At 36.8% G+C, this 144,179-nt stretch overlaps 1 protein-coding gene across 1 annotated transcript; it reads right to left on the bottom strand.

Moving 5' to 3' along the window:
- Positions 1-42,410: 42,410 nt before the first annotated feature.
- ITGB8 (integrin subunit beta 8) lies at positions 42,411-140,123 on the bottom strand. The gene is made up of 14 exons (XM_022587879.3): positions 138,378-140,123; positions 102,362-102,447; positions 96,242-96,413; positions 87,296-87,542; positions 85,721-85,886; positions 84,983-85,141; positions 71,852-71,947; positions 62,580-62,669; positions 58,710-58,844; positions 55,651-56,056; positions 52,972-53,197; positions 51,608-51,714; positions 48,440-48,603; positions 42,411-48,343 (listed from the first exon to the last, which is right to left on the bottom strand). The coding sequence occupies exons 1-14, from the start codon at positions 138,502-138,504 to the stop codon at positions 48,221-48,223; spliced, it is 2,304 nt and encodes a 767-aa protein (XP_022443587.2). The 5' UTR covers positions 138,505-140,123; the 3' UTR covers positions 42,411-48,220.
- Between the last annotated feature and the right edge of the window lie 4,056 nt (positions 140,124-144,179).

The raw sequence follows: 144,179 nt of genomic DNA, 5'->3' as shown, positions 1-144,179 counted from the left end.
GTATTATTGTCAGTTTCTCCCTTTATGTCTGTTAGTATTTGCTTTATATATTTAGGTGCTCCTATATTGGGTGCATATATGTTAACAAGTGTAATATCCTCTTCTTGTATTCATTCCTTTATCATTATATAATGCCTTTCTTTGTCTTTTGCTATTGCCTTTGTTTTCAAGTCTGTTTTGTCTGATATGAGTATTACTACCCCTGCTTTCTTGTTATTTCCGTTTGCATGAAAGTTATATCCCATAACTTCCCATCTGTGTGTGTCTTTCTCCATGAAATGAGTCTCTTGTAGGAAGCATATTGAAGGGTCTTGTATTTTTTATCCATTTGGCCACTCTGTGTATTTTGAACATTTCGTCTATTGACATTTAAAGTAATTCTTGATAAATACATACCTATTGCCACTTTATTTTTTCTATATGGCATAATAGAAATATAGTTGTTTTTGTAGTTCTCTGTTAATTTTTCTTTTGTTTCTTCCCTTGTGGTTTGATGATTTTCTTTAGTTATTTGCTTGTGTTCCTTTTTGTGTATCTATTGTATGTTTTTGGTTTGTGGTTACCATGGGGTTCATATATGTTAACCTATAATTATGTCTTGTTTTAAACTGGTAGTCATTTAACTTCAAACACATTCAAAAAGATCTTTTTTTTTTTACTCTCCTCCTGCACATTTTGTTTTTGATACCATGTTTTTCATCTTCATGCTTATTCCTTAACTGTTTGTTGTAGTTATAGATGATTTTACAATTTTTTGTCTTTTAATCTATTTACTGCTTAGTTTATTATTATTATTATTTGTTTTTTTTTTGCGGTACGCGGGCCTCTCACTGTTGTGGCCTCTCCCGTTGTGGAGCACGGGCTCTGGACGCGCAGGCTCAGCGGCCATGGCTCACGGGCGCAGCCGCTCCGCGGCATGTGGGATCTCCCCGGACCGGGGCACAAACCCGTGTCCCCTGCATCGGCAAGTGGACTCTCAACCACTGTGCCACCAGGGAAGCCCTTTACTGCTTAATTTAAATGATTGATCATCAATCTGTACTGTTGTATATATTTGCCTTTCTCAGTGAGATTTTCCCTTTCCTTTAGCTTCTTACTTCTTTTCTATTTAGAGAAAACCCTTCAACATTTTTTAGGGTAAGTTTACTATTGATGAACTCTTAGTTTTTGCTTGTCTGAGAAGTTCTTTATCTCTCCTTCTATTCTAAATGATAATATTGCTGGCTATAGTATTGTAGCTTGAAGGTTTTTTTCTTTTAACACTTTGATTATATCATGCCACTCCCTTCTGGCCTGCCAAGTTTCTGCAGAGAAATTAGTTGATAGCCTTACGGGGATTCCCTTGCATATAACTCTTTGTTTTTTATCTTGCTGCCTTTAGAATTCTCTCTTTAACTTTCTCCATTTTAATTATGATATATCTTAGTGTGGGACTGTTTGGGTTCATCTTCTTTGGGACCATCTGTGCTTCCTCTTGTACCTGCATATCTGTTTCTTTCTTCAAGTTTGGGAAATTTTCAGCCATAATTTCCTCATATACATTTTCTATTCCCTTCTCTCTCTCTTCTCCTTCTGGAATACCTATAATGCAAATGTTGGCATGCTTAATGCTATCTCAGAGATCTCTTAATTGCTTTCATTTTTAAATTTGATTTATTTCTGCTGGTTTGATTTGGTGATTTCTATTATTATATCTTCCAGATCACTTATGTGTTCTTCTGTATTACTTAGTCTGCTAAGTGTGCCTTTTTATTTCAGCTATTGAATTATTCATTCTTGATTGGGTCTTTTTCTTTTCTTTCTTTTTTTTCTTGTGGTACGCGGGCCTCTCACTGCTGTGGCCTCTCCCATTGCGGAGCACAGGCTCCGGGACACGCAGGCTCAGCGGCCATGGCTCACGGGCCCAGCTGCTCCGCGGCATGTGGGATCTTTCCGGACCGGCGCACGAACCCGTGTCCCTTGCATGGGCAGGCGGACTCTCAACCACTGCGCCACCAGGGAAGCCCTGGGGTCTTTTTCTTATATTTTCTAGTTCCTTGTTAAAATGTTCACTGTTTAGATCAATTGTTTTCCTTAATCCAGTTAAGATTTTTATTACTAATGTTTTGAATGCTTTATCTGGTAAATTGCTTATTTCTGTTTTATTTTTATATTTTCAGGGATTTCATCTTGCTCTTTCAATTGAGAGTACTTCCTATGCCTTTTCATTTCGCTTAACTTTCTTTGCCTCTATGAATTTATGTGAAGCGTTACCTGTTGTTGTGTTGAAGGGGTGTTGTTATGTGGAACAACTCTATACAGACTGCACGTGCCCAGTGCCTAAGGTGGGAGAGCTGGATTTGATGTGGATGCAAGACACAGTTTTCCTCATGGTGCTGTCAGCTGTCACCTTGGTAGGGGGTCGGGCTGGAGATGGAGGGGCTAGAGCTGGCACTGGATGTGAGGAAGGACTTCCTTTCTGCTCGGTGGCTGTCACTGCCTTATCAGGGTCATGGTCTGATCCCAAGTTGCTAAAGCAGAAGCCATGTGGGTCATGCTTGAGCTGGCTCTGTTCCTTATGTGTGTGTTTTTCCCTCTTCCTACACTCTGACCTTTGCCCCAGAGGGGGCAGTGCTGGAGGAAGTGGGGCCTGTGTGCACACAAAGGTCTGATATGCTGCATGTGCATGTGTTCATGGCTCTGCCCAGACACAGTCTCAGGCACAAATCTCCTCTGTTTGTCACATCTGATGACTGCCCACCACCTTTGCCGCCCACTGCCTTACCATGAAACTGCTCTATAGGGCTGGAGGAGGCCCATGTGGACTCTCAGTGTGTATCAGTAGGCCGGCTGTGGTGGAGCAGCTGCTGTCAGAGATGTAGGTAGCTCCTGAGGTGCTGCTTGAGTAAGCATCAACAATGGCTGCTGCTGTCCCGCCCAGGGCTCTGCCTCTGCTCCAAAGTTGAGTCTTTCCTCTAGTCGTGACCATCCCAGATCCAGTGCTGCACTATGGCATGGAGTGAGGGTGCTGGAGCATTTGCTGAGTTTGGGCTGGGGCATGTGGCGAGGTGGTTGAGGAAAACCAGGCAGCCACTAAGGCAGACCTCTCTCTTCCCTGTCTCAGGGGCTAGCCAGCATGCACTGTCCTCAGGAGCAGAATCCAGGCTTCTCCACCCAGCCTTCTGTTTGTCCCAGCAGCCCTCCAACCAGCCAATTAAGCTTGTCTACTCCATGTTGGACCCCAGGACTAGGTCCCCAATCTGTGACTCAGTGCACTCACTCCTCTGGGTAGATGTCCACCTGTGTAATCTCCCTTTTCCTCTGAGTCCCTTCCCGGGGGCATAGGTCCTGACCCATTTACTTTCCTTCCCTTCCTACCCAATTACGTGTATATCTTTCTTACAGTCTTCCTTGTACAGGAATCTTTCTGCCAGTTTCCAGTTAGTTTTCTTCGAGAATTGTTCCACGCATAAATGTATTTTTGATGTGTTCATGGGAGGAGGTGAACTCCACGTCCTTTCCCTCCACCATCTTGATCCAATCCCAAGAAAGGCCACATTTAATCACTGGCAATCCCTTTGGACTGTGGCCTGATTAACTTAATTACTTGGGTTGAGGAGATGGAGCATAATTATGGATAAAAGAACAAACTTCTTTTAATGTCTGATGGAATGAGGATTCACCCAGAATCAAGCATTGTTGTAGTTGAAATTTATGTTTGGTAATATCTATTTAAAAAGGTGAAAGGAGAGAGGGGTTGTGAATTTGTTGAACTTTCTTCCATCCAAAACAGTTTTAATATCTAGTTTAGTTGAAGATGCACATAACTTTTTATCCAGAAATCTCACATTTATTTATTTATTTTTGAGGGGGACTCAATTCAGTCCATAACAAACATTAAACCCTCATAATATCCTTTTTTTTAAAAAAAATTCTGTGTAACTTTTATATATTTATTTTTTATAAATTTATTTTTGGCTGCATTGGGTCTTGGTTGCTGTGTGTGGGCTTTCTCTAGTTGTGAGCGGGGGCTACTCTTTGTTGCAGTGCGCGGGTTTCTCATTGTGGTGGCTTCTCTTGTTGCAGAGTGTGGGCTCTAGGTGTGCGGGCTTCAGTAGCTGTGGCTCGCGGGCTCTAGAGCTCAGGCTCAGTAGTTGTGGTCCACAGGCTTAGTTGGTCCGTGGCATGTGGGATCTCCCTGGACCAGGGCTCGAAGCCGTGTCCCCTGCATTGGCAGGCGGATTCTTAACCACTGCACCACCAGGGAAGTCCCAGAAATCTCACTTGTAAGTGTAGCCTCGGGAAGCTCTCATGTATGAATGGTATAAAAACATTTAGAACAGCATTATTTATAATGGCAAAGCAATTCTGTTTGTCAATAGGAAAAAGGTTATATATTGATACAATGGAATCATGCAGTTGAAATGTTATTACAGATCCTTCTATATCAACATCTTTGTGAATCTCACAAACATATGATCATCAAAAAAAGAAAGTTGCAGGAGTGTTTGTACTGTATAAAACCATTTGCATTTAGTTTTGGAAACATGTAAAGACTGTGATACATGTTGTTTAGGAATATATACAAATGGAGTAAAAGTATAGATAATATATGGAAATAAGCATAAATTTAGAATGGTAGTTATATTGTGAGGGAGTGAGGGGCATGTGATCAGGGATCAATTCTCTGAGCTACCAAAGTTTTGGTAATGTGTCATTTTTTTCATGAATATGACATTAATTAATGTTTTGAAATAGAGCGTGGATAAATGAAAATCTTTACATATCTCAGTGTTTTTAGCATACTTTACACAAATAGTCAAGAATAAAAATTCTAATTTCGAATGAAGAAAATTCATGGCATACTTCCTGGGTTGTGGTTTAATCACTGTATACCCAGGAAGGCATCAGCAGGTGTCCTGTGGAAGCTATTAAAGTTGCTGTCCAAGGTTAAATGAAATTGGTTTATAAGAGAAGCATTGAGAAAATAAGGGAATCTGTTCATGGCTCTTTGATTAATGCCAAGTATGATCAACACAAGGGGGTTCATTAAGCCATCCATCATGTGGGTAATTTAACATGTCATTGTGTCTGCTGTCTGCTTTGACTGTGCACAGCCTTAAGTCTCAGAGTTGTATCTCTGATACCACTGAGTTCTACATAGAAGCAACCCTCTTAATTCTTCTATTGTACATTTTCCATTATGCATACTTAGTTTTTAGACATATTAAGCATTTCATATAAATTATTTAATGTGCTTTGGGACAGAACTATATCTTGACTTTTTAATGGGTTTCCCTCACACTATGTGTAGTAAAATTTATTAGGAAACTCTCCTCCTTTTGAATTTTTTCCCCCTAATCATATTTAGTCTTAAAATCTGATGTGACTAAATGCTGTTTGCTAAGTTGGGATGTGAGTGCTTGGCTATATATTGTTTTATTCTGCACACATTTTTATATGTTTTAAATAACCTATATATACATTTTTTAAAGACTGTGTTGGCAGGGAAGATAATGAGGGGGGTGTTGGTGTCTTCTATGGTATAATGTTTCTTCATGCTAGGATGGGGAAAATAAAGGTGAAAGACAGGGAATCCCCTATCATATGTACAATCAGCTCTTTGGTGTCTGGTCTCTGCTGACTGGTAGAGGAAGCCCCAGCATTTTGGAAATATTTAGTATATCAAAAAAGCTTTTCAGTGGATAGGGTCTTTTCTCACTTCCTTTGAAGTACTTCTTAATGTCTCTGTATCATAACAATGCATTTTTGGCTCACTTGGGAAAATAATCTATGGGTCAGTTCTTCACCTTTCTATACAAGGAAATGATAGAAGGTAGTATGCTGTAATGAGCAGAAAATGAACTATGAAGCCAGACCATCTTAAAATCAGATCCTGCCTTCTCCCCCAGAAAGCTATATCAACTTGGGCAAGGGATAAATTATTCAACTTTTCTGATTTGTTGTGAGAGTCAAGTGAGATATCCTCTATAAAGTGCCTGACACATAGGGGCTCAGTCATATCCCATTTTTTTCTTAAGGCATTTCCATATCATTTTAATGATACCTGTAGTCACAGAATTGAGTGATTGTATTGAAAAACCAGATTGAAAGTCATACATTGAAACCAAATCAGGGATTCTCAGGGTACTTGTTTTTTCCTGACTAAACATTAGAATGGTATGCTGAAAAAGTCAATTAGGCTACTCCTTGATCTTACTATTGAGTGAGCTGTTACTTATCAAAGCTAAGGACTTTTTCCTCATATATAACTGTATAGTAGAGGGTTCTTTATTTATATTAGAACAGATAAGAGTACATGTCTTGGTATTTGTACTTTCTACTTGCAAATTGGTATTTATGATAAAGATTTTCTTTAACTGGAAAAATTATAGCATTTAAATCCATCAGAGTTTTAGATTTTAAGTGATCTTTAGAGGACATTCTAAGCTTGTCATTGCTACTGTTCCTTGGCCCCTCTCCATAGTTTATCAGGACCTACTATGGGGAGGGTGATTCCTGGGGCCTGCTCACAAATACTTGATTGATTCATCACCAACAACATCCTTTTCGTGCCTTCCCTCTTTTAAGTGAGGGGACTCCTAGAGACTTATTCTCTAGCCATCACACTCACTGTCCGTCTTCTTCATCTTGCTGTGGTTTTAAGACTTTTAGAAAGAAAAGTTACTCTTCTTTGGGAGGAATTTAGACTCTCCTTACCTCATCTAAGCCCCTTCAGCTTCTGCATCACAGTTTGGTCACTGTGTATCACCTTTCACAGCTGCTATTCTGCTTTGATCCCCATTACAAACTTGTTTGATTTTAATTAACTGCCTCTGATAGGAAGAACTAGATAAATAGAAGTTTAATAGAACCCCCCAAAAGTTAAACTTCTTTTGTCTTGACAAATTTGAAGGGCAATAAGTTTGAATTAATTGCTGTTTTTTATTAACAGGGAGCTTTTACTAACAGAACTGTTCTAGCACTAAAGCACTAAAGAAAAGTGAGATAAAGCAGAAGAGAAAGCACTAAAAACAAGACCCAAAACCAATCAGATAAACAAAATTCCATTATTTTGATTTTCTTTCCAAAATTTATGGATGGCTAGTTCATTTCTGTTTGGCTTATAAACAAAGGAAATATTTGTTAACATCTCATAGCACACATTTTTTTCCATTTCTGTATCCTCTGGTTAGAATATCATTGTGATTTATGTTTTCACTGTTCCTTGTTATTCTTTACATTTTATTTGATTAGCTAAAGCTATGTCTTCCATTATGGTAAATGTTCCAGAGAAGGAAACTAATCATCAGATGACATGAAAGCAAAATGGAAAGAAGAAATGACATAGGTGGCCCATTCAGCAAAGTAATGACTAAAAGTTCCACATATTTAATGTCAAAAAACAATTGGTTTCACATAAACACATTTTTCAAAAAATTAAAGGTAACTGTTTTAAGCACATTAGTAAAAATATTTGTTAAATATATCTTGAATGCATGTGTCTTTATCATGGTATAAACGTCAATAGAATGTTTTCTTAATAACTTGAGGGAATACTTATGAGTCTAAGTTTCCCTTTAGATGTTCCTGTAGAGAAGCCACTGCACTAAATGGGCTAAGATGATTTTTAGAGCTCAGTTCTACTTTTATAGATCTTCTATATGTTTCCCAGTGTTTTATAGATCTTCTAATGTTTCCCAGTCTGCAGAGACTATAATGAGGCATGTAACATATCTGGCATATGTACCTGATACACTAAGGGATTCAATAAGTGTTAATTTCTGAGAAGTAGTTTACAATTAGATGTAGAATAAAAGTAGGTTGATCTTGAGGGCTCTTGTATGGGTAAAATTTTTATGCATGGATCTTTTTTGATACCTCTTTTGCTTCTTTTTTTATTGCTTACTTTTCAGTTAGAAAATGGGTGAAAGACGGGATATATTTCCATAGGGAATCATAACAAAGTTTGCAGAGTAGGTTTTCCTAAATTAAGTAAGCTTCTATGACAACGCTAGATTCTGCCCTAGCTGAAACTTACTGCCACAGTGACTCCCTATTAATGCGAAGTGTGTAGGTCATGAGGGAACTTGGGATAAATTAGATATTAAGTTTCATGTGGTTTGAGGAAAAAGAACAAGCTTATTGCCAATTAAGGAAAGACTTAGAGTTGAGAGTCCAGGAATTAAATTTATGTAACTTTATGTTTTGGGTTGCTTCTAATTGGAATTCCACTTAACTTAATCATTTGTGGTAGAAGTTAAGCATCTAGCAGAAAATGAGAAACAGCCAAAATGTCCAACAGTGAGGGAATAAGTAAAAAATTTATGATATATGCATACATTGGAGTATTATTAAAATTAATTAGTTTTAGACTAATATTTACTGAATGGAAAATGCTCACAATGTCATAAAAAGTGGAAAAAGTAAGATAAAAATGGTGTCTGGACTTGGATATCAATTTAAGAAAATAAAAATATATATGCATAGAAAAACAAAAAGCAAAACAAAATGGATAAAACTTGATGGTGGCATTGGTGGAGATTTTAAGAGTTTATTTTCATTTGTATTTCTGCAACTTTCTAAAATATATATTGTATATCTATTATATCTATCTGATATATCTGTCCAAATGTATATATGTACCTAATATATATTTTATATTAGATATATACATATATTATTGAGGGGCTACTTTAAAGAAACAGGCAGCTAACATCCATATACTACCACTACTACTACTATAATACTTCTACTACTGCGTCTACTACTACTACTACTACTACTACTATTCCTACAGAGTTGTTACTCTTCTTAGCACCTTGCATATGTTAACTCATTCAACCCTTTCAACAACCTGTTGGAGACAGTTAGTTCTCCATGGGTCTCTTGCACTGCTATCCATCTTGCTGAGAATGCCAAGAATGCAAGACCCTGAGAGCTTTTTACCTGAGTCACTTTTCAAGATTGTGTTTGCAGTGCTTGGGAGATGAGGTAATATCCAGCTCTGGGACAAAGAGTTGGCTTGCCTACAGTCTGCTGTAAAGCAGCAACCTCTCCAGGCCCAGAATTCCTCTTCTGTAGCACAGTTCTCAGTGTGTGCAAGCATTCATCTAGCCAAACCTGCAGTGCCACTGGGAACTTTGTTTTGGGGAACTGACACAGCAATGTTGACACTTTGGCTATCTGCTTGTCTCAGATCCAGAGGTTTTGTGTCTTCTGTCAGTATATGTGAAACTGTGGCAAGTTAATTTGTTAGCTTGCACATAAGGTAAAATCTAAGACTCTTCACGGCTCTTGACAAAATCCCGTTATTATCTGCATTATATAGATGAAGAAAGAGAGACAAAGTTTAAGTAACTGGCTTGAGTTTACGTAGCTAGTAAGTGGTAAAGTCAGATGTGAACCTGATAGGCTCCAGTGTCCAGGCTCTCAATTACTACGTTATACTGTTACTTTATAGCAGCTGAAACTAGGTACCTTGAGTGGTCAAATGTCCACCAACTGCCTGTATGGTCGACAATCCTGTAAAATAGCTGAGGGGTTCCTAAGAGTTGCCATATGATGATGCTTCCTTCATCTGCAAACATATGAAAGTGACAGATTATCACTATGAAAGCCTGTGAAAGCAAGTCATATGTCCTTTTATACTATAAGATAAACTAAATGTAAAAACAAGGGGGTGGGATAAAAGCAGGTACTATTCTGTCATCTTTATATTTTGTATTATATTATTGCATGCTTGCTATTTTGTAATATTTCTGTTAGTGACTAGAAGAAGCCCTCTTCAAAGAGAAAGGAAGTTTTGTTTGGACATCATCACTGTCAGTTATCTCGGTTATCAAAAAAGGTGTGTCTCCTTATCACTTCAAAGCAGTCCCCAGATTCAATTTTCAGAGCTTGACTCTGAATGAATGTCTGGTTGCACTTGGATCCAGGGCTGCTGCTTTATATGATTCCTGAGGGCACCATTCACATGCACACAACATGAATGGTCCTTTTTAGAGTTGTGTGAAATAGATACTATTTAACCTTAGATACAGTTCACAAACAGGGACATCACTGGCAATGGGCTTAAGACAAAAACAATGCAAGTAACATCTCGTTTTTATTAATATCATCTTGACTTTGAAATAAAAGGATTTTGTTAGAAAGCACTTCTGAGTGAACTTTCTTTTAGACTTCTTTCTTCCTGTCTGATTTTCAGATTAAAAATTTCCGTATAATACAAGCTATTCATATTAAAATATTAGAGGCAGATTCATTGGGTCTAGGCAGGGAGTTGAGATGCAACATTTTTTTTTTTTTTTTTTGCGGTACGCGGGCCCCTCACTGCTGTGGCCTCTCCCGTTGCGGAGCACAGGCTCCAGACGCACAGGCCCAGCGGCCATGGCTCACGGGCCCAGCCGCTCTGCGGCATGTGGGATCTTCCCAGACCAGGGCATGAACCCGTGTCCCCTGCATCGGCAGGCGGACCCTCAACCACTGCGCCACCAGGGAAGCCCGAGATGCTACATTTTTAACAGGTTCCCAGGTGATGACTCTGCCACTGGTCCAAGGAACCCATATTGAATAGCAGGATCAGCATTTCACAAAATCCTCTGCTTATAAGAATCACCTGGGCAACTAATGTTTTAGGGTGTTCTCAGGCCCCACCATTAGAGAGTCTAATTAGGTTGCTCTCGGGGATGACTTAAGCCTTTTTTAATGAGCAACCCAGGTGACTTATCATCAGGAAAGTTTGGATATGCCATTCTAGATTAGTGGTTACCAAATCTATCTGTGCTTTACCATTACAATAGGACTTTTTGAAAAAACAGAGAGATGCCTATAACCAGAAATGAGGCTCAGGTAACTGTTAGAGGCCTAAGAAATTGTTACCTCCGTGAGGGCAGGGACAAAAGTTGTTTTGTTCATTGTAATATCTGAAGGACTTAGCACAGTATGTAACAAAGTGAATACTCATAAAATATTTTCCAATTGCCTTATTGTAGGCTCCCCGCAATCTAGCCCTAGATTAGTCAGAGCTCTTGTGATTTCAAGTGACAAAAATTCATCTTAAATCAGCTTATGCCAAACAAGGGAATTTGGGGTCTATAAAATAGAACAGTCCAGGGTTGTTCTGATTGGCATAGGTGGATTCAGATGTTCAAATAATATTATCAGGTATCAAGTTTTCCTCCCTCCCTCCTCCCCTTCCTCCCTCCTCCCTCTGTCTCTTTCCCCCATTCTCTCATTCTCTCTCCCTCTTCCTTTCTTTCTTCTTCCCTCCCCTCCCTTTTTATTCCTCCCTCCCTCTTCCTTCTTCTCTCTCTCCCCCTTTCCCTTTCTTCCTTCTTTCCTTTCTTTCTTCCACCTACTCTATTCCTTTCTCTATTTCAACTCATTTCTTCTGTATTGTCAGTAGGATTCCGTACATGGGAAAAGATGTCTAGGGACATCTACAGGTTGACGTGATCTTTAAATTTTATGTCTATGGAAGATGGAGTCTCTTTCCATGATAAATTCCTACAAAATCCTACAAAGGAATCTAAATGTCCCATTTCTGTATGTGTATATATGTTTGAGGGAGGGGATACTTTGATTATTGAAACTGCGGTTAATTCTCCCCAAACCATATCGATTGAGGAAGATTAAATGGAAAAGGGGGGTAAGTCATACACAGCTGAGAGATGGTGTTGTGGAGACAAATAAATGTCCACCATAGGCTCAGATCTACATTTCCAGCTGCATTGTTCAGCCTATTAGTCAGTGGAATATGACCTACCCTAAACTAGTTGCCAGTCTGTGACTATTCTGTATCTTCCCAATTCCATCCTTTTCCCAAGGTATCCTCTTGATTTAAGATTCCCTAGAATTGTCCCCCACTTCCACCAGTTTATTGTAATTATTCATGTTATTGTTCATTTCAAGTAATCTCTCTCTTTGAAGACTTATTTTTCTAAAGTTGTGGTAAAAAACAACATGAAATTTATCACCTTAATCATTTCTAAGTGTTCAGTTCAGTAGTGATAAATGTATTCACATTGCTGTGAAACACGAATCTCCAGAACTTTTTCATCTTGTAAATCTGAAACTCTATATCTATTAAACAACAACTCCCCATTTCCCCCTACCCCCAGCCCCTGGCAACTACCATTCTACTTTCTGTTCTGTGAATTTGATGACTCTAGATATTTCATATAATTGGAATCATACAGTATTTGTGTTTTTTGACTGGCCTATTTTTCTTAGCATAATGTCTTTAAGGTTCATCCATATTGCAGCATGTGGAAGAATTTCCTTCCTTTTTAAGGATAAATAATATTCCACTATACGTATGTACCTCATTTTGTTTATCCATTCACCTGTAGATGGCACTTGGGTTTCTTCCACCTCTTGGCTATTGTGAATAGTGCTGCTATAACATGGGTGTACATGAAGCCTTCTTTAATCCCTTCTTCTCTCTCCTCCAAGGAATGAATTTCTCCCATTTTTATAAGAATGCTGGTTCTTCCCATGCCATAAACCATCCTACCAGTGCCACTCTGCCTGCTATGGTACATAGATAATATTTGAGGTGAAGCATGTATGGGATTTGAACACCATTCGTATTGCTCTTGATATATTCATTGACATTCATTCTTATGGATGGCTAACTAGTTGTAAGATTCCACAGAAGAACACTGCCCCAACTATGTAAAAGCCAGTTTCTGTATTTTCCATTTCATTGCAAATTTAGACACCAATTTTCTTTTGAAAAATAGAAATGAGCAATTGAAAACTATGAGGTTTAAGCCAGATGGTCATCTAAGGAAGACAAATGTTTAGGATCATCTGCCAAAATTACTTCTCCATGTTGCATGTTAAAGTAGAACGTCTGATGTGTGAAACTCTGTGTGTGTGTGTGTGTGTGTGTGTGTGTGTGTATGTAGGAAGTGTTTAATAAATTTCACGTTTCTGTTCAGATTAATTGCTATAACTGATTTTCTGAAGAAAAATCATAGTTTACCCATACCATTTATAGTTAACAAACTAATTCTTAGAAATATATTGCCAGAGAATTACAAACCCTTGCAGGAAAAGGCATAACCAACTGCATGGAAGTTAATGGTTTTTTTTATAATTTTAGTCCTAACAACTCTATTTGAAAATTTTGGAAGCTATCTGAAATTGCACTTAGGGGTAAACCCTTAAGATGTAGGAGTTGCCTCTCCAGTCTTTCTTGCTTTCAGAAGCTGATTTAAATTTTGATATTTTCCCATAAATATATTTTTTAAAAAGGAGAGAAGCAAAATAATACTACTTGAATTAGGTTAGATATTTTTAATTCATAAAACTTGAATAAATGCAAGTATGAAACTTTCTGTTATAAGCACATTAAGTATTTCATAATTTGGAACAGAATTATTTAGTTCAAAGGAAAAGGATTAGTGATATGTAATCCCATACCTGCTTCAATAGCTAGGAGCTAAATTATGGAATATAAAATACAGGCATTAGGTAACCTAGAAGACATTTAATACTGCAGAAGACCTCTGTTTAGTGCTATTTCATCTTTTCCAACCAGGTAACTACTTTCTAGCCATAGATAATTTTTGTTTCCTTTTACTCTCAAAATCTGTGAGGGGAATTTGTATATTTCTTATAAAAATCAGACTCTGTATGAAAGTGGACAAGTTTTACAAGGTCCAATATATGTCCTGTAAGATAAAAAATCTGAGAAATCTCAGGTCCCAGTCCAATGTGGAACCCCTTAGTTTGAATATCAAAAGGCGTCTCTTTTCCCCTAAAACTTTCATATGCCATGTGATAATCAGAATTAAGAAGCAAGTTTATGGCAAATTTCCATAACTCTTAGAGAGATGAAGAATTCAGCTGTGGCAAATTGAGGACAATATTTGCTTAGACCGCATAATTTCCTGTTTTAACATAAAGATATATGCTCATATCAAAACTATAATTAAAATTCAGGTAGCCTGTGTCTACAACCAACAGAGAATATAGGATAAAGCTTCAGTCATGTCCGTATCCGAAAGGAGTGATTATCTAGACCCATCAAATGTCTGCCTGAGAAAAGAGATATTTATAGACAATAATTCTTGGCATAAGCAGCTCATCTTGCACATAAGCTGTATGAGGGCAGAGGCTGTTATGAATTATTCAGTGCTCCATCCCCAGAAAACAGAACAGTATCTGTTCACAAAATATCTGAACAAAGAGAAATATTGAATAAATGAATACATTCAGGTGTTCCGAATTTGCTCCTTGGATAGATCTCACTCCCAGGACAGCCATGATTTAGTCCTCTCAATTTTAGTTACTAAGTTACTCCCAAATCTGTCCAGAGTTCTGCATATTGACCACCACCAAATCCAAAAGCCTCTCTCCTCGTTCTCCTTGCTTCCACTCTGGTAGGTAGACCCAAAGATGTCTGTGTCCTAATCTCTGGAACCTGTGACTATGTTAGGTTATAAGGCAAAGGGGTATTAAGGCTACAGATGGAATTAAAGTTTCTAAGTAGCTAATACTGAGATGGGGGAGATTATCGTAGATGATCTGAATGAGCCCAATCTAATCAAAAGGGTACTTAAATGTGGAAGAGGGATGCACAGTAGTCAGTGACAGAGGTATGTGATGTGAGAAAAACTCTACTGGCTGTCGCTAGCTTTGAAGAGGGAAGGGTGACATGAGCCAAGAATTGTGGGTAGTGTCTAGAAGCTGGAAAAGACAAGGAAACAGCTTCTATCCTAGAGCCTCCAGAAAGCAATGTAGCCCTTTGGCAACTTGATTTTACCTCAGTGAGACCCATTATAAACTTCAGAACAACAGAACTTTAAGATAATAAAATTTGCATGGTTTAAGTACTAAGTTTGTGGTAATCTGTTATACCGGCCATAGAGAACTAGCACATCCTCCAAATGAGCCTTATTAGCAGTACCTCCTCACTCAGCACCTCCTCACTACAACATTTCAATGATTCTCCTATTTCTCTCAAGATGAAGACCACATTCCTTAATATAATCTACAAGGCTCTGCCTGGGCTGCCTTTCCCTAATGCCATATTCTCATCTTCTTTCAAGTTTGCCCTCAGCATCTGTCTGCACTGTAGTCAAATGAGCCTTCTTGGTGTCTTGTGGTCCCTTCTAACACTGGGTCCATTGCCCTTTTCTGCTACAATTGGCTAGCTCCTACTCTGCCTTAAAAAATAATCACTTCCTCATCTCTGACCATCATGCACCATCTCTGATGCATCTCTGACCTCCATAACCAGGTCAGTTTCCACTACTAGAAGCTTTGTTAACACTGGATAGTGAGCCTCTCTTGTGTGTAATTATCAAAGGTGTGATTTCACATTTGTTCATCATGTGATTCTCTGATTAAAATCTGCAATTTCTGTGGGATCTTTCCCGCATCTCATAATATTTCTTGTGCCTAGCAAAATGCTTTGCACACATTAGGCACTCAATAGCTATTTGTTGAATAGAGGAACAAATGAATGAATGAAGCTGGATCACCAGAAGACTGGGCCCCAGGGTTGTTTGTGGTTCGCCCCTTACAGAATCTGATGGAGAGGCATATTAATGTGATTCTCTTATCGAGGACACTGTAGAAAATAGCCCCATGAAATCTGTTAACTGTGTTTCCTGTAGGGCTATTAGTGAGAATTTTTTTCCATCATACAACTCCGTTTTCTATATACCAAGTAATGAAAAATAATTTATTTTTCATCCTGTTTTGGAATAACTTTGCTTTCCCAGAGAGAGTAATCTGTTTTCTTTCTTTTGTAAGTGAACAGTAGGGGTGCACCAAAACCATGACCTTCAGGATTGAAGCACACATAACAAATCTCCTGGGAGAATGGACAGCTGATGACTTGCAGCTAAGGCTCTTCCCATCTACCCTCATTGCGCTCTGTTGAAGAGAGCCACCTGGCCCAACATTACTCCACTTCCCAGGAGCAGCCTACATCAGTGACAGCCCAATCTGAGGAGGTGGAGTGAGAGTTATAAAGCCTATGTTATCCAATTGGAAAAACTCTGAAGAGCCACCCCAGCTTCAGTGCTCCCCATAGGGAAGCTTTTGTTGGCTTCACAGTCCCATTTCTCTCTACGTCCATTGGACTTCCCTCACTCCCCCATAGGTGCTAATCCCAAGAGCCCTCCCCACTAAACTTCCTGAAAACAAATCTTTGCCTAGAAGTCTCCTTCCTAGAGAACCTGACTTATGACCTTCTCTTTCTCCAAGGTGAGAATTGAGTGATTATATTCTTTCACTTCACCTAGAAACTCAGAAACCCAACTAAAGAAGCTAAGGTTGCTTATATGTTCTACATATTAATAGATTTGGTCTAGGTTGTCTATTTGCATGCCTGTCTGTCTAGATTTTCTCTTTCTATTCATGTTATACAGTTATTTTTATCGGGCATACTCTGACTTTAAAGTATCTCAACTCCTTTGATTGAACAAGGCAGGATTTCATGAGCAAACAAACCAAGTAAATAGGAATATAGTCTGTTTGGAAGACAAAATAAACACTAAGCACAGAGATTTAGGCTTACCAAGGGCATATTGAAATTTCTTACACTAAAGGGTGATAGGTATGCCCAAATATTGAGCATCTTGATTGTTTTCCGTCCAATATTCTGCCATTAGGGTACAGTTATTACTATTTGAAGTAAAAGTTAGCTGGGCAGAAAAAGGAGGTGTGAGTGCACTTGTCTTTTCCTTAAAATTTACCTCCTGTCTAAGAAGCAAGCTGGGAAAAAAGAAAAGCTAGCCAGGAAATGAGAAAGTTAGGAGGCACATGGTCCATGGTTCAGTCAACCTTCCACATTCTCTTCCTCTTAGACAGTTATCCTTAAATTACTTTAAGCCATTCATCTCCTGAGAAATGAAGCAATGTGTACTGTTAGACTGCTTCTATAAAGTGGGTATGACTCTGCTTCTCAGTTCCTCATTTTTTCAAACCCTTGGTGTAACTGAAGTTACCAGATACAAAAATAGAGTGAGAATTAAATAACAAACATTTCCTGAGAAGCTGTTTAATCCATTTACATGAATCTCATAGGCTCATCATTTTTAGCAGGTAGAAAGCAAAACTTTTGACATTGGGTTTTGGCTTGGGTAAGTGAACTATGTGCTCTGCTAACATTCCTGGTACATTGCTCCCTGTGCTCATATCAAAGACATTCACATTCTCTGATCCTGTTTCCTCATGGTATGGTTTTCTGATTATTTCCTTTTTTGAAATTTCATCTCAAAAAATGAAATCAGAAACATGAACTTCCTTGATAATGGTGGGGGAAATGCTAGAATCTTTTTTTTTTCTTGCAGTTAGGGTCTTTCCTGAGAACACTACATCCTTGATAAGGGAAGCTTTTACATAACCTAAGGAACTTTGAGTCTAATGCATTTCCCATCAATGGCAAATTACTTCTTGCAGCCAGGAGTTCATATATGATAGTTAATGTAGACCTCAGAGACCGCTGTAACTTGGATACCTACCTAGGTAATATGTGCGTGTCCTAGCAGAAAAGAGATGGAGTGATTCTAGAGGTTCATTAGACTATTGCTATTTGTTTATTACTCTATATTATGGATACAAATTAAGATCTGTTTATAAAAATAGTAGTATAGTTAAACATTTCTTTTACCTGTCAGGCAGAAGAAGAATTTCTCCTTCAAAATAGAACTGATTTAATAATGTAAGTTAGCAAAAGAGTGCTAAATCATAAGAAAAATCTTCTTTTAAAGTCAGTTTATTCTGATAATCATCCTAAGGAATGTAGCTTCTTTTAGAAGTAAAGGATTTTTTTTTTTTAAATAAACAAACTTTAGGAGATTAACATAGTTACTTACCAAAGTTAAGATGGTGTGCAGAAGCATGGCTTGGAGAAATGAATCCTGATGGGAGAATATCACCCCACCACCTAGGAAGATAACAGGGAAAAATAACAGTATAAGATGTGACCTCCTTAACCCAATTATACTTAAAAAAACCACTATCTCAGTCTTACAATTTGGCTATAAAATCACTAATAGAAGATAGAAAGCAAAAAAGAAAGACTTATAAGAATTCAGAATATAAGTAGAATGTGACATGATTTTAATTAAAAAAGGGACTGCAATGGATGCTGATACTAACTAGGCCTAACTTCACAGATTAGGAGCACACTCCTCTGTAAAACTGCCCTAATTTCAGACATAGGCTATAATACCAGCTAGCCACAGATTTAGGGATTCTTACCACCCCCACCCCCTCAACGTTTGATAATTTGCTAGGATGACTCACAGAACTCAGGAAAGTGCTATACTTATGATTATAGTTTCATTACAGCAAAGGATACAAATCACATCCAGCTAAAGGGAGAGATGCATAGGGCAAGGTCTGGGAGGGTTTCCAACAAAAAGCTTCGGTTGTCTTCTCCCTCTAGAGTCAGGACTTGTTACCTTCCCAGCACATCAGTGTTATGTCAGGATTTTAAGGGTTTGACTTTGCTGAATAAGAATATAGCAGGTGGTGTTCACTTGGTTCCAATTAAGAAATATGTGCTTCTAGCTTTACGTTTCAGGATTTTTCATTTTCTGCTTAATGATTTCCAAAACATTAGACTGTGTTAATCTTATTTCATTTACCAAAAAGACAATAATGAAAGCTATCCCTGAATAACTTCGTAAAGTCTTAGCTCATTGGGTCTAAAAACAAGTTTTGCACGTCAGTCATTTCACATGCAAAGGCTTTACGTTTTCTAAAGGTGATAATTTTTGCAGACAATTTTAGTTTTCAGAACTGTACTTCCATCTGGAGAATCTCCAAAGTAACTTTTCCTCAAAGATATTCAGGAAGATGGCTTACAGAAAGGCATACTGATTAAAGAGAAACAAAGTAAAATACAGAAATGAGAATTAAATCTGATTCTTTCATTGGAAATATCACTTGAATTACTAGTTGTGTAAGAGTTTCTTCCATTTTTCTTCCCTCCCTCCTTTCCTTTCATCCTGATTTTCAATCAAATGGTGCTTAGTGAGAGAAGATTTGTATTTGCAGATAGAGACTTTCTTCCTTCTTGTTATTTACAGTTCTTTAAAATACTACTAATATTCTACCTAAAGGTATCTCTTTGTAAGATAAATTTCTGCACTTTTTGAAAAAATACTCAATATCTTCGTATCCTTGAGTAAAAGTAATAAAGCTCTATACTTTCAGAAACTTAGCAAAATGCTTTATAATCCAGCTGTGTAATAATGAAATCCAGAATATTCTACTCTTCATATCCCAAGCATGCAGCCCTAGGCAATTCAGAAAATGTGTGGGTATTGAGCCAAGCTCCTTGTCAAAGCATTTCTTGCTCTATTCTTTCTTGTCATCAGCTGGAGTGGAAGCAGTAGCTAGATGGAGACCTGGACAAGGGCCAGGTTGATAAGTGGGAAGGCCACTGGAGATCAGAGCGTTCCCTAATTATCATTGTAGAAGACAGAACAGATTTCTTTGGTATTTCCCCAGCTAAGATTAATAGCGTTGTTCGTATCTTACCTCCACAGGCTTAGAAACAACCCCAGCCTTTTCTTTCTACCAGTACATTTTCTCCTTTCCCTGTTATTATCTTAATTAAATATCCTCCTATAAAGGATCTGATTAGTGAATTCACACTAATAAACTAATAAGACCCGAATACGTTTTTTTAAGTTAAAAAAACCTATTTATTAATAATGCATTTAATATTCATTAACATACAACTGAGAGCATTCCTTTCTTCACATGACTATGCCCCTGTTCTTTTTTTTTTTTAACATCTTTATTGGAGTATAATTGCTTTACAGTAGTGTTTTAGTTTCTGCTTTATAACAAAGTGAATCAGTTATACATATACATATGTCCCCATATCTCTTTCCTCTTGCATCTCCCTCCCTCCCTATCCAAATACGTTCTTAATGTCCCAGAAGGATGTTGTTCCTTAGAGACATTGCTGTGATTCAGAGGAACAAACATTTAATGATAGAATTTTATGAAGACAGAAGAGATGATCATTTTTACAGATGATTCGGTAATAACCTAGCCAGCACAAGAAAATAATAAAAAATGCTTAGAATTTAAAAAATCGATTAGATAAAATAAGAGGAATTTTTAAGAATCGGTGACTTTCTTATATGCAGTTTTATATCTAGCTAAAAGATATAATGAAGAGAGGATGTGAGATATTCTTTACTGAATAGCAAAAATGAAAGCCGTACAACGTATCCAGGAATAATCCTCTAAAACATTTGTGTGTCCTGTGAATAAACATTTGTGTGTCCTGTGAATAAAGCTACAACAATATATTGAGAGGTATAAAAGAAGAGTTGAATTTGCAGATTTGTACAGGAAGACTGATTTTGTTTCTAAAGGTTAATTCTTACTAAATTAATTTTTGAAATCCTAATATATTTACTGACAGGATTTCTTTCTTTGGTGGGTGTGGGACTTCATGCAAAAATTCTGATTTTCACTTGGAAAAATGAAATTAGCTAAAAACATTCTGAAGAAAAATATAAAAAGGAGGGATTTGCCCTAAAATGCCTAACTATTGTGATTAAAATATCAAAGTAGTGCAAGACGGGGAGGGGGAAGGGTGAGCTGGGACAAAGTGAGAGAGTGGCATGAACATATATACACTACCAAATGTAAAACTGATAGCTAGTGGGAAGCAACCTCATAGCACAGGGAGATAGCTAGGTGCTTTGTGGCCGCCTGGAGGGGTGGGAGGGAGGGAGACGCAGGAGGGAGGAGATATGGGGATGTATGTGTATGTGTGGCTGATTCACTTGGTTGTAGAGCAGAAACTAGCACACCATTGTAAAGCAATTATACTCCAATAAAGATGTTAAAAAAAAAAAAAAAGCAGTGCAAGAGTTGATTGACAGAGTAATAGATCAGAATAATCACCCTAGAATAGACAGAATGGATAGAGCAGATGAATAGATCATCCTAAAAAGTAGTCACACTTCCATCACAAGCAATCACAAGGGACTTATTCCTAAAGATTTCCCATAATTCAGCAACTCATTCAGGATGAATGCTGACTAATGGCGTTTCTGTTTACCATTGGAGCAGAAAGCAGCCATAAATCGCTATCCCAGTCCCCTGAGTTCACTATTGTAGTGCACCCCCCATTCTCTCCGCCGTCATCTGGCTGCTGAAGCAAGGTCTGCCCCCAGAGGCAGCTGGAAGTGTTGAAGAAGTAACACCACTGCCAGTAACTTTTAACCACAGACTGATGAGAGTTGCTGCATAAAATCTCCAGCTCCCTCATTCCTAGCGTAGACACCTCCAAGGAATGAGGTCTGCACTGACAGGTTTAAACCTTGCCCACAGCGATAAAGAGGTGTTTTTTTTTTTTTGCAGTACGCGGGCCTCTAACTGTTGTGGCCTCTCCCGTTGCGGAGCACAGGCTCCGGACACACAGGCTCAGCGGCCATGGGTCACGGGCCCAGCCGCTCTGCGGCATGTGGGATCTTTCCGGACCGGGGCACGAACCCATGGCCCCTGCATCGGCAGGCGGACTCTCAACCACTGCGTCACCAGGGAAGCCCCGATAAAGAGTTTGATAAGGCACTCTTCCTTGGTCATTTTCCATTTATCTTTCAATTCCCCATTCCCCTACCAGTGTTTCCTCAGATCACCTCTCAAATAAACTATCTCCATTCGAATTTTTGGGGGTGAGGGATGTGGCTTCTGGGGGAGCCCAAGCTAACCCACCAGTTGCTGGTTACAGGGCTTCACAGACCAGGAACATCATTTACTGGAATACACAACACTGTGCTTCAGGCAGCATGCAGCACGGGAACATAGATGGTATATCATTTTTTCCTACTTCTCTTTTTGGAATTACCATATTCTTGAGAGATTTTAAATTTAGAGTGCAGGTATTAAATTTTGTGCACAAATAATGCTTTGTTAACATTTTTATAGTAGAGTATGTTTTCATATTCCCATAATTCAAATTTATAAGCAAGAATGCCCCTCAGTTTGTGTAGTTACAGTGAATTGACATATTAGTAAAAGAACAAATTATGTGATGAATGGTGCTGGGACAATTGGTTATTTATTTGGAGGTGAAAATCAAGTTATCCCTAACTTCATATTAAAAACATAAATACCAAATTGATCAATGAATTAAATGTTATTTAAAAGCACTCTAAAGCAACTAGAAAATATCACAGAATATCTTATCTTGGGGAGGGAAATGACTTTCTAATCATTAAAACAATGAAAGAAACTATAAAACATTGTTAGATATTACTACATAAAATGAAACATTTCTGTGTCATAATTAAGGAAAGCTAATAGGCAAATTATAGAGTGTGAAATATTTAAGAAGTTTTGATAGGGACTTCCCTGGCAGTCCAGTGGTTAAGACTCTGCACTTCTACTGCAGGGGACATGGGTTCTGTCTCTGGTCAGGGAACTAAGATTCTGCATGCTGCACTGCGCTGCCAAAAAAAAATTTTTTTGACCGAGGGCACTAAAGCACAATATTAACAGTATGAACCTTAGAGACAGAAATGGATAAATTCATTGGTTTAAGACTTGTCTATATGTTATAGCTGCGTGACCTTGGGGAAATTAATAATGATAAGTCTCCATTTTCTTATCTGTTAAAGTGACATAATAACGAATCTACTCATAAGGTTGTTTTGAGTATTAAATGAGATTATCTAGATAAAGTACTTTGCAGAATGCCTGGGACATGGCAAGAGTTCAATAAAGTCTAATTCTAAGTAGTATTATCTTTATAACTGGTTTACATCTTTTATAAATGCTGAATGCTTACAACATTATTCTCTTAAAGATGAATATGTCATAGAGAAATCATAAAAGGACATTAACAATTTACAAAAGAAGCGATTCAAATGATTAAGTACTAGGCATTTATTCTAAGCACTTTACATGCATTAGTTATTTTAATACTTATAACAACCTTATGAGATAGGTACTATTGGTATTTTCACTTTTATGGGTGGGATGAGAAAACTGAGGCACAGAGGGGATAAGGAACTTGCCTGTGATCACACATCTAGTATTATTATATTAATTTCTCAAGGAGTTTCAATGATTATCAAAACATATAATTTGAAAATTCCTTTACATAATGCAAAGTACCAAAAAAAACACTTTTAACTATTTTTACAATTAATAATAAAATACTTTAAATGTTTTTTGATAGAAATTGGTTAAATTATTTCCTCTCATCCTTACCAGATTTGGGAACAGTGTAAAAATTAAATTTGGTTGAGTGACTTGGGTCATTCTTTTTTATCTACTTTCTCCTACTCAAAAAACTGAAAATATTTGCTGTTTGTGGAAAAAGAAACTGTGTGACTAGGGCAGGAGTGGGAGGAAGACTCTCAATAATGTAGTGAAAAATTTCTCCAGTAATGATCTAAAATAGAAAAATTATTTATGACAAAACTAATAAAATGGAAAACTGGCAACCTAAAGGTCAGAAAGAAATGGGAGATTATGTAAGGAAAATTAATCTACTCATATAAAAAATGTCTCAAGTATAGGAAAGTGGTTTGTTGTTTAGGCATAGATAACAGCAAGAGGGTCTAAGTCTGGAGAGCTCAACAGCATCATTGAGATCCTTCTGGATTCCTTAAATACCTGTCATACTCTACACCAAACAGGACTGCAAGGCTGAGAGTCAACATTGGAGGTGGTGGAGATGCGGTGTCATATAGGGAAATTACAGTTCAATGGAAGCCTGCAAGTATACAACCAGAGAAGCTTTCCCAGAGGTCACAGAACAGAAAGACTCAGAGACTAAACTCAAATCATCAAAACGTATGATTTATTGAATCAACTTAAAATAGAGTGAAAAGTAAGAGAAAATACATGGGGTAGGTTAATACATTTAGGAAAGGGTAGAGAGTTGGAAGGACCACACTATGTGAATTCTGTGCTATACAGTGTTCCTATGTCTTATCTTTCTCTCTTCTTCATCAGTCATTCCCACTGTCAGGGTAATTACAAGGACCAGAGTTGAGAGTGAGCAAGGAACTCAGCCAATAGAAAGTGCCTGAAGTCAATAAATGCTTGTGCTTTAGGAGAGACACAGGGGCAAATATTCCTGGCCACAGCTGTAGCTTGCGCATTAGCTTGCAGAGCAGTTGTAGATTTTATCTGCATGTCTTAGGCAGAGGACACGTGAGCCAGAATGGGTGTCACCAATGGGTGGGGGGCAATTTTAAATCCCATGAGTATTGAGTATCTCATAAATATTTGATATCTCTTTTGCCTCATAAATATTTAGTAGAATATGATGGAATATATTGGTGTCTCATGTGCCATATGAATATTTGGTGTCTTTGGTCTTTCCATCTCCACCTATATTTATCACTTATGCTCTTCTTACTCTATCTGTGTCTTGTATCTCACAGGGTACTAACTTACTATCTATGCTTAACATAGGAGTTTCTCCTGTGTCTCATAGCTACTTTTATACTTACTATATATATTTAATGTTTCTCATGAGTTTCATTGATTCCATTTGCTTTTCTTGTCTTTCATAGGAGAATTGAATATTCTTAAATGATACAGCAAACACACCTTACAAACACACCTTACAGGAAGGGATCAAAGGTTATCCCTTTGAGAGAAGACTTCTTTGTGTTTGTGGAGGTTATTTCCTCCTAAGTGTGGCATGGCTCTGCAGGAGCTGGCAAAGGGTGAACAAGGTATTCCTCTTCCCTTGGGTAATTCCTATATTACCTCTCAGCTCAAATACTCTGAACTGTCTATACTGGTTTTCATTGATGGCTTATAAATAGGCACTGAAGAAGACTCTACATAGCTGCAGACTTTTGAAGCATTCCTTTCATAAACGGTTCTATGTCATTTTTTCTTTTACCATCATATCTTTACTAGAACTAATAAATTATTTACTTTAGGTTGACAAGGCTTAGCTAGAAAAACATAGCAGAAAATCAGTATTTCAAAGGATAGAAGAAAGTCTATTCACACAGACTTTCTCATGCAGATGATTCCTAAATTATTCAAGGTAGAATTCAGACTTGCACACAGAATTTGATAATGGGTAACATGTAAAACTAGGATTCATTAAGTATCCTGGTCTATTACTCTTAATGCAGTTGACTTGTAGTTCAAGTCATACATTTGATTTTGACCACTGAGTACTGTAAATTCCAGCTGAACTTTAATTAGCTGAGTTTTAATATAAAGGAGAAAAATCCCCACTATCATTTACAGTATCAGACTTTCTTCTTTGTTTTTCATCTTGGATCATGGAAATCACCAAAGTTTTACTGTTGTGTCTTAAGATTCTGATCTGAGGGGGGTAGTGCTAATCCAACATTTGGCAATTTCTGCAGTTACTCTGTACTATGTCTGCCATACTAAGACAAATAAATTTCAAAAAGAAATATTTAACAGTTTGCAGTTCCTTACCCAGGTAATTTAATAATCAGCTGGAGACTGTTATTAAGGCCAAAGCTGCAAATGTCCAACAGCATAGGTGGCAAAATACTTCCATGAAAACAGGTGCCAGTTTCATCACAGAAATCCTGACAGAGCCAAAAGCTGCACAGTTCAGAACTCCCATATGGTTTTAATTCGAAAAGCTGGCTTTAAACAAGGTGCTTTTCATTTTTAATTTTTATTAAAACCAGTCTGCTATGTTTTAAATGGGTTTTCTAGTCAAAGATTATGACAAAATATTCAAAATTATTTTTACAAATTAAGGATTATATTTCACAATTGATAATGAAACTGGTTGTGTAAACCTATGCAAAATAGTGCTAAATTGATGTTAATAATGTTTTTATGTGATCATATATTTTAGTATTTGTATATTGAATAGCGCTTTTCCATGGGTAGAAGGAAGCTGAGTGTGTGTTTCTGGGGTGGGGGAACTACAAAGGAATAGAGATTTCAACACAAGAAATAATAAGTAAACATAAGTATACATAAATTGCATTATGTGTAATTTAAATTCAGATATGTCAAACAGATCTCATCTTTGTATCCCCTACAAAGGTTAGCACAATGTTTCATACAAGGTACTGCTGAGCATTTATTGTATAAATATATGCAACATTTTATCTTTATTTTATCCATATTTTTACAAAGTATTCTCAGAGAAACAGGAGGCTCTCTTTATCTTTGCAGTTCCACCAAAAAAAAAAATGAGCACAGTCTTTCAGAATTGCTCCAAGAACAGTAAGGGTGGGAGGAGGATTATCTATGAGCATAACATGACTGGAATCTCCCCAGAACTAGAACTAGAAATTCCCTCTGTTATTGTGCTAGGAGAAAAATACCAGTTGTGATACTCAAACATTATGCTACCCTACTATCCTCCACTGACTCTTATCTCCATTTGCTGACCTCCAGCAATTTCTCCCTCTTCTTGATATTGCTCCTTGATAATAAAAATTTGGAAGAGTGCTCATCTTCAAATGATTGGCCCATGGAGCGAGAACTTAGATAACTGGAGAAAGCCTCATGGAAGTGTTGGAATTGAACTGGACCTTGAAAGTAGACAGGGATCCAGATAGGTGAAGGGAAAAGAGGATTGTGGGTCAAAGGATGAGTGTCAGTCAGTCAGGATAGTGAGGTCCCACAGCTTAGGGTTTGTGATTGCACCTTGTGCAAAATTTGGCTGAATATATAGAGAGTAAGTTTATATTATGGGGGGTCTTTACAAACAGCTAGGTTAGTTGAACATTCAAAAAAATCAATTAATGTAAATCACCATACCAACGAGCTAAAAAGGAAAAAAATATGATCATGTCAATATATGTAGTAAAGACATTTGAAAAAGTCAACAACCATCATGAAGGAACTCTTAGCAAATGTGGAACAGAAGGGAATTTCCTCAAGTTGATAAAGAGCATAACTATAAAAGCCAACAGCTCATAACTAACTTAATGGTGAAAGACCAAATGCCTTCACCCAAGAGTTGGAGACAGTGCAAAGTGTATGCTTTAATTACTTCTGTTCAACATTGCATTCACTAAGATGTGAGTTTAGAAAGGTCATAAGATAAAAGGTCAATACACAAAAATCAATTGCATTTTTCTGTACTGATGATGGAAAATTAAAATTGAAATTAATAAAAAGTATCATTAAAATTGAATTAAAATATAAAATACATAGGGATAAATCTAAAAACAATATGTGTAAGATTTGTATGTTGAAAGCTATAAATCATTGAGAAAAATCAAAGAACATCTAATTAATTGGAGCTGTATCTTGTTCATGGACCAGAGGAATCAAGATTGTTAAGATTTCAGTTCTTGGATTGGTTCAAGATGGTGGAGTAGAAGGACGTGCGCTCACTCCCTCTTGCGAGAGCACCGGAATCACAACTAACTGCTGAACAATCATCAACGGGAAGACACTGGAACTCACCAAAAGAGATACCCCACATCCAAAGACAAAGGAGAAGCCACAATGAGATGGTAGGAGGGGGGCAGTCACAATAAAATCAAACTGCATAACTGCTGGGTGGGTGGCTCACAAACTGGAGAACACTTACACCACAGAAGTCCACTCACTGGGATGAAGGTTCTGAGCCCCACAGCAGGCTTCCCAACCTGGGGGTCTGGCAACGGATGGAGGAATTCCTAGAGAATCAGACTTTGAAGGCTAGTGGGATTTGATTGCAGGACATTGACAGGACGGGGGAAAACAGAGTCTCCACTCTTGGAGGGCACACACAAAGTAGTGTGCATATCGGGACCCAGGGGAAGGAGCAGTGACCCCATAGGAGACTGAACCAGACCTGCCTGCTAGTGTTGGAGGGTCTTCTGCAGAGGAGGAGGGTGGCTGTGTCTCACCGTGAGGACAAGGAAACTGGCAACAGAAGTTCTGGGAAGTACTCCTTGGCATGAGCCCTCTCAGAGTCCGCCATTAGCCGCACCAAAGAGCCCAGGTAGCTCCAGTGTTGGGTCACCTCAGGCTAAAAACCAACAGGGAGGGAACCCAGCCCCACCCATCAGCAGACAAGCTGATTAAAGTTTTACTGAGCTCTGCCCACCAGAGCAACAGCCAGCTCTATCCACCACCAGTCCCTCCCATCAGGAAACTTGCACAAACGTGTTAGATAGCCTCATCCACCAGAGGGCAGACAGCAGAAGCAAGGAGAACTACAATCCTGCCTGTGGAACATAAACCACATTCACAGAAAGATAGAGAAGATGAAAAGGCAGAGGGCTATGTACCAGATGAAGGAACAAGATAAAGCCCCAGAAAAACAACTAAATGAAGTGGAGATAGGCAACCTTCCAGAAAAAGAATTCAGAATAATGATAGTGAAGATGATTCAGATCCTCAGAAAAAGAATGGAGGCAAAGATCGAGAAGATGCAAAAAATGTTTAACACGGACCTAGAAGAATTAAAGAACAAACAAACAGAGATGAACAGTACAATAACTGAAATGAAAAATACACTAGAAGGAATCAGCAGCAGAATAACTGAGGCAGGAAAACGGATAAGTGACCTGGAAGATAGAATGATTGAATTCACTGCCACGGAACAGAATAAAGAAAAAAGAATGAAAAGAAATGAAGACAGCCTAAGAGACCTCTGGGACAACATTAAACACAACAATATTCGCATTGTAGGGGTCCCAGAAGGAGAAGAGAGAGAAAAAGGACCTGCGAAAATATTTGAAGAGATTATAGTCAAAAACTTTCTTAACATGGGAAAGGAAATAGCCACCCAAGTCCAGGAAATGCAGAGAGTCCCAGGCAGGATAAACTCAAGTAGAAACATGCTGAGACACATAGTAATCAAATTGACAAAAATTAAGGACAAAGAAAAATTATTGAAAGCAACAAGGGAAAAACAACAAATAACATACAAGGGAACTCCCATAAGGTTAACAGCTGAATTCTCTGCAGAAACTCTACAAGGTAGAAGGGAGTGGCATGATATATTTAAAGTGATGAAAGGGAAGAACCTACAACCAAGATTACTCTACCTGGCAAGGATCGCATTCAGATTCAACAGAGAAATCAAAAGCTTTACAGACAAGCAAAAGCTAAGAGAATTCAGCACCACCAAACCAGCTCTACAACAAATGCTAAAGGAACTTCTCTAAGTGGGAAACACAAGACAAGAAAAGGACCTACAAAAACAAACCCAAAAATATTAACAAAATGGTCATAGGAACATACATATCCATAATTACCTTAAACGTGAATGGATTAAATGCTCCATCCAAAAGACACAGGCTTGCTGAATGGATACAAAAACAAGACCCATATATATGCTGTCTACAAGAGACCCCCTTCAGACCTAGGGACACATACAGACTGATAGTGAGGGGATGGAAAAAGATATTCCATGCAAATGGAAATCAAAAGAAAGCTGAAGTAGCAATTCTCATATCAGATAAAATAGACTTTAAAATAAAGAATGTTACAAGAGACAAGGAAGGACACTACATAATGATCAAGGGATCAATCCAAGAAGAAGATATAACAATTAGGAATATATATGCACCCAACATAGGAGCACCTCAATACATAAGGCAACTGCTAACAGCTATAAAAGAGGAAATCGACAGTAACACAATAATAGTGGGGGACTTTAACACCTCACTCACACCAATGGACAGATCATCCAAACAGAAAATTAATAAGAAAACACAAGCTTTAAATGACACAATAGACCAGATAGATTTAATTGACATTTATAGGAAATTCCACCCCAAAACAGCAGACTACACTTTCTTCTCAAGTGTACATGGAACATTCTCCAGGATAGATCAATTTTGGGTCACAAATCAAGCCTCAGTAAATTTAAGAAAATTGAAATTGTATCAAGCATTTTTTCTGACCACAATGCTATGAGATTAGGAATCAGTTATACGGAAAAAAACACAAACACATGGAGGCTAAACAATACATTACTAAATAACCAAGAGATCACTGAAGAAATCAAAGAGGAAATCAAAAAATACCTAGAGACAAATGACAATGAAAACACGACAATCCAAAACCTATAGGATGCAGCAAAAGCAGTTCTTAGAGGGAAGTTTATAGCAATACAAGCCTACTTCAAGAAACAAGAAACATCTCAAATAAACAATCTAACCTATACCTAAAGGAACTAGAGAAAGAACAACAAACAAAACCCAAAGTTAGTAGAAGGAAAGAAATCATAAAGATCAGAGCAGAAATAAATAGAAACAAAGAAAACAATAGCAAAGATCAATATAAATAAAAGCTGGTTCTTTGAAAAGATAAACAAAATTGATAAACCTTTAGCCAGACCCATCAAGAAAAAGAGGGAGAGGACTCAAATCAATAAAATTAGAAATGCAAAAGGAGAAGTTACAACAGACATCGCAGAAATACAAAGCATCCTAAGATACTACTACGAGCAGCTCTATACCAATAAAATGGACAACCTGGAAGAAATGGAGAAATTCTTAGAAAGGTATAACCTTCCAAGACTGAACCAGAAAGAAATAGAAAATATGAACAGACCAATCACAAGTAATGAAATTGAAATTGTGATTAAAAATCTTCCAACAAACAAAAGTCCAGGACCAGATGGCTTCACAGGTGAATTCTATCAAACATTTAGAGAAGAGATAACACCTATGCTTCTCAAACTCTTCCAAAAAATTACAGAGGAAGGAATACTCCCAAACTCATTCTATGAGGCCACCATCCCCCTGATACCAAAACCAGAGAAAGATACTACAAAAAAAGAAAATTTCAGACAATATCACTGATGAATATACATGCAAAAATCCTCAACAAAATACTAGCAAGCAGAATCCGGCAACACATTAAAAGGATCATACACCATGATCAAGCGGGATTTATCCCAGGGATGCAAGGATTCTTCAATATTCGCAAATCAATCAGTGTGATACACCATATTAACAAATTGACTAAGAAAAACCACATGATCATCTCAATATATGCAGGAAAAGCTTTAGACAAAATTCAACACCCATTTACGATAAAAACTCTCCAGAAGGTGGGCATAGAGGGAACCTACCTCAATATAATAAAGGCCATAGACGACAAACCCACAGCAAACATCATTCACAATGGTGAAAAACTGAAAGCATTTCCTCTAAGATCAGGAACAAGACAAGGATGTCCACTCTCACCAGTATTATTCAACATAGTTTTGGAAGTTCTAGCCACAACAATCAGAGAAGCAAAAGAAATAAAAGGAATACAAATTGGAGAAGAAGAAGTAAAACTGTCACTGTTTTCAGATGACATGATACTATACATAGGGAATCGTAAAGATGCCACCAGAAAACTACTAGAGCCAACCAATGAATTTAGTAAAGTTGCAGGATACAAAATTAATGCACAGAAATCACTTGCATTCCTAAACACTAATGATGAAAAATCTGAAAGAGAAATTAAGGAAACACTCCCATTTACCATTGCAACAAAAAGAATAAAATACCTAGGAATAAACCTACGTAGGCAAACAAAAGACCTCTATGCAGAAAACTATAAGACACTGATGAAAGAAATTAAAATGATACAAACAAATGGAGAGATATACCATGTTATTGGATTGGAAGAATCAATATTGTGAAAATGACTATACTACCCAAAGCAATCTACAGATTCAATGCAATCACTGTCAAATTATCAATGGCATTTTTCACAGAGCTAGAACAAAAAAATCTTAAAATTTATATGGAGACAGAAAAGACCCCAAATAGCCAAAGTAATCTTGATGGAAATAAACAGAGCTGGCGGAATCCGACTCCCTGACTTCAGACTATACTACAAAGCTACAGTAATCAAGACAGTATGGTACTGGCACAAAAACAGACATATAGATCAATGGAACAGGATAGAAAGCCCAGAGATAAATCCACGCACTTATGGTCACCTTATCTTTGGTAAAGGAGGCAAGAATATACAATGGAGAAAAGACAGCCTCTTCAATAAGTCGTTCTGGAAAAACTGGACAGCTACATGTAAAAGAATGAAATTAGAACACTCCCTAACACCATACACAAAAATAAACTCAAAAAGGATTAGAGACCTAAATGTAAGACTGGACACTATAAAACTCTTAGAGGAAAACATAGGAAGAACACTGTTTCACATAAATCATAGCAAGATCTTTTTTGATCCACCTCCTAGAGTAATGGAAATAAAAACAAAAATAAACAAATGGGACCTAATGAAACTTACAAGCTTTTGCAAAGCAATGGGAACTACAAAGAAGATGAAAAACCAACCCTCAGAATGGGAAAAAATATTTACAAACGAATCAATGGACAAAGTATTAATCTCCAAAATATATAAATAGCTCCTGCAGCTCAATATTAAAAAAACCAACAGCCCAATCAAAAAATGGGCAGAAGACCTAAGTAGACATTTCTCCAAAGAAAACATCCAGATGGCCAAGAAGCACATGAAAAACTGCTCAACATCACTAATTATTAGAGAAATGCAAATCAAAACTACAGTGAGGTATCACCTCACACCAGTTAGAATGGGCATCATCAGAGAATCTACAAACAACAAATGCTGGAGAGGGTGTGGAGAAAACGGAACCCTCTTGCACTGTTAGTGGGAATGTAAATTGATACAGCCACTATGGAGAACAGTATGGAGGTTCCTTAAAAAACTAAAAACAGAATTACCATACGACCCAGCAATCCCGCTACTGGGCATATACCCTGAGAAAACCATAATTCAAAAAGACACATGCACCCCAGTGTTCATTGCAGCACTATTTACAATAGCCAGGTCATGGAAGCAACCTAAATGTCCATTGACAGATGAATGGATAAAGAAGATGTGGTACATATACACAATGGAATATTACTCAGCCATAAAAAGGAATGAAATTGGGTCATGTAGAGAGGTGGATGGATCTAGAGACTGTCATACAGAGTAAAGTAAGTCAGAAGGAGAAAAAGAAATATCGTATGTTAACACATATATGTGGAACCTAGAAAAATGGTACAGATAAAGTGGTTTGCAGGGCAGAAATAGAGACACAGATGTAGAACACAAATGTATGGACACTAAGGGGGGGAAAGTGGCAGGGAGTTGGTGGTGGGATTAATTGGGAGATTGGGACTGACATATATACACTAATATGTATAAAATGGATAACTAATAAGAACCTGCTTTATCAAAAAATAAATAAAATTCAAAAGAAAAGGAAGGCTTATCTTCATAACTAGGAAAAAAAAAGAGATTTCAATTCTCACTACATTGATCTATGTAGTTAATAGAGTCCTGATTAAAACCTCATCAGCCCTTTTTACAGAAACTGAAAAATGTATAATTTAAAATGTGTGTGGAAAGCAGAGTACCAAGAATAGCCAAAGAACTTTTGACAAAGAAAAAACAAAGTTGGAGAATCCATACTGATTTCAAGATTTATACTCTAAAGCTAGAGTAATAAAGCCAATGAAATACTGGTAAAGGATATACAAATAGACCAATGGAATAGAATAGAGTCTAGAAATAGAACCACATACATACATGGTTGACCCTTGAACAACATTTGGGTTTGAATTGCTCAGGTTCACTTATAGATGGATTTTTTCAGTAGTAAATAGTACAGTACTACATGATCCATAGTTCGTTGAATCTGCAGATACTGAATCACAGACAAGGAGGAACCATGCACACAGAGGGCTGAGTATAAATTATGCCCAAATTTTGGACTGTGCAAAGGATTAGTTCCCCTAATCCCTGCATTGTTTGAGAGCCAACTGTAGTCAATTGATTTTTTTTTTTTTTTTTACAAACGTACCAAGTTTATTTAATGGATAAAGAATAGTCTTTCTAAGAAACGTTGCTGGAATAATTAGACTTTGAAAAAATGAACTCCACTGTATTTTTAAAAAACTTAAAAATGGATTGCATATCTAAAAGTAAAGCCTAAATTTATAAAACTTCCTGAAGGAAATATGGAAAAAAATATTTTGACCTTTCATTAGGCTAAGATTTCTTAGATATGACACCAAAAGTATGAACCATGAAAGAAAAAGTAGACAAATTGGACTGCATCAAAATATGAAATTTCTTTCCTTGAAAGAGTCTATTAAGAAAATGAAAGAAAACAAGCCAAAAATCTGGGAGAAAACATTTGAAGAACACCTATCTTATAAAGGATTTATACCCAAAGTATATAAAGAAATCTTTTAACTCGAGAACAAGAAGACAACCCATTAAAAAAAAAAATAGAATGAAGGCTTGAACATACATTTTACCAAAGAAAAGGTATGAATGGTGTGTTAATTATCTATTATCACATAACAATTTACTAAGTAACCTAGTTGCTTAAAATAATGATATCTGAGTTTTTGTAGTTCAAGAAATCAGGAGCATTTTTTTTTTTTAAAGCTGTGGTTTTCCTTTTTTTTTTTGAAGATGTTGGGGGTAGGAGTTTATTAATTAATTAATTAATTTTTGCAGTGTTGGGTCTTCGTTTCTGTGCAAGGGCTTTCTCTAGTTGTGGCAAGCGGGGGCCACTCTTCATCGCGGTGTGCGGGCCTTTCACTATCGCGGCCTCTCTTGTTGCGGAGCACAGGCTCCAGACGCGCAGGCTCAGTAGTTGTGGCTCACGGGCCTAGTTGCTCCGCGGCATGTGGGATCCTCCCAGACCAGGGCTCGAACCCGTGTCCCCTGCATTAGCAGGCAGATTCTCAACCACTGCGCCACCAGGGAAGACCATGAAATGAGGAGCATTTTAACTGGTGTTGTTCTGTTTTATAGTCAAGATGTTGGTGGGGGCTGCAGTCACCTGAAGCCTTAACTGGGGCTTGAGGATCTGCCTTCACAATGGCTCACATGGCTGGCAAGTTGGTGCTGGTTAATGTCAGGAGGCCTGAGTTCCTTATCATGTGGATCTCTCCATAGGGTTTTCTCTTTAGGCTTTTTGTTTTTGGCCACTGTGCTTACCAGGCAGCATGTGGGATCTTAGTTCCCGGAATAGGGATCAAACCCATGGCCCCTGTAGTGGAAGTGCAGAGTCTTAACCACTGGACTGCCAGGGAAGTCCCCTCCATAGGGTTTTCTGAATGTCGTCATTATATGGCAGCTGGTTTACGTCGAAGTGAATGAGTCAAGAGCCATCAAGGAGGAAGCAACAGTGGCTTTTATGACTTAGCCTCAGAAGTTACACTGTATCATTTTCATGGTATCCTATTTGTTATTTGTTACAAAGCCCTATTAAATTTAAGGAGAAGTACATAGAGGTGTGAATACCAGTATCTAGGGATCATTTGTGGGGGGGGCGCGAAAGGTGGGGGAGACTTGGATGTTGGCCACTACAGATAGTAAAGAAGCACCTGAAAAGAAGTTACAGATCTTTAGTCATTAGGCAAGTGCAAATTAAAACCAAGATAGAGCAGTACACAGCTGCTAGAATGGTTTTTAAAAACCTGACACTACAGGGCTTCCCTGCTGGCGCAGTGGTTGAGAGTCCGCCTGCCGATGCAAGGGACGCGGGTTCGTGCCCCGGTCCGGGAAGATCCCACATGCCGCGGAGCGACTAGGCCCGTGAGCCATGGCCGCTGAGCCTGCGCGTCCGGAGCCTGTGCTCCACAACGGGAGAGGCCACAACAGTGAGAGGCCCGCGTACCGCAAAAAAAACCCAAAACCCTGACACTACAGAGTCCTAACATGGATGCAGAGCAACTGCAATACTCATCTGTTGCAGCTGGGATTGCAGAATGGTACAGCCACTTTGCAAAACAGATTGGTAGTTTCTGATAATGTTAACCATACACTAACCATTTGACCTAACAGTTCTACTCCTAGGTCTTTAAACAAGAGAAACAAAACATATGTCTGCATTAAGGGCTTTATGAGAATACTTATAGCAGTTTCACTCAAAAATCATTAAAAACTGGAAATAGTCCAAATTCCCATTAACCAGTGATTGGATCATCAAATTGTGGTACATTCATACAGTAGAATCTTACAGTTCAGCAATATGTATTACTTACACGTGCCATTACGGTTGAATCTGAAAATCACTATGCTATGTGAAAGGAGCCATACACAAAAGGCTGTATACGGTATAATTCCATTTGTATGACATTCTGATAAAAGGGGACTATAGGGATGGAAATCAGATTAGTGGTTGCCAGGGGCTGGGGATAATAAGAAAGAATTGACTGACTATAAAAGGGGCATTGGAAACTTTTGGGAATGATTCTGTATCTTGATTATGATAGTGGTTGTACAGTGATATACATGCATTTGTTGAGATCCACCTGAAAAGAATAAATTTTTCTATAGGATAAATTATACTACAATAAACCTGACTTTTTAAAAAAACAAAGGTAATTTATTTAAGTATTATGCTAGCTTCCATACTTAGTTGCTATGAGAAGATTGGGTTTGGATAAATGTCAGGGGAAGGTCTGTTAATTCTGAGGGAAATTACAAGTAAGAAAGCTGTTTGGTTATGGTAAGAGAAATCAGTCGATTCAGTGACAGAACTGATTCAACTTCAATTTCAATTGATTGGATGAGGCCCACCTACATTATGGAGAACTCGAAGTCCACTGATTTAAATGTAAATCTCACCCTAAAACACTCTTACAATAATATCCAGAATACTACTTGACTAAATATCTAGGCACTGTGTCCCAATCCAGTTGACATAAAATTAATTATCGTAAGAAGGGGATTGATTGACCGGAAAGGGGCATAAAGAACCTTTTGAAGTGACAAGAATGTTCTATGGTGGTTATACAGGTGTATACATTTATCAAAACTCATCAAGTTATAAACTTAAGATTTGTGCATTTTATTGCATGTAAATTAAACATAAAACAAGAAAATCCAAAAGGGATGCTGGGCAGCTATGTCATGACATGTCATATCTCATACAGAGTAGTATATGTAAGTGTGTGTATGTGTGTATGAGAATGAGTATGTGTTTGTGTGTGTTTGTGTGTGTGTGTGTGTGTGCGTGTGTAAGGGCTGGTAGATAAGTGATGGAGATTTTCCCTGCTGTGACTTTTTCTTCACCATTTGTCTCTCTTTTTTTATTCTTGAACCACCTACACCCATCATAAAGACTCACTGATGCCTTCACTCACCATCATTTTAAAGAATGCATTTACTTTCTCCCCATATCTTTGGAAGTGTGTGGGTTTCTTCTTCTATCTGCTCTTGTTTTCAAATGATTACTTACTAATTAGGCCATTATCTACTCATTACCAGAATAGAGAGTTAAGATGTATGCTTATTTTACTAAATGACTTGAGGAGCTAGGAAGAAACTTAAATTGAATATATTTCTTTTATTAATAAAGGAAATTTAAAAGCTGACGTATATAGTTACCATTCTAGTCATACAATTTTGACTTGAAGAGTTGTACATATTTTTTCTACCCAAATAGACTCAATGTCATCAGAGGACAAAGTAATGAAATCTTGAAGCTTAATAATTGGCCTTTTCACAATTTATCCAAGGGCAAAAGAGAGTACTGTAGTCATTTTAAATGTTGAATAATAGTCTGTATTTCTATTTTTAAAAAAATAAAAACGTTAGTCAAACCAAAGGAAGCAAGGAGATTGCCAAGTGAAAAGTAACCAATATTTGCAAAATCAATGTGTAGATTAAGGTGAATATTTTTTATACAAAGTAACCTCATGCATATTAAATGCACTAAAAATAAACTCTAAGTAATTTTAAAAACATAATAAACAGTATTATTCCAAATGTTTTCAATACATGTTTTTCATTGTTCTCAAATTCTCTGGTCGGGGTGAGGGCGTTTAAATTACACCTAAAATCATTCTTGAGAAGAGCCTGATAGTATTGTTTTGGTATTTGAAATGAAAGAAAATGACATTTATTGTTTCAAATTATATATAATTGTATATATAAGTGCCATTAAATAGAGAATTATATATATATATATATATATATATTTATGTAATGATTATATACTTGTAGAGTAAGAATGACACTTGGTTAGAATTAGGACAGACATACCTAATACTTGCCATTCTTCCCCTCTAGTTTTCATTGGGGGAGATAGGACCCAGGCCGCAGCCTTATGTGTTATGAGCACTAATCTATGATGAAGCGTCTTTTTCTGGCAAGAGCTAGGCATCAGAATTCTGTCTCCCAGGTGTAGGGAATATATTTCAAAGGTCCTAAGAGTTCCCTTGAAGCCACACTAGGCTGGAAGTTAGAGGGAATATCTCCTCCTATCCCCAAAGAAAGCTGAAGTGGAGACCCAAGGCAAAGGGTCTCTCAAAAATTATTTTTTTAACAGTATCCATTCCTTCCTGTCTCTGCCCTCTCTTTACATCCTCCTTGGTCTGAGGGATCCAGAGCCCCAGAATAAGTTCTCAGTACCATTTCTTATTCTTTGGGTCTGTCTGCCCCTATATACACATATGCATATGTTTCCTTTCCTTTTTTCTTTTCACTGATACTGTACAGGTTATTTTCCCTTGTCCAAGTCCACACTAAAGCAGAAATACTACCAAAATAAGTTCAAAATTTAGAGGACCAGAGACAAATTTGAATGCATGCCTATAGAGCTACTTTTTTTTTTTCAGGATGAGATAAAACTGGATCTGGGGTAAGGGAGAAAGGGGTGACTTAGATATTTTTCTTAGAGAAGAGTTAACAAATGTGATTCCTCAAAGTAAGAGGGAGCAGAAGGGTTTTCTACTCCAGTGACCAGTGGGTGGAATGGAAGGGATGCTGTACCCAGCTGTCCTTGGTATCGCTGTCCCACTTGTATTCCCTATAGACAGCCAATAGACCTTGACACTTGCAAGTGTCTCTGAACAGAGAGGAGGGAGAGAAGTTGTATACTTTGGTGGACATGAGAATATGAAGAGAAGATTCAGCCCTCTAACCAAGATGGAACTCCACAGACCATGTTAGGAATTTCCCTATTAATTAGGGCAGTGGTAGAGATCCTCCACTATCTCATACACCCACACATAAATCTGTATGCATTTAGCTTTTGGGAAGAACAGTGTTTAAGTGACAGAGAAAAAGATAACTGCCTGTAGCTAATAAAAATATTTAATGTGGGCCTCTACATACACTGGATATGTTAGGCTTGTTTTAAAAAGTAATTGAAGTCAATTTTAATTTCTTAAACAACATACCAGACAATCATTTTATTACTTTGATTTTAGCTATAATAAATGACAGACAAATTTTGAGCACAGTCTTTTCAAAGGGACATGTCTGAGGGGCTCAGAGAAAATAGAACATCACTGACTCATTCAACACTTAATAAATAAGTACTTGCACTGAGTATTGAGTATCAGGTACTCGTCTATGTGCACCAGTAAGCATATTCTATAGCTTTTGGTTTCCTGATGCTAACTTTTACTCTTTATGGAAATGGTTATTAAACTTTGGCAGGCATCAGAATTACTTAGAGAGCTTGTTAAAACACAGATCTCTGGGCCCCATTCCCAGAGTTTCAGATTCAGAAGATTTGGGGTGGAGACTAAAAATCTGCATTTCTAACAAGTTTTCATGTGACACTGATGCTGCTGGTCTGGGAACTACCCTTTGAAAACCACGGACCTATAGATTATCCTTAATTTAATAAGGGAAAATATTTTAAAAAATGTTAATGGCAAATTAAGATTTTCTTAAATGGATAATTATCTCTCATGACCTTAATGATGGTTAGAATGTATTTTGTACTCATAACAATGGAAAAACAGCACAAAGTATGACAAAGCCCAATAAAGAAAGAGTTTTCCTCTCACCACTATAGACAGATAGTTTTTTATGACCTTTAAGCAATTCATTGGGAGAAGTCTAAACAGCACTGGGCCCTAAGTACGAAATAATGCACCAGTCCAAATAAGTGCTAAATAGGATTGCCAAGTTGGAAGCCAAGGTGCCATTTGTTTTTCTTGTGCAGCCCACCACTACTTCTGATTATGATCAAAATATTCATATATAAATAACTAGGTTAAAAGGAGATACTGCTTATCTTGCACTTAGGCTTATTTTGATAGTACTGAAAGCATGACCATTGACATGGTTTAAAAGTTTGCAGCTTTAGTTTTGTCTGGCCATATATTTTGATGAAGTTAGAATTTAGTCTAAAAGTCATGGACTGGCAAGAACAATGTGGTTTGTGAGACCAGATTGGGAGTTTTATCCAATTTGGGTAGAAGTCTGTAGTGACTTTCAGAGTTGGCATTAGAATTCTGTTCAACTAAATTCTTTCCTTATCACCTGTATCTAGCCAATCTCCAAGTTCTCTCTAATTTTCCTTGTAGCAGTAGCTCTTATTCCCTCCCTTTGTACTTTTGTCTAAATCTTTATTTCCTCACGAAAATTCTCTAAGCTCATTTCACTGATTCCACTTTGTCATAATTTGAAATGCTCCCCTATTGTACCTTAGACCAACACAAACCATCCTAATATAAACATTTCTCTCTGCACTGGTTCCCTCTCCTCTGCCATTATAAATGTGCAAATCTCTCCCATTCAAAAACAGTTTACTTAACCAATCTCCTCCTATTGAATACTAAAGTTGTTGACCATTGTTTTATATTTGGTATCATTTCTTGCTCATTCTTTTTCTCATTGAACATAGAGCTAAGATTGTGGCACATTCCTGGATGGGATTATATCCACCTAGTAAAACTATAGTTTAAATCTTGACATGGAAAAATGTTTGAAATGTTTTTGAAGAAAAAATATCTTTATACCATACTATTAATAGCATATTTCTTTCTTAGTTACAAACACACGCACACATAATATATGGCAATGGTCAACTCTGAGTGGTTGGATTGGAGTAATATTTATTTTAATTTTAATGTCAAGGTATTTTTAGATGTTTTACCACAAATATGTGTTATCTGCATAATAACCTATAAAGTGCATAGAAAAATAAAGTGAAAATATGCCTACATATGAAAGTGATTGCCGTTAGGAAGTTGGATTTTCAAATTTTTCTGCTTTTGTATACTTCAGTTTCTTTTACATTAGTACTAAATAGTATTTAAATTTATTATTAAATGGCATTTAATAGAATTAAATATTTAACATTATTAAGTGGTATTTATATTTAGTGTTAGAGGGGATAAAATTAATGTTTAATTAAAAGTTATATTTAGTTTAATGTTAGTATATTCCAAACCATGTATAGTTCCAGTAATACCACTTTTCTGTGCAAAAACTTCAGGGCTTGCTTTTTCCTAGTAACCAAAGTTCAAACTTCTTAGTCAGGAAAGCAGGCTCCATAGACTAGAACCTGTAGGTTACTGTTTTTCAGTATCCAGTGCTGCATCTCAACAAGATTTCAATGTTCTTGGATGGAATCCCCACCCTTTTCTACTTTACTATTCCCTTACCTCTCCATGACCTTGCTTTTCTGCATGGCTACACTTACCTTTCCTGCAAGGCCTAGGCCAAATGCTATCCTCCATGGACTGCTCCAGTCTAGTTACAGCATCTGAGTGCACTTAACATTTTGTTTTTCATTTTTAAGTTCCATTCACTTCTTCCTGTGTAGTGTTTCTGCACATATATTAGCTCCTCAACTTTATTGCACGTTTTTTTGGTTCATAAGGACATAGTTAGACTAGTAAAACTAATTAACTTAGTAAAAATCTATCCTCATAAAACATATGATCAGTCATTTATGGAATGAAAAACAGATCTTCCTATGAATCCGGCCTTGGCCACCTACTGGCTGCGTTCATTTATACATGGTGCTTAACCTCTATGTGCCTTGTTTTCCTTATTTGAAAAATTGACAGAAATGGTATTTATTATCGCTGAGGAGTAAGACAATTATATAAATAACACATCATTAGAGTACAAAATATCTGCTGTACCATCAAATGCAATGGTTTAGCTAAACAGATTGTTTCCCTACCAGGGTTCAGTTGAGGAGAGCAGTTCTTGGCTGAAGGGGAAGCTCTGAATATTTCAGCACAGGGTTTCCTTTGCCAAGACACCACTAATTGTCGAGATAGCAAAAACATGGAAAGGGGAAGTGAGATCCTGGGTTCCTCTCGCATCTGCCCCACTGGCCAACATTTAGTCCTGTAACCACATTTAGCTGCAAAGGAGTCTGGGTAGTTACGTCTCAGCTGTGTGCTCTATTCAAACTCAGGGTGTGGGTCCTATTGCTAAAGAGGGAAGGGAAAAATGGGGCCAAACAACACTCATAACAAAATCAGTATTCTGAGCCTGAAAGACTGTAGCCCAAACCCAACTGGGACGAATCCTCAAAAACAAAGGCCTTGTTAAACCTCCTGATAGCTTCCATCTGATCTCTCCAGTGAAACCCTTTTATCTATAGTATGCTACACATATCCTTTCCTTCAAACTATTAAAACTCCTTAAGGACAGGAAATCTGTCTGCATATCTTATTTAACTTTCAGTGTGCTCCCTCATCTGCTTTAGTTTTTCCACTAGATTAAATAAAGGAAAATCACAACACAAGGGTACTCCATAAATTTCACTTGTTTAAATATGGCTCTGGAGAATGTGCAGTTAAGATTATGAACATGATATGTTTGTATCAGGGTGATGGTAGAAGCCTTTGTCTGCTAGAAAAAGCCCAATTTGTCTTTTAGCTAATTTTTCAGTTTTTGTAATTAGGATATTCCTTCTGCTTTCACCATTGGGTGGCTATTGAAGGGAAATAGAGCAATTAGGATGGCCTCACATCTTTATCATTGGCTCTACAGTTTTCCAGAAGTAGTAGCTTTTTGGAATTATGTAATGTCCTCTACCAATGACCATGTATGAATGTTATTACATTTCCTTGTGTGACAATGTACTATTGTCTGGCAGTGCTGAGAGTCATGTAGCACACAATAAGAAATAAAGAAGCATTCTGTGCATACTTAGATCTTTACATTTTTATTTTAAAACATAGAATTTCATATTGGTTAACACCTACTTTTAAACAGAATGATGCATTAATTAAATGCCTTGTCATAACTGTTATAAGCTCTGTTATAAAAATAAACATCTCAACAAACTACAGTGTCAGCTGTTTAATAAATACATAAACCAAAGTTAGTAGTCAATCAGAATTATATGAACAGGCTCATAGTATACAATGTGAAATTATCGTATTCCCCAATCTTCTGTGTCATTTAAGGCAATTTAAATTTATGTATAATTCAAAGCCAGAAATAATAAGAAACTTGCTTAATGAGAAATAGTTTCTTTCTTAGAACTATTTTATATTCAAATATTTTAATTTAAAAATACACTCTATATTAAAAAAATTTTTTTACAAAGGCAGGACTTAAATGAAACACATAGGCTATATTACTGAAATTTAAAAACATTTCTACTTTTTTTGCAGACATTTAAAAAACTTTAATGAAGTAGCTGGTAAATGTAAAATGGTTTTAAAGTTATGTTAAATATACACCAAATGAATTTCTATATTAATATGTGCAAATTTATATTTTATTTTAATTTAGAATTAAAATATTTTATATTCAATATTAATAAAATCTATGTGCCATACTTATTGTGTGGAATTGTTATCGAAATCACATTTATCTGTTGTACAGTGTAAAGTTAGTAAAGATTTTTTACACAAGTCATACAATTTCCATCCTTGATGACTGCAGTGTTTTGGGTTTTTTTATTGTTGGATTAGATGATTTTAACTGAAATAGGTTGTGGAGGTTAGAAACCTGATTAATAGAGTTACCTTACAAAGGTAAATTTTTGTGGGAAAGTAATCCAGGTAGATAAAAGAGTAGTGTTATTACTCTCAGATATTTCATTAACAGCTGCCCAGATAGCTGAACAATTGTTTCATATAAGTCAAATAATTTAAATATGCAGTTTTATGACAGTTGTTACATGGGCTTAAGGTGAATTTATCAGAGCCAAAGAAAAATGTCAAACAAAAGAACAGAAATGATAAAGAATAAAAATGTAAGAGAACTTGAAGGGAAAGTTTTCCTACAACACTGATTGGTTATATATTTTTCTCCTGTCATTGACATACAACATACAAGATGCTGCAAAACCTAAATATGCAAAATCTAAATCTAAATATGATGGTTTTATGTAATATTTTTCCAGTTAATTCTGTCTAAAAGTGAGATGATCATATGCAAGTATTCTTTAGGAAGTAATAGAAAGAAAAAAAATTTGTTAACAAACTTGGGAGAAACTCACTCATTCTTGTCAGTTAGGTTAGGGTTCGCTGAAATTGTAGCCACTAGCGTAAAGCATAAGTAGGAGGCTGAAAGAGCTTTTATAACCTAAAGGTCTACAGGATTTGAACTCATAATCAGATGGTTAGGCTCCATGTTGAGTTGTATGTGATCCAGATGTACTGAAAACTGACTTCACATGTTATCATAAATGTGTTATTTATACAAAAATGAATGTCCCTATACCCATGAACATTTGGTTAAAGATAAATTAATATAATGTTTATTTAAGCAAAACTTCAAACACTGCATTAAGAGGTCAACAACTGTAAGATACATTTTAGAGATGTTAAATTAAAAAGTGGATGTCCTAGAATTAATGAAATATAAACAAGTATAATTAGTTACCCATAATAAATTTACCATTGAGGAATTATAAGAGAAAAGGGAAATGATCTGAAAGAATGCTAGTTTTATATTTCTTTCAAAATATATCTCAGTTTGCATTGCATGAAGTGGAGTTCTTAAGGTCGATATAAATAAGGATAGTTGTAAATTAAATGTTAAGAGTAAATAAAACAATATAATATGCACATGATTGAACTCCCAAGTGGTTGTATTTCACTTGATACTTTTATTAAAATATATAGATCTCAAATCCTTTAAAATTGAAAGAAGTCGAACAGTTGTAAAAATTTAAAATTCTTCATTTTTAATGGGTCTTTGTTCAGGTGCACAGATTCAAATAACTTTTAAAATCATTAAGAGATGTATGGAAATGAAGAACTTCATTATACCATTACAGTCAGTTATTTTTCACAATTAGGCTTATTGAGCTTGAAGTTTTGGGGCACTCTCTTAGGAAAAATGAATAGAAAAGAACAGGAGTAAGGAAAGGAAGGAAAAGCCATTGAGTTTAACTTACTATATCAGGTACCAGGAGGAACATAATTCTAAGGAGGAAAATTTTCATAGTCCATCATAATCATATTTCAACATCTTATAGATGCCCATCGTCATACATAAGAATATCTTCAATAGATATTAAGTGTATATTAAAAAATTTTGAAATTTATTCTTTAGTGAAGTGTTGCATCTGATGCATCCACTAATTTTAATTTTGAATTTTGAAAAATTTGCCTCCAGAGAAATCTGTTTAACCTTAGATTTTTTTTTTTATCTTTATAAACCAAAGCTAAATTAAACATTTAGGACATAATCAGAGTTTTAGTGAATTTCTGAGTGTTTCAGAGAATGTCTGAGACTTCATAAATATTAATAAATTTCAAAAAAAAAGATATCAGATGCTTATAAATGCATGTACACTGCAGTGTAAAGATATCCCCAGAGAAGTAAAATGCATACAGTTATATTGTAGTGCATATATGGCACATTTCTAAATCATGAAATACTTTAGGGCACAGAAATGCTGTCGTACCAAAAGTGTTGTTGAAGTTCTTAACTTTGTTAATCATTTAAAGTTTCATAACTCGTGTTTAATATCAGTGAATCTCAAAAGGCTCCTGTGTTCATATTAGTTGAAAATAGGCTTTATTTACATAAATTATTTAATCTAAGAATACCCTGTTTCCCTTAACTTTTAATTAATTCTAGCTAGTCAAATATTCTTTTCTCACAAGGAAAATGTCAATTATTCAAGTAAATATAAGCTCTAAAATCTTTTAAGAATTAGACCTTTAAGTAAAAAAGGAAAGCACAAGACATCACAAGCATAACTGCAGTCATCATCTAGCATTGAACTGCCTATCAGAAAGTTTGTCCCTTCCTGTGAGAAGAGCCTTGTTCCACTATAAATTAGTGCAAACTAGTGAGAGTGTCAAAATATATATCCATTTTAAGAATTTCATTTTATTATGCTATTTTGGATAACTCAGCCCACGTAGAAATTAGCTTATGAACATCATAATGTTTTAAAATTTTAAAATGTTTTAAAATTTTCAGCATTTCAGTGAATGAATATTTTCCACTTTTTCCTTTTTGGGGCTGTCAAATATCCATTTATTTTCTTTTTTAAAAAGGATGCTGTGACAGGCATGCTTCAAAAAGAAGTTTTGCATTATCATTGGTGATCAAAGGTATTTTACATAAGTGAGTCACAGTACTGAATTATGTCAATGCTGCTGATTTCTCATTTGGGGAAAGACATAGAGTTCAACCTAGCATCATAATTGCTTGGCTGCAGGGGACAGCTGATGGAGTTATTGTGTTTGTTGGCTGCAGAACAACTTATTTTATGTTTTTAAATCCTCTTTAGGGTAGAATATGGAGTGGGATTTAGTCTTCATCGAAATGCAAATATCTGGCACTTTAACTCAAGTGCTGGAAGACAGAAAGTCTGGGAAGCTGATTATAAGAAGACATTTTAAAGGAATTTAAAATAAATTCCTTAGTTGTCATAGGCAAAGCTCTGTACTGCATACAGGACTGTTGGACTTCTAGCCAATAAAATCAGACTGAATAAGTCTTTAAGGATATGGTAATTGTGATGAAGTTCCTGTTGGGGAGGATAAAGGTTCATGGCCTCTGTCTGTATCAAGCTCTCTGGCTGAGCACGGAGCACTGCACAACTCCACGGGGCGCCGTTCACACAGGCTATGGTGTGAATGGACTTCCCCCTAGTTAGGCTATTTTGCAGTCTCTTAGAAGCTGATTAGCAGATAGACTGGAAGCCAACCATGGACAATTCTGTTTGAATTACTTTTTTCTGCTTTGTTTTGAAATTTTCTTATACTTAAGACTTCAGTAAATCACATCTAAAAATACTTGCCAATTGATTATTTTAAAGTTTCAAGAGGTAGTATGACATTGTTCAATGAACACTGGCCTGGCAATAAGAAAATAGTTCTCTTTGAATGTTGCCACTTGGTCACTTAGGGGTTTTTGAGAAATCATTTAAACTTGCTGAGCCTCAGTTCTCCAAGTACAAGAGTGAATTAGCTTATTTCTAAGATATTGTCTATCCTCCTCCAATTGTGTACTTTTAGAATTCTGGTGAGTAGGGTTGAGGTGATTCAAAGAAAGAATGTCCTTAGACTGCATTGAAGGGCAAAAATAATATAGCTTAATTTAGCTTTTAATTTGAAAAATGCTACTATCTACTTGGAATAAATATTGGAGAAGACTCAAAAGTGTGACACTTTGCTTAGAAACTTTGCAGAGTTTCTAAATATCTCATGAATTTCAACCTGATGATTAGACAAATGAAATGGTGAAATAATCCATCCAGTTTACCAGGTAAGAAGATATAAAACTCCACATCTGCACACAACGAAGCTGTTCAAATTTTGATGATACTTGAAGTGTCCCTTATTAAATGTTCGGCTTTTAAAAGTATTCTAATAAAGTGACATTGTATTATTATTAGGTTTTATGGCAGTAGTAACTTAGCACTTATTTAATCCAGTCATCTGTGACATTATATAAACTTATCCTGTAAGAAAGAAAACCAAAATATAAAGGCGAAGAGGAAAGAATGTTAGAATTAATATCCATCTTGTAAAAGAAGAAAACAAACACACATGCATGAAACTAGTTTCAAAAGCAATATCCCTCAAGATTAAGGTTTTATCTGTTCATCTCTTGAATGAGTGAAACACTAATCATCTACTCATCTATCTGTTCTTGTCTATTCACTGCCAATTGTTAAAGTGTTTGGCAACATTAGTATAACTGCCGTATTATTTTTTCATCTGCATGTTTGGTGCAGGGATTACTGTACCCTTGTAGTGACACAATGCCAAAACTGTCTCACAGCATTGTCTCTCTGGGAAGTGTAGAAATGGCGGGTATCTGTAAAGTGTAATCAGTGCTCTTCAGATGATCTACATTCTATGCTGATCTAAATAAGTTATATATTACAGTAAAGTGCTACAATGATACTAGTATCAAACAGTAGTAAGACACATTTTTCTCTGAAGAATTCAGCAGCAGTGTGAGTCACATGATGATGAGGATGCTTGTCAGTCTTCATTCGAGTGGACAACCAGCAACTGGCATGATCTAGAAAATTTATCTCCTCCTGTGACTTATAAAATTATTATTTTATAATAATAATTTTTAGGAGCGATCATTAAAAATCCAGTTTCCCATAGAGTACTTTTTTATCTTTTTAGAAGTTGCACCTGAAAGTTTCATGAGTGTTTAATTTGCTAATGTCCATTTTTATTTCTTCAGGTTTCTCACGTCGGTAGGTTACTGCTCTTGTGCAAACGCCTTGCAGAATCAACTTGTCCTTGATGGAGAAGAAATATTATCATTAATTAAGTGCCTAAATATTGAAAGTAGACAAAAACATACTGAAAGTATTTCTTTTTTAGAATTCACTGACCTTTTTTGAGGCTGACACCCTGTAATCTGCCGAGGACTTAATTTTATTACTATTCCATTGTAGTATCACCTGTCTAATAATAAGGACTTTAAGCAACCCAATCAAGAATGTAACTATGAAGATGATGAAAAATATCCTCAAGTAGCTTGGGCTAGAGAAACATTCTGTAAAGAAGCAAACGAATAAATGGTTTAAAAAACTGGAATGAGTAAATCAAAGGGTTCTAACAATAATGTTAGAAGTAAATAATGTTCATCATCTCAGTAGGATTAGAGATATTTGCAAATCTACATTTTCAAAATAGAGGACTGCCATTATTGTTGATTCAAGAAGTAAACTAATTATTATTACACATTTATTATTCAAATCTTTTCAACAGAAAACTCTCCTTTGGAGAATAGCCACAATTAAGGTATTCAATAAGATTATTTCTTTGCAGCTTGATTCTTTATTTGTACTAACTGGAATATGTCCAAATCCCTTAACCAAATATAATTTTATCCATGACAGAGAGAGGGACAGTATTTTGGCGTGGTGTGCATCACTAAGTGGAAAATGGGATTTAAAAAATTATTTAACAGCTCCGTGCATTAACGTATGTTTTTCTTGTTATGCTTACTCCTCATTTGTTACACATCAGTAATGGAAAATAAAGTAAACATCTGCAGAAGCTAAAATCAGTACTACTCTAATAGATGAATAAATATTTCCTTTGAAACTGCAGTGTAAGTTTTCATTATTATTACACATAGCTTCTCTAGGAAATGGGAGTGTATAATTTGGGACAATACCCAAATCTCTTTCCTCAATTGTTATTAATTTATTTTTTACTTGTCTGTTAACCACATCTATCCTATTTTGCTTCTAAAAATCCTGCTTTTTGTTTTTTCAAGGACAGATAATTACTAGCTGGAAAAGGAAATGCTACATTAAGAGGAGGGGCATTCTAGGTCTCTGTTTTAGCCCTAGACCTTTGGCAAACTCTAGTTGGAAATTCTGCAGGCTCTGTGGCTGCCAGAGGTATTACCCTAATCTAAGAGGAACATGGTTGCATAATACACAAGTACTCCACAGAACTCACCAGCTGCCCCACACTCACAAAATTATCTCCTGGCCTAAAGAAGCATGTGTTTTCCGTGCATCCTCCAGACTTTGGGGACTTCACCTAACTGTCTGAAGGTCTCCTTGAGAATGCCTTTTGGGAGGGGACCTGCCAAGGCTTAGAAGAACAGTCACTCATGAGTGATTTGTGTCTGAAATCCCAGGGATGACCAAGCATTGCTCTTGAATACGCCAAGAATTCAGTAACAAGGGCAGGGGCTCTTCTCTAAGTGTGAAGACTTAGAGCCCAGTTTTCTCTTGGTCATAGTGATAAGGTTCCTTGAAAGAAATGCTAAAAGGAGGCTGGAGGACTACTAACTGGAATAGAAGCACCAGATGCAAGTGCAAGTCTCCCTTTGTTATGGTCTCACATGCAGAGAGAATCCAGCATGCTCTGTTCAAAAGTGGTACCCTTGGTGGTGCCCAGGTTTGTGACATGCATGCCTTTCATTTCCCTTGGCTGACTTAGAATACTTAATCAGCTAAGGTGGCATGTGGCTTGATCTCACTTAATGGCTTCTTGCCTAGTAGGAGCTTAGCCAGAAAGACCAAAAGAACACCCTTTAAGTGTGATCAAGTGGATAGATAATAGAGATGGCTAACAAATGCCCTTTCCCTCTCCTTGCACAATAGTTGTGAAGGGGAGGGTAGCCCCCTAGCTTCTAATACATTTTACAAATATTTCTAATGGACATTTTTGGGGCTCAAATCTGCATGCATTTTTAAATTTCAAAATTTGGAGAGCCAAAAATTTAGCCCTGGCCATGCCTCTTTTCTTAGTTTAGGTCAAGCAAGGGCTTTTCCTAAGGAGCTTTAAGGGAATACTTTTTGTAACCACACTTAGGTCAGAATAGGTTTGTTTCCTTAACATAATAAATTACATGTTGACAATAAGAGCTTTATTTATTAGAAAAGGCACTTGGCTTTGGGGTGTGATTGCTGCAGCCCCAGCTGGCAGCACATGGGCTCTTTTCAAAGCCAAATTTATTATGGGCTAAGATTAGTGTGGATATGAGGGGAGAGGGAAACAAAACTCTGGAGAAAGTTTATTCTCCTGTGCAATCTCTCTAAGACCTGGAATTATTCTTACAGGTTAGAGGAAAGACAAGAAATAGTAGTAGCAGTAGGAACATTTTAATGAATGCATAATTTCAAGCTTCATTTCTAATTCTTATATAGTTTAACACCTTAAACCTGAACAAAATGGGGGTGCTGGCTTTTGAGTTCTAATGAACTTTTGTCCAAAATGATCTTTGAACGCAGCTTTCACATGTTTCTTCCATTCATATATCATCTTTTAACTGAAAAAGTTTTTTCATGTTCACTGGCTCATTTAATCCATACAGCTCTTTGAGGTTGGTATTATTATCTCCATTTTACAGATGAGGAAACTGAGGCTCAGTGAAATTTTGTAAGAGGGCTGATATTTCTTAGTTAGTAGTGTCAGGAGACATGCCTTAAGCTAAGGTCTTCAGACTAAAATTTCCATACCCTTTCCATTGTGCCACCTTTATATTCATTCACCCCTAAATTATATTTATATCAGAATGAAAATTATCAGGGAGGAATGGCCCTTTTGAAATTATGTACTTTGCAAAATTAAATCATTGCTACTTAGAATTTTTTGGCGTCACCTGAAACATGAAAGTAAATGTTCGTTTGACATGAGGAAGGTTATAACTGGAAACAAGTTTGGATTGTGAAGGGTAATGATGGCTCCATAGACCTTGTCTCTAAGGGTGAAATGGACTCTACTTAGGAAACTCCTATTCTTGGCTCACTGAGGTCTCTCTAGAAAATCTGTTTGGTATACTTCCATGGAGGTGCACAGCATGCGAATTTAGCTGGGTAGTTGAGATGGTAGTTTAATTGTTAGGTGGGAGATCTAGCAATTCAGCCATACCATGGCAAATATCCTCAGCTGGTTTTATAGAGCACTATTTCTTGGAGGTTGAAAACATTGAAGCAGTTAGTTCTTTCTTTAGGATGGTTGATTATGAGCCTTTTTAGGGAATATGATTCTCTGCAGATACTCTTCAGTACTTTGATTATTAACCTTTTGTTTACCTGATGTTTGGTCCACATAATGCTGTTCCTTGAGAGTACATGAGGTTTTACACCGATCAAGTATAGCTTGAGACAGATTGTGAGGGTGAAGGCATTGCACACAATTCCTGTAAGGGGAAACAGAAGTGAAAACATTTAATTTTTTAAAATGTTGTAGCCTGTAGTATTTTCTGTAAAAAATAAAATAGGGTACTGCTTTAGGACAGCAGAATTGTAAAACTGGGAAAGAAAACTATGACATTTATTTGTAATCTTGGCTGAATTTAATACCATGGCAAAGTTACATTCTAACCACTTAAAATATTTTAATGTATAAAATCAACATAATGATTTTTCTGTACTGAGAAGAAAATCTCTAGGAAATGAATAAGATACTCTCACTGCAAAATCAAAAACAAAACCAGCTAGCACAGATGTTTTAGAAGATGAATATTATGATACTACTAGAAAAATTTAGCAATGAACATACAGTTCAAATTTTGGTTGGGTTCATTAGAAATACCTCCATCACTCCATCGTTATCTTCCTAGTGTGTTACATAACCTACAATGCATAATTTAAAAAATTTTACTTGAGAATGTCTTTTTAAAAATTGAATAAAACAAATTGTAAGGCACAGTGATATTCTGAGTAGTGGTCTTTGAGCAGGACTCAAATTGTTATTGGAAAATTAATTATTGGCACAAAACAACAATGCCACCATTATTTAACATCACCTTTCCCTTATCCATCACTTCTTTCTAGAGTGCTTCATAGCCACCACTTTTTATCTTTAAAAGAATAAAACAATAATAACAGCTAACATTTATTCTATGATTACTATGCACCAAGTACAAAGGTTTAGGTATTTTTTGCATGAACATCTAATTTAATTATTTCACAGAATTATACCACAGTATTATTATTATCCTCACTTTTAATATCACGAAACTGAGGCACAAAGAATTTAAAAAATCTTGCCCTAGATTAAACAGCTAATTAATAGTAAGTTGGGAAGCAGGCAGCCCCTAAATCATCACATCGTACATCTTAAACTTACACGAGGTTATATGTCAATTATATCTCAAAAAAGCTGGGGAAAAAAAAAACCAATGAAGCTTATGAACACTGAATATTATTCTTTAAAAAAAACACCTATTTCAAAAAAGGCAGTGAATACCTAGATAAATTTTCATGCATGGCCAAAGATTGGAATCTAAGTCTTCTAATTCCTAAATTCCTCATTCAGTTCTTTTTTAGCGTGATGATAACAATTTATCTGGAGAAGATCCGGCTTTTAGGTTAAGGTAGGCAAAATAGAAAAGGTCGAACATGAATATAATGAAGGACTGCTTTATGTATGTTTGGAATCAGGAAACACATACCAGTTTTCATTGCAGGCTGTGTGACATGTGGGACAATGTTCACAGAAGCGGCCGATGCTCCTGGGATCGGTGCACTCACACCTGCCACATACACATGTGCCTCTTCCACTACACACTTGGCCTTTTGGACTGACACAGTGCTGGGCAGATGCTGATGGGCACTGGCACCGATCCCCTTCCCAGCCCCTGAAGCACTGGCATTTGCCTGCCTCACACTCTCCATGCCCTGCAACAAAGACACTCCAAGACCTAAGTTATTGAGGTCACTGACTTTGTGAAGCATTTCCAAACATGAATTCCCCTTCCATTTCCATGGAAACACACTGACAGTCAAGTGAATAGAAACAGCATCACTTTCTATTTGTCTGACATAAACAATGCCAGGACTTAGGAGTGTCTATTTTCAAAGCTGTTCTGTTGTAGATAATCTCCCCATGGTAATCTATTGTGCTGACAATTGTGAATTCTGCCCTGCCGCAGTGGCTGCCCAACTACTTGAAGGTCGCTGTACATTCAGTTTTAAATTAAAAAGACAAATATAAAGAAGCTACAGAGGCTGACGTAATGTTGTCTGATTTGAAATTTGAAAAACGGGTATTTTATGAATAGCTTCCATAATTTTTCTCTTAGTCACTCATTATTGCTCAGGGCCTGGGATAACTTTGAAGGTCTATTTGGCAAACCCTTTTAAGTGCTTCAGTTCTGCTAGTGCCTTGTTTAAAGATAAGATCTCTGGGGAAGTTGAAGTAATCCTTTCACATCTTCAGCACATTATTTAGCAGGTTTGTGGGACATGTCTTAAAGTATGCTGTGAGGTGTTATTAGGTGTTAAATGAGAGAAGGCAAGAAGGAAAGCAAGGTGGTATGTGTGTGCATGTTGTAGTTGAGGAAGAACACTGATGATACTCAGTTAAGTGGATTTTAGCCTGCAGGAAGTATCCAAGATTTAATATGCTAATGTGAACTAGAAATCTTCAAGAGAGGGTAAATTTTCAGGGCTGTAAAATGTTTTTCAAGTTTATCTGGCCAAAGACTTTCCCTTCCTTCCTTCTTTCCTTCCTTTCTCCTCTTTCCCTCTCTCTTTTCCTCCCTCCCTCCTTCTCTTCCTCCTTTCCTTCCTTCCCTCAATTCCTGGCTTCCTCCCTCCTTCCTTTTATTGTGGAGCACCTCACAGGGTAACTGTTCCATAGCATCTACTGTTGGATCAGCTCAATTTGTTAAATGTAAAACTAATGATATCCAGGCCAAACAAATGCCTGCCAGACCCGGTTCCCTGTATATGGGCTGCATGCCTAATCCTAGCCAGCAGATCTGTGATCATGTGTTCTTATTCTCAAAGGACGCTAGTGAAGAAAATGCTTGTCAGCCTACAGTTTGCATTTATAACTTATATACAAATAATTCAAAGCAGATTCTCAACTGCCTGTAGGTCAGTAGTATCATAGTCATATAGAAGGACCAGTACATTGATTTTTAATATTCTACTATTAACAGAGACTGGGATTCTCAGTGTATTTCAAAGTTCATTGAGAGCTTGACAGCTGTGGGAAATGATGATCTCAGAATTCTTTTTCTGCCCTGTCCCAAACAGGATTAACACTAAAATATTAGATGACAATTGCAGTTTGTTCTAAAGTCATCTATAATCCATTCTACCTAGATACCAGGTACAGCTGAATAAATGTTTAGAATATAAAATATTATGTGTATAAGATAGAATATAAAGGAAATTTGCCATCACATATTTATGTGATATAGGGTACATTTTTAATTTACACAAGAATAAAAATTTATTTTGTATAGGTTTGTTACTTCCCATATGCTTATTACAATGAAATATTTCATTTCATCAATAATTTAATATTTGCTTACCAAAATGCAAACTTTAAAAAGGTGCTTTAACAATAAGTGGATTTAGCACACTGTCACAGAAAAATTAATTCATTTAAAAATAATATTTTGTATTAATTTTCAAATGTTGCATATATTTTCTAGAATCTAACCTCTAGGTGGCAGTAAACTGAATTAGCCAAAAAGTACTTTTGATATTTTCATTTTAAATTATCTCATTTTTAAATCCGGTCTTTGTGTGGCCTCTGGGCCTAATCTAGATTTCTTATGAAACCAGCATTTTCTTGAAGAATTCTGTCCTTTGACAGTTTTGTTGCTGGCGTTGTTCCAAAAATAAACTAGAGAAATTTAAATTACTACAGATTTACAATGCCATCTATGATAATGCATTAAGAATTTTACAGTGAATGAAAAGTATATTTTTATAGCTAACTATCCTCTGAGCAAGACTGAGGGAGTAACCACTTATGAGAATGAATCAGATCCTTCTAGAAGAATACCCAGATTATAGAAAATCTGTCAGACATTATCAGTAATTTCCTTTTCTGGTATATGTCTTTACAAGATCAAGGCATACTTGAAAATAACAATTAACTTTTGGTTCTAATTTTTAAATATTTCCTGTATAAAATAATTTAAACTATAAATATCAGAATCATGTACTATAAATCTGTAGCTATGTCCTAATTTCACAGACTTTGAAAGTTTGAATATTAAATTCATATTCAAAGTTGGTAATTATAAAGATGTGATTTAAAGATACTTTAGCATATATGCTAGTTTAATATATAACTATATAAATAACTGCATGTACATACTTATACTCACCAGCACACAGATTTCCATGGTGATATGGACAAGAAAAGTCATCTTTTTCACAGTATTTTCCATACACTTTTCCAAGCTTAATTTTGTGACATAAACATTTCCCACAAATACAAACTCCTCTACTGCTGCAAGCCGGTTGATCCTTGTGTGACTTGCAACTTTCAGAAGGAAATTGATCTTCATCAAAATGACATTTATTCTCATCACACTGGAAGCACTTGGCATCTAGAAAAGTTTCTTCTACACACTTTCTTTTAGGTCCTCTGCTGTCATCACACCGACAGCTGCAGTTTCTATGTATATGAATTTTAGTGGTTTCATTGAAACCAATAGGTTTGATTATTGCATAGCTCTTTCCTTCCATGACATCACATTTTTCCATTGTAACTGTTACATTGAAAAGAACCTAAATATTTGGGTGGGGAGGAAGAAAATATATTTATATGTCTTGATAATTTTTATTACCAATATTATATCTGTTAATATTTAAGTCAATAATATACCATCTTATATAAATTAATATTTATAAATTACACATGCACGCTCATATGTAGACATAACATTCCTTTTTAATTTCATTTATTTCCTAATTAATGAACTGGAGAGTTAAAGGATGCAATGACTGAGACTTGCCTGTATTACAGCATTAAATGGACATGGGTTCAAGCCTATTTGAAATGTGTACTCTACTTCCGATCATTAATTTATATCCTCAACTGACTTCTTAGTAAACTTGAGAGAGAATAGACCATTTTCTGGATTCAGTCCTTAACATGTGGAGTTACTGAATATATTTGGCACTAAAGATAGATCAAATAAAGTAAAGTCAAGAGCTTCTGCTCTACTGGTTTAAAACCCTGAGATGAACAATTGTTCAAATGAACAATTTTTATTTTGTTTCTGTTTTCCAGGGGCCCAAGTAACTTTAGAGTTAAATCTTAGTTTATACATGGTGTTATGAAGAAAATATGGGGCTTTCCCTGATGTTACTCAAGGGAAAAAGATTTAGGATTCTCACTTTTAGATCTTAAGATCTCAATAAAAGGTCATACATTTGTCTCACTGGAAGATGTTAGTCCACAACTAAGGATCTGGCCTGGCAGGAATTGGTTTCTCCCATGCAAACTACAGAATGTCTTTCTCCTGCCAAATTTTTTCTTTTTCTCTATTTTGCCTTCCTGTACAACACAATTGGCTTAGTGTGTCTATTTATATTTGTTAGCTCACCTTATGATCTTCAGGTACTTTGGCAAATAAGAAGGTTACATGTTTTTTTTCCATATTAGACTGAGATAAGTTACAATTTAAAAATACTTTGTGCTAGGCTTTTTGGTTGGGATGGAGTTAGATTAGATAGATAGATGATAATAGATATGGATGAATATATAGAGATAGATATATATATGAATATATAGAGATTCACGCTCTCTCTCTCTCTCTCTATATATATATATATGTATGTGTATATAGATATAGATAGATAGATATCCATCCCAACCAAAAAGCCTAGCACAAATATACACACTGATATGAAAGGTCTAAATTTAGGTTTATACGTTATATATATATCCATTCGGAATTAGAATTAGTCTCATAATATTAAAATCAATACAGTTGGTGTCAGACTTGAAATGTTTTTTCTCTTTAAAAATATAAGGATTAACAGACTGTAGGATAATGTGGTCAACTGCCAATATTAATAGAGCAAAACTTGGGGTTTATACGATTAAGTGGTCAAATGACTCTTCCTTAGTCAAACTGTTTATACTACTTGGTTGAAAGTGAGGGAAAAAAGGGATGTGGACAAAGAAAAAGAAAAAAAAGTGTAAGGAGTAAGGAAAACCATTCTGCCAAAATCGGTTTTGAAAGAAAGAGCTACTTCTAAAAAGGTAACCTTTTCTCAGAAACTAACTTAGCACTATCTTTTGCTAGCACAAAGTTTCTCTATATTCAGTGGAAATTAAATATGTATTTTGTAAACTGGCATAAAATATCTTTTGAACAAAATTCAAGGAGTGATTATGGAGGAGCCTACAGAATTTGAATTTGAAATAATTAATTTCAAATATACAGCTTGTTGGAACAACTATACTACCTGCAGATTCTAAACTTCCCAAGAGAGAAAATTACATTCTAACTAAAGAGAAGGAAGATTCTCCTTTATTCAACCTTAGAATACTAGGATTTTTAATCTCTTTCAGTAACTTTTTCTTTTTGTCTATAGCATGATATTAAAATAATAACATCATAGAACCTTGGAGATGGATGGAGGTAGGATTGGAAATCTTCTAGTTCTAGCTGTTTATTTAAAAATGAGGCAACTGATGCCTCAAGAGGTAAATGACTCACTGAAAATCACTTCATTCTACAAGAATTTCTTTTAAAAGCATATTTCTGTATATTTACTTTCTATTGTGCCAATCCTGGGAGAATCCGTATCTTCCCCAGTCCTATTTCCTGATGCTGCTATAATCTGGATCTCTCTTTTCCATATCTCATTCCTTTTTAGTTAAATGATGACACTTTTTTGTCGTTGTTGTTGCTCTTAACAAATTTCCCTACCTCGTAGGTCATTGTATTGAGCTAATACAAGTGTACTGGGACAATCACAAAGTGAAAGATTTTGTAATTCTTAATCTTTATCAACAGCATTCTTCTCTGTCGTTTTTACTTTCAACTTTCACATTTACTCTGAGAATTTTCAGATTTGAAACAAAAAGGTATTATCATCATCCTAAGTATAGGCACTTCTTGTTTGAGGAGATATGATTTCCTAACATTCACTGGCTGTGTCATCTAAGTTTAAAGTTATTATTATTAAATAATTATTTAATATGATATATATTTATTTATTTTAACTAGAGAGTTTGAGAAAACAGTCAATGGAGTTACAACAAGTAGGAACTTAGGGATTAGATAATAAAAGTTACTTTGAAGTGTAAATGAGATTCTTGAGGTCGGTAGTAAAAAAAGTTTTTCTGAATGGTTTGATTTTTCTGTAAGAAAGCATGCCAAACAACTTAGTTTACTTTAAATGGGAAAAACGCACATGCACATACTTCGTCATTGCTTGTCACATTTCCGCATCCGTCTGTGCCTGGCTTTCTGCTCCCATCTGGACAGATGGCAGTAATGTTAAAATAGATGCCTTTTATCTGGTTTTCCACCTGAACTTTCACTTCTGAAATGAGTTTCTGCAGAGATGACATTTTTTAGTTGTATACTATAGCAGTTTCTAATGTAAGCAACAAAACAGAGTCAAGTTTATCATGTCATTCTAGATTTAATTTTTAACTAAATCAAAGAGTTGTCTCTGTAAAAGGTCGATTAAAAACAGTGTTTCCACATAATGACCCAATTACATTTGAAATACATAAAAAATACTGAAGGATTATCTGCATTTAAATGGCTCTATTTTTTCACATATTTCCATGACTGCATTTTGATCACTTCAGAGATATTTCTCACTCAGCTTGTTAGGAAAATAATCATTTTAATCCAATAACATTTATATTTTTTGGTAAAATTTAAATAAAGCATTGAGAATACATATATCATCACAGAGGCTAAATCTTGACAGCTTAAAATCTGGAACATGCTTCTGACATTTACAGCTGTTAAAGAAGCATTTCCGTTTCAAACATTTTAGACTATCATGAAAGCTAAACTGCCTTACTGATACAGAATTGAAAGGTAAATTTTGGGGAGGGCATTTCTATACTGTAGGTATAAGAAATACCTGCCAGTTATGGCTCTATAAATTCTCCAAGAATGGCCTAGAATTTTTGCCAAATCCCTGGTGCTTGCTTATGTCAATCAAATTTGTTCCAATCCTTAATACTGAAATAGGGCCCCTTACTGGGCAGAAAATCATTTGCTCATTTATTCACTAATTTATATAATCATTCAAAAAACATGTATGTATTGCCTATTATGTATCAAGCACATCCTAATTTCATCCAATCTCTGGGTTCCAAAAGTTCTTGCTACATTAAATATATTCTGTAGATCTGTGTGAATTTCATCTCATAAAACTAAGAGTCTATCACATGCAAAAATCCTTAACTTATTTTTGTAAACAAAAGGAAAGGGAAAAGATGAAGTATGTACCTAAGGAAAGAGTGAGTAGCAGGGTGTGAAGGAAAAAGAAATCCCCATGGTTTCTAATTCTTTACTTGAGTAATTTTTCTTCTTCAACTGTATAATCAATAAAGAGATGTGTGCTTACTGATTAATAATTGATCATGGAATTATGGTAGTAAATCTTTAGAGTAAGATACTTCCTCAAATTTTATTTGAATAAAGGTAAGACTACATTAGTCACATTTTTTATCTACTAGAGAATTCATACATTGTAATCACTTAATTAAACAATTTCAGTAAAAAATAGAAACTTCTAATGGTATACAAATGGTATTGATATCGTTGGTTTGACAAATCAGAAGGAAGTTCCTAATACCATGACTGTTCTTTTTGCCCTTTTGAAATTCTGCTTTCCTTAAAACCTTAATCTAGTTTAACCAATGTTTTTCAAACAGGTTATGAAGACAAATAGCTAAAATTTTGCCCAGTTTTGAGATTAAGAAATTAAGTTTCAGGGCTTCCCTGGTGGCGCAGTGGTTGAGAGTCCGTCTGCCGATGCAGGGGACACGGGTTAGTGCCCTGGTCTGGGAAGATCCCACATGCCGCGGAGCGGCTGGGCCCGTGAGCCATGGCCGCTGAGCCTGCGCGTCCGGAGCCTGTGCTCCGCAATGGGAGAGGCCACAACAGTGAGAGGCCCGCGTACCGCAAAAAAAAGAAATTAAGTTTCAGACACAGTCTTAAGCTTGTCTTTTAATATCTAACAGGAACAGAGGCAGAATTTATTTTTTCTAATGTATAATTATTTTTTATTCAACATAATTTTTTTTCTGTCTTAATTTCAGCTAAATTACTATTAAGTTATTATAGTCATGATTTTTATATAGTTTTAATTCTAATGGCAATGCAGATGTAAAGGATAAAAAACAAAATGCAATCACATTCACCTGTACTAAATTTGTATATAATTTTATAAAAGTCTTAAAAAGGAAATGCAAAGTATTAAAAGTTAGAATAAAATATTTCTATTATTTTTTTCTTCAATGAACTGTGAACAGTTTCTGTTGAGCTGTGAAGACAAAATGAAATTTCAGAAGAATTTTGAAAGTATAGACATATATAAAATAATAACAGAACCCCAACTTAAGGAGATTGTTTCGCCAGAGTTTTTGTTGGTTTTATTAAAATTGTTATTCAGATTGTTTAAGGTTAATCAGAACTGCAATTAGATAATGCATCACATACCTATCCTAGCAAATAAAGAACATGAAAAAAAAAACTGCTGTTTCCCTTTCCATGGGTGCAGTTTGAGATACAGGAAAGTTTGTCGACTTATATTTTTTCTTTGGGGTAATAAATGGGTTCATACTATGAAAACTAGGGTGACTTCTAACACTGTAAGCTCCTTTCTTATTTTGATTATACTTGGGAACAAACTTCGGATGGGAACGAATTGTACATAGGTTTGGTTTTCCTTGATAAGAAGCTCCACCAGTCCTAATGTTTTTTGTTTTTGTTTCGTAACAGTGAAGAAGAAATATAATTAAAAATGCTTTTCTTATTTCATCCAACATAGTCTTCAGATATAGAAAAATTCCTTGGCAAAAAACACAAAAACAAAAAAATCTCGCAAGGTTTATTTTCCTTTTAAAAAAAGAAAGTTTAAACAAGTCCTTCATTTTCTATCCCGTGTCTACTTCCTGCCTTTCTCTTTTGTAATTGAGTCGAAGGCAGATGTTCCATGAAGAAAATGAGAAGAGAAGCCTGCGATTTCTCACAATGCTTGGGCTACTTTAACACTGTTCAACTCTACTGTGTCAGGAAGGGAAAAAGAGAATTTTGGGAAGTGAGAGTTTATCAATGGTGCATAAATTCAGGGTAGAATAAAGCATATCTTTAGACACTATGTAAAAAAGAAAAAACAACAACAGAAAAACAGATTGTGTAACACAGGAGGAAGCACCTGGAAGCTAGAATTAAGGAAGACCTAGGTTCTGGTGCTGCTGCTTCTGCTTGTTAGCTGTTTGGCCTTTGATTGATTTGCTTAGCTTTTTTGAAGTTCTACAAATACACAGTGGGAGTACTAATACTTGCCTTATAGGTCGGTTGTGTGGATTAAATGAGGTCATGTATGGAAAATAATTGGTTCTTAGTGGTATTAAAATGACAGCTACTATTATTACAACTTCTTAAAAGAGATTATTCTATCCAGAAATGACTTAGATTGAGAGAGCAGATGTTTCTTAAATCTTTGCATTTGGTACCCACTCTACACGAACTGGGGACAGCATACAACTGTCATCTCAATAAAGTAGTGTATCTCTTAGGATGATTCTTTTAATCAAACTAGTTTAGTAAAACTGCTAAAGTAAATGACCGAACAACCAAGTGATTGATCTAGGAGACCCCAACAAAGTTCTCTTAGTAATCTCTATATCTCATATAGTTCATTTTCCCTGGAAAGTTGCTGTTTAAATAACACTGTGGATTGATTACTTTATCTTTATGGCACTGGAAATTGTGAAATTTCTTGGTAATAAAGTATATTCTATAGCTGTGATTTGGTGACTCACTGAACATTTGATGAGGAAGGAAATTTAGATAGTCTGTAGCTCAACCTGAGTTTAGTAAACTGTGTCATTGAGACATAGTGAAGCACAGAAAGCTGAAATGACTTTCCCAAGGTTCTATAACTAGTTAGTGGTAGACCCAGGGCTAAGCTCAGTTTCCTAATTCCTAATCTGTTTTTTCCACCACTCCTCTCAAGATGATAGGGCATTAGTTTGTACCTTGCCATGGAAATTGGGGTTAAAAGTTTATTTGAAAAAATGTGTACAGTATATACATACCTTATAGGCTTCTACAACCAGATTATTGAGGTTTGCAGCCTTTGATTCTATTTCACCAGCAATGGTGCCAGGCAACAGGGGTAGAAGATCCTAGAAAACATACCAATAACCTGCACTTAATGACAATAGTATACAATGGTTTAGCAATCAAATATTAAAAAATCTGTAGTTATCAGTGGAAGGTGAGTCATTACATGAATCAAAAAATATGAGACACAAGAAAAATATAAGCAACTAAGCAGAGCAGCCAAAACATATGTTCCTGAAATAGTATGTATTTGTATGTACATGAGTGTGTGTGCGCTCACAAGTTACATGCTGACCTAAAACTCAAAGCACAGACCGGCATTTCCCAAACTATCTCCCATAGAACATGGTCCCAAGAGATTTTAAAATGAAAAGGGTTCTGAGGGCAAATAAGTTTGATAAATTCTGCATATGGTTTATTCCACATAGAGACTCAAAATGTACACCACTGCAATTCAGAAATAATTTAGCATTATTAAATGCAGCATTCCCTAACATTTACTTAATTACAAAACTCTTTTCTCATGTAACATATACAACTATTTTGCAGAACTACTTTTCCATGGAATGGTCTTTAGGACATATTTGCCCAGACAGGAGAAAAAAATCAGAGTCACAAATGGAAGCTGCATGGAGCAGGTGTTCTTGATGGATGGTACATAATAATTATGGAATCAACTCTAGGTATTCCTAGTGAGAAATGAGAATTAGCAAAGGCTTAAAGGTTTACCCAAGTTGTAGATGAAGTAAGAATAGAGAAGAAACTAGTCTGACTAGAGTGAATGGTGCATATTTATATGGAATCAGATTATGAAAAGTCTTGAAATACATTTATATACTCATTTTACCATTCACAAGTATCATTAAGTTCCTGCTGTATGCCAGCTACTACTTGGTTACTAACAATTTGGTATCTCAGGTAATAGGGAAAATGTATCAGTTAAATATTTTAAAAATTCATTTATACAACCCTGATTAACCACCATATACCACTTTGGGAATGCTAAATTGCTACGCCACATAGTTTCCATCCTTCAGGATCTCACAGGAATATAAATGACAGTTTCAAAAAACAACGTACACCTGAAGCAATAGACATATGTACAGACCCTAATGAGAGGGATACTGAGCAAGCATTTGAGAGCTGGGGAAGGTTGTCAGGGACTGTTTCCTGGAGGAGGTGATTCATGAGCTGTGTCTTAAAGGATGAGTAAGAGTCAAGTAATGATGGAGAAGGGCTTCCAGGCATGGGAGATAGGTAGCAAGAACAAAGTCACAAAGGAAAGAAAGAGCCTGGTGTGTGTGTGTACACAGGAGGATTAGAAGCACGACTGGAGGGACAAGTTTAACGCAGACAATATTAAAGACTTGATCCTCTAGATGGAACCACTGGAACATTTTACTCTGGGGAGTACTGTGCTCACACCTGTGATTCAAATAGCTCATCCTGCAGCCGAGTGGAAGATAGATTTGGGAGATGAGTTAGGAGGCTGTTACAATCCAAACAAAGATAATTAATAAAAATATCTCTGAGCAGCCAAATTAGGTGACTGAAACGGCATACACAGGACTCTTAGCAGAGCCTGTCAGGCTTTTAGAACCTGCTGACTCTTACTTTGCACACAATTCAATTAATAATAAACCTGGTTTTATGGTTTAACAGTCAGTGGAAATTTTCTTAAAGGAGTAGGGAGAAACTGCTAGAGCTAATATCACCATCAGGAAGTAATAGCAGAGAAAAAGGAGGTAAAAGCAATAAAGAGCTGCACAGTAAGTTGAAATTCAATTTGAAATTTAAGCTTAGGGGTTAAGAACACAGGATTTAGGCTGTTAGGAAAGTTTGGGGAAGTATATAACTTCCCTAAATGCATTTCCTTCATCTTTAAAATGGGCATACTAGTAATATTGCCCTCATTGTTATGAGTTTTAAGAGTATTAAATGAGTTAATGTTAATAAACTCAGTGCCTGACAATTGTAAGTGCTCAATAAGTGGAAGCAGTTACTATTGTTAATAAAGTGATTTGGGCATTTAATTTGGGTCAGAGCCCTACTTCTGTGGATATTAATGGTTGTTTGCTTAAAAAGGGGGTTCCATGATATATAAGTTTGGGAAAACAGGGATTTATATTTTCACTATAAATTTCTAAGAGAAGAAATGGTATAATTTAAGTAGCACTTTCAGATGATAAACGTGGTAGTCAGGTATTAGGGAAATTGTTGAAGGGAACACCAGCTTTGTGGCAAGTTAAAATGGGTTCAAGTATTTGTTGAAGCCAAAAGAAAATGTAGTTTCTGTGAAGTATTAAAAAATAAGTGAAGGACATTAGGAGTAGAAGGAAGAAGCAAAGACAACAAAGGAGATGAAGAAGACCCAGTGAACAGATATGTGTAATGAAAATTAGGGTATCACAATATTGTAGAAATGAAAAAAAGTTTTCTGGAAAAAAGAACCTTAAAGACTGTGAAAAGAAAGCTATAGCAGGATCACAGAAGTTACAGGTTTGAGGGTGACAGGGGGAATCCCATTGGGTGCTGCCAGAGTGACATAGATGCCAAACGTCTTTTGGGCTTGTAGGACTCACCTGGCCCAAAAGATACTGGACAAAATCAACATTATTCTTATGTAGGAAGGCTTTGACTGGGTTAGCCACTTCCATGGCTCCTCTTGTTCCTTTACTAGATGACCTAGACCAAACCTAGGTACGTTGGTGCTATTTTAAAATATGCTGCTATTCCCCAACCTAATCTATTATAAAGATACGCCCATGGGCTAGAAAAAGCAGAACTCTGGACATGAGTGGTATACTTGGAGTGTGAACTACTTTTCACCTGATAAAAGTCTCCTCCATTATTGTCACAGTCAGTACAACACCAAGCATCAGTGCCCACACTTGGTTCTAGGTATTACAAACATAGAATTTATACTTATTTATACTTAACTGCTAACTTAAGACCCTGTGTAGTATACATTACTTTTTTTAAAATTTCAGCATCTTTATTGGAGTATAATTGCTCTACAATGGTGTGTTACCTTCTGCTGTATAACAAAGTGAACCAGCCATATGTATACATATATCCCCATATCCTCTCCCTCTTGCATCTCCCTCCAGGCCTCCCTATCCCACCCCTCTAGGTGGTCACAAAGCACCGAGCTGATCTCCCTGTGCTATGCAGCTGCTTCCCACCAGCCATCCATTCAACATTTGGTAGTCTATAAACGTCCATGTCACTTTCTCATCTCATCCCAGCCCACGACTCCCTCTCCCTGTGTCCTCAAGTCCAGTTTCCACATCTGTGTCTTTATTTCTGTCCTGCCCCTAGGTTCTTCAGAACCATTTTTTAAAATTAGATTCCATACATATGTGTTAGCATACGGTATTCGTTTTTCTCTTTCTGACTTACTTCACTCTGTATGACAGACTCTAGGTCCATCCACCTCACTACAAGTAACAAAACTTCGTTTCTTTTTATGGCAGAGTAATATTCCATTGTATATATGTGCCACATCTTCTTTATCCATTCATCCGTTGATGGACACTTAGGTTGCTTCCATGTCCTGGCTATTGTAAATAGAGCTGCTGTGATCATTGTGGTACATGACTCTTTTTGAATTATGGTTTTCTCAGGGTATATGCACAGTAGTGGGATTGCTGGGTCGTATGGTAGTTCTATTTTTAGTTTTTTAAGGAACCTCCATACTGTTCTCCATAGTGACTGTATCAATTTACATTCCCACCAACAGTGCAAGAGGGTTCTGTTTTCTCCACACCCTTTCCAGCATTTATTGTTTGTAGACTTTTTGATAATGGCCATTCTGACCGGTGTGAGGTGATACCTCATTGTAGTTTTGACTTGCATTCCTCTAATAATTAGTAATGTTGAACATCCTTTCATGTGTTTGTTGGCAATCTGTATATCTTCTTTGGAGAAATGTCTGTTTAGGCTTTCGGCCCATTTTTGGATTGGCTTGTTTTGTTCTTTTGATATTGAGCTGCATGAGCTGCTTGTATATTTTGGAGATTAATTCTTTGTCACTTGCTTCGTTTGCAAATATTTTTTCACATTCTGAGGGTTGTCTTTTCGTCTTCTTTCTGGTTTCCTTTGCTGTGCAAAAGCTTTTAAGTTTCATTAGGTCCCATTTGTTTATTTTTGTTTTTATTTCCTTTTCTCTAGGAGGTGGGTCAAAAAGGATCTTGCTCTGATTTATGTCATAGAGTGTTCTGCCTATGTTTTCCTCTAAGAGTTTTATAGTGTCTGGCCTTACATTTAGGTCTTTAATCCATTTAAAGTTTATTATTGTGTATGGTGTTAGGCAGTGTTCTAATTTCATTCTTTTACATGTAGCTGTCCAGTTTTCCCAGCACCACTTATTGAAGAGGCTGTCTTTTCTGCACTATGTATTCTTGTCTCCTTTGAAGATAAGGTGACCATATGTGCGTGGGTTTATTTCTGGGCTTTCTATCCTGTTCCATTGATCTATATTTCTCTTTTTGTGGCAGTACCACACTGTCTTGATTCCTGTAGCTTTGTAGTAGTGTCTGAAGTAAGGGAGCCTGATTCCTCAAGCTCCGTTTTTCTTTCTCAAGATTGCTTTGGCTATTCGGCTATTCAAGGTCTTTTGTGTTTCCATACAAATTGCGAAATTTTTGTTCTAGTTCTGTGAAAAATGCCATTGGTAGTTTGATAGGGATTGCATTGAATCTGTAGATTGCTTTGGGTAGTATAGTCATTTTCACAATGTTGATTCTTTGAATCCAAGAACATGGTATATCTCTCCATCTGTTTGTATCATCTTTAATTTCTTTCATCAGTGTCTTACAGTTTTCTGCATACAGGTCTTTTGTCTCCTTAGGTAGGTTTAACCCTAAGTATTTTATCTTTTTGTTGCAACGGTAAATGGGAGTATTTCCTTAAATTCTCTTTCGATATTCCATCATTAGTGGCTAAGAATGCAAGAGATTTCTGTGCATTAATTTTGTATCCTGCTACTTTACCAAATTCATTGTTTAGCTCTAGTGGTTTTCTGGTAGCATCTTTAGGATTCTCTATGTATAGTATCATGTCATCTGTAAACAGTGACAGTTTTACTTCTTCTTTTCCAATTTGGATTCCTTTTATTTCTTTTTCTTCTCTGCTTGTTGTGGCTAAAACTTCCAAAACTGTGTTGAATAATAGTGGTGAGAGTGGACAACCTTGTCTTCTTCCTGATCTTACAGGAAATGGTTTCAGTTTTTCACCATTGAGAATGATGTTGGCTGCGGGTTTGTCGTATATGGCCTTTATTATGTTGAGGTAAGTTCCCTCTATGCCTACTATCTGGAGGGTTTTTATCATAAATCGGTGTTGAATTTTGTCGAAAGATTTTTCTGCATCTATTGAGATGATCATATGGTTTTTCTCCTTCAATTTCTTAATATGGTTTATCACAGTGATTGATTTGCATATTGAAGAATCCTTGCATTCCTGGGAAAACCCTACCTGATCAGGGTGTATGATCCTTTTAAAGTGCTGTTGGATTCTCTTTGCTAATACTTTGTTGAGGATTTTTGCATCTATGTTCATCAGTGATATTTGCCTGTACTTTTCTTTTTTTGTGACATCTTCGTCTGGTTTGGTTATCAGGGTGATGGTGACCTTGTAGAATGAGTTTGGGAGTGTTCCTCCCTCTGCTATATTTTGGAAGAGTTTGAGAAGGATAGATATTAGCTCTTCTCTAAATGTTTGATACAATTCACCTGTGAAGACATCTGGTCCTGGGCTTTTGTTTGTGGAAGACTTTTAATCACAGTTTCAATTTCAGCGCCTGTGATTGGTCTGTTTATATTTTCTATTTCTTCCTGGTTCAGTCTGAGAAGGTTGTGCTTTTCTAAGAATTTGTCCATTTCTTCCAGGTTGTCCATTTTATTGGCATAGAGTTGCTTGTAGTAATCTCTCATGATCCTTTGCATTTGTGCAGTGCCAGTTGTTACGTCTCCTTTTTCATTTCTAATTCTACTTATTTGAGTCTTCTCCCTTTTTTTTCTTGATGAGTCTGGCTAATGGTTTATCAATTTCGTTTATCTTCTCAAAGAACCAGCTTTCATTTCCATTGATCTTTGCTATCATTTCCTTCATGTCTTCTTCATTTATTTCTGATCTGATCTTTATGATTTCTTTCCTTCTGCTTACTTTGGGTTTTTTTTTGTTGTTGTTCTTCTTTCTCTAATTGCTTTAGGTGTAAGGTTAGTTGTTTATTTGAAATGTTTCTTGTTTCTTGAGGTAGGATTGTATTGCTATAAACTTCCATCTTAGAACTGATTTTGCTGCATCCCAAAGGTTTTGGGTCATCGTGTTTTCATTGTCCTTTGTTTCTAGGTATTTTTTGATTTCCTCTTTGATTTTTTCAGTGATCTCTTGGTTATTTAGTAGTGTATTGTTTAGCCTCCATGTGTTTGCATTTTTTACAGATTTTTTCCTTTATTTTATGTGTAGTCTCATAGCATTGTGGTTTCAAAAGATACTTGATAGAATTTCAAATTCCTTAAATTTGCCAAGGCTTTATTTGTGACCCAAGATATGATCTATCCTGGAGAATGTTCCATGAGCACTTGAGAAGAAAGTGTATCCTATTGTTTTTGGATGGAGTGTCCTATAAATATCAATTAAGTCCATCTTGTTTAATGTATCATTTAAAGCTTGTGTTTCCTTATTTATTTTCATTTTGGATGATCTGTCCATTGGTGAAAGTGGGGTGTTTAAGTCCTCTACTATGAATGTGTTACTGTCGATTTCCCCTTTTATGGCTGTTAGCATTTGCCTTATGTTTTGAGGTGCTCCTATGTTGGGTGCATAAATATTTATAATTGTTATATCTTCTTCTTGGATTGATCTCTTGGTCATTATGTACTGTCCTTCTTTGTCTCTTGTAGTAGTCTTTATTTTAAAGTCTGTTTTGTCTGATATGAGAATTGCTACTCCATCTTTCTTTTGATTTCCATTTGCATGGAATATCTTTTTCCATCCCCTCACTTTCAGTCTGTATGTGTCCCTAGGTCTGAAGTAGGTCTCTTGTAGACAGCATATATATGGGTCTTGTTTTTGTATCCATTGAACCAGTCTGTGTCTTTTGGTGGGAGCATTTAACCCATTTACATTTAAGGTAATTATCGATATGTATGTTTCTATTACCATTTTTTTAGTTGTTTTGGGTTTGTTATTGTATGTCTTTTCCTTCTCTTGTGTTTCCTGCCTAGAGAAGTTCCTTTAGCATTTGTTGTAAAGCTGGTTTGGTGGTTTCTCTTAGCTTTTGCTTTTCTGTAAAGGTTTTAATTTCTCTGTTGAATCTGAATGAGATCCTAGCTGGTTAGAGTAATCTTGGTTATAGTTTTTTCTCTTTCATCACTTTAAATATGTCCTGCCAGTCCCTTTTGGCTTGCAGAGTTTCTGCTGAAAGATCAGCTGTTAACCTTATGGGGATTCCCTTGTATGTTATTTGTTGTTTTTCCCTTGCTGCTTTTAATATTTTTTCCTTGTATTTAATTTTTGATAGCTTGATTAATATGTGTCTTGGAGTGTTTTTCCTTGGATTTATCCTGTATGGGACTCTCTATGCTTCCTGGGCTTGACTGACAGTTCCCTTTCCCATATTAGGGAAGTTTTCAACTATAATTTCTTCAGATATTTTTTCCTTCCCTTTCTTTTTCTCTTCTTCTTATGGGGCCCCTATAATTTGAATGTTGATGCATTTAATCTTGTCCCAGAGGTCTCTGAGTCTGTCCTGAATTCTTTTCATTCTTTTTTCTTTACTCTGCTCTGTGGTAGTTATTTCCACTATTTTATCTTCCAGGTCACTTATCTCTTCTGCTGCCTCAGTTTTTCTGCTATTGATTCCTTCTAGAGAATTTTTAATTTCATTTATTGTGTTGTTCATCCTTGTTTGTTTGCTCTTTAGTTCTTCTAGGTCCTTGTTAAACATTTCTTGTATTTTCTTCATTGTATTTCCAAGATCTTGGATCATCTTTACTATCATTACTCTGAATTCTTTTTCAGGTAGACTGCCTATTTCCTCTTCATTTGTTTGGTCTGGTGGGTTTTTACGTTGCTCCTTCATATGCTGTGTGTTTCTGTGTCTTATTTTGCTTAACTTACTGTGTTTTGGGTCTCCTTTTCGCAGGCTACAGGTTCGTAGTTTCTGTTGTTTTTGGTGTCTGCCCCCAGTGGGTAAGGTTGGTTCAGTGGGTTGTGTAGGCTTCCTGGTGGATGGGACTAGCACCTGTGTTCTGGTGGATGAGGCTGGATCTTGTCTTTCTGGCAGGACCGCGTCTGGTTGTGTGTTTTGGGGTTTGTGTGAACTTGTTATGATGTTAGGCAGCCTCTCTGTTGAGGGGTAGGTTTGTGTTCCTGCCTTGCTAATTATTTGGCATGGGGTGTCCAGCAGTGGACCTTGCTTGTCATTGAGTGGAGCTGGGTTTTAGCTTTGAGATGGGGATCTCTGGGAGAGCTCTCGCCGATTGATATTTCGTGGGGCTGGGAGGTCTCTGGTAGACCAATGTCCTGAATTCAGCTCTCCCATCTCAGAGGCTCAGGCCTTACAGCCGGCCGGAGCCCCAAGACCCTGGCAGCCACACGGCTGGAGAAGATGGGCTATGAGTTGGGTGTCAGCCACTGCCCTGTTGTAGCTCTGTCTCAGCTGTCTCCAAAGGTCACCCAGATACATTGGGTTATTCCACCAGCAGAACTTGCACATGCCAGTCTGGGATTTATAGATGTTCTCCTGATACTCTTAATTGAAGTACCTTGCATTCATGGTGGTGCGAGATACCCTAATAGTGTTGGTTCTCTTCAGTTCAGAGTCTGTAACAGTCAGCCTTCATGTGACCAAGTCAGGAGTAGCTGGCCAATGGTCCCAGAGTGATAACATGTCAGATTCCAAGAAGGCTTTCTGCAGCACCTGAGCAGTAGTCCCAAGCAGCCACTCCACTCAGCTACAGTACTCTGACCGGGGAACTCAGTGGGACCCTCATATGAGGATTTCTGCTGGCCCTGGAGCCTGAGTTGCCCACCCAGGCAAGGAGTTGAGGAGAGCATCTCCTGCCCCATCTCACCAGAGGAATGGACACTTGGGCTATGTTAGTTAATACAGTATTAAATTTAGATTGTACAAAGTATAATAACTCCAGAATCCTTACCTGGGGTTCTAAAAAGTATTCTAATTTTAACTATAGATGCAAACATTTTAATTTTTATATTTTGGGAGTTAACATACCTTATACCAGTGAAACTGTTTTCCTTGAACTGCAAATATGACATTAATGTTGTTGTCTATTAACTTTTCTGAAAGTTGGCCTAACGAGGGATGTTCCTGTAACAGAAAATGAAATAAAGAAGGGAGTGAAATTTAGTAGCTCAATTCCACACACTTCCAAACATCTGTTATGAGGAAAACTGTATGATTAACAAAAATGTATTGTGTTGGGAAGGATTATCATTTTACTAGAGGCATTTAAATTCTTTTAAAAAATAAGGTCAGGGCTTCCCTGGTGGCGCAGTGGTTGAGAGTCCGCCTGCTGATGCAGGGGACACGGGTTCATGCCCCAGTCCGGGAAGATCCCACATGCTGTGGAGCGGCTGGGCCTGTGAGCCACGGCCGTTGAGCCAGCGCGTTCGGAGCCTGTGCTCCGCAATGGGAGAGGCCACAACGGTGAGAGGCCCACATACCACAAAAAATAAAATAAAATAAATAAGGTCAACATCAACATTATTAAGGATATTTTAAAGACAAAGGCTCCATAAAAACCTTAGAAATTCAGAAAAACGAAGAGGGTTGCATTCAACATAGTACAAAGAGTGTTTAGCACTTCTTTAGATTAACATTGGACTCCAAGTAATATAATTGACAGATTATTTAATATTCAGAAACAGAGACCTATTAGTGACAATCACATTCTGAGGTGAAATTCAGTAACAAGTTTTAAAATGCAAATATATGCATGTATATATATACATATTTACATACATATAAAAATTTGATATATAACATGGTATAGAACAAAGTTTGTTTAAAAGAAGAAAACCTTGTATTCAAATCTCGGATTATCAGTTTATGATAAAAATTGTATTTCAGATCTATCCTCTATAACATGTGAATGGTATCTGCCTTCCATGATTGCTGGCAAAAGTAGAAAGATAACAATAGTATGTGAATTATTTAGAGCAGTTTCTTGCATATACTCAAAGCTAATAGCGGTTATTATAATTTTTATTTCCAAGAGCTTATACAAGGTGTAGGTTACAGATCTTTCAACTTATTATCATTATACTTTTTTGTCATTTATGTATACATATATTTGTATTACAAATCTGTCTTACATTGATATATAAAACTTATGTAGCTCTAACTGTGACACTCTTTGCAGTAGTGGGAAAGAAAGCAGGGGATGAGTAGAAAGGGAATAAAACTTAGTAAATATGAGAAATCTGACAACTATGGAATTTGCTATATAAAGTTATGTAGTAAGACATAGTACTTGATATTTTTCTTTCTATAAATGCTCTTTTAGATATTAAAGCAATCTCAAATAACAACTCTAGATACCTTTAGAGAAATGATGTCAAACTTCACCTGCAGTTGGGCCCACCTGTTTTTGGTGCCTAGTAGTGTAAGCCAAGGATCATGTGACTGAGCCTAATTAGTATCATCTGATTCAAGTTCAGATTACTCTGTAGTTTTTGTTTCCCCTTTCACCCTGCGATGCTAACTGTGCTTTTCTTAAGGGAAAATTTTGTTTAAACCACCTTGGTTAATATTTCTGGATTTTGGCAACTATATGAACTTAGAAAGAGCTAATTTTACTAGTTTCACTTATAGCCTAAGTTCTTTGACCCACTTATTAAACTTATATATATAAGTTTAATAAGATATAAGACACAGCCTTGTGCTTAAAACTACCATCACTAACATGAGTAACTGGTGTGATTTGAATATCTATGTCCCGCTTTCCAGATTCATACATTGAAATCCTAACCTCCAAGGTGATGTAATATTAGGAGATGGGCCTTTGGGATGTGATTAGGTCTTGAAGGTAGAGCCCTCTTGAATTGGATTAGTGCCCTTATAAAAGAGAGCCAGTGGAGAAAGTTCCCTTGCACCTTCTGCCATATGAGGTTATAACTAGGAGGTGTTGTCTTTGAACCAAAAAGTAGGCTCTCACCAGACCCCGAATCCTCTAGTGCCTTGATCTTGGACTTACCAACCTCAAAAACTGTGAGGAATAAATTTCTGCTGTTTATAAGCCACCTAATTTATGATGTTTTGGTATAGGAGCCCGAATGGACTAAGATAATAATCATAACAAATATCCTTTATTTCTATATAATCTATAATTGCTTTGTAGAAACAAAATTTTCTTGAACTACAATTAAATGTGATATGATTCCAATTTACAAAGGGGTATAAAAAATATTACCACATGGATTTGCATAAGAAAAATTCTACCCACAGCAATTCTTAAGAATATAATTTTAGAGTAATAGAAGAACAATCCCCAAAATATAAGTTCTATCAGATAAATTTTTATTCCTTGTTCCTAATAATATGCATACTCTTAAAATAGACTTATGACAGTTTGCATAATGCTGGTAAATTAAAGAGAACAACAACAAAAAAGAGAACAAGTAAAAGAAGGTAAGTCTAGCTGTATTGGGAATATTTTTTTAAGGGCAACAACTACTTTTCAAATATTTTTGCTTTGACAAAAAATAATCACAGTTTGCCAAGCATTCCCCCTTCTTAATTTTTAAAACCATTCATATTTTCAGGAAAATTTAATCCATATGTTTTTAACCAGCTTATACTTAACTCACATAAAATCAATATTAAAGAACAGTCCAAAATGTAAGCAGCTTTTGGAGGCTGCTTAATCTCTTTCCCCTTTTCAAAAACAGGAAGTCACATTGACCAAAAGTACACAAAATTTAAATCTAGAAAGTTCTTGTTTGCTCCGAAGATCATTAAGAAGGTCAGTTGGATTTTTAAGCTTAAAAGGACACATTTTTTAAGCCTAGAAAGAAATGTTTTAAAGAAAATTCCAAGTACCTCGAGGCAGATTGTTAAAACTACAAATGTTTAATAGATGTTTAAACAAACCATTGTTGATGGGAGAATTTTGGATTAATGGCCACTGTTGAAACCCCTTCCCCTTTCCTCCATGAAGCATAGTATCTTTTAAGTATTTTATCTTTTATGTCTTGTATTTCACTAGCAGGAACACTCCCTCTCGGCCAGCTGTCCTGTGCTGGTGACGTCACTGCTCCTCAGCTTTAACTCCCCCTCTGTCTAACCCATTACATATTGTTTCTCTGAACTCTGAAAATAATTAATGGAGATAACAAGCATTTCTGGGGCAGAAGGGAGAAGGGAAAGCAATGTGCCAAGGCAGCTGCTAAGTAATTAAGGGCAAAAGGATTCCATTCACATTTTTCTTCTTCACCAACACCTTCACTGTGATTTGTGGGAAATAACTTATAAATGTTAGAAGGGAAGATGAGGTAAGAAAGATTCAATGGAGACAGTTTCAGTTAAAGAGATAACTATGTAGAGATGTATGAATTTTAATAATATGCCTGTGTAGTGACAAGAAAATAAGTGTTTTAAGATTCTCCATAAAAGTGAGTTTCATTATAAAAAGTTCTTATAAGATAATATAGAATTTGAAACATTGAATATCATAATAAGATACAAAACAAAAAACCAATGTCTTGGTTAAATGAAAGTATTCAGTTATCTGGATTACTTTTTATAGTTCACTTTTTAGAGGACAGAGACAGCATGAAAACAATGTGATAGCACAGATTTATTTAGAGATGAAGATTTTATGTGTTGTCAGTCCCCATCTCTCCCAATGGCCTATTTGTCTATCTATATGGCTGCATAGTCATAATCGCATAGACCCATGTTTCCCATTAGTGGCACTATGGACAGTTTGTGTTGTGGGTGTGAGGCTGTCCTGTGCATTGTAGGGTACTTGGCTACATCCCTGGCCTCTACCTATAAGAGGCCAGTATCTCCCTCCTCCCCCAGTTTTAACAACCAAAATGTCTCTGGACATTGAAATGTTCTCTGGAGGGCAAAATCGTTCTGGTTGAGAGCCATACCAAGAGCAGGGGCTTGGAAGCAGACCACCTGGGCCTTCAACTCTTGGCTCTGCAATTACTAGCCATGTAACACTGGGCATCTGTCTTAACCTTCTATGATACAGTTTCTGTATATGTAAAACGTATAAATACTAGTATCTACCTCTCAGGGTTATGGTGGGAATTAAATGGGTTAACATGTGTAAAGACTTTCATTTACCATTTTCTAATTATTAAGCCCATATTAATGGTAAGTAGAAGCTCATGTCCTGATGTCACACTGCTTGTCATTTACCTAGGCACTACTATGCAGGGCTGTGTGACCACAGACAAGTTCCTGATCCTTTTAGTGCTTCCATTTTCTCATTTATAAAATGGAGGTAATAACAATATCTACACTTCACTGGGAGGCTGGGTGGTGCTCCCTAAGTGTAAAGGGACAAATACCACAGGGCTGCTTAATAAAAGACAGCTTTCAATAAAAGACTGCTTAATAAAAGACATTTGGAGGCCATTACTAAAGGCTAAATGCTGGGCTCTTGGATATGCTTTAACTTGCCTCATTTATTTACCTTTTGCACCTGGCTCCTGAAGTGTTCAAATTTGTGGCTCTTGCCAAACATGGTATCAGTTGCATTCTTGATATCCTTGCTAATGAATGAGGGGCATGGGATAACCATTTTTGTAAGCTTTTCAATGAGAATGGTAGTAAGTTTTCTGCTTAAATATGACTTAACCAAACATATAATTTATTTGGAACAGTTTATTTCATAAGTATTTTCATCAATTTTTGTTTTTATTGAGTCACTTTGGAAAATCAGTATTTTTTCTCATTTTCAGGGGCACTATAAAAGCAACATGAGACTACTCTAAGCCTAGCTCAGGTGATTCTGTGTGAAACTTTTGCTTTCAATTTTAAAGAAGAAAAAATAAATATTGTTTGCAGAAATAATTTCCTGGGTAATTTTCTGCAAGCATGACAAGCATTAAAATTAGGTCTATTCTAAAGTTATTATTAAAGTCATTATTGTTCACATGCCCCCCCATCCCTCTCCCCACTGGTAACCACTAGCTTGTTCTCTGTATCTGTGAGTCTGTTTCTGTTTTGTTATATCCATTCATTTGTTTTATTTTTTATATTCCACATATAAGTGAAAATATGCAGTATTTGTATTTCTCTGTCTGAGTCATTTTACTAAGCATAATACCCTCTATATCCATCCATGTTGTTGCGTATGGCAAAATTTCATTCTTTATTATGGATGAGTAATATTCCATTGTATATATATACCACAAACTTCTTTATCTGTTCAGTTGTTGATGGACACTTACGTTGCTTCCATATCTTGGCTGTTTTACATATTGCTCCCATGAACATTGGTGTACATAGATCTTTTTGAATTAATGTTTTCATTTTCTTCAGATATATATATATACCCAGGAGTGGAATTGCTGGATCATATGTTAGTTCTATTTTTAATTTTTTGAGTAGCCTCCATACTGTTTTCCAAGTTGGAGGGTTCCCTTTTCTTTACATTCCTCACTGACATTTATTGTTTGTGGTCTTTTTGATGATGGTCATTCTGACTGGTGTGAGGTGATATCTCATTGTGGTTTTGATTTGCATTTCCCTGATGATTAGTGATGTTGAACATCTTTTCACATGCCTGTTGGCCATCTGTATGTCTTCTTTGGAAGAATGCCTATTCAGGTCTTCTGCCCATTTTTTTAATCAGGGTGTTTTTGATATTGAGTTGTATTAGCTGTTGATATATTTTGGATATTGCCCCCTTATTGGACATATCATTTGCAAATATCTTCTCATGTTCAGTAGGTTGCATTTTCATTTTTTTGATGGTTTCCTTTGCTGTGTAAAAGCTTTTAAGTTTGATTAGGCCCCATTTGTTTATTTTTGCTTTTGTTTCCCTTGCCTGAAGAGACAGGTCCAAAAACATAGTGCTAAGATCTTTGTCAAAGACCATACTCCCTATGTTTTCTTCTAGGACTTTTGTGGTTTCTGGTCTTACATTTAGGTCTTTAATCCATTTTCAGTTTATTTTTGTATATGGTGTGGAAAAAAATGTTCTAATTTTATTCCTTTGAATGTAGCTGTCCAGTTTTCCCAGCACCACTTGTTGAAGACTGTCTTTTCCCCACTGTATATTCTTGCCTCCGTTGTCATAGATTAATTGACCATATGTGCATGGGCTTATTTCTGGGCTCTCTATTCTGTTCAGCTGATCTGTATGGCTCTTGTTGTGCCAATACCATACTGTTTTGATTATTGTAGCTTTGTAGTATAGTCTGAAGTCAGGAAGCATGATACCTCCAGCTTTCTTCTTTTTTCTCAAGATTTCTTTGGCAATTTGGGGCTCTCCCATGGTTACATATAAATTTTAGGATAATTTGTTCTAGTTCTGTGAAAAATGTTATTGGTAATTTGATAGGGATTGCATTAAATCTGTAGATTGCTTTGGGTAGAATGGCCATTTAAACAATATTAATTCTTCCAATCCAAGAGCATGGGATGTCTTTCCATTTCTTTTTATCGTTTTCAGTTTCCTTCATCAGTGCTTTATAGTTTTCAGAGTATAGGTCTTTCACCTCCTTGGTTAAGTTTATTCCTAGGTATTGTATTCTTTTTGATGTGATTTTAAATGGAATTGTTTTCTTACCTTCTCTTCCTGAGAAAATACATAATACTAATACATTATTAGTGTATAGAAAAGCAATAGATTTTTGTATATTAATCTTGTATCCTGCAACTTTACTGAATTACTTTATTAGTGCTAATAGCTTTTTGATGAAGACTTTAGGGTTTTCTATATACAGTATCATGTCATCTGCATATAGTGATAGAATCATCTATATTCATCAGAGATATTGGCCTGTAATTTTCTTTTTTTTTCACTGTCTTTCTCTGGTTTTGGTGTCAGGGTAATGGTGGCTTCATAGAATGAGTTTGAAAGTGTTTCCTCCTCTTCAATTTCTTGAAATAGTTTAAGAAAGATAGGTATTAACTCTTCTTTATATGTTTGTTAGCGTTCCCCTGTGAAGCCCTTTGGTCCTGGACTTTTGTTTGGGAGGTTTTGATTACTGATTCAATTTCAACACTAGTTATCAGTCTATTCAAATTATCTATTTCTTCCTGATTCAGTCTTGGAATATTGTATGTTTCTAGGAATTTATCCATTTCTTCTAGGTTGTCCAATTTGTTGGCATTAACTGTTCATAGTATTCTCTTATTATTGTATTTCTGTGATAACAGCAGTAGCTTCTCTTTCATTTCTTATCTTGTGTATTTGGGTACTCTCTTTTTTTTTTCTGAATGAACCTGGTTAAAGACTTATCAATTTTGTTTATCTTTTCAAAAAATAAGTTCTTGGTTTCATTGATCTGTTGTTTTTTGGGGGGGTAGTGTCTTTAATTTATTTATTTCTGCTTTGATCTTTATTATATCCTTCTTTCTGCTGACTTTGGACTTTGCTCTTCTTTTTCTAATTCCTTTAGTTGGTAAATTAGGCTGTTTATTTGAGATTTTTCTTATTTCTTCAGTTAGGCCTGTATCACTATTAACTTCCCTCTTAGAACTGCTTTTGGTGCACCCCATATATTTTTGAGTGTTGTGTTCCCATTTTCATTTGCCTTGTCTCAAGATATTTTCTGATTTCCTCATTGGTTTCTTCATTGACCACTGTTGTTTTAGCAGCATGTTGTTTAGTCTCCATGTGCTTGTTCTTTTCCTGTTTTTCTTTCTATAAATTATCTATAGTTTCATGCCATGGTGGTCAGAAAAGATGCTTGATATAATGTCTATTTTCTTAAATTTGTTGAGACTTGTTTTGACAAGCATGTGATCTATCCTGGAGAATGCTCCATGTACACTTGAAAAGAATGTGCGTTCTGCTGTTTTGGATGGAATGTCCTGTAGATATCTATTAAGTCCAACTGGCCTAATGATTCATTTAAGGCCACTGTTCCCTTATTTATTTTCTGTCTGGATGATCTCCCCATTGATGTCATTGGGATGTTAAAGTGCCCTACTATTATTGTATTACTGTCCATTTCTCCCTTTATTTCTGTTAATATTTTATATATGTATTCCTGTTTTGGACACATATATGTTAATGAGTGTAATCTCTTCTTGTATTGATCCCTTTATCATAATATAGTATATAATTCCCTCTTTGTCTTTTGTTGTAGACTTTGTTTTAAAGTCTATTTTGTCTGATAAGGTTCTGCTGCTTCAGCTTTCTTTTGTTTCCATTTGCATAGACTATCAGCCCCTTACTTTCAGTCCGTGTATCTTTAGCTCTCAAGTGAGTGTCTTATAAACAGCATATAGATGGGTTATTTTTTATCCAATCAGCCGCGCTGTGTCCTTTGATTGGAGCATTTAGTCCATTGACATTTAAAGTGATTATTGGTAGGTATGTGCTTATTGCCATCTTGTTACTTTTTTCTGGTTGTTTCTCTGTTTTGTCTTCTTGTTTTAGTCTATCCCCTTGTGGTTTGATGATTTTCTTTAGTTGTATGCTTGTGTTCATGTCTTTTTAGTTTTAGTCTCTTTTTAGTTTAGTGATGTGCTTTAGCTCATCTCTTTTCTTTTTAGTTTTTGTATGCCTATTGCAGGTTTTTGATTTGTGGTTATCATGAAGTTCATATATTTCGACCTTTAACTATATCTACTTGTTTTAAACTGATAGTCATTTAAGTTCAAGGACATTCTAAAAGAGCCACATTTTTTACTATCCCCTCCACCTTTTGTTTTTGGTATCATATTTTATATCTTCATATCAATCCCTTAACTATTTATTGTAGTTTTAGTTGCTTCTACAATTTTTGTCTTTTAACCTTTGTAGTAGCTTATTTAGGTAGTTGAACCCCTGTCTTTACTATATATCTGCCTTTACCAGTGGCATTTTCCCCTTCCTATAATTTATTTCTTTGTTACAGCCTTTTCTTTTTCACTTAAAGGACGCCCTTTAATGTTTCTTGTAAGTTTGGTTTAGTGTTGATTAACTCTGTTAGTTTTTGCTTGTCTGAGATGCTCTTTCTCTCTCCTTCAATTCTGAATGATGACTTGCTGTATAGAGTATCCTAGATTGTAGGGGTTTTTTTCCTTTCAACACTTTAAGTATATCATGTCACTCCCTTCTGGCCTGCAAAGTCTGCTGTAAAACCAGCTGACAGCCTTATGGGTGTTCCCTTGTATGTGACTCTTTATTTTTCTCTTGCTGAAGTCCTCTCTTTACCTTTAACTAAAAGTTGTAACAATATTTTTTTTAAAACCAGCTGCATATGGACTTAAAACTTTCTGGGTGCATTTAGCCTGAGTGATATTCCCTTTACTTTCCTGATGGTGCATGTTCATAAAACCCAAAGGTGCTAACACTCTAAACTGATCTTATCTTTTTAATTAATTTAAAAAGTTTTTCTTATGCAGTGTTAAGCAGAGAAAAACAAAGTAAGAATCAGGAAATAAGGTGAAAATTTTTATTATATGCTTTAGTTTTGACATATTAGAATTTTAATGTTATTATTCTTATAATTATGTATCAGTAATTTCCATGAGACTAAATAAGTAAAGGAATTCTGAGGAGTTAAATGATAGGAGGGGTGAAGAATCACTGACCATAATATGATGGGGCACAAAAAAATGCTCAGAGAAAGAAACACCATACCTGAGCTACTAATATAATTAGAAGTGTGGTAGGATCTTGCTTATTTGCATCTCTCCATCAGGACTGAGAGTCACAGCAATATTTGAAAGTCCCATTAATAATGGTTCATTGCATGACCTGTGTGCCTCTTCCAAATATTTGCTCTTTGGGCCCCTTTCATTGTTACTGGAGACTCTGGTGTTATTCTTGGCCAAGGATGGGGTGAATGGTTGTGAGGAGGGCTTTGCATGAAGTGGGAATCACCCTGGAGGAGCTGGGTAGGGAGACAGGGTGAAATTATAGGACCTCAGTATTAACCTGTCTTCTACACCATTAACAATTTTTATACTAACCTCTACCATTTAAGAAACAAATCCTTATTTTAAGCTGGCATTATTACTGGTAAATTATAAAACTACATTACTACTCAAGTTTTTCATACTGGCAACCGGAGAAAAAGCAGTGGAAAAGGTAATTTATTTAATACTATAATATTATTTGCCAATGGCCATATATAAAATGTAATAATGCTTAAACTGTTTAAAATTTTATCATGTTATGTAATTTAAGTAAGCCAGATTATCTGCTTTATTTCTTCTATAAGTAAGACTGTAACTAGAAAGTTAGAGCAGAAACTACAGCAAGAACTTCACTGCTCTATTTATTCTAGTTTTCCCTTGAGACACTGTGGCAAAGTGGTTAAGAATATAGATTTTAATAAAAGATTGAACTGGATTGAGCCCTACCTCTGCCACTTATTAACTTCTTAGCTGTCTGTCCTCAGTCAACATTCTTAGTTTCTTCTCCCCTCAGTTTTTCTGTTTATAAAAGAAAGATAACTATGACTACCGTACCAAGTTGTTGTAAAGATAAATTTCATACTGTATACACTGTACTGTATGCAGTATACTGATACTGTATGTACATATGTGGTTTCAGTTAATAAAAACTGAAAACAGGGTAGATGTTATAATTCTGGAATTCACATTGACCGTCATGAAATAGCTAGGTGAATAAGCAGTAGAACTCTGGATCATGTAATTTAGACATGTAAAAGGTCTTTTATCATTTCCTTTTATAAATGAAAGGACCAGAGTCTTGGCCCAAGAAGCTCAGGTACTATTCAACATTACTGGTATTGGCTGCTAGACATAAAGCCAAGAAGCAAAGTGTTTGATTGCTTGTCTAAATAATACCTTTTTAAATTCCTCTATAATGGCTGAATAGGAGAGAATGGAGGTCATTTTAAAATAAGCAGGTACATATGCTTATTAGGCTCAGGGTAGCTTTGGATGTAGGAGGTTTCAGAGCAGTCGTACACCTTGTGTATATAAACACATAGTCAAGGGATCAATCAAAATGCTTCAACTTCTTTTGTTTTAGGGCAGTGTCCCTGGAAATGAAGGGAATGAACTTCTTAGGAAGAAGATCTCTTAAAACACAGACATGGGATAAATGAGATAAAAATATTCTTCTAAGCTATTAATAAACACACTACTCCTTGGTTTATTCAATACATATCAGTGACATGTGGAAGGTTCATTGTTTTAAGTAGGTAAAACAATTTTCAAGAAAGCAAATAAAGTTCATGATAGTTTGTCCAAATTCCTGATATCATAAGAGCCCAAACACTGTGTAAAATTCCATCAGAATTATAATTTGTTTCCATAAGGTTATATGGCATGGCATATGTCTAAAAGTATGAGAACATTTCTTTGCCTTAAGGAATCCGTCCTCTATGAGCAACAGCACCCTCTAAAATACAATTATGGAGCGATGACTTCAATGACTTGGCAAAACTTCAAAATGATAATGCAATGCAATTTGAGAATAATGTGATTATTATTTTCCCTTTAAAAAAAAAAAAGCTTCTACTTGTCTCACAATAGAATAGTTCCTCTTGTCTTCTCCTCCACTCCCAGTAAATGAATTAGAACTCTGTCTCAGATTAAAAGAGGTTGAATGGAAGGAAAGATAATAAATGACTTAATTAAAGTGGATGGGTCTACCAAAGTGAAATGTGGCTGAGTAGAAGAGAATTAGCAAAAAGAAAGACACTAAGGGAATAACTCCAAATGCTAAAATTTAAAATTCAAATTCTAGTTATTTTAAAAAATCTTTAAATGTTGAGGCTGCTTTCAAGAATCTAAACCAACCAAGGGTTGAACTTGTTTTATGTGGTAATAACAGTTGCTCCTCTAGACTTTCAAAAAGTCTGGTAGAATGTTTCAGATTAACAAAATTTAAACTATTTAAATTTCACTCATGGGAACCACACACATTTCAGCATAATTTATATGTTTCTAATATTGCATTTCCCAAACTGTGCATGAGGTGCCTTAGAGCACTGCAGTACACTCACCAGGGTACCTCAAAATATCTTGAATTTTTAAGGGAAGCACAGTAATATGTGGCATCTGTCAGGTACCCATGAACTACTAGCTGGAGGTGGTTCACAGCTTTACCATTACATTCGGCTCTGTTCTTTTAGATGATGCCATATCTTTGCAAAACTGGGCAACATGAAAATCAGTGCGGAACAGGAAGTGAGGATGGTTATATCTAGTCTGATTCCAAGGCTTGGGAAGTTCCCATTGTAACTTATTTACTAAGAATGACAAACTATACATATATATATATATATATATATATATATATATACACACACACACACACATATATTTTTTGATGTTCATGTGTGTTATTTTTTTAACTGGCTACTAAGTTTTTAGGACACAAATAGTTATGTTATTTGGACCTAACTACTTAATAAACAGAACTGTCAGGCTCTTTGGTTGTTTTGCCTACGTGTACGAGGGAAAAGATTACTGAGACACTAGGTACCGCAATATAAGAAAGTTTGGAAGCTTTTGTTCTAACATTTGCATGCCTGTATAAGTAGGTGTCACGTCACAAGTAAATGATGCTTTATGCAGTTATTTTCTACATGAATGATAGCTAATGCTGGGAAAGATGTTCTAAGAGATTGTATTTAAATATATGATTCAGAGCCGAAACTAACCCTCAGGAAGCAATCCAGATATGCACTGTTTAAACAAAAGAGCCCTTAAATATACATAAACTTCAGAAGGAAGGAGTGAGGTATAAAATTGAAAGCCGGTTTTGTTTTACTCCTTTTTTCCCCTGGTCTCTACTTTGATTCTGTCTATTTTACTGCGAGGATTCCTCAAGCCAAATACGTTCTTCTTAATCTCTAATATGTTTTTCAATACTAACCCTGTAGAAGTAGTTATAAGTAAACTAGTAAGGCAAAGGTATATGTATATGCTCTTTTCCTTTTAAGGTCCTTCAGTTGAGTAAAAAGTAAGCTCTTCTATCACTCTTATTTTCATAAATTATACAGTGCTTTGTAGGATATTAGAGAGTCAGCTACTAGATATTATCAAAGTATTTCAGCCTTATATTTTATTGAGCAGAATTTATAGACTGCATTGTTCTGTAACTTGTCTTTCATGACTTATCCTGACTCTGCATCATGATCCTTTAGGTAATTTCTCGGTACAAGGACAGCTGAATTGCCAATTTAAACTTACACTATAACCAGAAAAGTCATAACTACTAATAGGCTATTGCTGTATTACCATGCTCGTTGATCTGACGTAGACGTTGTTTTTCAGATGGCAGTTTCCGTCATTTGGCACCACTATGCCTGCCAATTTGCTATCTAGAGCAAGATGAGATGTCTGATCTGTCATCACCAGCAGCAACCTTTTAGCTTCTTTTCGCCATCCAATGTGACTCTTAAAATAAACATGTAATTAGATCTTGTACAATAACATAGATCTTTACTATGGTCTTCATTTCAAGTAAACATTAAATTTAAAACATTAAGTCAGGCTAGAATGATGTGCATAAATTCAGTGCTGTTTCATAAATAGCATTAACTTTTATTTGTATATCCTCTTCCACAGCCGTTTGACCACACTATCTCCTGGCTAGAGACTTCTGGTGTTCCACAGAGGAAGAGCAAGCCAGGTTTATGAAGTGCAGACTGCCCACTGTGATGTGAGTAGGACAACAAGCTATTTCTGTTTTTTTCCTTGGAGAGCAGTGAGTGAAAAGAGCAGCCCTTTTGGAAATGATTTTCCAAGTACATAAGTTATTCTTTCCCTTTTATCTTTTCCTATTTATAACCCTCTCCTAATTTAGCCCCTCTGTCCTGAACACATACCAAAATGAATAATACTGGTGACGACACAGATAGGAGAAGAATGTATTCTTCTATGCTATGTTTTCACTCCATAAATCAAAGGGAAAAATCCTAAATTCTTGGAGAATTTTTCATCTGAGCAAATATTCAATAATGTGAAACTTCTTACCTCACAGACAGCTGCCTGAAGCATAGCATCAAAACCTCCTTCAGGTGTATCTATATTTCCAGAGATCTTCTGTCTGTGAACTGCTTTTTCAAACTCAGTGATGTTTTCCGTCAAAGACAGCACATGGATATACCCATGGGGAGGCATACAGTCTAAGTTGTAGTCACTATATGGGTAAAGAAGAAATGCAAATTCTGTTTTGCTATGCGTCCTTCAAAGATCCAAAATACTACTCATGGTCATAGTAAAAGTGTGTGGTTGATGTGAGAAGGGAATACCTTTTTTATTTTTGCCAAGAAAATTTTATTAGAGAAAATCTGTATTTTATAAAATCAGAGAAAAGCTCAATATTGGTGAATATTTCTTTGCATGTAGCAGTATAATGCCTTGGTCGTCAAAACATAAAGAAGATTAAACATGTTTAATATAGGACACCTAAGGGCTTTTATTATGCTAATATGCACTGTTAATTTTTAAGAGGAGATGAAAATTTACAGTGATTTCCTATCACATTTGCCCATGGAACAGCTGAAAAACACTTTTTGGGAAATGTTTTTAGGAATTTAGTTAAAATATTATACTACTGTTAGATATTTTAAAATATTTTGCTAATTTTAAAGTGATGCTTGGTGTAGAATTATTGATGAATGGTCAAAATTCATTAAAATTGTTTTGAGAATTCCATAATGTCCCCAAAGGTGAGGATCATTCCTCAGGTGCATTTGTGTTCAGGGAGAAGGTGTGTGAAGCTCCATGTGGAGAGGCATCAGTCTTGTTCCTCTACAACAGAAAGCAGAGTTGTTTTGGTAAATTAGAGTATATACTGTAAAGTGATGTGGGCAATTCATGAAAGTAGGAAAGAAGACGATAAAATGAAATGTTTTGTTAAGGAAGAACTGAACACATTTATAGTTCTCTCTGAAAATTCAACAGGCTAAGTATCGTGTGAGAAATTCATATTTTAAAGGTCTGTTTTCCTTTCATAGTAGGGAATATGCTGTTCCAAAATGATAAGAAAAAGGGCTCTTCCTAGCAAACAAATTCTCCCTTTTGACCTACCTATCCTCCATGTGCTAGCTGAGTTTTGTTTGAAATCACATCATAAGCAATGTAATTATAAACAGTCACAATACAGTAATGGAAATACAGATGCAATACTGGCAAAATAAGTACTTTAAATTTGATAAACCTTAATTCAGCAAATTTGGATCAATCAAAAAAGGAATACAGAAGTTTCAAAGACGTATTTTATATATATATATATATTATATACATATATATATATATATATGGTAGCCTGATTATTGGAGGTTTATCCAAAATTACTAATATTATTTGTGTTTTTTGTAATAGAAACTAAGTGAATGATATTTGAAAAAATATAAAGTAAAAAGCCACCCTTCAGTCTCAGAAGTTTTCAGATAGAAACATACTTCTTCTATACATATTTTCATTTATCATTTAATTAAAACAAAAGTATAAAATTTAGTAAGTCTTTGATTTAAATACAAAATGAGGTTTTATAAGATTTTAAATTTGTTTAGCATTAGGAAGTCCACGTCAAATATTAGATACCTGCATTGATTATGAATTCTTTCTGGATGGATACTAATGTATGGTGAAACTGTTTTATCAACGTATGAGCCAAATCCAAGGCGGAAGTCATGGGAGAAAAATGCCATTTTTCTAGATAAATCATTTCCAACTGAATTTAATTTTTCAATATTATTGTGCATTGATGCTGAGACATCAACCAGATAATAAAGATCCACAGGATATTTCTTCAGAGGATGAATTTTCAGCATAAAATTAGCTTCAGCTCCTAGTTCAGAGAAAGACAAACATAGTATAGTATTCATTTTAAACATCTCAGGTTAAGCTATCAATAAGCCAGTCACATTTTAGGTATAGAACAATTATCACAAATTTGTGCATAATGAATGAAATTGGGAATATTCCAGAATAATTTCAAGGCAGTTTGGAAACGGTACCATCCCAGACATACCAATGTCTTAGTCTCCAACTTCTACAGTGCATTTCTCGTAATTCTATAGGGCAGATAGAAATAATAACAAATAGACCAGCTCAACATAAATGTAATAGGTAATATATTTATCACCATATGAACCTGTATTTCTAGTGTCTAGTAAAGCACAGCACAAACAGCAAGCAGCATTCTATCATAAGAGAGAGTAGGTGTCTGTGCTTGTTTTCAGGTCGCATTTAGATATGAAGACAGCCAGAAAGGTATTCTAAGAAAATTTACCCCTTATTGGATGCAGGTATAGATTCATTCTTTTGGGTTAAGGTATATTTACATATGAGATGTGAAAACTCTGGTACTGAGAAGTACATTAAGCTATTCAAAATAATTCCTACCTCATCATGTTACTTGATTAGATTCTCCCCAACAGTTAGTTGTAAGAAGAAATGAGACAGTGGTCGAAGAATGATATGTAGCAGTGCCACATTGAGGACCAAGACAATGTAGGGGACAGCATTTGTCCAATGCATAATGGGTGCATGATAAACATATGTTGAAGAGGGATCACAGGGGCAAAGAAACTGGATGAGTAGAGAGGGTCACCATACGGAGAATTGTTGGAGCCTCCAAAAGACAACTGTCTTTGCAATACAGTTTTATTTAGTTTTCTGTCCATTATCAAGTGATACAAGGATTTGGTACCCTACAGAGTTAGTACTTCTGTATTTAACTTTTTAAAGTACATGATGAAAAGTTATCAATTTAAATAGAAGAAGTTTCTGAATTTTACTTTTTTAAATAATAAAGCAAATGCTTATAAGTCATTAATTATTTGCACATGGGGAATATTTTGAGTGTAAAAAATTTTTTAATAAATACAAATTTGTATACATATTGGTAGCCTGATCTACTTATTAAAGGAATCTTACAATTTATCAAATCATATTTTCAGTCTTAATATCTTAAAAATAGCAATATTTTAAAACTTACTTCACAAATCAAATGTTCTTCAGCCAGATTATGGAATGTATTAAAAATAGTAAGGTTTTTTGGTTTGTAATATTAATTATGGGAGAAAGGGGCTATTTACTTATTCCTAATTTGCCTTTAAATGCAGGAAACTTCTTTATTATAACATTCTTGGATTTTCAGCCCAAGAGTTTGGGAGGAGAAATTGGGCTTGCATAGCCCAGCCCAGTCAATTCTTTCACTCCTTTTTTTTAGGAGCTGGGCTGCCTCCAGTGAACATATATTTGGCTCTGCTTTCCAAGTATCTGGTGAAAAATCCTGCCCATGTGGAAGTGTCCTGCAATTTGGGTAGAGAAGTTTAATTCAGAAGAATGATAGAATCTGGTAGATAGGGCTGGATCGATGAGAAATAGAAATGGAGCGTATTGGGGAGTGTGGTTCATGTGGAGGAGCTTGAATTTTAATGTGTGGGTCAGCATTTAATTTTTAATTTTTTTAAAGTTGTGTAGTTGTTTTTTAACTGTTGACTTGGACATATGGCTGAAGGCATTAGGAGCTGGCCACATGGTATTTTCATCTTGATGGATCATTATAGTTTATGGTGGCTCTGTCTAAAGATGAATGGCTGCCTATTTTTATAGAGTCATCGAAAAATGTACCAGATATTTAGCGTATTGTGTGAGTTGTTATATTATTGGTTGGTTATCTCAGCCAACAGGCAGAGTCTACAAAGCATCAGCAAAAGCACAGGCCTTGGAGGCCTGAGCTATTCAGGGAGCTCCAGTAAAATGCTAGCCACACAGGAGCCTTCAACACAGGTCAGCTGCTCATAGCCTAGCGAGCGAATCCTAGTCTCACTGACCTCCGCAAAGAAGAGGGCTTTTAGGAAGCCTTGCCAGGCTTTTAGGAAGCCTGGCCAAATGGCCATGGTTAGAGGGTGCAGGCTGCTGTAGCTTGATTTTGATTACATAGGTGCTGGCGTTAGCACATGTACCTGGGTCAGTTGAAGACCTCAGCGTGGGCTGACACCTCAGTAAGACAAGTTTTCACTAAAGGAGAAAGGAGAATCTTTCTGTACACAGGCCTTTTACTCATCGCTGGAGAGAATGATAATCGCTACTTTTAAACTGCAAGGCACTTGAGTTTCCTAAAAGGTTCTAGCTTTAAGTAGTAAGCTTAAGGTGGGCAGCCCTACATAGGCTGACCCCAAACCCCACTCTGCTTGTTAAGGAGGAAGCTGAAGGGGCCAAGCTTAGCTTACCATATTTTGCCCATGAGCCTGAGACACTCCCCACATTATGCTCTCAAGTTGGCTTTGGATTGGATAATTATATATGACGGAGAAACCTTCTCTTGGAGGCAGTAGAAATATCTTTTCATGGGAACATGGATACCATGTCCCTGGATAAAATCGCCATTCAGTTCCTACTGGGGTGCCACCAGCACTGGGCTCAAAGGGAAGATGACATTAAAGAGGTTTTGAATATATCGAATGAGAAAGTAACACATCTAAAAATAAGACAATATCTGCGGCCATCACCACTGTGATATAAATTCCAGCAGCAATGTCTTAAATGCTACTCTGAGAGAAGGAGCTATGTGGGGGTGGATTCTTTTAGTGGGTAAGAGCTACTAAGTGCAGTGATCCATATAAAATATTTACCACAGTATTTGGTACACAGTAAATATATAGACATTAGTAATTATTACCATTAGTATTACTAGATTCTAACATTAGATCTGTTCTAATGTTAGAATAGATGATAGATAGAACTGTTCTATCTAACATTAGATAGAACAACATTAGGATAAGAACTGTTTATTTATCTCTGAAGCCTCTGGGCTTGGTACGTGCATAGCCACTCATAAATGTTCTTTAAACTATATTGGAAGAATATTTTGATACAGCATTTCAAAAGGCCCATATATATACCACAGTAAGAAGCTAATATTTATAACTTCTTTCCCATAGTTTAGGGAGATCTTAAATAGTTTCTCTCTATAAGAGGAAAAGAGTATCATCTGGCCCCAAAATATTTATGCCACCACTTACATTATCTCCAGGAAAGCTTCATCCTCATAATTTGAGATTCTAAAGGCTCAAGTCCTATTCCTTTGATTAACTTTAAAGGCAAGAAAAGAGTCTGTGACATAGAATAAGAAAGAGGACTTGGAGGAAAGTTGAGACCTACTTAGAGCTATTGCCAATATTGGTTTGAATAGACCAAAAAACTAAAGTTGTTCGAATGAGTTTTAAATCACTCAAATAATGGCATGAGCATCTCTGAAGAGCTGGCTACAACAAACATGACTGGATATTAAGAAAAGATAACTAAGAAATATTCTGCATAAGATGAAACTGAAAAACCATAAGAAAATATGGAGAACTGTAGCAGGAGGAAAGAGCTGCCAATTTCTATTCATTATCCTTGAGCAGGGGAAGGAGAAGGCCCAAGAATTAGACTAGTTTGAAACAGCAAGGTACAGATTCCAGCACATTTCTGGATTTCTGTGTGGGATAAAATGGGGGATATGTGCCAGGTGTTGAGGAGGAAAAATGCATGACTCTATATTTTTAGGTTTTTTGAAAAAAGTTTTGAATTCAAGAAGAATACCTGAAAAATCTTACATTTTAAATTAAGCTACACTAAAGAACTTTTTTTCTTTAAAATATTAAAATGAATCAAGTTTGAAACCTTTTCTCCAATTAGTGAAGTACAAATTATACTCATCCTTGTCATATACATTATATTACTTCTGAAACAGAAATCGAGAATTATCTTCTCTCACCTATCTTCCTAAAGATTTCATTTCATTTCACTGTTCTTAGGGGACATAAACTAGGATTAGTCGCCTATTTCTGTTATTATTTTTCCATAAAATTGATAGGTAAAATTTTAAAAAGTATAGTTTAAGAAGTGAAAAGTAAAAGAAAATATCTTTTTAAAATCTCATTTAAAATATTCAATTACATATATTATATACATATTTTATATAGCCCTAACATTCCTTTAAAAACTTAGTATATGATATAATGGAAATATTTTTATTTTTAAAAATAAAAACTTTTTAAAATCCTTAATAAATGCTACGTTGAAGGTCATGAATTTTTATCAGGTAAGAATAAAGTGGTTATCTATAAATAAAACTAATAAATCAAAATTAATATTAGGGAATAAATGTATTTTACACTTAGGTATTCATTATACCAGACCCTCAACTCTTATATATATATTAGGGTGCAAAGGACTTTACATTGTAAGGAATGAGGTTCCTATATATCTGGAGTTGGTAAAATACAGCTTTATATATTATGCCCCAAAGCTGGCACGTCTTTGATGCCACGATGCACTTTTAGATGAACTTATTAAATCTATTTTAATAATTATTTGCTATATATGCAGATTATAAAAATATAGTTCTGTCATAGCTATGTTGGAAAGATAACATACACATTAGACAGTAACTATTTTCACACAGAAATTCATGAGGATTGGGGAATTGACTAAAATCAAACCCTATAATGATTGACATAGACATTAAGCATTTGTGTTTTGATTCTCCTACTCCCATGATCTCATTCATACTACCTTCACTTACTACCTCATGTTGACATCTCCGGCTTCTCTATCTCCAACTCTGTCTCTCCCCAGAACTCCAGCCTCTAATGGGTAAGTCACTACCTTAATTCATGATGTCTGTTTGAACTCAGACTCACCCCCTCCACAAAGAGCAGCCTTCTGCACCTCACCTAGATGCTCGAGCCAGAGCCCAGGTGTTCCCATACTCATCAATCACCAATCCCTGGGGATGAAACCTCCGGATTATCTCTCAAGTCTGGCCATTTTTCTCCTGCCTTGTTACCATTACTGCCATTGCTTATCTACAGCACTGAAATAACTTCCCAAGTTTTGAACTGTTAATTTATAGTCTCAGGAGGATTCAGCCACCATTATGTCTACAGAAGAGAACAGACTAAATTCAAGTGTATAAATTTAAAAGTAACATACCAGTATAAAAAAATGCACCTTGTAATTTTCAAATCTCAAGTATTTAAAAAAGAGCAAGACATTTTTAAAGGCTATTAGTCATTTTTTTAGAGGTAAATAATATATGATAAGCCTCATCTGTAAGCTGTTGAAAATTAATATTCAATGAGAAAAATAAGCAAATTTGTATGGAGGGGCAAATCACACACAAAGTGGAGAGATAAAGATAATTAATAAGCTTAAGAAAAATATTCAAGCTTTCTAGTAATAGGAAAAAGACAAAAGAAAACAGCTAATAGACTAGTTACACTTAACAAATTGAAGAGATTAAAAAGAATGAGAATGGGTGAGGTTGACTCTTGAAAGCCTAACTGGACATGAATTTTTCTTGTGAATAATCTGGTAATACACATGACCTAGTAAATCTATTCCTAGGAATGTATCCTAAATAAATATGTTGTTATATATATGGAGAGATAGATAGATAGATATAGATAGATACATGTATAATGAGTATCACTGAAGATTTGTTTAAACAAACTGCATTTAAATTTGATTGGGACTGTCTTACATTTATTGATGCACTTAGATTTTGTTACATTACTAGAATATATTTATAGAAAACTGTTATTTTTATAATATTGTTTCCCTATTCAGGAACATAAAATTCTTCTGCATCTATTCATACTGTCTTTTACGTAGCACAATAGACTCTACATATTTTTTAGAAAGTTTATCACTAGGCAGTTTACATTTTAGGTTGCTGCTTTGAAATGATCCCTTTTTAAGTTATATTTAATACTATATAAGAAATTCATTGATTTTTGAATATTTAAAAAATTTCCTGCCATGGCCTTTTATTTTTAATTATAATAGTTAGTTGTCGTTGATTTGCCTGGATTTCCAGGTAGACATATAATGGTAATTTTGCTTTATCTTTTCAAAATGTTGATAACACGTACTCAGTTTTCTTGTCTGATTGCTTTTATGTAAAACTTTCAGAAGGATTTTAATACATATTAAAGAAGTAGTCTTTAATTTTGGTTTGGGCAGGAATGGATACTAAATTTTTTTGTATGATTTTTGGCATCTATTGAGATAACAATATATATTTTTCTTCTTTCGGCAAACTAAGATGATAAAAATACATTAATTTTAAGACAATCAGCTACCCTAGGTTAAATCTACTTGTATGGTGACATTGCTCTTATTATCACATGCAGTTTAATTTGATTTCTTAAAATGTTATTAGGGATTTGACACTAGAGTTATGATACGCTTGTAAAAATTGAGTAGCTTCTAAGCCTTCTCTAAAACCATGGAAGAGTTTATGTAGCATAGGGATAATGTGTTCCTTAAATGTTTAGGGGAACATGAAATCATTTCTCCCCATGAAAACCTTTAGACCTAATGTTTTTAGGGGGAGTTTCTTTTATAATTTTCTTAACTTCTTATATCTTTATTAGGTTTCTTAGGGGTTTCCCTCTTCTTGAGTCAATTTTAGTCATGTATATTTTCCTAGAAAATTATCTTTATTATTACGATTTATATATTTTACCACATTTAATGCATTTTACCATTTTTAATATTTTCTTAAAGTTTTCTTTTTACCCAATATTTGTTTCTCTGGTTATGGTCTTTATAATCAGGTCATTTGCTTTTTGTCCTTTTTTCTTAATTAGCTTTGCCAACAATTTGTCTATTTCATTGGGCTTTACAAATAACCAGATTTTGGATTTATACGTTCATTTTACTTTTTTATTTCTATTTTGCATTCCATTTTGTTTTTTTTCTTAACTTATGAATTTCTTCCTCTTGTTTTCCTTATGGTTATTTTGGTTTTGTTGTTTCTATACCTTTATCTGGATGCTTCATTCTTCTTTAATAATAAAAGCATTTAAAGTTTTGAATTATCCTGAGAGCAACTTTGAACACATACCATTATGTTATGATGTGTGTTGTTATTATTGTTATTATCAAATAGTCTATGACTAGAGTTTTGATTTATTCTTGGAGATAGAACTTATTTAGGAAAATCTTTTCTTTGTTTCTCTATTATTTAATATTTGTTTATCCTCTTGTATTGATTTTAAATTTTATTGCGAGGTGTTCAGAGATGTTGGCCTATAAAAACAGTTTCACTTTTTGGAGTTCAGTTTTCTTGTATAAAATATAATTAATTTCTAAAAATATTTCATAGCTTTTGAAAACATTATTTTATATATCAAGAATTATGGATTGAATTTTGCCCCCTCCCTGCCCGCCCCCAGCCAAATTTCTCTGTTGAAGCCCTAACTCACAATGTGATGGTGTTTGGAGATGGAGCCTTTGGGAGATGACTAGATATAGATGAGGTCCTGAGGGTGGGGTCCTCATGGTGGATTCAGTGCCCTTATACGTAGACAACAGAGAGCTCCTTTTCTGTCTGTCTGTCATTCTCTCTCCCTCTCCAGAAACCGAATCTGCCAGCACCTTGATCTTAGACTTCCTAGCTCCTAGAACTGTGAGAAAATACATTTCTGTTGTTTAAACCACATAGTGTGTGGTATTTTGCTATGGCAGCAATAGAAGGTGGCAAGTGTCATAATCTTACCAACCTAGTTACTTTAATTTTTGTGTATCCCTTTCCAGCTGTCACTCATTTATGTCCATACTGGGTTGTATAATTGTTGGATATGGTGAAGTGCACAGTTTTAATTGGAAGCTGGGAATATGCCTAGGGCCAAGAAAGAAATGGATTTCGTTATTTTGGTAATCCAAGAGTCTGGGAAAAATAGCTCAGCTTTGGAATTGGGAGGTCATATGTTGATAATGGTTATTCAAAAGTTTAATGACAGGACAAGACCACCCAAAATGAAATAATGATGGCTTGAAGGCAATAGCATACCACTTAAAACTAAATGTATCTAGTTGAGCGATGCATATCTTTGTACCTGAACTTATCTTGCCATATGTAGTTAGTTCATTGGGATTCTCTGGCACTGGAGAAAATGAATAATTTCCAGTGGCCTGCTACATGTGCAATACAGTGGTGTGGAAGGACAAGTATAAGAGAAGTATTGGAGGAAATGTGTATGTTACTCTCAGGGGCCAAATCAGCTCAAGTTAATTATGATAATTATGAATTATAGTTTTCTGTTACAAGCTTATCACACAGGCTCTAAGACTTAGCTTAATTCACATCTCTTACTAATTAATCAACTAACAAATTCAGCAAACACTTATGGAGTGCTTACTACATGCCAGCACTCTGTTAGGCATTGGAGAAACAGAGTGGGATAAAACATGTTCTCTTTCTTCCAGAGCTGGCAGTGGCATAGGAACACAATTACAGTACAATGTGATCAAGTTTTGAAACACATAATTATAATATAGTGTGGTCAGGTTTGCAGAGTGTCTGAGGCCACACAGCTAGCTATAGGCATAAGAAAGACTAGAATTCTGATTTCTTGATTCTGAGCCCACTCTTATTTCTACTGTAGCAATACTGCCTGCCATAAAATGTTAAATATGAGCAAATAAAGCTAGATATAATTTCAAATGAAGAATCATCATTGATTTATTTGAAAATAACCATACCTTGACGTAGCTGAATCAGCACTTCTCCTGGTGTCACCTGGGTATTGATTTCATTTTCACTTGGTGTTACATGCACAGATGGGTATTCTATCAAATCAATTGAGCAGCCTTTGTTTATTAAATTGGAAACAATATCACAACGTTCATTCTTTGATCCACCTGAAATGAAATCCTGTTTAAAAGAAGGAAAATCACTGATGTTTTTAGTGCATATCATCTCAGTTATAACCAAAGAAAACCACATAACAAACACTGCAAAGAAGCCACCTTCCAATATTGTACAAATTATACAACTGTTAAGAATAGCTGCATGTTTCCAAAAAGAATACTGGAAAATTTGTCTTAAATAAAGTTTTAATTTCTAAATGTTATTTTGAAAGAAGAAAATGAATATTAAAACGGAGATTTAAACTAAGTACTTTAAATATTGTTAACTGATCACTTTAAAATTATACCAACTTAATTCCTTCTAAATATTTTACTTTGGAAATACTGCTCCAAAAGAAAATTTAGCCAAAATAGACCATTCAGTGTGGTTCTACATGTAAGCTTCAGTTCTCAAAGAACCCAACTGGTATGTTTACTATATACTATTATGTTTGGAATGTGAGAGCAAGTCCTTAGAAATCACATGCCTAATTAGGTACTGAAAATTCATAAAAGAACGAATTGGAAACCTTTATTTCTTAAACTAAAAATTCCCCGACTTCTTATACACGTAACAGCCTGTAATTCAGTAAACCAAGGAAGATGCTCATAATGAGGCTGGGAGATATAAAAGTGCAGCTCAAATTCTCCTGATTTTGAACAGAATCTTGAACTTTCATTACCATTCAGCACTGGTTAGTTGATGGTAATCCAATAGCCATCCATTAAACTTGGAATTAATGGAGCAAGCTTAAAATATAATTTATCTTGACTGAGAAAGATTTGATATTTTTATTTTTGAATGTAACCATTCAGGTTTTTTCCTAAGAACAGGAAATGTATTGAAAAGTATAGAAATATAGTTTATTATATATAATGTTGGCCTGAATTATTTGGGATATTTGCTTACATATTGGCTGGATATTTGCTTAGTGATCTTCCTGGATGTGGCTATTTTGATCTGGCATTCAGTCATTCCTCATCTAGTTTAATTGATTCAGAGAACTGGGTTTCTGATCAATTACTCATTCAATCAAAGAATGTTGACTGAATACTCAGGGACAGTAGTTTGTTAGGTGCTGAGGATACAGACTGGAACACAACGGATAGAGTCCCTGTTATCAGAGTCAACAGACCATCAGTGAATTCAGCCATTAAGCAAGTAAATGTAATTATCATAGGCATTAAATTTAGGGGAAGCACAGAATGTCATAGGGTTATGGAGAAAAGAGATTATATTCAAGTTTAATATTACTTGACTATGAGATCACTAATTATGAATAAGGAGATCCTTGGCACTGGTGAGGAATTAGATGGGATGGTGGTAGGCAATATAAAAACATTCATACAAAGATTTTAGTTTAATTCTTCTCTCAATTTAGAAAAAGGGTTGGAAAACTAGAGACAGTGGGACAAACACAGCTCATGGCTTATTTTTATATGGCTTGAGTGCTAAAAAATACTTGTTACATTTTTTAAATGCTGTAAAACAATAAAAACGGAGAAGAATGTACAACAGAGATAGTATGTGGCACAAAAAATTTTACTATGTGACCCTTTACAGTACTGATCCTGAATTAGAGTGTGGTGCACAGTTGTAATATAAATATAATTAAAAGACAAAAGAGAGGGCTTCCCTGGTGGCACGGTGGTTGAGAATCCACCTGCCAATGCAGGGGACACAGGTTCGAGCCCTGGTTGGGGAAGATCCCACATGCTGCGGAGCAACTAAGCCCGTGCCCCACGACTACTGAGCCTGCGCTCTAGATCCCGGGAGCCACAACTACTGAGCCCATGTGCCACAACTACTGAAGTCCGCGTGCCTAGAGCCCGTGCTCCGCAAGAGAAGCCACTGCAGTGAGAAGGCAGCGCACTGCAATGAAGAGTAGCCCCCACTCGCCACAACTAGAGAAAAGCCCACACACAGCAACAAAGACCCAACACAGCCAAAAAATCAATAAATAAATAAATAAATAAATTTGTTTTAAAAAAAGACAAGAGAGAATATGTTCTTTTCAGTCAAGATCTCCAGGTGTCATTGGTGAATGACTTCATGGGAATAGAAGAATTCGATTTGCCTTGCTATTGACCTTGCTTGCTGAAGTTTAAAATGTTTAAAGCCTTAATTTCTCATTTCCAAGTTTATCCTATCTGTTGTTAAAACTTAGAGGTTCTGAATGTGAGATTTAGTTTTTAAACAACTTGGAGCTCCTCAGAGAAAGGTGGCATGTACTGCTAGATATAAGGGGCTGGATGGGGGATCTCAGCTGTCCCAGAGCCTGGGGAATACGGAGGGTGCATAAGGCTTGGTACATGTATGCTCATTCATGCCTCCCATGAAGGCCACAGACCAAGGGCCACATGCGTTTTAACTTAATTAATTTAAGTAAAAACTGCAAGCCTTCAAATCAGGAAAGGAAATAAAGTACAAATAACTCTGATTTTTCTTTTCAGCCGGAAATTTTGTTATTTGTATATACAGAATGAAAAAGAGGGGAGGGTGGTTAATTCACTGCAACTATACATCAAGCTATGCCATTTGACCTTTAAATGTCAAATCATTTTGCTGAAATAGGCAAAAAAATATCATTTGTTTTGCAGTGTCTGAATCAGCATGGCTGTTTTTACTCTACTGTAAAAACTAAGTTAGAAAAACATTGCCAATTTGACAATTAGGTTTGAAAAGGGAAGAAAAGATCGTGGCATCAAAATAAAGAATGGAATGCTGCCCCTACCCACTGTGGCCTACTTTCCACTCTGTATAAAAGAAAAGAATTTGAAACCACACCCTTTTAACTTTTGGTGTTTTGTGTCATTTTAATGTCTTCTAATTCTTATATTTTACTTTTTCTACAAGAAATACTCAAGCAAACTTATACTCCAGCTGTCTAAAACCTATTTGAGAATGAAAAGCCCAGGTTAGAAAGTTACCCTGGTTGGCTTCTCATCAGTTGTTACTTTCATCCATTTAATGTAATAGTCTGGAGATATAAATAGGAAGAGGTTTTTCTCCTACTCGTTTCTGAGTCTTTCTAACCTCCAAGCATGGCAATCTGCACAGAAATGAAAGAATTCCTTCATCTTCCTTTTTGACAGAGAATGCCCTTTGTATTGTATTTCAGTTTAATTATGCTCCGAGGCTGCCCTGTAAACTTCTGGCTATGTAATCACAACCTGTATCTGACATATCAGGCAGAAGAGGAAGAGAAGTCTTCAAAACTTTCACATACGTTAAGTCATCTTTTTTTTCACATATGTTATGTCCAGTCTTTCACATATGTTAAAATGAATATGAGGCATTGAACTAGGTAATATTGATACAATTTTGTCTATCCTAAATATTTTCCAGTTCCTTTTATGTAGCATGGAGAGAAAGAGAAGTCAAAATATACAGAATGGCAGATTGACATGCCACACAAGAATGCAGACAAATTGATTATACTCTGTGTAAATTTTCTAGTGAACTTTTACTTTTGACCAGCTTTGAGAATTATACAAACCAGGCTTAAGTTGGTCATGTTTATCTTTTCTAATAATGAACAGAGAAAAAAATGCCTCTTTCTTTCTTGTCCCTCTACTCTTGCTGGCTGAGAAATAAAATCATCAGTTGCATATGTGACTAAATGGTGGGCAATCTTTCAAAATTAATCATTGCATTTTTCCTTTCAGTGGTGTCAGGTCAGCATGTAGGGAGTGGACAGCTCCTTCTGTTAATGATATGGCCAGTGACTGAGTGCTAACATGGGTTGCTTCCCCTGACGTTGTATTCTTAACACAGGCAATTTTCTTAGTTCCCTAAGTCTGAATGAATTGCTCTAGAGTCTCACCATAGTTCTTATAGTAACTTAAGCAATGCCTGTGTGCTAAATGCCTTCCACATACAGTTTCATTTAAACTTCACAACAGTGTGTCATAGTTACAGTTATTATTTCCATTTTAGAGCTAGGGAAAACTGAGGCTCAGAGTGGGTAGGTTAACATGGCCAAGTTTACATAGCTGGAAATGGATGGCACTGGGATTTGAATCCAAGTTGATCGCATTTCAGAGCCTGCTTTGTCAACACATAAATTAGACTACCCTGCACCACATAGAAGAATATTTTGGGATATGAACAGCCAAGTCATTTCTGGATGTTTTCTGAGATCCCCTTCTGAGGATTGGACCAACAGCAGACACCTCTGGAAGCCACCCTACGTTTCCTCCTTGGCTTACCTCCTTCCATTTGACCACCCATTCCTCTGAATACACAAAATCCCTCCTCCGTGGCAGGACTGACATTGCTACTCCCATAACTGTGACTCTCCAGACTTTTCATGCCAGTAGAGGTGTGAGATGGAGAAGGGTGCTTTCTGGAAACTGACATTCTATATGGCTGGCATGTTGCATTTAGCTGGTAACTGGGTTTCTGAACCATCTTTTGAAAATCCCTCTAAACTATAGTCACTAAAGTTCTCAGGAGCTGAAGTTAAGTTGGCACAGTCTTCACAACTCTAATGATCTTCCTTGGTCATGCAGTAGAGATCTAAAACGGAGTGTTGGGTGAGGGTCAGGAAATATCAACATATCAACAAATGTAAAACATACCTGACAAGGAAAAACTGGAAGTAAACTTCAAACTCAAGGTTATAGAAATGCGGAAAGGGAGGCTCAGAGAAAAGAGTGAATTCTGTCTGGTCATTTGGATCATAGGAGGGAATGAGATTGGTCCTGGAAACTGTGGAATTGTCCTCTCTATGACATTGCCTGGCTCCATGGGTTCTGGCAAAGCACTGCCTAGTTTTGAGTGACATCTGATTTTCTGACCGATAAAGCCCAGAGTACGTCCAGGAAGCCTTTGGGCTGTCAGTAGGAGGGCTGCTTACTTCCAGAAGACATGGCTACTGTTTCATGATCCCCTCCCCTGACTTGTTGCATAGAAGAAAGTAATGTCCATCATCCTTTGCTACTTTTCATATTTCTGTTTCCTCTTGGGGGATGTATAAAAGGACAAGTAATAACAGGAGAGATTGGAAAGCTAATGGTAGATACAGTTTTTTCATCTAAATCAGAGGCTGCAAAAGCTAGAGATTTCTCTTCATGTCAAGCAAAAGGCCATTAAAGGTCTGTTTGTTTCACTTCTCAGGGACTACATAAATAATTGTAAAGTTACCTAAGTAATCTCATTAAAAAAAACCCCAATTAGCAGTTGGCTTCCTCATTGAAACTTATTATATAAGGTAGTTTTGATTGAAGATTACCAACAAAAGAAAAAACTCAATACAAGTTTAGAGCCAAGAAGGAAGGAACACATTATAATCGTTTTACTAAAAAGTTTGTTATTAGGATATGTTTCTCTTTATTTGACTATAAAAACACAAATTTTGAAGAATAAACATTTTCTGGTTATTCCCCATGTAACAGAATTTAATGTACACAATATTGCATGAATAGGGTTGCATGTCAAAGAAAAGCATCCCATTTTGCATAAGTAGCCAGTGAACTGATGTACAGTGTTATGAAATGGAGCAAATCACTTATCTCCAAGTATTTCAAATAAAAACAAATGAGATGGAACAATAAATTAGCTTGCTTTTCTTTAATAAGCAAGCACAAGACAACGATCCAACTTGGATATATAACCTAATGCCCCAAGCTGCAGCAAGAATTTCGCACAAAGCCTACTGACCTATCAAAAGTTACTATCCGTGTTTGCCAATTCTCTCTATAGAACAGATGGAAAACATAAAATGGTTTGCACTTCATTTCAAAATTACCATAATTTTCCTAATAAAAAGGTTATACTTATATTCAGCCAGATATGCTGTTTCCAAGCATGAAACCAAAGAAAATTTTCCTGATGCTCAGCAGTATCTTTCTTTTTCATGATGCATCTTCAAGGCACAGAATATTAGGTCAGTGAAATCATGCTAGAAAGAAGGTCAACTTTAAGGAAAAGAGAAAAGAGCAAAAAAGGAAAGAAAGAAAAAGGCACACCTCTTGAGCACACCATCCACATTCCGGACCCAGCGCAAGGCACTTGGTGCAGGACACTGCATTCGAAGATGCACATCTATTGTCTTCTGTAATGGAGGATAAAATGAGGCATTACGGTTTACTCTGATATTGGGAAGTATGTGCAATTCTAGACCAAAATGTATTTTGAAAACTGACATAAGCTGACCCATAGTTTTAAGTACATGACATCAAAAAATATATAATTTCTTTGGGAATTGTTAACCTGATCACTGCAATTAATATGTACCGTATTTTCTGGATAGCTATCATCTGGTTTTATAAAATTAGGGAAAAGAAGGTGATAAAAATATGACTTTAGGTTTTGGGGTTTCATTTGAAATTCTGTTGCAATGGCAGAGGATCCTCCAAATTTTTTAGTGTGCTAAAGTTTCATTGTAGTTCATATTATCTGAACCAATGAGGTGTTTTTGGATCTAGAATTTTTCTGTAAAAATAATCATATACAGACCTCAATCTCAACGTGTAAATCCATATTGAGTCACAGTGAATGAAGTTTCTGAGAAACGTTCTTGATGGACATACACAGTAGTTAACTTGGTAATTCTGACTGCATTAATATTGATTATTTTGGCATGAAGGATATCAGAACCAGACAAAATGGCAATGATTCAGTATTTTAGAAGTAAAGTGGTTAAAATGAATGGGTTGTTTTAGTTAACCTAATTTAGTTTCTCTGACTGGACCACTTTAAGATTATGACCAATTCACTTTTCCATAGCTACTCACACTTGTCTGTTATGTGTTAATAACATAGTTGTGCCTGGATACTATTTACCTTTATCCTTCTAGCCACTGTCTACTTAGATCATTAAAAAGAGGCTCATATTACAGACTTAAACACATAAAATATAATGAAGAGAGAGTCAAATTATTTTATCATGAGCTTTTAGTGGAACAATCACATGCTTCCCATACTCCATCCTTTACAATGAAATGTCCCAAGGACATGGGAAATCACAGCATTCTACCCATCTCACATGCACACAGTAAATAACATAGACATCCTGGCTTTAAGTAGTTCACAGCCCAGGTGAGGTGAAAACTGTATAAGAAAACAATAAAATACAGGGTGATAAGCATAACAAAATATCACCAATGCACTATGGGAATATGGTGAGGATCTTCTCACTCTACTTAGAGGGAAGGGCAGGGGTCAGAGAAGAGGGCATGTTTACAGATGGCTCCCCAGAGGCAGTGATACCTGGTATGTCTCTTTGCCCTCTCATTTTGTTTCTTCTCATTTGTGTTCATCTCTTTTTAAAAAATGTAATAGGCATGAAAGAAGACTGTGTGTGTGCCCAATCACACATGTATATCGGAGTTTGAAAGGGGATAGAGTCTACAAAATCTCTAGCTATCCCCGTCTAATTGGTTTCTCTTTTCCTTCTCTCTCAACTTGCCCCAACATTCTTGAAGACAGGGTTAAAACGGTTCTGACCTGGAGGTGGCATGGGATGGGTGTTGGCAGTGAAGAGAGAGAGAGGAATACAGAGAAGTAAACATAGCAGAGAGGTGCATTGGGATATTGGGAAGTATGTGCAATTCTAGACCAAAATGTATTTTGAAAACTGAAATAACTGGGGTGGTAGTGAGCACTCTTCCCTGTATTTCCCCAGACACCAATGAGTTAAGCTAAAAGCATTCTTCCCTAGCATCTCATTGTTCTATTAGCCATCTCTTCTGTCCCCTTCATCCTTTGTCCTTGGCTTTACATCAGCTTTTAAAATACACCATCCAAAACATCTTCCCTGATCTAGATGCACTGCACTGGGCTAGAATTTTCTTCACTGGCCTAGAATTCCAAGGACTAAAAAAATAACTAATGTTTGGGCTCTCTTTACTACAGTGTGGTCACCAACTATGAAGACTCCATAACCTAAAAATCTTCCATCTGGCTTATCCTCCAAAACTGTAAAACCTGCTTATTACTAAAGTATTCAGAAGAGGAGTGACCTTTTTAGTTTCGTTCTCAGAAAGCAAATCAGTTTAGGTGTAGAAGTCAAGCACATTTGCAGACCTAACTTGACCTTTACCAACTCTTAAGCTTGACCCAGCTGGAAAATGGAATTAAGTCTATTTCAGATCAGAGTTGACCAAGCCTTTCACTGAATAGGTAGGACTTTTGCTGTGGCAGTTAAGACTGCAGTCTCCTAGAAGGGAAGCTGCAGATTCTATGACTTTGGTCTTTGTTTCTAATGGTTGTCTGACTCTGTCTTAAGTTAACCTGGTTCAAGTTCAAGTCAGGCTCCTACGTCTATAGCACATGTAGTAAATAATGAATTTATAAGCAAACATCTGTTCTCTCTGAATCTTTTTTTTTAATTAATTAATTAATTTTCAGCTGTGTTGGGTCTTCGTTGCTGCATGTGCGCTTTCTTTAGTTGTGTTGCAGTGCGCGGGCTTCTCATTGCAGCTGTTTCTCTTGTTGTGGAGCACGGGCTCTAAGCACATGGGCTTCAGTAGTTGTGGCACGCGGGCTCAGTAGTTGTGTCACGTGGGCTCTAGAGCGCAGGCTCAGTAGCTGTGGTGCACAGGATTAGTTGCTCCACGGCATGTGGGAACTTTCCTGACCAGGGCTTGAACCCGTGTCCCCTGCATTGGAAGGCGGATTCTTAACCACTGCGCCACCAGGGAAGCCCTGTTCTCTCTGAATTTTGCTTTCTGTTTTCTTTTAAAAGTTGTAGTGCCAACCTCCATTCTCAAACTTCAGACACCTAAGGATGATGACCAAGGGACACAGAGACTTTGGTTCTGTTAATACTCCCCTGGTTCCAAGGCTGACATTTCTCAGTCTATTTAACTACAGGAAAAATGATCCTCTTTAGATGATATGTTTATTAATATTATTTTGAGGATGTTTAATCTACAGAAGTGAAAGAAAGAAGAAAATGGACCAGGAAAAAAATAACCTAAAGACAGTAGAAATTTCAACGTTTAACTTGGGATCTTTCCATAAGTCACGTGATCAGATCAAGTGAAAGTTCTAGGAAACATTTCTGATGTTTTTATGGTCTAAAGTCTACACCACAAAATTTCAACAAAATTTAAAGGATGTCCATAGTTATCTGGAAGAATGAACCGAAAACTGATAAAGATTATCGTCCGTGGTATTTAGAATCAATCATTCTAGATCCTCCTGTTACTCCTAGACAGAATGATTTGTAAAAAACGCAGAAATGCATTTTTTCCAGACAGCATCCTCTTCCTAATTGCATTTACGATACAAATTAAATTAAACTTGGATAATTATATAAAAGTGCTTCCTTTAAAAAAAACACAAAATAAACACTGTTATAATGGATATGTATTCTACTTTGATAACAGTCAAAACCAGGCAAATTGAGTACATGTAGAATAAAGTTTGGAGTATAACTTCAGGGTTTCCTTGTTCTAGGTGTATATCATAGTCATGTAAATGTTACAGATATCTTCAAAATACATTACCTGATTACTGAAAGTTCTTGCATACACGACATTTAATGTGTTATCATTTGATATAAAAGTTAAAACAAAGAAATAGATTCGTGTTTTAATCACTTGTAATTATCTACTTATTCCAAGTTTTGACTGAGGAACTGTTTTGTAAAGGCCCCTACAAAAATATAGGGAGGGAGGAGGTGGTTTAGGTCTCCTTCTTTGAAAATCAGACACAGGAAACAAAACCAAAGTCACAGTTAAATTTCAATAGGGATTAAGTAAAGGGGCAAGGGAGAAAAGGTGGAAGCATGGGAAGCTCTTTGGAAAAGATGGATCTGAGTAGGGAAACTTGGAAGAGCTTAGAAATGTATTACAAGGTTGGTTCAGTGGGTTGTGTAGGCTTCCTGGTGGAGGGGACTAGTGCCTGTGTTCTGGTGGATGAGGCTGGATCTTGTCTCTCTGGTGAGCAGGATCACATCAGGTGGTGTGTTTTGGGGTGTCTGTGGCCTTATTATGATTTTAGGCAGCCTCTCTGCTAATGGGTGGGGTTGTGTTCCTGTCTTGCTAGTTGTTTGGCATAGGGTGTCCAGCACTGTAGCTTGCTGGTCGTTGAGTGAAGCTGGGTCTTGGTGTTGAGATGGAGATGTCTGGGAGGTTTTTGCCATTTGATATTACGTGGAGCTGGGAGGTCTCTTGTGGACCAGTGTCCTGAACTTGGCTCTCCCACCTCAGAGGCACAGCCCTCATGCCTGGCTGGAGCACCAAGAGCCTTTCATCCACACAGCTCAGAATAAAAGGGAGAAAAAATAGAAAGAGGATAAAATAAAATAAACTTATTAAATAAAAAATTATTAAGAAAAAAAAATTTTTTTAAGTAAAAAAAAAAAAGAAAACTGGACGGACAGAACCCTAGGAAAAATGGTGAAAGCAAAGCTATACAGACAAAATCTCACACAGAAGCATACACATACACACTCGCAAAAAGAGGGAAAGGGGAAAAAATAATATATCTTGCTCCCAAAGTCCACCTGCCCAGAGATAAACCCACGCACATATGGTCACCTTATGTTTGATAAAGGAGGCAAGAATATACAGTGGAGAAAAGACAGCCTCTTCAATAAGTGGTGCTGGGAAAACTGGACAGATACATGTAAAAGTATGAAATTAGAACACTCCCTAACACCATACATAAAAATAAACTCAAAATGGATTAAATACCTAAATGTAAGGCCAGAAACTATCAAACTCTTAGAGGAAAACATAGGCAGAACACTCTATGACATCAATCACAGCAAGATCCTTTTTGACCCACCTCCTAGAGAAATGGAAATAAAAACAAAAATAAACAAATGGGACCTAATGAAACTTCAAAGCTTTTGCACAGCAAAGGAAACCATAAACAAGACCAAAAGACAACCGTCAGAATGGGAGAAAATATTTGCAAATGAAGCAACTGACAAAGGATTAATCTCCAAGATTTACAAGGCAGCTCATGCAGCTCAATAACAAAAAAAGAAACAACCCAGTCCAAAAATGGGCAGAAGACCTAAGTAGACATTTCTCCAAAGAAGATATACAGACTGCCAACAAACACATGAAAGAATGCTCAACATCATTAATCATTAGAGAAATGCAAATCAAAACTACAATGCGATATCATCTCACACCGGTCAGAATGGCCATCATCAAAAAATCTAGAAACAATAAATGCTGAAGAGGGTGTGGAGAAAAGGGAACCCTCTTGCACTGTTGGTGGGAATGTGAATTGATACAGCCACTATGGAGAACAGTATGGAGGTTCCTTAAAAAACTAAAAATAGAACTACCATATGACCCAGCAATTCCACTAATGGGCATATACCCTGAGAAAACCATAATTCAAAAAGAGTTATGCACCAAAATGTTCATTGCTGCTCTATTTACAATAGCCAGGACATGGAAGCAACCTAAGTGTCCATCATCAGATGAATGGATAAAGAAGATGTGGCACATATATACAATGGAATATTACTCAGCCATAAAAAGAAACGAAATTGAGATATTTGTAGTGAGGTGGATGGACCTAGAGTCTGTCATACAGAGTGAAGTGAGAAAGAGAAAAACAAATACCGTATGCTAACACATATATATGGAATCTAAGAAAAAAAAAAAAGGTCATGAAGAACCTAGGGGTAAGACGGGAATAAAGACATAGACCTACTAGAGAATGGACTTGAGGATATGGGGAGAGGGAAGGGTAAGCTGTGACAAAGTGAGAGAGTGGCATGGACATATATACACTACCAAATGTAAAATAGATAGCTAGTGGGAAGCAGCCGCATAGCACAGGGAGATCAACTCCATGCTTTGTGACCACCTAGAGGGGTGGGATAGGGAGAGTGAGAGGGAGGGAGATGCAAGAGGGAAGAGATATGGGAACATATGTATATGTATAACTGATTCACTTTGTTATAGAGCAGAAACTAACACACCATTGTAAAGCAATTATACTCCAATAGAAATGTTTAAAAAAATTTTATCTAGGTAACAAGAACTAATAATAGTAACTAATATTATAAAAAAAAAAAAAAAGAAATGTATTACAAGGAAGTTAGTGCCTGAGGCAGTATCTCAAAACAGGGAGAGCAAAAAATAACACAACTATTGGTATTTCTCTTTTTTCTTCTAGTTTTTTCCTTGGAGTTCACATAAATAATACAAAATTGAATTGTTCATTTATGTGTTCTTCATTTCCTCTTTTAATTAGTATTCAGAATACATGAAACATAATTTTACTTTTGAAATAGACAAAGAAGCAGATATAATTAAAATAATTATAATATGTGGCAAAACTTCAACTACTAAAATAATTTTTATGCAACAAATGCATATTTCAAGTGTGCTCATATAGAATTAGTTGAAAAAATTCACTTTAATATCTGTAGTTTGTTACTAAACTATAATTCAGAAAATGCTATTCTCCAGCAGCGGCATCCAGCTTAGATTGGCAAATTTTTCTCCTCTACCTCTAACATACTGCTTAATTTCTTTTGAACTTGTAGCAAATAAGCATTCAGCCCATATAAATGAAAATGAGTACCTTTATGGGGAAAACCATTTTGTCTAAATAATTTTGCCTCTACTTGCACTTGAAGAAACATACACCTACATTTATGTTTAGTGAAAAACACCTTGGCTTGCTTTCTTTCTTGTCTCCCTGTTAGTATTTCCAGTGATTAGGTTTGATAGTCTAAAGATGTATTTGGAGAAAAGGTGGTGGTATGATAATGTTCAATTCTTATATAGTGGCTCAGGAAAAAGGGTGAGGGGATTCTAAGAAAAAATAATTGTCTTAGATCCTCAGAGGAAGAACCTGAGAGAGATTCTTGGCAAGTGATTTTTGAGAAGGGAAGTGAGATGAGAAGGTCAGGATAAGGTGCTCAGCAAAGATGTTGGTGCAGTCCAAGTCTGATCTCAGCCTGATCCAACCCAGAAGTCATACCCAATTGACACCATGGAGTTGTCCCACCTTGAGGCAAGGGTGGTCTAACATTTATACCCTCATACCAGTCAGTCATTGGCTGCAGGCAGCCTGGAGGGCATAGGGTGGGGTCAGGGTAGGTTAAAGTCCCAGATATCTTTGAGCCATGTAGTTTGCTTTGGTGGAAGCCAATTCTGAGAAGGTGGCATTTGTGAGCCATTAACAGCCACAATTCACAGTAGCTGGGGATGGTGTGCCAACCTATAAAAGGATTCCAGATGGGGTGCCAGCAACATCTACTAAAATGATGTACCCCAGAGAGTGATAAATAATTAGAGTAGCAGGCAGAGATTGCTATTTGCCTGCCTGTTCTTTACTAAGCGTATCTTAGTTTTGCTGAAGATGGCATTGAGAAGAACTGGAACATCACACTTTCCAGCCTCACTTACATGGTCATATGACTAGTTGTGATGACTAGGATGAGGAGGCAGAAATTGCTGAATGGGGCTTCTGTCAGAGTTCTTCAAAAAGAGGGCTGATTCAGCTGGAAGGCCCCTTTTGTCTTATGCTTGTCCTGCTTCTTCCTGCCTGGAACATGGATGTGATGTCTCAAACAGCAGCAGCAATCTTCATACTTGAGGTAACCTTTTTCATAGAAGCCAATAGTAAAGATGGCAAAAGTAAAGAAGCCCAGGCCGCTCATCACTGTGGGGTTGCTGCCTCCTTTCTGGGTTGTCTCTCAGAACTGTTTCTGACATTAAGAGGAAAATTCACCCCAATCTTACTTAAGCCACTATTTTTAAAGGCCCTCTTATTAGCAGATGAACACAGTGCCTCAGACAGTTTTTCATCTGAGATTCAAAAGATAAATTAATGAGATGTTCATAGCAGCATTTACAGTTGCCAAGATATGGAAGGAACATAAGTGTCCGTCAATAGATGAATGGATATAGAAGGTGCGGTATACACACACACACACACACAATGGAATATTACTCATCCATGAAAAAGAATGAAATTTTGCCATTTGCAACAACATGGATGGACTTGGAGCGTATTATACTAAGTGAAATAAGTCAGAGAAAGACAAATACTGTATGATGTCACTTATATGTGGAATATATAAAATAAAACAAACTAGTGAATATAACAGAAAGGAAACAGACTCAGAGATATAGAGAACAAACTATTAGTTACCAGTGGGGAGAGAGAAGGGGGGAGGGGCAAGATATAGGTAGAGGATTAAGAGTTACAAACTATTATGTATTAAAAAAAAAAGCTAGAAAGATATATTGTACAACACAGGGAATATACCAGTATTTTACAATAACTATAAAAGGAATATAACCTTTAAAAATTGTAAATCACTCTGTTGTACACCAGTAACTTACAATATTGTATGTCAACTATATCTCAATGAAAAAATGAAAAAAAATTAAGAGAAAGACGAGCAGAATTAATATAACTGCTTTTTTAGAAATGTTAAGCATAACATTACTTTATATGAAACAGATCATCCACCCTAAAGAGACTGTGTTTTTTCATGTTTTGCTATTCGTTGGAAAAGTAAGACTACTAGACTGTCAGTTCCTAGAAAACAAGTGCTTACATATATTTTCCTTCTTTCCTCAGTGTCTGAGCCTAGCACCTGGTACACACTCAATTAATGTGGGATGAATAATTGATATTCTAAGTTGAGTTTGATTTGTCAATTTAATTTCTCAGGTCTTTCTAGCTCCTGAATATGCACTTTAAAATAATCTTTCTTTCCGAAACCTATTTATTGCAGAAGGCAATATAACTATGTTTACTTAATGTTTCACATCTGGATGACCTCATCTTGATGTTTCCAAATGTGAAAAAAAACAAATATACCTATAGTGACAAATTTCTTTTTTTTTTAACATCTTTATTGGAGTATAATCGCTTTACAATGGTGTGTTAGTTTCTGCTTTATAACAAAATGAATCAGTTATACATATACATATGTTCCCATATCTCTTCCCTCTTGCGTCTCCCTCCCTCCCACCCTCCCTATCCCACCCCTCTAGGTGGTCACAAAGCACCGAGCTGATCTCCCTGTGCTATGCGGCTGCTTCCCACTAGCTATCTATTTTACGTTTGGTAGTGTATATATGTCCACACCACTCTCTAGTGACAAATTTCTTTTCCTTACATTTGGTCTTCTGATATTGTACAGTTCTGCTGATTTATTTTAAAGCAAGGCTAGTTTCTTTCTGAAGAACTCTGAATATGTGATGGAATGGTACTGAATTGAAATAGCACTTTTGAATGCTATTTCATTTTATATTTATCAGATGCAAAACTACTAAATTCGGGGTTTTTTTCTTATTGTTCAGATCTAAATCAGATTCCATTTCAGCAAATGTTTTATGCCCCTATGAGGTGGAGTACCTTCTTACTGAGAAGAACTTCCTTATAATGCCAATGTTAGGAAATAGTATTAGTATCTTTTCTTCTTATTAACCAGGTTTATTAGACTTTTATTACATGTAATCCTCGTTTCAGGGACAGATTTCAACCTCCCTTGTTATATAGCAGAAAATCATGTGAGTACAATAGGGTTTTATGCTAGCATAAAGATTTTTGGAGCACAAACGGGGAAAATAAAGCCACTTTCAACACTGGGCAGGTTAAGAAATGTTAGGGCAATGCTTCACATTCCATTAGTCTGCCCTGCCCTGTTTGGGGCAATCCCAACATGAGTCAGTATTTAAAGTACGCTGGGATGGCATAAATCAAAACTCTAGTTCATGATGGAATTTACAAGAAGAACCACTGTGAAGCCACTGATGACACTCATTTGTGTTGAAATGGGCCACATCAAGAAGGCTAGTCTGGAGGGGTCATATCAGAAACTTTTATTGTGACTCATTTAAACACATTTTAACCAACTTTGCTTTGAAAAAGTTCTGATTGCAGGCCATCTTCGGTGATTGTGTAATTTATGCTCTATACCAGAACAATTTTAACTTGAAAGGGGGAACTATTAATTACACTGGTGAAACAGGTGTAAACTGAAACTCCTCAGGCAAGCTGAGGCCTCAGGTTACCCTAAATGCACAGTAGTTTGGTGTGTAGAACAAGAAATAAAAACAATACACAAGGCAATCCGTGCTCAGGTGATAGAAAATGTACAAGGAGAAATAAAATACCATGAGTTATTATTATTTTTTATAGTGTGATCTATAAGCTTCATGTATTTGCATATCCAGTTCTCTCTTCAGATTGAGAAGTTCTCAGCTATCATTTCTTTTTAAAAAAAATTTATTTTATTTATTTTTGGCTGCATTGGGTCTTCTTTACTGCACGCAGGCTCTCTCCAGTTGTGGCGAGTGGGGGCTACTCTTCCTTGTGGCTCACAGGCTTCTCACTGCGGTGGCTTCTCTTGTTGCAGAGAAGGGGCTCTAGGCGCTCAGACTTCAGTAGTTGTGGCACTCGGGCTCAGTAGTTGTGGCTCCTGGGCTCTAGAGCGCAGGCTCAGTAGTTGTGGCGCACGCGCTTAGTTGCTCCGCGGCATGTGGGATCTTCCCAGACCAGGGCTTGAACCTGTGTCCCTTGCATTAGCAGGTGGATTCTTAACAACTGCGCCACCAGGGAAGCCCCCATGAGTTATTATTGATGAGGGAATCTCTTCACATTAAGGACAAACCGTCAGGTTTGAAAGATAGGTAAAATGCAGAAATCTGGCTGAAATTTGTTTGATTGTTTTTTAGATTATATCTTCTTTGAAATGGGAAGGAGACAAAAGAGTATAAAGAGTACTTGTCATTTGCATTTGAAAATGACTTTGCAGTTCATATTATTTCCTAACAGTGAATTTTCTTTTGGTGGGCCAAGCGGGTATTCAACAAGATAGTTCAACAAGAAGAGGCTCAAATCAAGTTTTGCATTTACTCCTTTGCCTGTGCATGTCAGTTTGTCTTCTGACATTCACTCACCTGGTGGGAATTTGTGACAAAGCGAGGGAAACTCAGGAAGAAAGGTGAGGGGCAAAAACACAGCATCTCTCAATATTGCTTTCCTACTTCAGACTTGGAACTTGAAAAAGGATCAAAATCTCAAGATTCAAGGAGGGCTCCAGAGGCCCCTCTGAGGCAAATTCTGGTTAAAGCTGCATTTGTCTAACTTGGAAAAGCAATATTAGTCATGTGCTTTGTGTCTTGTTTTAACTGGAACTTTTCCATACATTCCAACTGTCCTGTTTATGAGGCACACTCCCTTTTTATAAAAGCCAAAATATTCACCGGTTTCCCACTCTGTTCCTCTAAATAATGTTTTTTAATCTAACACACTAGAGTTCTAGGGGCTCTTCCTATTTTCCTCTCCAACTCTTGGCATGTATGAATTTCCTTTCTCCCACCTAAAAAAAAAAATCATAGTGCTATTCATGTCAAAACCCAAATGCCCCAGGATAGTAGGAATACATTTTTTTCATTATATCTTTTAACCTTGAAGTCACGTTGCAGGTGTGCACTTGATTAGAGCAGCAGGGAAACACCCTATATTGTAAAGAATTTTATTCTAAGTAAAAAAATAAATTAAAACTCAAAGTGAATTTTAGTTAATTCAGCATTTGGTTTTCCTGTAATTACACTTCAAAGACCAAAAAGGTATCTATAGTTGACTCTGCCACTTGAAAATCAAACCTATATATATGATAGGATAAAATTAGGGAAAAAAACCCAAATATTTATTAAGTGATTACTCTCATTTGGGCCCTGTCCCAAGCACTTTATATGTATTACCTCACTGAAAATTTATAAAAGTCCTATGAGGAAAGCACTACTAAGCCCATTTTAAAGATGAGGAACTAACTAAAACTCAGGCAAAGTCTCATCTCAAAGTCAGAGAGCTAGTAAGCACAGAGACCAAGTGTGAACCCAATTCTGACTACAAAGCCTCTTCTCTTAAACATTGTCCTGTATAGAATAGAGAAAAACATAAAGAAAGACAATTATACCGAAGTATGATTTAAAACCTAAAACCCTTGTTAATTAGTACTATTATTAATTCTTAAGTGATGACTCAATAATAATTTCCATGTAGCTGAAGACAATTCTTTCATACTAGTAGTATGTCATTACTTTTCCTATCATCAGTCCCACTCTAGAGATGAGGATGTTAGATTCTCCCCAGTAGGATTATTTTCTGTCCTCAGTGCCAAAGACTTCCCTAAGTACTTCAGTGCCCTTTTCAAAATTCACTTAATTTCTAAGCACAAGGAAACTTTGAGTTTTAACACCAAAGCCCCAGCTTGAATGTCTTACCAAGTGCCTGAATCAGATTGGTTGGCACTTTTTCAGCAAGGGAGAGAGCTTCTCCTTTTACTACTGTGTTTCCCCAATATCTTGCCAGGGGACAGTTCTGGGCTGCATGCTAATTAGGCAGAAGCACTTGAAATGGTGTTTGCAGTTGCAGTTTCCATTTGTGAATTTCCAGTTCTGCCCTGGAAGCCAAATCTGGAACAGGGAAGCAAGCAACTTGTTCTTGTCCTAACTGCCTATTCTCAGACCTTGGCTTCATAATTTAACTTTGCTGAGGTTTTGCTTCCTTGCTGATGAGGTAGGGAAAATGCTCCTGCTCTTTATATGCTGTATTCATCTACTGTGTTGTGAAAACACTTTAAAAAGTAGAGTATGAGTTAAAATGACGATTGGTGGAAAACTTTTGCTTTATAGCATGTACAGTCCTGTTAGTTTATGCGGACATTTTAAGATATAATTTATAATATGAAAGGTGTGTTTTGAAAGGTCATCCACAACCCTATATGTTATATATATCAGTTACTCATCAGTTGTCTGTAATGCGGAATCATTCATTGTTTTATGTTTTAACCTTGTCAGCAAAGAAGTACAAACAAACTTTTGCTGGGATGAAAGTGTTCTGTATGTTGTTTGTAGTGTTAGTTTCACAGGTCTATACATCTGTCAAAAACTGTTCATTTGACACTTTAAATGATGTAACTTTTATCAGTAAGGTTGATTTATTGATGTAATATTTATCAATAAAGTTTATTTAAGATTAGCATTGTAAATTAACTTTGATAGAATATTATTTGTTAGATAAAGGACAATCAGAGCACAGTGGGGAAATATATTCCTTTCTTGAGAATATATATAAAAATATTAAATTACTTTATGTGGTTTTTAAAAAGTATGCCAATGACACATTATATAAATCTTTTGACTTACAGATCAATTTGTGGTTAACTAAAGTCATTTATCCCTATACTATATTTACCTGGTTTACATAACCTATTCAGATCGAGGGGTAAATTATTGTAATGCTCCTTCAAACAGATTGAGCTCAGCTGTGAGATGATAAAAATTTTTTTCAGGTTAAAAAATTATTTTTTATATTCTACTTGGAATTCCTTGCAAGGCTTCAGCAGCATGAAAAATTGAAAGGAGTGTGTACTAATACCAAGTGTAAGATTAAGTATCTTAGTAATTAGTATTAATATTAGCACTAATACTAATATAGTTTGAAGTACACATTAATAATATATTTTATAGTCCATTCTCTATAATAAAATCACTTCAATCTTCAAGCCAAAGATGATTCTAAATACTTCAGTGTCTCTTATAAAATTCATTTTACTTTTGGACTCAGGAAAAGGAAATTCTGAATTATAATTTAAAAATTTTCACCTTACTCTACCTTATAGGAATGAAATTTAATATTCTATAACATTTAAATTACCTAAACTATTTCAACTAATTGCCCAGTTTACTTCCATTGGCTGGAATTTGACTAGGTACTTCTTGCTACATACATATATCAATGATCAGTACTTTACCTCATAATCTTCAGGGTGTACTTTCCAAGGACAAGGATATTCTCTTATAAAACCACCAAGAGTTGGTGAATTTAGGACATTTTATATTGATACTATAACACAAACTAATCTATAGTCCATATTGTCCTATGAAATTCTTGTTCCATAGTCTCCATATTTCCCCAAATGGTCCAGCTGTTGCTTCCACTTCATCAAAACTCAGCTTTATTAGAGTTTATCATTCTTTGGGTAAATCTTCGACCAATGCTTTAATTTTCTTGCTCTCACTAGCTGTTTGTAGGCTTCTCCCCCCATTCCCCCAGTCCCTGCCTCCCAAAACGTATCAACTTCTATTCTTTCAAAGTTCACAGCTCTTATTTAATATGCTCCTCCCAATCTTTGTTATCATCACCAGACATTTTTCTAAATTTTACAAAGTATTATCTTGCTCATGATTTTCAGCTTACCCAATTCCATAAAATCACCCAAATCACCCCACATCTCACTACCTCCACCTTAGACAGAGTTGTTGGGAATCCCTGGGGCCTGCAGCAGGGAATTCTCATGAGCTATTGGGGCCAATGGATCATGCAACCATGAGAGAGTTATTAGACCCAAAGACCAAAAGTAGGATAAAGGTCAAATTCAGGAGGAGCCAGAGGATGGGACAGAAGGCAGGCTCCTGAGCCAAGAATTCTAAACATGAAGTTGAAAATAAACAGAAGTAGTGTTTACGCATCCCAAGCAACAGCTTATACCTTAGCATCTGAAGCTGCCTTTGTGGGGCACTGTTTCTTCCAAATTTCTTTCTCATTTCACCTAACCCCTAGGCCTTGTTGATTCATCTCTTGTTGACTTTCCATCATAGTTTCTCACATTCACTATTCTAATTCTTTCTCTTCAAATCCCCAAACGCTTCTGCCAAGTCCTCATACTTAAGATATGACACAACCTTACCTTTATATTGCCTAGAATATCTAAATTACTTTTTTTTTAAGTCAAATTTGTCTTTGTTCTCTTTTCAGAGGAAGAAGAGTTTCGTACTTGCCAAGATCATTTCCTCTATCTGTCTAGTGAATTGCTCACTCAAAGGCAAATGATAATTTCCTAATTATATCTAGCAGCTAGTATTTAGTAATGTTTAAATGTACTCTACCTTTTAACAGTGAGTGGACACTATCACTTCTCCCATTCCCACAACTAATTCTCTTTTTATGTCTGGCTATTTTTACATCTCTCTAAACTCTATACCTTGATGGCTTCATGAACTAACATGACTTTAAGTCTCATCTGCTTGCACATGACCATCAACTTAGTATCTGCAGTTCCAAATTCTCACTCAAGTTTCTGTCTTGAATTTTCAACAGTCTTCTGGACATTCCACGTAGGTTCCTACTGGAACTTCAAAAACTGCAAGTCTCAAATAAAAATCATCTTCCCATCTATCAGTAGCTCTTCCTGACTTGACTGACCTATTTCTGTTAATTACAATATTTTCCTAGTTATTCTGCTTTAAATCTTTATGGTCAACATTGACTCCTCCCTCTGCCATAATCCCAGCAACGTGTTAGTCACCAATACTTCTTGCTTTTACCTCAGTATCTTTAGCATCCATCTTTCCCTTATTGGACTTCAACCTAGTTTAGACTCTCATTTATCATTTGCTTTACTGTTAACAATTTTCTCAGTCTTTTACCTTGGGCATCTACCACTGAAATACTTTATACAGATGTTCCTCAGTTTCTCCAGGGGGTTGGTTCCAGGACCTTCCACCCCATACCAAAATCCAAGGATGCTCAAGTCCCTTATGTAATATAAAATGGCATAGTATTTGCATATAAGCTGTGCGCATCCTCTCATATACTTTAAATCTTCATGTTAATGCTATGTAAATATCTGTAAATACAGTGTAAATATTATGGAAATAGTTGCCAGCATGTGGCAAATTCAAGTTTTGTTTTTGGAACTTTCTGGAATTTTTTTTCTGAATGTTTTCAATCTGTGGTTGGTTGAATCCAGGGATGTGATACCCCTGGATATGGAGGATTGACTGTATACATTATTGCCTACCCTACTAAACAATCAGATAAAAAGCCTTCAATGATTTCCCACCACCTGAGTAGTCAAGTTCAAACAAATTCACCTACATCTAACTCAATGGCTCTCTCTTTCACTTCTCCCCTGATGCCCTAGTCATGGCCAGTATGTATGCCTCCTCTCTCTGCCTGAAGAGTCATCCTGGGCATTTCCCTCTATTACAGTCCTTCCAGTTCTTCAGCATCCAATTAAGACACTTATCTTACTTTTACATCTCTGCCATCAGTTCCTTCCTGTTCCTTTCAGGTGTGGCTTATCTCGCTACTTTTGAGTCCTTACAGAATTTGCATTGTGATTCTTACATTCTTCATTAAATTATAGTTATTTGTAAGCATTTTATTTAGTTATTTGTGTTTTATTTGTTTATTCAGTTAGTTGCAGATTATGCAAGTGTGGGTATAATTTACATATTACGTTTGTAAATATACTTAGCAAGAAGCAAATTCCCCCAGGGAGGAGATGATGTTAGATAGTTTGGAAAGTCTTCAGTAAACCCTTTCACTTCCAAAGCCTTGTCTCGGATAATCAGCTCCAGCTCATTGTCTGAGGAGGTAGCCCAAGGCATTCAAAAAAAATGTCCATCTCCTGCTCCGTAGGAGATTGAGTAGAGTGAGCATCCTCACACCAGAACAAAGTCAGGCTTCCTCAGACCGTTTCTCTTCCTTCCATAGAATCAAGAACAAGCCCCAGAGCTTCCACATTCCTCTTGCCACTCACAGCTTTATCACCACTATCTACCTTGAGTTCACAAAGACTAATCTGACTTATCCGTGTTCATGTCAGTCGCTTCAAGGAGTCTAAGACTTGCAAATGCCCCTCTAATCCCTATTAGGCTGTACACAATCTCTCTTCTCCCCTCATCTGCGCTCTTTTACAACTCCAGAAACCCTCTTCTTGTGCTCTCCAAAATTGTTAGCCCATTTCCAGAAGAATTCCCTGTATATCGGTCTCTTCTATGAATTTTCCCACTCCTTGCTCTAATGAAAACTGAATCACCCCTGAGGTTCGCTTCCTTTGCTGACCTCATGAGTAATGGCTGTTTCTCCCATGACCCTCATGACACTGGGCCTAGAGGCAGATAGCTGCCCTCCTTAGTTCTTATTGCCACTTCCAGGGCACTCTCACTCCTCCCAGTTTTGACACTCTTAACTCAGATTACATCACTCAGAACCCTGAATTACTACGGGCATTTACTGACGCCAGGGTGATGCCTTCTCATTTCTAGAGAATTTTGATTCGTTGCTTATCACACTCTCCAATACTACTACTATTTCAGTTCATGGCAATTTCAGTATATATGCAGAACATCTTTGTAGTACCTAGATGCCCCACTTCCTCATTCTTTTCTCCAGTTATTTTGTCCTCCACTCTGATTTAGCTACTTGCTTAAGCCACGGTCATAGCTTTAGACCTTGTAATTACCAGTAATTGCAACCCCTCTACAATCCCAATATTTCCCATATTACCCTCTCTGACCACTACCTCCTGTCTTTCAATCTCACTCACTTCCAGGATCCTGACACCGACAATCTGCCACCTCCACTCCTTCCATCTTCCCATCTATGTCACATCTCTTACATCCCTTGATAGCCTCTCTTTTTTATCTGATCCCCTCCACCAATTATCCACCAGGCTAACTCTCACTGCCCTTAAGACTTTGCTCAGACATCCCCTTTCTTAGTGATGTCTAGCCTGTCTAATCCATTTAAAATGGCAACTCCCACCTATCCCCCTAATCCTGGTCTACTGTTTCCCATAGCACTTAGCACTTTCTAACATACTATGTAATTGCCTATAACCATGTTTACTTTTTATTTTGTTTCCTCTTCCCCCAAAATATAAGACTCATGAGGACAAGGATTTTTGTCCTTTTGTTTCCTAATGTTTCTTATACATCTTGAACGATGCTTTCCACACAGTCATTGTTGAAAAATTATTTGTTAAATGATTAGCACTTATTAGATTTTAGTTTAAATTATAGAACCTATTAGATTATAATTCACGTTTAAGTGCCAGTCTCTTCCTTTCAAGTGACATATCACTGAGGCAGATGCTATCCTTTCATATTTCCCTCCAGGACTTGGCTCAGATATCACATTCTGATGGGAGGAGGCAGACCATAGAAAAAATAAATAGAAGGTCTAGCATTCTAGAAGGTGCTATATGTCTAGCACTTTCTGTAGAGAAAAACAGACTCAGATGGGGAGTGAGGAGTGCTAGAGAGGAAGGTGTGAGCACTGCTGCTTATTCCCCAGCTGCGTTTGTTTTCACTACAGAAGGTGCTAGACAAATAGCACCTTCTAGCACGCTGGACATTCTATTTATTTTGTCAAGGGTCTGGCTCCTCCCATTAGGATATAAACTACATGTGGGCAGATATTTCTGTCTATTTTGTCCACTGCTCTATTTTCAGGGCTTAGAGCAATATCTGGCACATTATAGAGACTCACTACATATTTGTTTAAAGAGAAGATGAATGCATGTCTCCTCTGCATTGACCAAAATGTCCCGTGTGTGCCCTCTCCCCCAACCCTTTCTCTCTCTGAGTTGATGTGTTTACTTCTGCATCGTTCAGTTAACTTTCTCCCAATTGTGTCCCCTTCTCTCAGTCAACTCTGGAACTCAGCTCAGGAGGCCTCCCCTTGGGGAAGCTTTGTCCTGTTACTGCACTTATTCTCTCTGGCCATTCTGCACTGCTCCCCAGCACTCATAACACTTTATTTTTTTGACACGTTGTCTCTGAATTTTGCCACTTTGATATCCCTAGTCTACTCATTCGATAAATTAATCCTTATATTTCTGTTCTTCCTGTTTTTATACACTCATTTAACAGTTTTCTGCTAATAGCTAAAGACAATGCAAGTAATCATATATACCTTTAGGGTAAGGGATACACAACCTGGATTTGCTTTATGTTGATGCATTTTATGATGGTTTCTAGGAATATATTGTACCTAAAAAGGTGAACCATATGTATAGTAAAACCTAAGTAGTTGAAACCTTCAGTTAATCAAGGCTCTGCACTTTAATTCTCTGCTGAAGCATAGGAAAATTTAAAATTAAGTATTAATATTTAGAAGGGACTTTGAGGTTCTGTCTCGGCATCAGGACACACTTGACCTATATCCTGTCTAATTCCGGAGAAGTCAAAAGCCCTGCAACACTAATGACCCAGACCACCCATCTCGGTCCCACATCACTATCTTGTTTTACATACTCACACAGTTCCCAAGCTCAGCTATCCCACCTGCATGATATCTTATATCTCCTCTGTCCCCATGGCAACTAGTACAATGCCAAATGTACTGAGTAGGTGTTCAAACAATACCTTCTGATTTATTGATTGAATGATAACTGTGAGGCTTTTCTCAAATCTCAAAGTCTGAATGATGTACTTACTAAGATAGGAAAGTTTACAAATACATCTTTAAAGGGTTTTCGGAAGAAAGCATCAAACTATGAATGACCATGGATTTCACATACACTGTAGGTAACCAGGGTTTTACTATAACTGTTTCTCACCTACTCATGGGCAGCACTGTTAGTATTATTAAAAGATTTCTTGGGCTTCCCTGGTGGCGCTGTGGTTGAGAGTCCGCCTGCCAATGCAGGGGACGCGGGTTCGTGCCCCGGTCTGGGAAGATCCCACATGCCACGGAGCAGCTGGGCCCGTGAGCCATGGCTGCTGGGCCTGCGCTTCCGGAGCCTGTGCTCCGCAACGGGAGAGGCCACAAGAGTGAGAAGCCCGCGTACAGCAAAAAAAAAAAAAAAAAAAAAAAAAAAGATTTCTTGAGTAGAAGGAAGAGAATGGACAGAGATTTGGTCAAAAGAGGAAAAGATTATCATCTGGGAACACAGCAGAAAATTCCACTTCTTAAGGAATTTGAAATTATAATGATTTGGATGGCCTTCGTCCATTCATGAATTATTTGGTAATTGTTTAATACCTGCTATAATCATGGCATTGTGAAGGGTCTTAAGAATAGGTTACCTACCTTGTGAAGCTTATAGAGTTATAGCAAAAACTAACATATGACAGAACCTTAATAAGTGTGCTGTGAAAAGAACAGGCTAGGTGCTATGCCAGCAAACCATAGGAGGGTGTCACCTAAAAGGCAGATGGGAGGGTCAGTAAAAACTTCCTTGAGGAATTTGCCAGATCCTTTTATTACATAATTGCATCTCTATTCTGTCTTGTTCCCAAATATATACTGTCTGTTAGAAATCACACAGTATTGTTAAGTTGCTACAGGGGGTCAGCCCATTCAGCTGGATCAGTTAAAGTTGGCAAAACAGCAGCAACCCGTTCAGAAAAATGAAATCATTCCCCAACATACAACACCCCAGGTCTAATCTCTGAACCCTTCTGTTTTCTACTCAGCTTCCCCTTGGCCCTTATATCCCTTTTGTCTTCTGATACTTAGCCACCCCTTTTAAGTTCAACCTCTATGCTTCTGCTAAAGACTCCCAAGCTGCCTTTTAAAATATATAATCAAGTATGATTATTTTTGAATGGTAAATAGGAGCTGTTTCCTCACCATGACTGAGGCTCTTGAGTGCCTCTCTATCCTGTCAGACCCATTTTGCAGATCCACTGAGTGTGCAGAGATAGGTCAGTTTATCTACCCCTTCTTCCCTGGAAGATTCTATTCTATTCCCAAACAAATGACAACCTGACTCCAAACTCTGTTCCTAGGCTTCTGTGCTCTCACATGCATGTGCACCTGTGGCCATTGATTACTTGCCTCCTGAACAACCCTGAGACACCCAGATTCCCACCACACTTCACCTTTGCACACCAACAGTTGAAAAAGGAGATGAATGAAAGGTCTTTTTCAAAATATATTTTTAACATATAAATTAAGTTATATACATTATTGATAATGTCTTCTCAGATCCTAGAATTCCCTGCCAGTCTCCCAGTGTTCATGTGGTATCTCCTGTGATCTTTTGGATGGAGGGGGCCACTGTATATCTGGGCAATATCCAACAGCCTTCTTTGTATAACCAACTAATTCAGACTATCCTAGGCCACTTACTGTATAGCATCCTCAAAGCTTTGGAAAGGTGAGTTTGTGCTATTAAGGGTAAAGTTCTTGGGAACCCAAATTCCTCATAGGTAAGTCATATATAGGAGTGCCACTGTGCTGTAGAGGTAGGCTTCCAAATTTTAGGTAATTCCATATTTCTTGGGATTTTTCTGGGTGTTTTAGTTCTCTGCTTGTCAATAAAGACCCCTAGGAAATATCCTAAAGTGGATTGGCCAGTTAGTAGGTCATCTGCCACTATGGCAGCTCCACAGAACTCGAAGGCCCAATTCCGGAGTACTCTGGAGCTTGAATTCTTTAACATAGAGCTGGAAGCATCTACAGGCTTACCTCATTTTATTGTGCTTCATCTTATTGCGCTCTGTAGTTATTGTGTTTTTGCAAACTGCACGTTTGTGATAACCCTGCATCAAGTGCATTTGTTCACTTCATGTCTCTGTGCAGCATTTTGGTAATTCTTACAATATTTCAAACTTTTTCATTATTATTATATTTGTTATGATCTGTGATCAGTGATCTTTGATGTTATTATTGTAATTGTTTTTGGGCACCACGAACCATGCCCATATAAGACAACAAACAATAAATATTAAGTGTGTTCTGACTCCTCCACTGACATGCTGTTCCTCCATCTCTCTCCCTCTCCTCGGGCCTCCCTATTCCTTGAGACACAACAGTACTGAAATTAGGCCAGTTAATAACCACGTGGTGGCCTCTAAGCAGCCAAGTGAAGGAAGAGTCCTATGTCTCTCACTTTAAATCAAAAGCTAAAAATGATTAAGCTTAGTGAGAAAGGCAGGTTGAAAGCTGAGACAGGCCGAAAGCTAGGCCTCGTGAGCCAAACAGTTAGCCAAGTTGTGAATGGAAAGGAAAAGTTCTTGAAGGAAATCAAATGTGCTGCTCCAGTGAACACACAAATGATAGGAAAGCAAAACAGCCTTACTGCTGATATGAAGAAAGTTTTAGTGGTCTGGATAGAAGATTAAACCAGCCACAATATTCCCTTAAGCCTAAACCCAATCCAGAGCAAGGCCCTAATTCTCTTCAGTTCTGTGAAGGTTGAGAGAAGTGAGGAGGCTGCAGAAGAAAAGTTTGAAGCTAGCGGAGGTTGGTTCATGAGGTTTAAGGGAAGACACAGTCTCCATAAAATAAAAGTACAAGGTGAAGCAGCAAGAGCTCATGTAGAAGCTGCAGATAATTATCCAGAAGATCTAGCTAAGATAATTAAAATAAAGGTGATTGCACCAAACAACACATTTTCAGTGTAGACAAAATAGCCTTATATTGAAAGAAGATGTCATCTAGGACTTTCATAGCTAGAGAGGAAGAATCAATGCCTGGCTCCAAAGCTTCAGAGGGCAGGCCGACTCTCTTGTTAGGGGCTAATGCAGCTGGTAACTTTAACTTGAAGCCAGTGTTCATTTACCATTCGGAAAATCCTAGGGCCCTTAAGAATTATGCTAAATCTACTCTGTTTGTGCTCTATAAATGGAACAACAAAGCCTGGATGAGAGCATATCCGTTTATGACATGGTTTACCGAATATTTTAAGCCCACTTTTGAGACCAGCTACTCAGAAAAAAAGATTCTCTTCAAAATATTACTGCTCATTGACAATGCACCTCATCACCTAAGGGCTTTGATGGAGATGGACAAGATTAATTTGTTTTCACGCCTGCTAACAAAAGATCATTCTGCAGCCCCTGGATAAAGGAGTAAGTTTGACTTTTGAGTTTTATTTAAGAAGTACATTTCATAAGGCTGTTGCTGCCATAGACAGTGATTCCTCTGAAAGATCTGGGCAAAGTCAATTGAAAACCTTCTGGAAAGTATTAACCATTCTAGATGCCATTGAGAACAGTTGTGATTCATGGGAAGAGGTCAAAATATCAATATTAACAGAAGTGTGGAAGAAGTTAATTCCAACCCTCATGAATCACTTCGAGAGATTCAAGACTTCAGTGGAGGAATAACTGCAGATGTGGTGGGAATAACAAGAAAATTAGAAGTGGAGCCTGAAGATGTGAGTGAATTGCTATAGTCTCATGATAAAACTTTAACAGATGAAGAGTTGCTTCTCATAGATGAGCAAAGAAAGTGGTTTCTTGAGATGGAATCTACTCCTGGTGAAGATGCTGTGAAGATTGTTGAAATGATGACAAAGGACTTAGAATATTACATAAACTTAGCTGATAAAGCAGCAGCAGGGTTTGAGAGGATTGACTCCAGTTTTGAAAGAAGTTCTGCTGTGGGTAGATGTGATCAAACAGCATTGCATGCTACAGAGAAATCCTTTGTGAAAGGAAGAGTCCATCGATGCAGCAAACTTCATTGTTGTTTTATTTTAAGAAATTGCCAAAACCACCCCAACCTTCAGCAACCACCATCTTGATCAGTCAGCAGCCATCAATATCCAGGCAAGACCCTCCACAAGCAGAAAGATAATGACTCACTGAAGGCTCAGATGACAGCATTTTTCAGCAATAAAATATTTTTAATTAATGTATGTACATTATTTTTTTTAGATATAATGCTTTTGCATACTTAATGGTCTACAGTATAGTGTAAGCATAACTTCTATATGTACTGGGAAACGAAAAATTTCATGTGACTTGCTTTTGCAGTATTTGCTTTATTGCAGTGCTCTGGAATCAAACCCAAAATATCTCCAAGGTATGCCTGTATGTAATTTAGTAAAAGGGCCAAGAAAACCCAAGTTCTGTACATGGGCTTTTCTGTTTTAAAAAAATTAAACCCAAAGGAATTGATAGGTGCCCAGTGTAGGAGAAAAAACCCATGTCATCTGGGCAGTATTTGAGAAGTCTATCCTGTGGGGAAGCGGGGTGTAACATCCAGTTATAGGTCTAACCGACCAAACATTTCTGCACTGCCAAGTAATTCAGTCAGAAGCAGCACTTGTCTTTTTTTAACTTCAAAATCAAACACATCTCTGAGAGGCAGGATTTGTCCAAAAAGCCCTGATATCTGACTTTTGATAATGCCCATAAGTTGATTTCTACCCCAGTAAGTCTACCACCAGATGATCCAGCCTGCAGTCTTATTCTCAGAGAGTAATGATTTCTGGCATCAATGCTATGCTGACCTGCAAGTAGCCAAGGGTCGGCCCTGGACATATATATTAACACACATGTGCTCCCTAACAGTGGGTGCTGGGCTTTATTCTCCAGCTGTGTCATGCTGTCTTCATTGGGGCACAGGTACCTATTCAGGACACCTCACCCCTTCTAACACTCCGTCTTAGTCCCATCAGATGTCACCAAGCATCGTGTGGCCGTGAAGTCTTCAAGAGGCATCAAACAAGTTATATCCTCTGAACTAAAGACTGGTACTAATAACATTTAATCTTTGTGTTTCCATTACCAACCTCAGGGGTTGGGCCCTGTGATTATATACATTGTCCTTCACCTTAGGGCTCTGTTTCTAGACAGTTGTGGTTGAAACACTCATCAAAAGGGACATTTTAAACCAAAATTCAGGATGCCTGAAACTGACTCCCTTCTTGAGTGTGTTTTTCAGTGTTATCATCTTCCAGATAAATTTTCTTGGAACTTGAGCCTCTTGTATCATTTCTCGAGGGTTTTCTTTTGCAAATTATGGTTCACTTGTCTTCAATTCACCATATAAATCTAAACCAAATGCACAAAAGACAATAGAGTGATACCTTGGGAGGTATGCCTTGTACTAAGAAAGAGACCAGGTAGGTCATTTTTCAGCCAATAATTCAGTTCTGCTACAAGGAGTTCTTTGTTTCCAACTAGAACAGCGAGTTCTACAGCAATTTCTGCACACCCCAAAACTTTCCTGCATTCTTTGTTTTATTGCAATCAATGAATACCTTACACCATTAGGCGTAGACAGCCTGACCTCCAAGCCTGACTTGAGTAGGCAATTAAAAAAGACAATGCCTAGTCTGGCAGTCCGTAAGGTACTTCCTTAAGGTCCTGTAGAATTTTGAATTTTTCTTTTAATTATTTTCTTTGTTCGAACTCATAATATTCTAAAGCTCCTTCAGAGCATAGTAGTCATCCCTCATTCTATAAGATTGAAGATCTTTTCCCTACCTAGTACCTGCAACAGTTACTAGGGAATTATACTGAATATATGGCCCCCACTGAAATCAGGAAACATGCTTGTACCTTGGAAAATGTTTGTGGTTCAATTCCAAGGATAGGACCCTGTTACCATATGTATATTTGGAACAACAATACCTTGACTGTGGCTGTATTTTACCATCGGCATATCAACTCTTTCAATCCTAGAAGGAGGCTGGGTCCAAAATATCAAAACATCCCTGACCAAAAGCTACTGCACACCTCACATACGTAATGAGAAATATTTGGCACGTTTCTTCAGAGCCGACATATTTCTAGTCTGCTATTCTCCTGTCTTCATTACCAGCCTTTCCCATTTCCAGTCTTTCCATACTCAGTCTCTCTCATGGACTTCAGCTTGAATTAGCCTTTGGTTGCTACTCTCGTTCCTCACTCTGTACTACCTGGGTGCTGTGATTTTTTGGGGCAATTCTCCAGAGTAATCAAACTGTACCAGTACTGATCTAGAACGGCAACAGACTCTATCTTTGACAAATGTTAACAGTGGATTAAAACAACAAAAACACCTGGGAAAGAGTGTAACAACTCTCTTCAAAATAACTATAGTAATGATAGTTTGGCTCATTGATAAGGTCAGCATGAAAGATCACTTTTTAAGACTTTATATGCTTTTTTAAAATATGAACCTCTAGTACTTTGAATAACAGCATTCAAAATAAAAGCGTCTTCTAGAATCATCTTAAGAGTATATATCCAATAAGACCACTATAATTTAACACTGCAATTTTAATTTAATGATCTTATTCTTATTTCCTAATTTCCTAAAGTTAGAGAAGATAATTTTAATGTATCTATTTAATATTAGTAGTTTCCTAGCAAGAATCGATCCTAGTACTTTTGTTGAAAGGTAGGACTGTTTTAATTAAATTATAAAATCCCAATGGAAATCATTTTGACTTTTATTACATTTTTCTTTCATATGTAAATTAGAGTGATTTACTTGATGTAAAAACAGAAAGGAGGTCACATTAAGACTGATATTTATTATACTCCAATAAAGATGTTAAAAAAAAAGAATTGTAGGAAAAGAAAAAAAAAAAAAGACTGATATTTAAATTGGAAACTAGTCCTTTTAGTCCATAAAGGCAGTTTGGCAGTATTTTTTCCACACATTCATTTACTTACAGATATTAAATATATGCCAGCTGAATAATTCAACCGAATTTGGCTAATTCATGTCAGTAAAATGTTCTTTTCTGTGACATGTTTTAAACCAATAAGGGGAAATAAAAAGTAAAATTAAATTTAAAAATGTATACAGTAGACTCTCTCTATGACACTGTTTTTCAGGAAAATAGAATTTAGTGTAATCTGTATACATCTCAGAGCTTTACCAAAAAGCACCTCGACATAAAGTAGTTCTCTTTATTCAGTGATCTATGGTGCATTCATTGTCTGTCACCCTCCCCCCCGTAATATTTAATGTACTAGACAAATCTGTCCCTAACTTTTTTTAGGGCGGGAGCAAGAATACAAATCGTTGCAGGCATAACAGGATTAAATATTTAACAGTTAAAACCCAGGCTAAGAAACTATTACGTGAAATAAGTTCTGTTTTCCTACATTGATAAACACGCATTGATAGTGCCCTAGAAGGCTAGGTGTGAATTTAGAATTTCAGATTCTTAAGATTTCTGGTTGGGAACTTTGCAGTGTATGTTGTTCCTCCAGCCCTCAAGCTGCCCCTCTTCTCTCTCACTTCTAGGTTTATTCTGCAAAGCAAATAGCCTATCACTTACCTGCATGGATACTCCAGCCTGTATGCCCAAGCTCTATTTATTTCCCCTCTCCTCGGGCTTGGCATATGGGTGGCACAGCCTAAAGAAAGTAGGTTGGGGCTGCTTGGGCAGAGAATTCTAAAGATGATCTAGAAGGGAATTGAAGACTCTGGGCAGGCATGCCCCATGGATTCCTTGCCTGTGGAGAGGGCCAGAGCAAGGCCCTCCAAGGCCCGGGATAGAGACTCTGGAAGATACCCCTGGAAGATAGTCTGTTATGAGGTTGAGCATACAGAGTCAAACCCACACAGGTCTGAATTCTGGTTCTATTACTTATTAGCTAAGAGATCTTGAAGAAGTTATTCAATGACTCTTTAACTAGTTTGATTACCTATAAAATGTGAATTATCAGAGTACATACCTCAGAGGGTTGTGGGCATTAAAGGACATATTTTCCTATCATATATACAGGAGTGTGTCTGGCATAGAGAAAATACCTTACAAATGTTAACTATTGTTATTCTTTTGACTCCAGAACAGTGTCTGACACAAAGCTATAGATGCTTTAAGAAAATCTGAGTGTATAATGACTAAATTGATTAGAATATCTTGTTTTTTCATTACTTTTTCTAGTATTTGGTTAAAATGACTACAAATTGCAGTTTGTATAATCTAAGTAGAAATCAATTTTAAAATACACACTGAGGGTAAAGGATCAGGATTACTTTTCATATTAATTAAAAACAATGGAAATAATTACCACAGAAATTGGAAAGCAAAACAGATTTGTAAAAAGTAGATTAAAAAACTAAGTCTCTATTGTGATCTTTGCTAAAGATTTGCCTATCAAGTCAAGAGACTGCTTTTTGGAGTGGACTGGGAATGCAGAAACAAACGTCCTTTCATGGTGTTAAACCTTTTATAGTAGAACTCACATTCAAAAGAAAACTGTATTTCTTAAAGTTCAAATTCTAGTGAGGATTAGAGCTGAATAGGGCTTATTTGCTTAGCTGCCCAATTCAAAACTGATCACTGTTATCCTCACCTCATTCACTGAGTCATTTACTTCAAATAATTTATTAGGGCCTATTGCATGCCAGGCACTGAAAATGCAGAATCAACAGGCACAGTTTCTCCTCTCAAGGTGGTCACAGGTTGATGTGGAGACAGGACTTGAACGAGGAGCCAGAATGTTAGGCATGGGATGTTCTGGAAGGGCTTTGCATACCATGCAGAGGAGCCTGAAGACGATGGAAGCCATGAAGATTCTGAGTAGGGAGGTAAAGTGTGGACAAAGGTTTGAAATAATGGAGACTGGTTAGGACACTCATAGATTTTGCCAAAAGATTTGCCTCATGGAATGAAGACTATTTCAGGCTTTCTCTACTCTAGTGGCATTGTATTAAAAGGAGCAGATAGATTCGAGAAACCATTATGGACAGAGTTGATGCTAAAAAACAAAAATCTCCATTTTCCTTTAGTCATCTTACCTAGAATCACCCACTTATTTATCATCTTGTCACCCCTTCACTACCTTTCAACTCGTTTCTTCCTAGCCATAAGTGATAATTTGATGACCTTTAATTTAATAGCAAAGGGGAAAAAAACTCCTATTACTAACAGCTTAGAAATCCTAGTGTATCTTTTTGCCTCCCATTTTCAGGAAGGAACTAAACTATAGGAAAGATTGTGAAATGGCTGACGTGTACCACAGAAAGAAAAAAATTTAAGAAATTTAATGTTATCTTACTAGAATGACCTACTCTGATTATCCTGTATATAATAGTAGACTGTCCAGTCCCTCTCAGGTCAGTTCCCTCACTCTGCTTTATTTTTTCTTCTTTTTACCATATATATTCACACACACACACACATATATACACATGTGTATGTATGATATATGTCACATGTGATAAATTGTATATCATATATATCATGCATATATACACATGTATATACATGTATTTGTCTTCTTCAGTTAGAATGTAAGCATCATGAGAGCAGGGACTTTGTTTTGCTCTCTGCTGTATTCTTAGTGCTTAGATAGAGCCTTTGATGTCTCAGCATTAAACGCTTTCCTGAAGAGTCACAATCTCTTGCACTCTTTGGATGGCTCCCACGGAAAAGAGGGGTGAGAAGAAAGGGCCATTCTTTCATCAATGAGGTGATGACCAGAGAATAAACCATCAGCATTTACCTGTGCATATATGGAGTAGGCTTTAAAAGAAGCATGGCCCTTGGACACTCAAAGAGATCTGGAAGTTTGCCATGAAGGAGGTGGGAACTCCAGATGTGTACATTGACACGAAGTTTAACAAAGCTGTCTGAGCCAAAGGAATAAGGAATGTCCTATACCGTATCCATATGTGGGAAACAAGGGTGAAGATTCACTAAACAAGCTCTATATGTTGATAACCTATAAATCTGTCACCACTTTCAGAAATCTATAGACAGTCCATATAGATGTGAACTAACCGCTGCTGTCAAATAGTTATAAAACTGAAATCATTCACACACACACACACACACAGAGCAAAAACTTCTGCCTGAAGAAAGTACAGCAGTAGACGCCTTGAGCCTGGCATATACTGGAAATGCCATGCTCTAAATGACCAATATTGGTAGACTACTGGCTATGGCTAATCACTGTAAATATTTAACAGCCGAAAAAACACTTACTTTGTAAAAATGCATGGAGAAAAAATAATATGAATATATTAAACAACATAGAGTATCAAGCTATATAATAGAGTGGCTCCAAATGGCTAGGAATGCTTTGAGCCCTATGTTGATCAATGGTGTGATGCCTTGTACCATGATTTTGTCCCTTTGAACACTCTGACTGAACTGGTTACCAGCTACTTAGTAGCTCAATGTCTTTCTCTTTTCCTTTCTTTCTCATAACCACAAGTCAAACACATCTGTAACACATCGGAAATCCTGTGGGAGGCAGAGTTTCGCTCCAGTTTACGCCCGTAAGGCCACGTGTCTTCTCGCCCTTTCTTACTCCCATATGAAAGCAACCACAGTGAGGTGTATATGAGGTTGAGAGTATTTGCCTCCACAGGAGGTATGTTTTCACCATGCCCTGATTCACAAATCTTTATCCTCCTCGCTGCAGTTACTCCGTGTGGGTAACAGCATTACATGGCATAGCCCAGCAATCTCCAGGGAAGGAGGTCCAAACTCTGTTCCTAGGCTTCCGTGCTCTCACATGCATGTTACCTATGGCCATTGTTTCCTTGCCTCCTGGACAACCCTGAAACACCCAGATTTCCACCACAATTCACCTTGGCACACCAACAATTAAGAAAGGGGATGAATGAAAGGCCTTTTTCCAAATATGCCATGGGCCTCCTCATGAAGGTCCTCTATCTGACAGTCACACTGAATGTATAACTTCAACATCTAGAAACTTTTTAAATCAAGTATGAGGCAGCATAACCGAGTTCAAATCCCATCTTTTCTACTTACTAGCTAGGTGATTTTCAGTGAGTTACTTATCTTCTCTGTGCTTCAGTTTCCTCATTTCTATAACAGGAATAACAATTCTACCTCTCTCATAGTGTTAGTATGAAGGTTAAATTAATGTGGTAAATCATCTATATCAGTGCATGGCACAGAGAGAGAGCTACCCAGTTGTTTGTGAAATTACATGAGCATTGCACTTTCTTTCCACTACATATAGAAGCCATACTTATATGACATCTTTAGGATACAACTGGAAAAGTTACATTTTTAGAGATTAGCAGTTAGGTCACCTACTTAAGAAGCTCAGTATTTAATTGTTCAATTTAATAAAATGCAATATGCATAAGCATAAAATATTTTTTCTATGGCTTCCTTTATAATCAATAAATAGCTTACAGAATACATTTCACATATAACTGGAGAAGATACATAGGGCCTCACAGTCCTCATGCTGGCAAAACTGCTCTAAATGTGTAGACTTGGGCTGCAACAGGGACTAGAGTTCTGAGGACCAAGAAGGACTGAGCATAAACAATACAGGATTGGTTATGAATGTTGTCAGGTCATTCAATGAACATATAAAAAGACTATTTCCTTATGTCACTTTGTTAAGGTAAGATTCAATAATATCAAAAATAACATAATTTTTATATAAGTTACTCATTGAGACCTATCACTGAGACCTATCAAACCAGTGAAAAGACATCATTTAAATGACTGAGAATGCTATACAACAGGCACTTTCAAAGAGGATGCTTTGAGCATCTTTGCTTAATAAGTACAAACAAGAGAAAGACTATATCACAAGGCAAACAGTTTATTACTTTTTAAGAAAACTGGATGGTCTCTGCATATCAGGCCCCATTTATTAAAGTTTAAAGAACTTTAGATAAAAACTGTACCCTCTGAGATCCATCTAGTGATCAATAGAATGGCCCTGGGGGAGAGGAGTGGTGAACAAAGTGAAAATTTAACATAAACTATACCTGGATAAATCTAATTTAGCAGGTGGGGCAGAAAAGGCTGTTAAACAACACAGGCCAGATTATCTCAAATACTTTATTTGCTTCAAGGAAGGTTCATTCAAAATGGAGTACAGGAAAATTGAAAAGGCAATATATTGTTGCTATATCATGTTATTTCTTATGTCTCATAAAAATATCAAATTGGACTGAAAACTAATTATCTTGTTAACTGTCTACATTAAATCCTATTCAGTAGTGTCCCTTTCTCTTCTAAACTATATCCTCTGACTTCCCTTGTTTTATTAAAGTTACTAACTAATTTTGTTTTCAGTCCAATCAAGGCTTAATTAGCTTACTAGGTATATATATATTCATGAATAAATAATATATCTTTAAGACTTAAACATACATTTAAAAAAATATCAGCTGGTTAATATTATTCTAAGATCTTTTTCTACCTGGTCAGTCCTCTTATTCTTCAGAGTGCTATATATGGCTCTACCACTTGAAGATATCCTATACTTAAAAAAAAAAAGTTATGGTATTAATTCAACTTTTATCAACTCTGAGTGGACGAAAGAAAATCACAGCAAAATCAGCTTTTTAGGCAATTGAGGTGGTGAACTGACCATGGAATGTGGGAGAAACAGAGAAATCAAGGGTGCTGCCAAAGTGTTATCCCAAACTACTGGAAGACTGACATCGCTTACTGAGATGAATAAGTGTGTGAAAGGAGCAAACCTGAGGGAGAAAATTGGAAGTTTGGTTTTGACTATGTTAGGGTTAACTTTGCCTTTAGACATACAGTGGAGATGTTGAATAGGCAGTTTGCTAGACCCTCTGGAGATGAGATGAGAGGGCAGGACTGGAGCTGTCAGCATAGAAATGGTATTTAATACCCAAGACCTGATCAGTCCACCTGAGACCCAGTATATATCTAGAAGAGAACATCTGAGGGCTGAATCCTGGGCCACTCCTATATTTGGAGGTTGGGACATGAGAAAGAACCAACATCAGGGATGGAGAAGGAGCTTAAACCAAGAGAATGTGGGTCCAGGAAGCCAAGGAAAGAAGTGTTTCAAAGGTGGGAGTGATCAACAGTGTCAACTCGCCGACAGATGGTAGGTCAAGAAGGATGAAGACTATGAACTGACCATCGGATTGACAATAGGAAGGTCACTGATCTTAACAGAGTGGTGTAACTTCAGGGATGGTAAAGAAATCCTGAGCAATGGATTAAAAGAGAAGGTGAGGAGAATTGGAGACAGCAAGTATGGACAACTCTTTCAAGAATTTTTGCTACAAAGGAGACAGAAAAAGAAGATGAGAGCTATTACAGCATGTATGAATATGCATATGCTGTAAATGATCTAGTAGAGAGGAGAAAACTGATGATGCAAGAGACAGGGGGAACATTCCTTAAAACTGAAACTCAAACAAGGTATACTTGCTGTGATTCCACTGGAATAAAGTAATTACATTTGTCTGTATTTTTTCTTTTTCATATGCATGCATACTTTTTAAAGAATATTTTTAATGGAGCTATATAATAGAACCACTGAGAAGCAAATACTTGAAACTGTCTTTGCCTTTGCTTGCCTCCCTCACTTCCGCATTCCTCCCTTTAAAGATAGTGGACGTTCTTGTGGCCCTAAATTTTAGCTAAAAAAATTCGTGTTATGGGAATTGATGAAGCGTGCTTCTCCTCCAGTAGTATTTTGATTTACTGATATATTTTAGGACAAAATGATATGAGACATTTGCTTCAAAATAGTCTTGTTGGGGGAAGGAAATGAAATGCGTGGGGGAAGACATGAAAGAAGTTGGGCTTCAGTTGATAGTTGATGAAGCTGGGTGATGGGTCTGTGGTGATTCCTTACACCATTCTTTCTTCTTCTCTGTGTGTTTGAAAATGTCCGTAATATAAAGTTAAAAATTAGAAGAAACATAGTGTCAATACCATGCTTAATCCAAAGAAATCCATTAAATGGTGAAATTTTTGATAATTTGGTAACAGGTGAAAGAACTGTTCAGGGGCACAGGAATTTTTATGTCATTTTTCAAATCATATCACCTACTTTGCTGGTATGATTTGAAAATATACAGCACAAACATAGCCTTTTCATATACAGTACAAGCTTTTTTATTGGAAAGTATCTCAGTTGCTTTAAGATAGAATTAATTTGGATGCTTATTGTGCAAATAATTTGGAAAACTGGATTTTTAAAAATGAAGTGTTGGTTCTCTTAAATATCCTCTCACTTTAGGTAAGCATAAAGAATTCTGAAACTTATTCTATAAAACATGTTCTGAGGTAATATACTACACTTATAAAACAATGCTAATCCAGTTGATTGTTATGTAAAAGAATAAATAGTTGATTATGCACAGAAGGTGAAATTTCAGCGCAATAGTTACCACTTTCCAAAAAGAAATAGTAGTTTCTGAAATTTGTCACTCTTATATTGCTATGTAAAAATTTAGGTTAAAAAGATGTTTAGCCTTTCAAAACTAGCAAATGTAGAAACAGCAGTGTTAATACATTAGCTCTTCAAATATTAACCATAAGGTATTCTCTAGTGTTTTCCAGTTACTCATTAACCATTTTATAGTGTTATTGTTTCTCTGATTGTCGGTAATTTCCACCAAGGAAAGTTGAAAAACAAACTCCAATAATTTTTTTTCTAGATCAGAATAATGTTCAGATTTTATTAATAACATCCCCCTTTCTCACTATATATTCATTATTAAAAGTCCACTATGTATTTGGGACCTGTAAATTCTACTTCAAAAATTAAACCCAAAGTTGTGCCGTTTATGGTTTCTTTTGTATGGCTTTATTGCCCTCAACATTTCCTTGGTGTAAACTACTGAGCAAGGGAACAAGATTTCCTTTGTAAGTGATACCTAAATTCGTATTCTGCTTTAAGCATCTAATTTGTACTGTGAAGACATATAATTTGAGACTTGTAGCTATATCACAAAAGTACAACAGTTTACGCTGATCTCTAATTTTCTGAGTTGTACTGGCTATAATTTAAATTTTTTGCATGTTTTTAACTGCAGTGCAAACCAGTATACATCAGAAATCTTTGTATATTGACAGAGACTAGGAAAAGGATGCCTTGTTCTGATTTCAGATAAGCATTCCCTTTTCACAACTGCAGGTGCAAGAGAGCTCATTCATAATATTTGCTTCAAATCAGCTACAGTCACTGGATGGAAATACAATGCTATTACACGAGAACTTGACTAATCTTTACAAACACAATGAATATGTTTTAAAAATTCACAATTACGAGCAAAATCTGGGGGCAAGTAGCACTTTTTCTTTTGCCTAAGTATTGGGAACAAAATATACTCTGTTGACACGAGTTTTGGTCATCTTACTAGTGTATATGCGTATGTATGTATTTACTAAATCCAGAAAAATACTTTGTCACTTATTGACACAGGATGGAGTTATGCTCAGTGGTGTCACTTAACCGATAATTGATAATGTTACTTTTTCCTTTGCCTTAAGTTTCACTTATTTTGAAATCAACTTATAAGCCAAAAAAGAGCCACAAGATAAAAATTAACTCTAACTGCTCTCATTTCACACAGTTGGATAAATCTTCTTTGGAAACAAATATTAGACAGCTGTGTATGCAACCAATAAGTGAAGCTAGCATGTTTCCATTATAAACCCTTATTTTAAGGTTATGACTTGATGGTTTTAATTAGGTTCAGGCAGAAATTTGGCTCATCAATTCAAAGCATAGGAGAACATTTTAGTATACAGAACAATTACAACTCTCCTTCAACAGGAGAGGCCAGAGAAAGGCTCTAGTAGAATTTAAGTCTCAATGACCAAACACAGATAAAGTAAACATGTTCCAAAAAGTATGGCAATAATCATTGCATTGGCAAAAATAAATATTTGGCCTACATTTAATACCAATAAGAACTCATCCTAAATTCATGATTATTATTATCACTTACTTTATGTCTTACTGTTTGCTAACAATCCAGTACTGCCACCTTAAATTTGCATCTAATTCACAAGTGCCAAAGCACCTTTTCATACACTATTTGACTTGAGCTTCTCTTTGTGATTTGTAAAATGAGGGGACAATATCCTATATAAAGAAGTATCCTCTCCAAATCAGGTAGTTCTGACAAAAGTGGCTTGCCTGGACTGAAAGTTGTCAATCCTGCTCTCGGGTTCTGTCTCAGGGTCTCGGTCTCAAGGATTGATCTCACTGAGGGATCAGTTAGCTAGGAATTGTTTCTTGAGCTGAAAAAACAGTGACTTAAAGCAAGAATATTCTTCATATATGTTTAAGTCATTCAAGCTGAGCACTATGGTAGAGGAAACTTGTGAGCAGCTATCCTTTTCTTTCATGGACTCAAAAACAGAACGCTCACTCTCATTATACCAATTTGTCCTCAGGCTTGAATCAAATGCAAGCTAGGGGTTAGTGGACCCACATACTAGAAAGATGGGGAGCATCTTCAAGGATGCCTTCAAGGAGGATGCCTTCAAGGAGGATGCCTTCAAGGACGGGGCAGAACCCCTAAACGGGCTTCTGTAAATACGGCCCACCACCCTCCCAAACTTCCATGCTATTACTGCCTCCCTCAGCAACACACAGGGTCTCCTCAGGTAATCAGTTATTGCTGTCCCTCTAGGGAGGAAACGCTTGACACCTGGCCTCCCTCGGGCCACCTGCAATGGAGAACGGCGCCACACACCCACCCTTCTGAAGTTTTCTGCAGATGGAGGCTGTCACCGGGCCGCTTACCTGGCCGGGATGCTCTTCGTGACAGCCCAAGACCTTTGAGGAAGGGAAGAAAACAAAAGAAAACAAAACAACTTACCACTTTGGCCCAGTCCAAGAACAACTGAAAACACCCAGGCCGCCCGGAGGAATGGGGCAGGACCTGGCCTGCAGTTTTGCAGGCAGACTAATGTGGCAGTAAAAAAAGCCAGGGCCGAGCGGCACATAATGCAAAGCAGCCCGCACTGCACCGCGCCCGCCGCCTGGCTGCTAACCGGATGCGCGCTCGCGCTCCCGGGCGCGAAGTGCCAAGTGTTGCTAGGATGTTTCCAGCAGGCCCGGCAGGCGGACCCCGCGGCTCGGAGCAAACGATGCAGGTACGGCGGCCTGGGCACAGCTCGGCATTTCAGGGCCCCCGCGGCCCTCCCAGCTCCGCACGGCCGGTCCCGCGATCTCCGCGAGAAGCGCCTCCTCTGACGGGCAAAGGCCCGGGGCGGCGACGCGAGCAAAGGCTCCGCAGCCTGCTCTGGGACAAAGAAAAGAGCTTTTGTCTCTCTCCAGCCGATGGGGCTTCTGCTGCATAAATCAGCTTAGCGAAGAGCCAAACACAATCAAACCCAAACAAAGCCCGAAGCTGGGGGGAAAAACCAGCCTAATGTACATTCAGTGGGTGATGCTGCCTCTGTGGGAGGGGACGCTGGCGAGGCCGAAGGGGAAAAAGTCGATGGCGCATCAATGAGGTCGAGCTTCTTCCACAGGTGGGCAGGGAAGCCAACTTCACTTAATTGCAACTTTGCAGCCTCGTCAGCTGAGCAGCGAGCAAAGTCGAAGAGGCAGCGTCCTGGTTGGCGAGGGAGGAAGCTTGATGTGCCAGCAGCAGGGGGAGGCGGCCCCGGAGCGCCCTAGAAGCCCCCGCCGGCGCCCGCGGACACCGAGTGAGGCATCGCAGCTCCCTGCTTGACCAGGAGTGGAGCGCACGGCCGCGAGCGCAGAAGGAGAGGTCCCCCAGGGGTGCAGGAGCCTGGCTTCACGGGGGCGAGTGCTTCGTGCCCTCGTCCTTTTGGCTCCAGTGTGCTGCTCAGGCGTCCCGCCGTCCAGAGCCGGGACAGCTGTCGCGCTCTGGGATGCACCCCGGAGAGGATGAGAAGGAGGCGAGGCTGGCGAGGGGCGGGGGAGGAATGGTCCTGCCCCAGCCCCGCTGGGGTGGGGAGGGAGGGTTGGGGCTCCCAAAGTGCGGCTAGCTAGGCGCGTTCGGGCTGCGAGTTGCTAGGAAACCGCCCCACGCTACAGAGTTCCTTGCCGCGGAGGCTCGGGCTGCAGCAACAGCTCGGAGCAGCGTGGGCGGGACATTGGTGAGGCATGAAGTCACCGCGGCCCACACTCGCTCTTTGTTTTGCTCACTCCAGCTCTTTTTCCTCCCCTTGGCTCTGAGAGTTGCCATTCCCATCGTTCACAAGAACTCCTGATGCGTAGCCGCGCAGCAGGAATCTCACACCGTGTTCTCTTTCCCCCTCCTCTCCGAATCCCTACATCCCAACGCTCGCCTAGGTGGCGCGGAGACTAGCTCAGCAAGACTGGCAGCTGTGCGCAAACCCCAGCCTCTGACCCCGAAGCTGCGCGTTCCTTTGTTGGGAGATACTCACTGCTCGGCAGCTGCCACAGACTACGTGGAGTCCAGGCACCTTTCCCCGCCCCCCAACACCCTCTGTTTCGCTGGTGAGCACTGCCCACTTTGCTGGCAGAGTTCGGAGCTCACCCTTTGCCCCACCCCGAGACCGTTCGTCGTATCCCCAACCCTTGGAGAGTTGGGCCGGTCCGCAGGGGCTGTACCCGGAGTTGCAGCTGAAATTTCTCACGGCTCCTTCTCCACTCCGAGCCTCAGCCCTGAGGTGGACAGCCCTGCTCTTCCCAGGGTCTGGTGGTGGCTCTGGGCTTTTGCCAGTCACGGTGGATCTTTTGACCTTAAGCGTCACCTTCCAAATAAACGGAACAAAGCAGTTACAAAGGGCGGCGGAGCAGAAGAGTGAGACTAAAGAGAGGAGGTGGGAGGGCCGTTCTGCCTGTTGGCAGCTCAGAAATATCGGTTTAAGCCTGGAGCGGGTGTTAAGCCCGGCAACTGTCGGGGAAGCCGCGCGCCTTCTTGGGTCCCATTCCTACGACGTTACGTCGAGGGAGGGAACCCAATCCCCCGGATTGAAAACAAGGCGCTGTTTCCAATCTGAGACACAGGCTGATGGTTCTCTTTTTCCTCTAGGGGCAGGAGAGGTTCCCCGTGGTAAAGTCTGACCTCTCATTTTTCCACTAGCAGCCTGCCCGATCTCTTTCATAGAGCACCGCCTCTTACAGGCATCAGAGCATTCCAGCCAGGTCAAGGTGAAATATGCGGGAGTTTCCCTCCTTCTTATTTGTTTAATAGTTTCCATCTCCATATTTGGAGTAAAAAAACAAGTAGGAGGCTTTCTCGCTCTTTTTTTTTCTTTCTTTCTGTTTTCTAATTGTTAACTGAGTGAATGGAAAGTACCTGGTTAATAAACCACGACATTAAAAACTCCCCCTTTTCAGGTGTGGACTGCACGTTGGGGCCCACAGGATTAGCTAAGCAAACCAGGAACGCAGGTGGAAAATTACAAGTGCCCTGGATCTACAAAGCAGGTCCTTTTGAGAGACCAAATGAATGACCCAAACCTGAAAAAACTGATGCTTGTAAACATAATTCCACTCTTGGCAATGTACTCTACATAGAATTAAATCCAGCCCAGCTTCATTTTTTATTTTCTTTCCTTAGTTCCAAGTTTGAACAGCTATAGTTTTGCTTTCGGTGGCCTTAAAGGAAGGATCCTGAAAAATGGCTGGAGTGGGGATGAGGATTTGAAATTTGAACACAAAAGGAACACATTCAGGCTTTGATTAGTGACTCTTCAGTGAGGCAGCATGTGTATTCTCCAGAGATTAGTTCACAACCCTAAGGAATGCAGCCACCCTTGAGACAGTGCAGTGCTACAATAAAGAAAAAAGGTCAATCCATAATCCCTATAAGGATGTATATGTAAGTACACTCTGCATTGTTGAGTGACTATCACATCAGAGTTTCATGACATTTTTAATTCTAATTCTTAGTGTTGGAAATGTAAATGGAAGTTACAATATTAAATAAAATAAATTTATGCAAATAATAATGAAAGTAACTTTGTGAAATATGGTAAGGTATGTACAAATTTCTTAAACTCTATATTGTTAGATGTTGATATATTCTATATACTAAGCCAAAACAACTGTGTAGCAAGAGGAATAAAGCAAAGCTTGTAAATCGGTAAGCTTGTAAATTTTGAAGCCCTTTGGAAAGAAAGAATTCTGTGTTGTGTTATATGAAGCCCATGCAAATATATGTCAGTATACCAGTTTTATGGAGATGTTGAAGAATAAGCACACCTCCATATATTGTCACTCCCCAGTTGCAAAGAGGTTATAATTCTGATTATCAAAATAAAATAAGAGAATATTGCAGCTGTGAGACTATGATTGCAAATTATTTACACATTTGGGGCTGTATTGCAAAGACAAAAGGGAATTCTCCTGAATCTTCCAAATCATCTGTAAGGGTTTCTTACAGTAAATATAACTAGTGGCCCAGGAGCAAAAAGTTTGCTTGTTTCCAACAACAACAAAAAAAATGTCACCACAACTCGTCCTTTTTCCTGTAAGAAAATGTACAGGATATTGGGAAGAAATGTAGTATTATTCTCTTCATATATTACCTGAAGAATTCTAACAGAGAAAAAATGTTCCAGAAGATGGTGACTTGAGTAATTTTTGTTTCTTTCGTGTTCTGCTGTCTTGCTTTGAAATTTCTGACAGGTGATTTTTCATCATTTGTGTTAATGAGAGCAAGTGAAATTCACAGATAGTCTAAAAATAACATTTTAGCTATTCATTTCAGGCTTCCTATCATCAGAATCTTTTAGTTGCTAATAAGTCATAAAATTGGATGAATTAAGTTTCTGACCTACTACTCCTTTAACCTTGATTTCTCACTAATAGTTTATGGTGAGAAATGAATAAGCTATAGAGAGTTAACAGGAGTGAGAGAGACATCTGAGAGAATGACTGCTCCTTTTAGTGTGTGTTCAACCTTTAAGTAGATTTTGTCCAAATTATTGACCCCATAGTTACAGCTAAAACCATATTCACATTTTAATATTGTATCTTTCTGAAGTTGGATCAGAGATTTTCAAAGTTTTATACAGAGGTTTTAAGCTGATGTTCACAAGTTGTCTACGAACTTGCTTCATCTACAGCTTTTAGGAGATGAATGATCTGAATGATCAAGCCAGTGGGATATAGTATTATGACTATGACTTCTAGATTCTTCCAATGATAAAGAATGTAAGTCATCAGGAGGTTCAGGAGGTACTTTACAGAAAGTAGTGTTCCTCATACTGTGAACTGAGGACTGCCTACAACATAGTCACCTGTAGAGTGATTCCTTACTCTATTCCAGGAGATTCTGAATTCGTAGATTTGGTGTGATGTCCAGCAATATGCATTATTACAGACTTCTCAAATACTTCTTTATTTACTGTGGTTTAAGAACCCCTGCCATAATGGATTAATGCAGAGACTCCTCAAAGGCCTCATGTGTGCTTAGTGATAAACTCCAGTGTCAGGTGCAAAGTCAAAGAAAAATGAACTGCTGGAGCCAATGCCTCTTTCCAAGGTATTCTATGGATGAATAACTGTGTGAGATGTTAATATTTTCAGAAATAAGACTTCCATGATTAAATTTAGGAAATGCTGGGTTAAAGTTAAGTTAAATCCTTTGCTGGACAATTTTTTAGGAACTTAAAAAGGCTAACATGCAACTGGATTCTCCAAAGGAAGAATCCTTTATTCAGAGAACATCTCACAGACTAATTTTACATAAAGCACACTGCTGAACTAATACTACTGTAGAAATGTGGAAACTAAAAACCAGGTTGATGAAGAGACTGACCTCACTTCTTCAAGAGAATTACTGAGCAAGCATGAATCAGAGCTCTGATTCTTCACCACCACCTCATATCAGTGAAGACTTTTGGTTTCAAGTAAGAGTCAGACTGTAACTGTCATAAGTAAAAAAAGGAAACTATTGGAAGGAAATTGGGAGCTCACAGAATTAGCAGGAGGCTGAGAGACCAGGATTAAATAAGGCCAGAAACCAAGGAAGGCGTAAGCAGTAGCAGTAAGTCTCCAAAAAATAAGAATGCTCTCTAATCATCCTTTCATCTTTGGACCACTTGCTTAAGATTCAGAATCCTGGTTGAGAATATCTAATTTTCAGAACTTTCATCACATGCCAGTCCCCTGGCTTTCTGGGAGTGGAGAGAAGGAAGGAGGAGCTCTTCTTGCCTTTGGCTTCCTTAGTGGAAAATAAAATACTATTTCCCAACAAGATGACACAAAATTATCTTAGGTTGATGAAGGAAGCCCTGTAAAGTGACAGATGCTCATTACTCACATATCCTGAATTCCATGGACTACTGCTTTGCATTACAGTTGAATTTTAGGTAATGATGTAGCTTTAATTTAGCTACCCTACTCACTAACCAATGCTTTGGTTGGCAGTATTAGTTATTTTCATGGGTGCTTTTGAATGAAACATTTTATCTGTGCATAGTCAAATTCTAGCTTTCTGTTATCCTTCTAAATATAGCACGTAGCAAATTAATGCTTATTTAGCCTTTAACTCATTATCAGTATGATTATAGAGATGTGATGATGTTTAGATTAATTAGCTTAGTGAAATTTTTCATTGACAAAGTTTGTAGTAGACACTACTGTTGACATTCATGTGTCCCTCTGGGCATACCACTTCATTCCACCCAGGCAGAAGTGCGGGGAAATGAACACTTCTGGACACTGTCTC

Source organism: Delphinapterus leucas, chromosome 9 (assembly GCF_059928025.1).
Source record: "Delphinapterus leucas isolate spDelLeu-1000000601 "Yukka" chromosome 9, BTC_Dleu_Yukka2, whole genome shotgun sequence".
Classification (NCBI taxonomy): Eukaryota; Metazoa; Chordata; class Mammalia; order Artiodactyla; family Monodontidae; genus Delphinapterus; species Delphinapterus leucas.
Note: the sequence above shows the minus strand (reverse complement) of the source record. Positions and strands in the feature narration are given on the sequence as shown.

What these genes read in the sequence shown, in the direction of transcription:
- ITGB8 (XM_022587879.3), bottom strand. Translation starts at nt 138,504, where the DNA reads ATGTGCCGCTCGGCCCTGGCTTTTTTTACTGCCACATTAGTCTGCCTG. An exon ending in AACAGTTTCACTGGTATAAG is followed by an intron (nt 62,670 to 71,851) that starts GTATGTTAACTC and finishes TATGTTTTCTAG; the next exon opens with GATCTTCTACCCCTGTTGCC. An exon ending in GGGTGTCAGCCTCAAAAAAG is followed by an intron (nt 48,344 to 48,439) that starts GTCAGTGAATTC and finishes TTCTCCATCAAG; the next exon opens with GACAAGTTGATTCTGCAAGG.